Below are 141,603 nucleotides of genomic sequence, written 5' to 3'. Positions count from 1 at the left end.
CATTCGTTTGCTGTCTGTGTTCTCTTTCTAAAAATTGACCAAAAACTTGAAGTTTATCTCAAAATTCAAACAGTAAATGATGCATTGCCTTTGAATTCCAATCAAAATTACTCTTAAGCCCCCCCCCCTGCTTTTCAATTTTGGAATTTTTCCAACGCCCGGTGTTATTAGGACCCCGCATCGTTTATTGATATTTTGAAAATATTTTCAGCTGCCAAAATATCCTGTTTTAGTCTATAATTAACTTAGTTTAGGGGTATTAGAAGTTCAATTTCCGACCTTGACAACTAGCCCCCCCTGTACATTAGGCATCTGAAAGTAAACGCCTATAGAAGGGAAATTTTTATAGCATACTAAAAATTACCTCGTTGAAATGTGATGTTTTTGAATACCCTTTATACGGATTTTCGCCAGAAAAGAAAAGAAGAAAGAAAATGGAAAAATAAGCTAATACAAACCCTTCGGATTTCTTTAGCACGATCGTAAGGTTCACTGGCGTAATTTTGTGGCTTGCCGATGAAAACATTCACATAGCCATAACCCGTGCCTTTACGGCTTGGATTTGTAATGAAATTTCTGCCAGGTGATGCATAAGCTTTCTTTGGTTTTGCGACAGGACTAAATGTTTTGACTGGGCCAGTAAATGTGCCGTAATGACTGCCAGCTCCTGAACTAAAAATTGATTTACAAAATTACTAATCAATGTACAAAATGTCGTTAACCTATATATTATATAAAGCATACACAACTGTGTTTTTTATGTTCACCTGTTATATAAACAAGATGGAGTTGTGTAGCTAAAATTCGAAGTTAAAATAATGACCAATAAATAATCTCCAAGATAAGAATAATTTTTCCAGCTTTGAGTGGTCAATGGTAAAACCATGTATTTCTATGTTTAGACGAAATAAGGAAAAAAACACTTTTTTAAAGGAACGCTAAAAATTAAGCTATTTTGATACTTGTTACAAGGGCCCCCAGCTTGAGGGCTGAAGTGAAGGAGCAAATATTGGAGTGTATTGACGTTGCCCAAAATTTTTGCATTTTAAGGAGTTTGTGCTATTTTTAAGACCCACTTCGAGTCAATTTGAAAATAATTCATGGTGAAAAATAACTGAAAGTTTTAAAAATAGCCTTTTTTGGCAGAAAGGTAAGGGTTCCATGGACATAATGAATATTTTCAAAATGGCACAACTATGAAAAGATGAAATACAAAACTTACGGCATTTTGCCTGCATGACTTGGTGTAAACGCTTTGCCTAAATTTTGTTTAGTTTTTTCAAGCCTGTCTTGTCGACGTCTTTTAACTGGATCTGAATAACCTTCACCGGTCATTATCCTTTGAAAATTCTTATCAAAATAGCCTGCTTGTAGAGCACTCTTTGATTTGCTCCCACCAGGGAGCATTTGTTTTCCTTTAGAAGCGGCGACATTGAAAGGGCCTGAGAAAATGAATGAAAGAACAGATCAAAACTCTAAATTTATGATCTAATATATAATTCATAGTACTTTTATATTAATCTTTTTACAAGAATCGCAAGGAACGATATCGCGCCAATTTTGTGTCTTCAATCACGATCGCGAAAATCAGCAAAAAAAATGGATTATGCATCCCTTTGAAAAAGTCCAAATCAAAATCTTTCAAATGACAATCCCGCTTTGACCAGCTTTGACCTCTCGCACAATCACGAAGAAAATCTCCAAATCACGTAATCACTCATGAAAAAGGTCCCTATCACGCCATCACGAAAACTGCTTGGGAGCCTCTGATCTTAGCTTAGAAACAGGTTCTCAAGCCAATTTCAAGGTTCTAATGTCCCTTAAAAATGATATATACGATTATCGAAAAAGAAAATCCTATAAATCTATTGAAACACCTGAAATAATAATAACTTACGGCTATTTGAATTTGTGTATGGATCACCAATTGAGATATATCCTAATTCACTGAACAACCCGATTCTGGTCAAATCATTCTTCCCATTTGCTGCATCCACCATCTTAGATTGTTTTTTAACTTCTCGTTTAATTACCTAACCCCCTTCCCTGTAAATAAAAATTATATCATTTTGTTCTTTTTTGCAGATGGTCATACAGAGATTCGTTAATTAACCCTTATTGGAAAATCAAAACATTTGATTGCTTTTAAAGGACTCAAAAACCCCAATTTCTTATGGAATTGAGAAAAAATACTCAGATAAAGCATAAGAAAATCTTAAGAACATCTTTAGGCTTAAAACTAAAAAGAATTAACATCCATTCAAAAATTTTGGACGTTCTTTTAAAAACGTGTTTGATTGAAAAACGTGGTTGATTGGTTGACTCCAGGACCCGGTTGTTCAAAAGTCGATTCGATTAAATCCCGACTAGCGCTAATCGCCATTAGATTTCGATTAATTAATCCCGGCGATTAACTTACGTTGTTCGAACGTCAGATTAACTAATTATGGACATTTTGCCTGTGTATTCAAAAAAACTTAATCTTGACGTCACTTTTCGAATGTTCTCAAAACATTCGAAAATCTTTTTTTGTTCCAATTTCTCACTTCAGCGACTTCACTTATTTTGTAGGAAAAAGCTTCTTAATCCTCGTTAATCCTGGGTCAGAGCAGGATTAAAATTTGCCTGATTTAATCGGAATTTAATTAGATTTTTAAGCCTAATTTTTTTCAAACAACCAACGGTTCTGTGCTAATCGGCGCTAATCGAGATTTAATCGAAAATTACGCTAATTGGCCGCTAATCCACTTTCAAACAACCGGGCCTAGGAGTGAACTGTTGCAACCTTGCAGCTTACAAGGATCACAAATCCCAAAATGGCTGAGTTAAAGGATGACAACGTCCAGCAAAAAATAATTTCATCATTACACTTTTCTTTAAAAATCCTGAAGACTTCTTCTAATCCTTTTTTGACTCGTTTTTTCTATAAATTATATACCTGACTTTACCAAGATGACGTCAAAATAGCCCAAGCAAACTGAAAAACTTTTGTACTGTAAGCAAAACATAATTATATTACAGATATAAAGAAGAGTTTTTAAATGTAAATTAAGAAAAAAGTCAGTAATTACTGTTTATAAATCTGAAAACTTTTCTATAAAAGGTTAAAAATCTAAAAAATTCAAACTCGCCAAAATGGGATATCTAAAGCTCTCAAAAATGCATTAGGATTATAATTTCGTGTTAAATGTCTGGGAATTTTAACATTTATTTTGAAACTTAGTGCCCCGGGCGAACCTCTTCGTGGTTGTTCACGACGCAACAACGTACGCAAAGATAGAGGAATATGCCCTTACTGGCACTGTGATGTGCTGTACTGGCTGTGGGTGCTGCACCATAGACATTTTCGCCTTTCCATCCGCCATCTTGAATTGTATGCAAAAATTGAGGAACGAAAAAGCCGTGGTTGGATTTAGTTGGAAAATATGCAAAACATATGCAAGTTTACACAAAGATTAAAAAGACAAAAAAGCATGTTTGACGGAAAATTCTACAAACAAACCGATGGATGCACCATGGGAGGTCCGTTATCCGTAGTATTTTCTAACATTTTTATGACTAAATTAGAACAACAGGTTGTTGTACCCCTGAAGCCTTTGTTCTATCGCCGATATGTCGACGACTCTATAAATCGACGAAAGAAAAACAAACCAGATGTACTTTTCACAGCATTAAACAATTTTAAACCGGAAAAAATCAAATTCACAATATTGAAGTTTCGCCAACAAAGTTCTTGGACACAAAAATCAAATATAATGAAACGATAGAAACATCCGCTTATCGTAGTGAATATAAATTACCTAATCACTGGATATCGAGAGTTCCAAAACGATACAAACGAAATGCGATCAACACAGATATCCACCGGGCAGCCAAAATATCATCGAATTTTGAAAACAAAAAGAAATTGATAAAGGATAAATTTCAACGAGCTGGTTTCCCACCAAGATTTACTGATAGTGTATTTCGTCAGTATACAGATATAGGATAAATTTACAGAAAAATATGAAGACGAGGTTATCATTCCACAAAATTTCTTTGATGAGCAGAAAGAAAAGAATATATCATCCAAATTCCTAGAAAAATTCCAAGCCTTTACAAATAAGCGGTATAATGTTTCAATAAAATGGAACACTAAGAAAGATAGAAACTTGTTCAAATTGAAAAGCAAAAATCCACATCCATCTTGAAAAATCTACCAAGGAGATTGTATATGCGGGGAAACATATATTGGTGAAAGGGAAAAAATGTTGAAGTCAGGTGGGGTGAACATACGTCATCAAGTGGGACATCTGAACCTTCAAAACACCTCCTTAATAACCCTGATCATGCTTTCACGTGGAAAATCCTATCGCCTGCTCCAATCAACAAAAAAGAAAGAAAGAGCCTGGGAGCGTTTTTAATTGCCTTGAATGCCCCTTCATTGAACAATCAAACTGAAACAAAAACTTTACTTTTTCGAAATGGAATAAATTGATTTTATAGCAAAACATTTTAATATTTTATGTTTTTATTACCCTTGAGAAATCATTGTTAATTCTATAACTATCGTAGATTCTATTATCTACTCATAGCCCATGGGAATTAGCAGTGATTTCTCAAAAACATTTCTTGTATAAACTGTACACCATTTTTAACGTTTTATTTAAATCATTTGCACTGAAGATGACTTTGTCGAAAAGCTTATGCTTAATTTTCAAATAAAAATTTTCGTGTCTAATTCTTTATTTATTGACTTGAATTATCAACAAAAAAGCATCTTATAAAGAAATATTATAATCATTAGAACAATAAAAGATGAAATTTCTCAATCCAAAAAGAAATATTTACAGAACAACAAAAGCCTTTTAGAAATTTGTTCTTAAAGATATTGCATATTCTGTTTTCATGCCATTAAAGAATTCCACCGAGACGGAGTACACACATCAAACTTTCAAAACACGCAAACTGAAAGCAGTAATTATGGCATCATACATCCAGCGAGTTTAGATCAATGTTTTGATTTGATCGTCTGACGGTTCTATTCCCATGAGAATAATTTACCGTCAGCCGAATCTATATTATAATACGCCTAAATCGGAACTCTCCCATTCTCGCATGAGGCTTTTTCGCTAGCGATTTTTAAATACACGGCAATTTTTTTCGCGCCTTTTTGATTGTATATTCAATTCTATTCGCCAAGTGCACTTCCATTCAAGAGAGCACATTTCTCCTTGGTGGAGAAACACAACTGACTGTGCAATAGCACTATCAGCATAATTTATAGTTTTTTAAAAAAAAGTTTATGTCGGTTATGAAATAATTTTGATTCACATGGGAATACGTCGAAGATAAAATTTGAGTTTTCAAAAAGACATCATATTTATGATTACCCTTGAGATTAATAAAGCTCCGATGACATTTACCTTCTATTTGATACTCTGATAAAAACATTTCAATTTAATGGACTTGACAATATGAGAAAAGTTGATGACTTATTCCCAATTCAATTATGAAATTTTTTAATCAATGTTTGCTATTTTTTGTTCTATTGAGATAGCAAAATGAAAACGCTTTTACTTACGCATTGAGTTTAATTGTTAAATAATTGTTGACTCTGTTAAGAGGTATTGAAAAAAGGCACTCTTTATATTCCACCGTAAAGCACTGTGGTCTTTGGAGTGATCGGTGTTGCCAAGTACCTCTAATACTGAATTAGAATTTCTATTTGTTTTTTATCTTCATCCTTGCGTGAGGAAAATAATAGTCTTTCCTCTCCAAAAAACCCAAAAAAAAGCACGTTTAAAGTACGACCGATTTCTCGCGAGAAATTTTTAACTCAATTTTCACCAATATTTGCATGAGCATTATTTTTAGCGAGTCAAGAACATTATTGTTTGAAGGTTTTCAACAAAAGAAATTATGACAAATTTATACAATTTAATAAGGAGAAGAAAAATCAAAATTCAACTAAAAATACTTTCACCATATTTTTTAATGTGCATTAATTTTAGTGTCCCCTTAAAAATTTTAAACATCAATTTTTACGAAAAAGGCCTAAATTTAAGAACATTTCTTCTCGCAAAATAAGTACATTTGTATACAAATCCCTACAAGTTTCTGAAAAATAGAAAAGCGAGCGAAGCGAGCGTATTAAAAGGAGTAAGAAGTCGTCTCGGACGACGCCGGGACGGCTAGTAAGGAATATTTCTGTCTTTCGTGGGTGATTTTTCAGCTTGAGTTTATGTCTAATGTTATGGTTTTTTGAAGTGCTTGTTCTAAGAGATGAGAGTGAATTTGATTATTTCTAGTTTTCAAAAGAAGAAAATTTAATCTTTCTTCTACAAGATTACCGTGAGTGGTCCTAAATCCGACAGCCCTGCCTAAATCCGATGGGTTCTTTCAAAGATACAAACTAAAATAAAAACAAACCTTTCGCTGTGACGCAATGAAGATACCAAAGTGTCAACTAAACTGAGAGATTTGATACACTGAACCAATTGAACCAAAACATTAATTGCTTCTTATACAAAACATAATTTTTTATTACAAAATTGTTAACGTTTTTTAAAACATGAGCAATGGATTCAGAATAATATAGGTAATTATTTTTACAACTCACACTTTTTATCACATTAATTAATTGACATCTTGACATTTTAGTCATCTTGTTAGATGTTTTGCTTCGAGAGTTCTTGCAATATAGTTTATTGTTCAACTCGGAGAGGGAATGTTTCTAAACATAGAATTTTTTTTCATAGCAGTTATTTGGGGGGTCGGATTTAGGCAGGGCTGTCGGATTTAGGACCACTCACGGTATACTTTAATGTAATGCCAGTACTATGCATGTAAGTTTTACATTAATACTTTCTTTTTGCATATGTTTTGCATACTTTCTAGAAAATTTCCCCACGGCAATTCGGCCACCATAATTTTGTTGTATTTGTTTACTCTTTAAAAACTTTGCTTCTCTGGTGTTATTGTACTTACATCAATATGCCTTCTTACCTGTTTTTAAAAATATAAATAAAAGTAATCACGGAAAAGGACGCGAAAAAAAAAGACATAAGTGTGAGAACAGAGTAATCAAACTCGTTAGAAAAAGTACCATTAGAAGTCATAAAAAATCAACCTGAATAAATGCAATTGAAATCCCAGAGAACTTCATAATTCCCCAAACAACATTACATTACTATGTCAAACTCCCATTACATAAATTTTACAATTACGTCAGAGTAGACTACGCTCGCCACCGAAGAGGTTTATTTGGAAAGGGTAATTACATTTTATTGTTCGCTTCTTTTTTAAAGATTGGCCGGGTTGGAAAAGTATGAATTTCTTTGTACATATTTTACCTACAGTACCCTAAATATTTAGGAGGCTGAGTTTTAAACAAATGGTCAAGTTGAAACGAACGATAAATGTATCAAGGTCTGTTTTATTTACCCCCTGGTGACTTAACAAAAGAGACTTAACTCGATGTTACAATCCAATTATTGAAAGTTTGTCTCGGCCTTTTTATAATGAGCGAGACATACGTTCTCTGATTACGCAATTTTCATATTGACATTTTCGAGGCATTTTGATGCATAGTTTGCAGAGGGGTATGAACCCCCCTAGGTTTATTTCATCCCCTCCCCCCTATATACCCATCCCCCCCTTTTGTAATGAAATCTTATCCCCCCCTTTTTTTTTACAGAAAATCCGTTTCGAAGGAAACTCGCTTTCCCACCTACCAGCAAAATTATCAACAAGGAAGAGTATGAAGTATTATAGCCACGAGCCAACAATGACAGAATATAACTAGCGTTTTTCATTAATTTTAAATGTTGAAAGTTCTTCAGGTCCCCCCCTTTTTTATTTGATCCCCCCCCCCTACATTCCCATCCCCCCTAGTTTTTTCGGCAGATCTCGGTACCCCCCCTACAAAGGCCCTCCAGAAAGTTGGCATCCCCCCCTGCCCTATTAAAAAGGGGGGGGTGCAAACTATGTGATGTAACTGTCTGCTAGTTTCTTTCTATGCCAAATAGTATTACTGAAAAATAACCCAAGGCTAAAGTTCCTCCTTTCTAAAAATCAAAGGATCTACATACTATGGATGGCACAACTTGCCCAATCTGAACATGCACATGATGATGGATGGGCGGCAGGCTTTTAAAGATCCTGAAATAATGCTGCTAGTTATATTATTTTTTTCTTAAAATAAAAGGAAAGATCTATATCCTGATTAAATTTTGACTGATTTAAAACTTCTAGTCATTTTGAATCTTCAACTTATTGAGTGAAAAGGTAGACATCACAAGGTCATGCACAACCAACCAAGCACAAACAAAATTTGTTTTGTTGACACTTGCGAGAATACCATTTTGAATTGATCATTTACTGCCGTTGCTACTAGTGACTTCTATTTTTCAATTTTACGGCTGCCGAAAATTATTCTAAAGTGACCTATATTCAGTAGCAATGACCTACATCCAATGGTAAACTTCGAAAAAGTTTCAAATTTTGAAGTTGTGATTTTGAAGGTCAGTGCCATTCTTTCTGTTTCTATTCTTTCTGTTCTTTTGAGTATTTTTGATTGTAACATTGTAACTACCTATATGAGAATTGGTTGTTTCATTTTTTAGTGGTAAAAACCCACAATTTGCGTTGATACATTTCTTAAAATATTTTTTCCGTAGATCAGATTATATTCTTTTCATAAACATAAAGAAAAGCTTTCTTATCATCCCTCAATCGCGGTATACTGCAATTGCAGTAGTCCAGACCCAATCAATCGAACTTGTTGAACAAATCGAACAATCGAACTAATCGAACTCCATCGAACGATTAAAGTTCGATTAAAAAAAATCATCGAACCTATAAATCGAACACTCACAATTTTTGAAGCAATAGCAGTTCGATTAGTTCGGTCAGTAAAAAGTTTGATTAGTTTGATGATATTAAAATCATCTTATCTTCCCTCGCTTGCAAAAACTTTGTCCTGGCACGCGATTGCCAATTTCGACAGTTCCCGGACTTAACATAAATAACAAATTACCCTTTGACCTTCTGGAGTTTTTTAACTTTATTCAGCTCGATGCTGAAGACGAAAACACTCAAAGTACCAGAGGAGCATGTTTGAAACTACTTTTTGTTCCCTCCTACAACACCATTACATTTGGGAACAAATCTTTCTCTAAGTTTTGCATAACACATTGGAACAGCATGCAGCGATCTTACCCAAATATTACCCTGAGCTCATCTGATTTCAGTTTTGTTAAATCTCTTGCCCTTACTCACTGTCTTGGGAGATACTGAGCACACCCCTCCCCTACCAAGAAAGGTTAGCAAACTTTCTTTTAATTTATTTTTCATTACATAACAAAATTCTTAAAAATATATAAACATTTTTAACTAATTTACAATGTGTTATAAACGCAATCTGTACTTAGGTGGCCGCATCTTTTTGATTAGCTAGACTATAAGGCGGTCTCCTTCCATATATTTTTTTGTGCATATCATCACTTGTATCTTTTCTGTAGTGTTAAATGCTAAATAAATACTTACTTACTTACTTACTTAACAGCTTGACGTTTATTGTACCCGGATATTTGTCTATCCGGAATAAAGTCCGCAGCCCCTCTCTGTTGCGATTTTGCGCGCGGCCGAGTGGCGGAATACTACGCCCACCCCAACAAGTACCCCAACAAACCACCTCTGGAGGTAAAAGGATACAGGAAAAGTGTGTAATCCGTTATCGGAAGTAATTTCCCGATTTACATTCCGAATCTCGCTAATTGCGCCCGTCAAGGGCGCCTTAATGAGTAGTACAGTACCTAGGGAAAATCTCAGAAAAATTCGTTCTCGGAAATCTTGCCTCAATTGTTCAATTTCATCAAATACCTTTTTTGCGTGAATATCTCAAAGAGGTGAGTCAAGCTTTCGTCTCGATTGTTTTACGAAGCAATTCGTCTCGATTGTTTTACGAGGCATTGCTACAAGGAAATGCCTCGATTGACAAACAAGTATCCTCTGACTAAGTTTTGATACCTGTCAATCAACGTCAATCATATATCGACCAATCATATTAATTTTCTTAGATTCTTTTCTCTTTTTCTGTAGTAATTGTAAACTTTAAAAACGTTATAACCATTATTTTTTTTTGGGTGATAAAAGAGAAGAGAGAAAAAAAATCATCGCCCTGAGTGGGATTTGAACCACCACTAAAGGTAGATCTTCGGCTTTGGACGCCAGCGCTTTATACATTGAGCCACCATCTCACGTCCGAAAGCTGAAATCCGTAACAACTCATTGCAATTGCAAACTGACAAATCTCTATAATAGGGTAAAACCTGTGATAACATGGCCCATTGTGTTTTTGATAAAATGACGTCACCTTTTTCATCTCTCTAAAACAGCTCTCTTGGAGTATTTATTGTTTTCAAAACCTGTCAATCTACCGGCTGCACAAAAAAAAGTTTACAGGTTTGTCGAGATACTGTAGTTTAGGATTCAAATTTTTTGTTCATTCTTTCTCAATCGCATAGAGGATGCTCTAACTTGAATTTTGAGCTATCATACATTAGGTTTGAAAAAGTAGTTCGAAGATTATTTCAAGAAAACTGTCTTTTTTTCCATGATCAAAAACAGCAAGCAAACTTTTCTATTGACACTTACCTTCTCTACACATAAAAATACCAAAAAATGCAACCGTGTTCATCAAAACTTGTTATGGAATTTGAAAATATGGTAAAACAATCTATTCCCATTTGGGATACTATTTTTGGAAAAGCTTAAAAAAGGTTTTGAAAATCTCCAAGAGAGAGGTTTTGATGTTATGTGTCTGCTATGTGAGAAAACTTTTGAAAAAAAGATCACTATTCATTCCTCGACTAGTTCCTCAAAGAACTTGGGTCTGCATGAGTTTGCTTGTGTTCAAAATGTTCATGACGTGCAAATAAGATAGAGAAACTGTTTGCAAAATATAAAATAAGAAAAAAAAATAAGAAAACAATAAAATTGTGTTTTTGTCATTTTCTCTTATTCATAGCGTGATTGCTGTTTTTAAGGATTTTTTGAAATTTTGACACGGAAAAGAACTACATTTTCAAATTATATGTATGATAGCTCAAAATTTAAGTTAGAGTATCCTCTATACAATTAAAAAAGAATGAACAAAAAATTTAAATCCTGAAGCTCACAATATCTCGACAAACTTGTATACTTTTTGGTGCACCCGGTATATCCACTAGCAGCGTCAGCATCCTATTATGCATGAAGAATATTTTATTGTTAATTAGCTTACAAAACCTCATACTTTGAGATAACATCATTATTTGTACATAATTTATATAAGTGTCATTTGTTGTCAATATTTGGGGTTGATGATTTGTTGTTTAAGTCTTTCTAAATAACATTATTGACATATTTTGATATTACATTTCCATTAACATATAATATTTTCAGGAACTTATGTTATGAGTTGTATGTTATGAGTTTTATGTTATGAGTGCGTTACAGTTTTCGGGTCCGTGTTTTGTTAACCTGTAACCTGAAGTTTACACTTACTAAGTAATTTCTCTGGCAAGTTCCTTGAAAATTAACATCTTCAATAATCTGCCGTGCAAAGACTAAAATTTTATTATTTTTTTCACAGAACGGCCTGCTACGCCTACGGCCAAAATTTCAAAATGGGCCTGGGTATTTTTGCGCTGGAAAAAGCGTTTTGCATTGTGTGGTATGCTAACTAGCACATTTTGAGTGGTTTTGGGCTTTAGTTTTACATTCTGTCAGCCAAACTCAATTAAATTCAGCACAGAATCTCACTTGCTTACTATTTACATTTTGAAAGTGATAAGATTGCGTGGATGTCTCTGGTAGTTGAAAAACACAGTTTTTTGGTTTTTAGTATCCTAATTAGGATGTTGATTGCTATTCTGGATACTTTTTTGTATCCAATTTAAGATATTCTCCTAAGTAGGAGAGACTGCCTCAGGTATCCTAATTTGCATTAATCTTTGACTGACCGTGTGTTTTGTTTTTGATAAAAGTTGCTTTTAGGTAAAAAGATGAGTCAGTCAGTCGGAAAAATTATCAGTCAGTTGGACGACGTGTAGTTATTTATGATCCCACCCAAAATAAGCTTTCATATTCTTTTAACACCCCCTGACAACCTGTGACAACTCATGATTAGGCTAAGGTAGACTTATCTCTTTTAAACTGTTGACATATTTTTTAATAGAGCTTTCATAAGCAAGTTGACCAAACCTTCCCTTTTTTACCAATATGTTGGTTTTTATAAAAAAATTAAAAACAACAACATTTAAAATTAGCAAAAGCTTTTTGGTCTCTCCATCATCAGTGCTATAGAATAGTAAAAAAATTGTTACAAATTTATTCGTCTAAAATCATTAAAAAGTAATAAAACAAAGGTATTAAAAATGAAAAGAGGCATTCTCACGGGATATGTGAATGTATCTTTTCTATTAAAATCTATGTTACACCATTTCTAAAAAGAATTAAACGAGCAGAGTCGAGTTGGTCATTAAGAAGTGGTCTCTTAAGGGCAATTAATGCGGCTTCGAGATTTTTTCTTAATTATTAATATCCCCTAACACAAATTGAAATCTAAAATTTTAAGTCAGAGCTTCTTGCCAAGTTTTGTTTATTTTTTATTTCAAAGGATGATTTTCTTCTCTTTCAGCCACATAGCTAATTGAAAAGTGGGGGCTAGTGGAAAATTTCTATTTAAATCAAAGTGGAGATAGAAATTCTATTGTTCCCAGGTAAAAAATCAAGCAGGGATGCTTTTGGAGTGTAATTTAATTTTCCCCATTGAATTTCAAATGGGGAAGAAAACAAAGTCAAGCTTCCATTGGAACTGAAATTGTAGGGTATCTTTTATAAAGGGGGGTGAAATTTTAGCCAAATTTTCCAGTGGGTAGGGGGTCCCACCGGCTCTGCCACACAGGGGTGTTTAGGTGTAATGGGGTGTATTAATTGTTTCTTATAGTTGCGAAATTTTATTTGAAATTTAATCTGTTATTTGAAATTTAGTCTTTTTTTAGTCTCTAAGATTTTAAGAACAACAAAAATGGCAGAATTAAACAAAGATAGTAAAGATATTGGTAGCATGGAAACGGTTTTCAAGGAATCCAGTCCACGCACAAACAAGAAGGATAAAACCAAATATCAAGCTTTCCGATCTGATGACTCCTTGTCATCAGAAAATGAAGAAATTGAACCCTCAAACAGGTTTGTAATATATTGCTTTCTGGTAAGATGAGAACAAAAATCAACGATATTGTGATTGGCTAATTTTTCCTTAATGGTTTTAATTAGCATAAAATTCAAATCATGCCATCACATAGCGAAAAAGTCCCAATCACGCCATCATGCAACTATGGAAAAGAAGCTACTAAGCTCAGACACTTTAAACAAACAAACCATGTCTAAATTTTGTTAGTGGTGATTTTTTTTAATGATGTTCATAACTGTTTAAAGTTTTGAAATTCCAATCAATTATTATTATGCTTGCTCAGATTATAGCTACTTACTGTCAGCTTGGGAAATATTGTGTCCAAGATCAACAAATAACCTTTATTTATCCAAATTTTTCCATTTTAGATTACGACGAAAGATCAAGAAAGAACGTACAAACACCTCCTTTAAAGTGAAGATCAAAAAAAATATGAAGAAAGAAAAGAAAGAAAAGGAAAAAGACAAGGAAAAAGACAAGAAGGATAAGAAAGATAAGAATAAACGCAAAATGAAAAAAGGAAATTCTGAAGAAGGTGGTCTGGATACGACGGAATATCCATTGCATGGTAAAAATCTGGCTGTTGAATTTACTTCGTTGCTACACAGTGGAATCTTCATAATAGACCTTATCGAAGTTTTTTATTTTTCTAAAACAGCGATGCATTGTGGAATTGCTTCGGGGGTATTACAATAGAATTCCCTTGAGGAATTCCTAAGAGATTTCTATTGTAATACCGCTGAAACTATCCCATAATGCCATCGCTTTTTTAGAAAAATCAAAAACTCCGATAAGATCTATTCGAATACGCACAGAGAATGCACTTTTGATTAAGTTACGGAAATTTTGAGTTATGGAGTAAGCTTTGAGGCATCATTAACTGACCATAAAACTTGTTCGAGTTAAGGAGACATTCGAGTTAGAGAGGTTCCACTTAAAGAAACTCAACTAGATTTTAGTCCTAAATGGTTTTTTTGGAGCTCTTAGTTGTTTGATTCATTGGAAATTGCAAAAAAATTTGAACCCCTAATGTTAAGAATATTGGATACCCAAGGAGTATAGATTTATTTTTTCAACACTTGATAACCTAGGGATGAAATTTTTACAAAATAGTAGGATATCCAAGAGGGGTTGAGCATTTTCAAAGAACAGTTTTTCAGACTTGTGTATTTATAGGGGTAGGGGGTAAAAGTCGGCATCTTCAGATCTTCTTCGCCTGGTGTTTTTTCTGTTCCATATAATGATAGAAGACATTTTTAAAAAATAAATTAAATTTTATGCAATTTTGACGAATTCCAGCCCAAAAAACTGCCCGGGGGGGCTTTTTTACCCAAAAATCAGCTTTTTTGAGGTTTATTCTTCATATCTCTTCCAAAACTTGCTCAAATTCAAGATGTAGTGTTTTTTATGAAAATTTAACCTATTGTGAGGCATTCTGCGCAATTTTTAAGGTCAGAAGTCCAAAATTGGCCGAACCCCCTTGGGGGTACTGATTTGCACTACAGGCAAAAATTGGAAAAAATGGCATTTTCTGGCCTTTTCAGGCCTTTTCAGGCCTGTAAATCTGTCAAAACTATTGCAAATCTTATTTTTTTCACTTGCAGTACTAAATTTTATGAAGAAACAACAAAATAATCATATTGGATTGAAAATTGTGCCCGTTGGAGCCCTAAACAAGCTGTTTTAAGCCAATTTTGGGTAGCAAAATGCTTTTTAAGGCCAATTTTGCAAGTTCATAAACTTTAAACTAATTGATTCACACGTCTGAAATTTTCAGAGATGGAAGTCTTCAATAAAGTCTTTAAGCAAAATGAATTTCAAGATTTACACTTTTTTCAAAAAATCATAATGACGTCTTCAAAAATCGCTTTTTAGCAAAAAAAAAATCATCATTATAAAAAAAAGCATGCCATTTTTTAAGGCAAGCTTCTACAAACTGAGTTTAAATGCTGATTGAAATTGTTTTTGTAGTGACAGTACTCTGGAGATACTCCAGGGAAATCAAAATCATTTGGGTTTAAGATTTGGGTATATCTGCCTTTATGGAATTGAAATCTGTGCTAAAACTAACTAAATTGCAACATTTCAAGCAAAAATATTGCATTTTAGCAAGAATTTCAATTCCAAAATGGTGGATATACCCAAATCCCAAGCCCAGATGACTTTGATTTTCCTGCAGTATTTCCAGAATACTATCACTGCAAGAAAATTCAGGTCCATGTCTATTGTCATTTTAGAGATTTTTTCAGTCCAAATTTGGATTTTTGCCTGAAAAATGGCTCTTTAGCAGGGATTTTATTTCCATAATGGGGGACATAGACGCATCCCAGACCCAAATGATTTTTATTTCCCTGGAGTATCTCCAGAGTACTATCACTGCAAAAACAATTTCAATCAGCATTTAAACTCAGTTTGTAGAAGCTTGCCTTAAAAGATGCTATTTTTTGATAAATATGATTTTTTTTTGCTAAAAAGTGATTTTTGAAGACGCCATTACGACTTTTTGCAAAAAGTGAAAATCTTGAAATTCATTTTGCTTAAAGACTTAATTGAAGACATCCATCTCTGAAAATTTCAGACGTGTGAATCAATTAGTTTAAACTTTATGAACTTGCAAAATTGGCCTTAAAGAGCATTTTGCTACCCAAAGTTGGCTTAAAACAGCTCGTTTAGGGCTCCAACGGGCACAATTTTCAACCAATATGATTATTTTGTTGTTTCTTCATAAAATTTAGTACAGCAAGTGAAAAAAATAAGATTTGCAATAGTTTTGACATATTTACAGGCCTGAAAAGGCCAGAAAATGCCATTTTTTCCAATTTTTGCCTGTAGTGCGAATCAGTACCCCCAGGGGGGTTCGGCCAATTTTGAACTTCTGACCTTAAAAGTTGCGCAGAATGCCTCACAATAGGTTGAATTTTCATAAAAAAACACTACATCTTGAATTTGAGCAAGTTTTGGAAGAGATATGAAGAATAAACCTCAAAAAGCTGATTTTTCGGTAAAAACGCCCCCCTGGGCAGTTTTTTGGGCTGGAATTTGTCAAAAATGCATAAAATTGAAAAATTTTTTTTAAATGTCTTCTATCATTATATGGAACAGAAAAAACACCAGGCAAAGAAGATCTGAAGATACCCCCAAAAAAAGTTACTCTACCCCCTACCCCTAGTATTTTAGTATTTCATTGGTTGTGTTGATAATCTTTCTGGGGAAGGTCATAGTTCGGAGCCTTATTTCTTAAGGAAGAAGGGGAATCAGAAATTTTCATGAAAAGGGGGCAAGGGTAGCAAATAAGGGGGGATGGCAAAGAAGGGGGGTATCAATGAAGAGGGTAGCAAGGAAGGGGGTAGCAAGGAAGGGGGGTAGTTTAAGAAGGGGGGCTTAGCTATATATTGTAGATTATCTTCAAGCACTGTTATTAAATTTGGTGAAAGGAAGTTTTTTGTTAGAGTAGTTAGAAGAAAGAAGGACTTTTTATTTTTCTTCCAACCCCCTTTTATTTCCTATCCGAAAGACAACTAGAACATGAAAAGGAGAGGGTTTCTTTAGTCTTTCACAATAATAAAAAACAGCTGGAACATTGTGCACTAGCGATGAAAAGATGTAGAATATCAAATTGTCACTTTTAGGTCCTGTTTTTGGTGTGCCGTTGGAAGTGGCCGTCGAACGCAGTGGGCTTCCCGACAAAATCGAACTGCCAAGAGTTGTCCGTGATTGCATCTTGTTTATCGAAGAGAAAGGTTGGTTGTTAATTGTACTACCTTTGACTCAATGGGCTATTCCAAAAATAGTCTGTACCACCCCCTATGTTGAGGAGGTGAGACACCATTTGACAGGGTGGTCTGGAAAATTAAAAATCCAGGGATCACCTTTCCTGGAAAATACCTCCTCAACATAATAGGGGAAAATTCTTTTTGAGAAATAGCCCAATTTCTGAAAGAAATTGACGAAGATCTTTAATTTAGATTTTTGATTTCACGTTTTGCACTCAATATAATGATAAAGTGATAATTGAGAGATAGAGAACTAACTTATGATCTACAATACACCTGCATTGCCTGAAAATTGCGCAAGCCTGAAACACCGTGTAGCAATTTGTAATTTTATAATTTCTGGGACTTGAGAACCTAAAAGAAAACTTTTGAATTGAAAGAAATCTACAATACACTGCATTGCCTGAAAATTGCGCAAGCCTGAAACACCGTGTAGCAATTTGTAATTTTGTAATTTCTGGGACTTGAGAACCTAAAAGAAAACTTTTGAATTGAAAGAAATCTACAATACACTGCATTGCCTGAAAATTGCGCAAGCCTGAAACACCGTGTAGCAATTTGTAATTTTGTAATTTCTGGGACTTGAGAACCTAAAAGAAAACTTTTGAATTGAAAGAAATCTACAATACACTGCATTGCCTGAAAATTGCGCAAGCCTGAAACACCGTGTAGCAATTTGTAATTTTGTAATTTCTGGGACTTGAGAACCTAAAAGAAAACTTTTGAATTGAAAGAAATCTACAATACACCTGCATTGTCTGAAGATTGCGCAAGCCTGAAACACCGTGTAGCAATTTGTAATTTTGTAATTTCTGGGACTTGAGAACCTAAAAGAAAACTTTTGAATTGAAAGAAATCTACAATACACTGCATTGCCTGAAAATTGCGCAAGCCTGAAACACCGTGTAGCAATTTGTAATTTTGTAATTTCTGGGACTTGAGAACCTAAAAGAAAACTTTTGAATTGAAAGAAATCTACAATACACCTGCATTGTCTGAAGATTGCGCAAGCCTGAAACACCGTGTAGCAATTTGTAATTTTGTAATTTCTGGGACTTGAGAACCTAAAAGAAAACTTTTGAATTGAAAGAAATCTACAATACACTGCATTGCCTGAAAATTGCGCAAGCCTGAAACACCGTATAGCAATTTGTAATTTTGTAATTTCTGGGACTTGAGAACCTAAAAGAAAACTTTTGAATTGAAAGAAATCTACAATACACTGCATTGCCTGAAAATTGCGCAAGCCTGAAACACCGTGTAGCAATTTGTAATTTTGTAATTTCTGGGACTTGAGAACCTAAAAGAAAACTTTTGAATTGAAAGAAATCTACAATACACTGCATTGCCTGAAAATTGCGCAAGCCTGAAACACCGTGTAGCAATTTGTAATTTTGTAATTTCTGGGACTTGAGAACCTAAAAGAAAACTTTTGAATTGAAAGAAATCTACAATACACTGCATTGCCTGAAGATTGCGCAAGCCTGAAACACCGTGTAGCAATTTGTAATTTTGTAATTTCTGGGACTTGAGAACCTAAAAGAAAACTTTTGAATTGAAAGAAATCTACAATACACCTGCATTGTCTGAAGATTGCGCAAGCCTGAAACACCGTGTAGCAATTTGTAATTTTGTAATTTCTGGGACTTGAGAACCTAAAAGAAAACTTTTGAATTGAAAGAAATCTACAATACACTGCATTGCCTGAAAATTGCGCAAGCCTGAAACACCGTGTAGCAATTTGTAATTTTGTAATTTCTGGGACTTGAGAACCTAAAAGAAAACTTTTGAATTGAAAGAAATCTACAATACACCTGCATTGTCTGAAGATTGCGCAAGCCTGAAACACCGTGTAGCAATTTGTAATTTTGTAATTTCTGGGACTTGAGAACCTAAAAGAAAACTTTTGAATTGAAAGAAATCTACAATACACTGCATTGCCTGAAAATTGCGCAAGCCTGAAACACCGTGTAGCAATTTGTAATTTTGTAATTTCTGGGACTTGAGAACCTAAAAGAAAACTTTTGAATTGATAGAAATCTACAATACACCTGCATTGTCTGAAGATTGCGCAAGCCTGAAACACCGTGTAGCAATTTGTAATTTTGTAATTTCTGGGACTTGAGAACCTAAAAGAAAACTTTTGAATTGAAAGAAATCTACAATACACTGCATTGCCTGAAAATTGCGCAAGCCTGAAACACCGTGTAGCAATTTGTAATTTTGTAATTTCTGGGACTTGAGAACCTAAAAGAAAACTTTTGAATTGAAAGAAATCTACAATACACCTGCATTGTCTGAAGATTGCGCAAGCCTGAAACACCGTGTAGCAATTTGTAATTTTGTAATTTCTGGGACTTGAGAACCTAAAAGAAAACTTTTGAATTGAAAGAAATCTACAATACACCTGCATTGTCTGAAGATTGCGCAAGCCTGAAACACCGTGTAGCAATTTGTAATTTTGTAATTTCTGGGACTTGAGAACCTAAAAGAAAACTTTTGAATTGAAAGAAATCTACAATACACCTGCATTGTCTGAAGATTGCGCAAGCCTGAAACACCGTGTAGCAATTTGTAATTTTGTAATTTCTGGGACTTGAGAACCTAAAAGAAAACTTTTGAATTGAAAGAAATCTACAATACACCTGCATTGTCTGAAGATTGCGCAAGCCTGAAACACCGTGTAGCAATTTGTAATTTTGTAATTTCTGGGACTTGAGAACCTAAAAGAAAACTTTTGAATTGAAAGAAATCTACAATACACTGCATTGCCTGAAAATTGCGCAAGCCTGAAACACCGTGTAGCAATTTGTAATTTTGTAATTTCTGGGACTTGAGAACCTAAAAGAAAACTTTTGAATTGAAAGAAATCTACAATACACCTGCATTGTCTGAAGATTGCGCAAGCCTGAAACACCGTGTAGCAATTTGTAATTTTGTAATTTCTGGGACTTGAGAACCTAAAAGAAAACTTTTGAATTGAAAGAAATCTACAATACACTGCATTGCCTGAAAATTGCGCAAGCCTGAAACACCGTGTAGCAATTTGTAATTTTGTAATTTCTGGGACTTGAGAACCTAAAAGAAAACTTTTGAATTGAAAGAAATCTACAATACACCTGCATTGTCTGAAGATTGCGCAAGCCTGAAACACCGTGTAGCAATTTGTAATTTTGTAATTTCTGGGACTTGAGAACCTAAAAGAAAACTTTTGAATTGAAAGAAATCTACAATACACCTGCATTGTCTGAAGATTGCGCAAGCCTGAAACACCGTGTAGCAATTGTAAATTAGCCTTAGAGTTAGTCCTTTATTTCTCGATATTTCACTCGAACTATTTCGATTTTTCTTGAGCACTTTGTGTTTTACTATACTGATAATCTGAAACTTAATTCTATAATGCCTATATGAATAATTTGATCTTTTTAATATATTAATTCATTCAAACATTCAATAACTTCACAGGCCTAACAACAGAAGGTATCTACAGGTTGTCTGGTGTGAAATCAAAAGTAGACCATCTCAAGTCGCTCTATAATGAAGGTTTGTTTCTTAGGCTGGACTTAAAAAATTGTTGGTTTGCCGTCACCCGACCAACCCTATCTCAAAACCTGCCGACCCAAAAAATTTTATTGCCATTTTAAAGAAGATTTTTTTCCTTCAAAAACTTCAAACAATAAAAAATGAAAACTCGTATCTTGTTTGTCTCAAGCATAAGAATCGTAAATTCCCTGCTAGCACTTCTGTTTTTTATTTAAAATTACCTAAATGTAAACAAACTGTTAACCCTTCCATGGACGAAAATTTTAAAAATCGCCAAAATAAAAAAAAAAATCCTACCGACCGACCCACCTCCAAAGTCTAGGGTCGGGTGACGGCAAACCAACAATTTTTTAAGCCCAGCCTTATGGAATATATTAAAAGTACATTTTGTGTCTAAAAAATTAAATTTGATTTACAAAGTTAACTTACACTAGGTTTTTTTGGTATAAGTAACAGCTGGAAAACTTGTAGGTGTAATATCCTTTCAGTGAAAATTTCAAGCACTCTTTTGGCTGTCATACTGTATTGTGACCGTCATACTTACGGCCAAAATACTCAATTTTGAATTCAGTTTTAAAACTCAATATTGCGTAAGGAGTTGAGCAAAATCAAAATCTTCCCATAGTTTCTAGAGGGATCAAGAGCCCCCTTAGGTAAGAGGACCCCCCCCCCTTAAGTGCTAACCCCCCCCTTAGGAAATTTATTTAAAATTTCACACCCCCCTTAGAAAATCAGTATAAATGAAACGATTGTACAAGAGTCATAATTCAAGGAAGACCCCCCTTATTTAAGAGACCCCCCTTAGGTAAGAAGACCCCCCCCTTAACTGGCAACCCCCCCCCTTAGGAAAGTCATACTTTTAACACCCCCTTGCTTTTGGTTCATCAAAACCCAAGACCCCCCCCTAAATGTAGGGGGGGGGTAGAAACTATGCTTCCTCGCTTTATGATAAGCAATCCTTTAAAATAAACTTTTCATAGGGCATCCAAGGGGTCTTGTGACAAATTTCTAGGCCTCTCATATGTATTGATTGCTGTAAGTGGTTACCAAGCTGGTGGAAACTTAATTTCTTATCAGAAAAACGGCCAGTGGCAGAAGTGCTTGGAATTTTGCCTGCCTTTATCTGTATTATAATTCTTTCATAAACGTCCACATTAGAAGATGACGTGGATGGTTAGCTCAGTCGGGAGAGTATTTGCCTTACAATCTAAGGGTTCTGGGTTCGATCCCTGGTCACCGCCAACTCAATGAATGAGTAGCTTTAGATTGAGTAATCTGATCTAAGCGGTAAGTTACTGGGAGCTGAGGGCAGATGTGGCGCTCCACCTCAGAATTCGAACTCCCAGGTCAAGTGCAAATAGAAAAGGGGATAAACACCGAGTAAAAATAGAAAAAAAGAACACAATACTTTTCTTGTTTTCTAGGTCGACCAGTTGTTTTAGATGACTGCGATCCAAACACTGTGGCAAGCTTATTGAAATTGTATCTTCGTGAATTACCATCCAGTATATTGACCACTAGACTCAATCCCATCTTTGATTCGTTTATTAGTAAGTTACAAGACTATCAATTGTAAAAGGTTTTATTCCAATTATTTATAACCTCAGCTTTCCCAAATAATTTAAGCTCTTTCCAGCAAAAATCTTCATGTGCTTTGAAAAGTATCATTAATGAGAACAGCTATCTTATTTTCCTGAACTCAACCATCAAAGTAGCCTTTGACCACTTTTTGCCTTTTTTTCTAAAAAGCTCGAAACCAAGGATAAAATTTTACAGTTGCTAACTGTATGATTTCAAATATTCACGAGGAGAAAGTTCAGTTGAGAAGTTGCTGCCTTAGCTTCCTGAACTCAACCATTAAAGAAGCCTTTGATCCACCTACGACTTTTGGGAAAAATATCAAAATTAAGGCTAAGAATTTACAACTGTACTGTACCACTAAATGATTTCTAATATTTCTACTATTTACAGACCACGAGGACGGTGACGAGCAGGTGTTTCAGTTCTTGAAGCTGTTGAACGATCTACCGTGTCCGAACAGAACGCTTTTACAATGGATGTTCACTCACTTTATTCATATCATAGAACAGGTTATTAAACTTGTATTGAATTTATGAATGGCCGATAAAAATGCCATCCATGTAGTACGTACACTACAAAGGGGGAAAGAGGTCGCAAAAGCGTACATCTATTGTTTGAATGACGTAATTTATATTGTTCTCTGTATACAACGGGGAGTGGGGTATATCAAATATTTCGAAATTTTTGCGTATGTGCTATTTGGACGACCCTTTTTTACATAGAATCCAATATCGATAAAGCTCAGACAGCTACCAACTGACAACCAGCAGAGTTTTTATTAATTGATATCAATCTGTCTTGAACAGAATTGTTCATGTTTTCCAATCATTCAAATTCTTTGTCTTTTGTGTTGTGATGCCTCATTTTTGAGGGTTTGTCCCGCCCTTCTTAAGACAACAGCCTTCCCCTTCCCCTTCTCTCAATCAGAGAGGTTCGCTGAAAACTTGATACAGCCTCCAAAAAGTCAATAACATGCCGTTTGGGTTGTTCTGGTGCTCTTTTTACCTCTGTGTAGCTTTCCTTGTGGGCTCTTCATGTTTTTTTATCATCTACTCGCTTATTTTACAGAGTGCAGAGACAAAGATGAACATTCAAAACTTGAGTATCGTGTTCAGCCCAACGATGAAGATTACACATGGTGTTTTAAACATCTTCTTCGAACATTCCCAAGTATTCTTCCCTGGTGTCGAACTCATCAAGTAAGAATTATATTAATCAAAATCCACTCGCTTTAAAGGGACATTATAGTAGTAAAATGTAAACATTGTGCGAACCACGTGTCATTAAAGAGAACAATTAAAATCACATGTCCAAAACAAAATTAGCCATATTTGGTTTGATTTTTTATTTTGACATTGTAAAATGTAAACATTGTGCGAACCACGTGTCATTAAAGAGAACAATTAAAATCACATGTCCAAAACAAAATTAGCCATATTTGGTTTGATTTTTTATTTTGACATTGTAAAATGTAAACATTGTGCGAACCACGTGTCATTAAAGAGAACAATTAAAATCACATGTCCAAAACAAAATTAGCCATATTTGTTTTGATTTTGTATCCGCTGCATACAGTTTGTTTACAAATTTCGCAAGTACTGTTATGCCCCTTTAAGTTTGCAATCTTTTTTTGCTACCTTGTGGAAGCTATCCTTAAGGGAATTAATCTAATAATTCTAACATGGTTTCTACATAAAGAGTGTACACTTGCAGTGAATGGACTATAGTAAATCTAGTCTTTTTGCTATAGTTTAAACGGTCGACTTTCTTCCTCGGCTTCACTCTTTTTTTTTGAAAGGTTTCGACTGTCTAAGCTCGACGTGATGCTTCCTTTTCGATGCTAGTGCAATAACTCAATTTAAGCTTTTCCAAGCAAAGAATTGAAGCTTTGAAATTTCCCATCGAGCTTCTGTCGCTTTTTGATTGAACGGAGAAGATGCAGAAAGTAGGCTGTCTATAAAGTGTTTAATACTTAATACTAAGTAAGAAGTCGAAATATTGAAAAGACCCCATCCCCACTGGAAAATTTCACCATCTCTTTCTTTTTTTATAATTTGAATGTCGGAATCAAAAATATTATTATTTGATTTTATTTGGGAAAATCAAATTAAGGAAGTATCTATATACATTTTTTTTGAACAATTTTATCGACAATTTGATCAACAATTTGATCCTGGAATGACAAAGCAATTTAGAAGCAAATATAGATATGTATCTAAAGCTTATTATAAAAATAAAACATAACAGAATTCTCTTATAACATTATAAAGCTTATATAAAATATGTATACCTCAATTTAGCCTTAAGGATAAGAACATTTTGAGAACAATAGAATAGATGCTATAGTACAAATTCAACACGTCAAAAAAGTACGGGTTCTTATAATTAAATATGAGAGTATTCCTGGCCAATCACACCGTTTCACAAGTGACAAAACGTTCACGCATTTGTCTTACAAATTATGAATTTGACTTTTTCAAAGTTACGCGAACTCGTGAAGTGAAGATCGTTTATTAACTATTTTAAATTGAAATCTTTTTTTTCACTAATACAAATAAAATAATCAAAATAAATTGCTTGTAAAATAATAAAATATTATCCAAATACAAAGATTGAGAGCAAGGCGCCATAGGGTGTCCGGGAAAAAGTACAGCTGACTCTCGTTAATTCGAACTCGAACGGGGAATCGAATTACAGAGAGATTTGAATTATAGAATGTGTTTCTGGGACTGGGAATAAGTTAGAATAATAGAAAGATTCTAATAATAGAAGTTCGAATAAGTGAGTCAACTGTATACCATTACTTCGAATAAAAGTCCCCCTTCTTTTAAACGCCCCCTCGAATAAACGCCCCTCCTAAAAGAAAATTATTTAATAAATGTCCCCTTCGAATAATCGCCCCTTCAGGGGAGGGGTGTTTCTTAGAAACTTGTGACTTTAATACTTCAATACCAGTGTTAACTGGGTTTGAAAAGGAAGATTTTAGTCATTTCTTGTAACCAGAGCAGTTTTCGATGCAATTTTAGTCGTTGAACTAAAGAAATTTTGCACTAAAATCCTGATAAAGAACTAAAACAAAGGGTATATTTGCTCTAAATATTCGACTATAGACTGAAATAATTTAATAAACGCCCCTCCTAAAATCAAAAAAATTAAATAAACAATACGGTAATTATAATATTAAAACATGTCTTTGAGTAGAGATTTTTGATAGTTGAGTGTCCTTTGTATTATTGCGTGTAAAATAAAGAAAAAGAGTGAAAAACACAAAATTTTGTATCTATTTTGATATTACAGTAGAACCTCCAATTAGCGGAACTCAAAAAGGCGGACTGATTAGCGAACACTAATCCGATTCCCCGATGGTGTCCGCTAATTAGAGGTTCCACTGTATACTTTTTACCGGTCATCCTGTATAGCTTTCAAAAGGCTCCCACCCCTCAAAAACGTGAATAAAACTTAACATAACTCACGCTTGTCTTTTTTTTTGCTAGGTTTGTGCCAGTACCAGAAACGAAAGACGAAGATGAAAACGGCTTCCCGACCACTATCGAGTAAGTATTTGACCACTATTGAATCATTGATGTTCTTAATAAAATAAAATAAAATTAACTCAAATTCCATTTACATTTAAACTGAATTATGTAGTGTATGCTCAAGTTTTATCGTCAATGACTACTTTCGACTTTGCTTCACTTCATTTCTTCACTTGTTGTAACTGAGCAATTTCAATTTTAGCGAAAGTGCATGCTTGTGTGATCAAAGTTTTTGCACGTGTCTGCTCGTTGATGATTCTTATTTGAGCTTTCGTGCGCGGAAGAAATAATTCCAAATCATCATTTTCATCATCAGAGTCTTCTATGATTTTCTCATTTTGTAATTTCAAGATGTCATTTGTTTCCTCAGATGAATTTCTTAGTATCTTTTCCAATTGAGTCTGAGATTTATCCATTATTTTACCGAGGTCAAGTTCGATATCTTCTCCAGTAGAATCGTCAGTTTCCGAGTTACTTGATGATTCAGAGTCGTCAGAATTTTCCTGCAGAGAAATACATCCAAATTTTCTTAAATGAACAAGAATGGAGCGAAATTCCTTCATCCACTGATTCAAGTTTGTTGAAAACTTTATCAATTGTCGATTTAAAGGTCGCCAATCATCAAATGCGATTTTCCGTTCTCCATTTTTTTGATCAATATGGAGTATTGTTCGTATTTCTTTTAGGTATTCTCTCAAGTAAACAATCACTTTTGTCATCAACTTTTCGGTGACTTCCTCAGTTTGATGGATGATATCAGTTTCTGTCGTAGAAGCTGAATTATTGACACTTTTAGATGTAGCTTTAATTTTAGGTTGCTCATTCGAATCAGTATTTTGTGTTGATTCTACTTCGTTTTTTTCCTTATGCTGATTTGCTAAAGCGTGATCGTTGACTTGAATTATATCCTGAGCAGAGTCTGACTGTTCGTTTTCTGCTGGATTTTTCTCAACATGGGGCGTGGAAAGCTTGACTTTTTTAGTTGGAGTTTTATCATAAGTCTTCTCTGTTAATGGGCGCTTAACCGATCCGATATTCTTTTTTAGTGACTTTTTACCATGCTGCGTTTTTTCATCGGCTGTACAGATTCTCAAAATATTTTCACTTTCTTTTTCCATCCGATCTTTAGCAAGTTTGAGGATTTTGTCAACAACCACTCGCCAATCAGTACTGGTAAAACGTGTTACTTTCAGACGACTATCCTCGTCAAAATTGCTACGGAGAAATGATTGCTTGCTACTCCCTTGTCCTTTTTCCTTGCTCTTGTAAAATGAGGCGTACTTTACATGGATAAAAAGATTCTCATTTTTTTCTACTAATTTTTCCAACTCCTCGAAGCAATCTTTACAAGGAGATGCATTCAAATAGATTTCAACTTCAACTTTTCCATTTCTGTAATTGGGGAATAATTTTTCATTCCAAGGGTAACCATTTGATTTTATTTCCCAGTAAAGCAAAGGACCATCACCAAAACCTTCACAGGTGACAATATCCGGTTCATACTCTTTCTTACCGACGGTTACACTTTGAGGATTATAACATGTGAAAGTTTTGTTTTTGTCATATAAAATATTAGCAGGATTTGAACATTTAACTGTGGTGAAATTATCTTCAACTTGATCAAATTGATAAGTCCTTACTTTACGACGAAGGCGATGAAGATGAACAACGTGTGGGTTACAAGTGTAATAATACTTATTAACGGGAAAAATATCCTTGGAGCTACCTTTCCCGGCAACCGTTTTTGAACTACCACTTTTGTTATCGTCAGAATCGTTAGAACTCTCTATAAGTTCAATTTCTTTCTGTATCCTTCTGATGACGTATGTTTCAGCGTGACCAGTTCCCTTTAATTCATCATCATCTTCCCAATCAGAGTCATCTCTTTCCTGGTCCAGTTCGTCACCATTCCTTTTTCTTTCCCAAAATGTTTTCCATTTAGCATCGCTATCAAATCGATATCGTACGAAACAACGGACTGGGAATTCTCTGTATTCATACCCTTGACCAAAATTTATGAAATGATTCAAAATTTGAAAAGCATCTGCCAGATCGCTGGATGTCATTTTCCATTAAAATTCATATCTGTAGAAATGTTATCGACCTTTCACTTCTACCGAAACCATCAAAAAGCTTATGATTTTCTCATAACATCTATAAAGACGAAATTTGTTTTAAACATTAGCCGACACAGCAACACTTTTTTCGTTTCCATGTGAACTTGTTATCTATATATTAATAGTATAACGCGTATGTCATTTTGTTTTCTGTCTGTGTGTCACTTTCGATTTCGCAAGCAATGTTTTGTTCTCGGTAAGTTTGTTTTGATTGACAGATCGGATAGAGCCTGGTATAGACTTTATTCAGCCTTTGTTTTGAAATTTAAGGCCCGTCTACATTTAGTAATTTTAATTTCTGCCTAGGCATGCCCGTTTTTTGTTTTTCTCTTTTCTTTTGTTTAAATTCTTTTCGAATGTAATTAACGATCGTATTTATTAATGACATTCGAATTCTTTTCAAAACAAATTCCTTTTATAGAAAAGAATAATTCAAATGTAAATCAAAACATAACAGTCAAAAAGTCAAACAACAACAGCATTCAAAAGGCGATAAAAAGCAAAAAGAGAAAATTAGTCAACCTCTTTCTTCATATAAAAACATTCAAGTCGTCGTTACTGTCAAAAAGTGTGTACGTCATTTTACATGTTTAAATTTGAAAAGTGGCTGCGTTTAGACGAACTGGCATTTGTAGTTTGGCATTTGCTCATGAGGGATTCGATTTTAATAGCTTTTCCATTGTATTTTCTGTCATGGCATTTAAGAAATTTTTAGAGTCATTACTGAAAAGGTGATTCCCTCAAGTTCAACTTTGACAGATCAAACAATGAAAAGCATGGAATCTTTCAAAAACTGCAGTCATTAAGACTGAAACTTTTTGCCGTAGGGCTAGGCTATGGCAAATGTTGCAAATTTTACAATCTATAGAAAGAACTGAATAAAAAACGTGCAAATACTTTAAATACTTTGTTTGATTTGAAATGCCAGAAAAGGGGATTCCTTTGCTCAAAATGGCATTTCAAATGCCAACGAAATGCCAACACGCTGGCATCATTAGGCATTTGACAAACCGAACAATTTACAAAATGCCAGGCTGGTCTAAACGCAGCCAGTTATGACAAGGGTTTAAAAAAGCAACTTAGAATTGTCTTATTTTTTCAATCTGATAAAAACAAAGAGTTGCACTATTCTTTGTGACTTTCCCACTTTTTCCTGAAGAATTGTCATTTCAACTGGGCGGCATATTCAGAGTTGTTTCAGACGACACTGGTACAGTAAACGATTCTCTTCCTGATAACTTTTGACTTAAAGGGATAATCAGATGGTTTGAGATATTTTGCCTATAGATAGCTGCTAGGATTTTAGGAAAAATTTCTAAATTTTTCGGTGTACTTATTTTCCTAACTCAAGTTATACCACTTTGAAATTTTGAACCTTTGCTTGAAAACAATAGAAAAAAGTGTGAAAAGTCCCTGAAAAGTCCCATTTTTCGAGATTTCAAATTGGCATAACTTGAGTTAAGAAAATAAATACACCGAAAAATTTAGAGGTTTTTCCTAAAATCCTAGAAGCTATCTGCAGGCAAAATATCTCAGACCATCTGATTATCCCTTTAAACAAAAAATTCGTCTACATCCAAAGGACTTTTATTGCGTTCAGCTACAGCTTAACCGGCGTGCGACGCCGGGTACCGGCTAGTATATCTTTAATCAGCTTTAATTGATTTTTATATTTTATTGATTTTTTAAACATTAGAATTTTATATTATTTAAACATCAGAATTAATATTAGTTTTCGATCATATCAGGGTGGCTGAAAACCATGGACGTAAATTCTTACTTGGAATTTTAGATTTCCTAGTCTGGTATTGTTGAAAAATACAGGCTGTTTCTACGAATATGGGTTCCTTATACCTTGGAAATGTTTTTCTTCTGTAGGCGAAAAAAAAACCTTTTAAGGTTGGATGTTTTGAATAAGCTCTCAAAACTATACCGAAGAACGGCTATTCCTATAGTGAAAGAGAGATATTTCAGTCCCACGTTTAAATTAACCTAAACGACCCCCGCCAATTTTCCCGGTGAGTTCATACTAAAGTCTTGGTTGAGCTCAATCAAAATTAAAGTCTGTCCAGATATAATTGGCAGTGGAAACAAGAATGCCTGTAACTTTTGATAGTCAAATATAATTATGGAAATTCTTTTTGTTTGTTTTAGAGAATCAAAAGCGCTATATTTGAATGTATTTTTGGTTGAAAAATTCGCGATTTTTAGCGGTTAAATTTGCGATTGTAAAAAGTGAGCATTTTTTCTACATATGCTATAACGTTCATTTTTATACCAGTGGTAGTTCAACCTTAGGTTAAGAAGTTTATTAAATTTCAAGGCGAACAGAAAAGTCCTTCGGAAGATATGGGACCCGAAATACCCCTTGGTAGCACTTTTCTGTGAAATATCAAATCTCCAACTTATTACTAAAAACGGGGGTTATGTTATCTTTTTTGAACAGTGCAATTAAAAGTTGGAAAGTGTTTTAAGTGTTGGTGCATTGGTATTATTGGTATCATTGATTATTTCGAAACGAAGTGAAATCACAGTATAATTGTTTTTATTGAAAAGATAAGCATGAACTTATATTGCCTTTGTTATTTTTAAGTCATTAAAAGAACTTTGCTAATTCACAAAACACTAAACACAGTTTGGCTATGAGGTCATTAAAGAGATCGTAAAATGTGTTATGATCGAAAAACTGTTTTATCATATCACTACCCCCGTTTTTAGTAATAAGTTGGAGATTTGATATTTCACAGAAAAGTGCTACCAAGGGGTATTTCGGGTCTCATATCTTCCGAAGGAATTTTCTGTTCGCCTTGAAATTTAACAAACTTCTTAACCTAAGGTTGAACTACCACTGGTATAAAAATGAACGTTATAGCATATGTAGAAAAAATGCTCACTTTTTACAATCGCAAATTTAACCGCTAAAAATCGCGAATTTTTCAACCAAAAATACATTCAAATATAGCGCTTTTGATTCTCTAAAACAAACAAAAAAAATTTCCATAATTATATTTGACTATCAAAAGTTACAGGCATTCTTGTTTCCACTGCCAATTATATCTGGACAGACTTTAGTTATTTAAGAAATGTGTCTGAATAGGCCTTATCATAAATTATTTTGAGTGCAACGAATCCCTCGTTTTAAAACCTAATTACCAAGGTGATTAAATTATCTTGAAATTTTACTACTTTCATAAATAGACTAAACTTCTTATGAACTCCTCTGGGAATCGGCAATCACCATAGCAATATTTTGAAAATCTTTTACAAAAATACAAGATTTACCAAGGTTTAGATACTGAGATGTTTTGGTCATCAAATTGTAATATTTTCATATCTTTATCTATTTTTCTTTCAAGGGGACTACAAGAACGACTCAAAGAAAATGAAACCGTTTTGGCCGAATTGCATGAACGCGTCAACCAAGGTGATAATAGCCAGGTAAGTTCATTTATGTTCCAGTCTTTGAACTGAACAACGAAGTTCTGCAATGAAGGGCTTAATTAACATGTTTTTTTTTCCAATTGACATGATTCGGCTTAGGTTTTCCTTTGGATGAAAACAGCTCAGTAGCTTTATCGATAATCATACGTACGTTGCATCGCGTCAATGGTATAATGATTACACTTAATAAAATCAGATTTAAGATTGCTATAAAACTTAAGTCGCAATAGTCATTTTCCCAAAGGTACTGAAATCTACTATTTTTTATCATGGTCAGGCGCCATGTAGGACGAGTGTTTCCCTGTGAAAACAGATTATGCAAAAAACGTTGGGTTATATATTTCAATACAGGACGAAGAATTGTGGGAACGTCAACGTCAGGCCACTCAAATCAAACGTAAAATCAAACTCCTCAAGAAGGCTGAAAAGGAGAAAGAAAAACAGGCGGAAGCCGCCCGCCAAGCACAGGCGGCCGCCGAAGAAAAAGACACCCAACAACAACAACAACAACAACAACAACAGCAAACTACCACAGTAGAAGTTCAACAAGCTCTTGAAGTTGACAAGCCAACAAAACAAGTTTCAGATTCACCCAAAACGCGACCGAAAGTGCTGACGTTAGCAGAACAAGCCAAACAACAGAACAACGCAGGCTCGCAACAAGATATCCCCCAAAAGCTTGACCCTCAAGCACAAGCACCCACGTCAACGGCCAAGCAGCAACAGAAAATTGAAACTCAACAACCAGTTGCGGGACCTATTCAAACTCTAATTGCAGCACCACCTCCAATCCAAAGGCGCAAAAATATTCCGCCCAAAGTCTCAGCAGCGCCTGCCGCCCAGATACCACCTCCAACCACCCAACTGCCTAGACAAAATCAACAACAGTACTCGACAAACTCGCTTCCTAGGAGAAATCGGTCTTCTCAGTCTTCAAATGAAAATCTTACGGAACCGAAACAACAACAAGCTCAACAGACTCAACAGAAAGCAGAAGATGTCGTTCTAATGGACGGTAAGTATAGATAACCATAATTTTTGTAATTTGAAAAACGACAAGTTTAATATTCATTTTAAAGCGGTTAATAACACCCCATCCTTCTTACAGACCCTGTGGTACCCCTACTCCCACTGGAAAAAAATTGGCAAAAACATAGAAAAACATCATCACCAGTAGAAAACTGTGCTCCAATTTTTGTCCATAATCAAATAAGCAAGTGCTTTTTGAAAAAATTCAATCTATTTTTTTTCCATCCAAACTGTAACTGAATTTTCTGACTCGATAACAATGGAATTCAAATCCCCAGCGATAAAAAATATGGGAATATCAATCCCCATCGAGTTTCAATCCGTTGGTTTTACCAAATTGGCTGAAAGAATCCTACCGGGTTTGTGAGAAAGGGTGTGAAATAGACACATTATATTGGTGATAGAAAATTCCTCTTCGTAATAGAGTACCTTTCGCTTGACGACCAGGAATCTATATCGTCAAGCATTTTTCGCAAATTTGTTTATTGTGTAGTCAAGGAATTTTGGCGGGAACTTAATTTGGCAGATTTGGTCAAAATCCGCCAAATAAAGTTCCCGCCAAATTTATTTTTTCAAGTTAACCGCCAAATTTAATTTCCTCTGACAAAAAACTTTTTTGGCCATCCGCTAAATTAAATTCAAACCAAAATTTCTTCCTTTAAGGTAGTCCTTTTAAGTCATGATAATTTGCCTCTTATCTTTAAATCTTTAAATCTCTTCGCTATCTTCGTAATCCCCCGTATAAAGGTAGTTTGGTTTACGAATACTGCAAATATTAACAACTTAATAATGATCTCCCTTCCCGGATTTATTTTCATGTTTAGACGAATTGAGAGTCATGCTTCTCGAAGAACAGAAATTGTTGATTGAAAATGAGGTAAAAACGCGCTTATATATTTCTGCATAATTTATTGGCCTGGCACTGGCATGTCGCCGTCTGTGGTGATTTATGGCCGTTTTTGAAGAAGGAGCGCTTTGTCAATTCAAATTTATTTAATAAATAATCAGTAGCGTAGACAGGAGGGACGCAAAATTTGTGTAGGAGAGCAGATTTGTATGACATTGTGATTATCTTTTTACATTATGAATAGATAATTACATTGTCATAAAAATCTGCTCTCCTACACAAATTTTTCGCCTCTCCTGTGTACGCTACTGATAAGGAGAGAGGAAATAACGGCGCCTCATGTAACAATGGGCCTTCATGCCGCTTCGGCTTCTTGTTTTATGATTGAATTCTAGCGTAACAGTACAATTGCAAGGTTGCAAAATTAAAGTCTGAAGACAAATCACACTTTTACTCGAAATTTTTTGATGTGCTTGTTAAATGGCATTTATTTCTGATTGGTTCGAATTTATTTGCACTAATAAAGTTATCAGCTGTAAGTTGTAAAGCAAGTAACATGAGAATAAAACAACGTGAACTTTTTCGAGTAATCACATGTTTTGACTGCATTGATATAATTTTGCAACCCGTGTATTGCAAATAATTTCAAACCTTATTAGATATTTGTTAATGTATTGGTTAAAGTTTAAATTATCTAACTTCAACATACTTGTGTATCTTTCAACAGGAAATGTTCAACGTGTCAGAGTTGCTTCGGAAGAAGATTCAAGTGGAAAGACGGGAGATTGAATCTTTAAAGGTAAGAGTAAGATTCTGCTTAAAGACTTTGTTTTGAATAAGAGTGAATTGTTTACTTACTTATCAATTTTTAATTCACAAGCTTTTTCACATTGAATTGACACGGATGTGGAGCAAAATTGGTCAGAAAGAGGAAATGAAAAACATTTTTTTGTAATCAGCATAATATAATATTTCATCGAATAAGGGAGTAAATCGAATAATAGAGCGTCGTTTACGAGAGCGTGTCGATTAGTAGAACGACGAATTAGAGAGCATCAACTGTATTCATGATATGCACCACTGCAATGACGAAATTATGCAACTTTTCTGTTTTTGTTCCACCCAATACGTCACTTTTTCTATTGTTTAAGTGACGTATTGGGTGGAAATTTTAAAAAGTTTTCAGAAAGCTCTCCAATGGTGCATATCATGAATATGTTTTGGATCTACTTAATCAATTTTTTGGTTAATTCTCAGGACAAACTTCAAGAGTGCATCGAACACAAAGAGAAAGACGCAGATTCTGATTCCAACTCTTCCTTTTCCTCTTCGTCAAGCGATTCGTCCGCTTCTGATCAAGAAGAAGATAATGCTCACGATCAGGTAAGGATCTACCCTATTTCATGAATTACGGGGTTTGCTACAAATTCCTCAAATTGCAGGATCAAGGGACCTCGCCTGGGCATGCATTGGTTCCGCAATGATATAATAGGACCTGTGGTCCACAAACTTACAGTAAAGAGTTGAATGAAAACTACATTAAGCTATCTTTCAAAAATTTTACAGTTCATTGAAGTGCACTTTTATCATTTTGATATTCCTCTTGTGTTTTGCATAATCTTAAAAACCACTGATCGGGCTTCCTATGAGCTGACTAGTCCGCCATGTTGTTTACATTTTTGGTTTTCAACCACGATATTCCAGACCCCATTACTCGGGTAGTTCGAGAATCGAACTACTCGAACTTACTCGAACTCCTTTACTCGAACTTTTGGAAATTTTCAAAAATTTGTGAGAAGTTTGAGAAGTTCGATTAGTTCGAGAAATTTGATTGAAGAAAAGTTCGATTAGTTCGAGAAGTACGATTGAAGTAATGTTCGAGAAGCTCGATTGAAGAAAAGTTTTGATGTACTCGAACTTTTCTTCGATCGAACTTATCGAGCTTATCTTCGAGTGAACTTTCCCGGAACTATACTTCGGTCAAACTCCTTCGGGACCTTAACCAACTAAATGGACTAAATTCGAGAAATAATAGAACGATTCTTCGATTCTGACCAAATTTTCTTCCATTTAGGAGCAAAAAGAAATTAATTTTCTTATTCTATGAGATGGTACACGCCATGGTTTAACTAGAATTCTGGCAGATTTTCAATTTTCAAACTTACTCGAACTTTACTCGAACTTTTAACATACCTTAGAATCCAAAGTTCGAGTAAGTTTGGCTAATTATTCAAACTTACTCGAAGTTATGTTATTGAAAATTGTGAGCAGTTCGAGTAATTCTTTTTACTCGAACTTTACTTGTTCGAGTAAGTTCGAGTAAAAAAGTGGATCAGAAAGTTCGAGTAACTGCAATCCTTCAAGAAATATTTGAGACAAATGGGAAATTCCCCAGGAAGTTTGGAAACCACAATCGATTTATAAGTGCTCTAAAGTAGGTTCGAAGGGTAGAGTTTTAACTCTGAGTTTTAACGCTAGACTTAAGACTGCAAAAATGGTCCAGTAAGGCTCCGAATATAGCCGGGAAGTCTGCCTACCCGTCTCAAATTGAAATATTCGATTAAATTAAAGAGATAGCCCAAAATCGGCTTTTGCGCCCGAACTTTAAATCTTGAAAAACGTCAAAATAACCAGAATTCTCAATATATTTCTTGAAAGATTGTGGGTCTGGGATATTCGAATTTTTTGAATCTGAAACGCTCAAAAATCTGATGTAAATAGAAAACAACTTGGCGGACAAGTCGACTTAGATACTGGACATACAGAATCATGTACAAGACCCCATGAGACGAAATTACTATAAAAAGTCTCACATTATCATTAACATTTACATACATCATCTTTTTATAATTTCTATAGGAATCTGATGAGGAAGATATCCTGCAATTAGAAATGATTTTGAACGATCTTGAAAAAGAAAACCAAAAGTTAGAGGTATATACCCTTTTAAATATTTTGCCTTCAAAAGATTTCCACTTGTTATTGATTGTTTACTTGTTATTAAGTTAACACTCTCTAACTCGACATCCTAGTGTTCGATACGGTCTTTTATTCGATAATATCGAAAGCTATCGTCAATAGGAAACGCTCTTAAAGGACGCCTTACCATTCGATGCACTCCACTATCTGATATGCTCCCTTATTCGATGAAAGTTCAATTCTTCTTGAAAATCTTCAACTGTACTGGCAGTAATTATTGACTGATATTCTTTTGTCATCGTTTAAATAAAGCAAACAAAATATTCTATCTTATTTTGTTTCATAGAGGTCAATAGACCTCTAAGAAGGATATATAGAAAGAAATATATTGCTATAAAATAGAAATGAAAATTATTCTTAACCCTTTTTCCAGATCGAAGGTAACGAACTGATCCAAAAAATCATCACTGAGCGGACACTTTGCTCACAAATTCGGACAGACGTTCGCTTACAAGAAATGAAGCTCTCCGTCAGGTAACCTGGTCCATCATGAAACGTTAAATTGATGAGAAACTATGCCTGACTCTCCATACTAGATAGATGTTTATTCTTCTGAAAGAGTACTCAGTATCTATCTATAAGAGTTGCACAGGCAAAATGTGGGTCCGATTTTGGTTAATGTACCTTTTTTGTTTGAGCTTGATGGTAATTTGGGAACCATGACTTTCGAGGTATGATAAACTTCAAAGAGGGAATCGAATCCAACCCCATTCGATTATATCACGTCTAGCGCCCATTGGTTTTGCGCTTCATCCATGTTGTTGCCACTTATTTGAAAGCTCAACAATTTGGTTATTGGAATTTCGTTAATCAAGCAAATTATAAAAAAAACACAATTGGAAAGTAACACAGCCATAGTCAGAATGAGACTTTCCCTATCCATTGGAAATGCTCAAAGTCGTTTCCGTTGGGGAAGATTTTCTTTGATCTATCGAAAGATCCTGATTGTGAAAGGTCATTTCTTTAACCTTTCTGAGCTGAGATCAATGAATGAGATTTGATTTATGCTAAGCGGCAAAAAGTAACGAAATCAGTTAGGTTCATGGATGATTTTTTTATGAATTTTGCGGAGACTTTCTAAAAAAATGTCAAAATTTAATGTGAGGGTGGACGGACTAATCTTTTGACTCTTTGGAAATTTCAGACAAATTTCGTGGGTTTTCGAAAACATATAACAGCAATATTTTTTGCGATATTCGCTTGTTCTTTGCTTGGAAGAGCTTAAAGCACGCCATCTGGCCCTTGCTGATGTATAAATCTATGGTCATACACACACCTCTATGACAACAAAACAGCTCTATACGAGACTCCCTAGAAAAATACAGAAATTTTCCTTCTAAAGTCTAAAAGATCCCCTGAGATGTCCTCTTTTGAAACCCCCCTGGAAATGTTCGGTTCGTGTATTCTAGCCTTGCTGCTAGGCTAAGGAAATAAGAAACCCCTTGTTTTGATTATCAGTCTCCTCGCTATTCACAATGTATTGTATATAGACTTTATTTGTATTTGTATAATTAAAAAGGAATATTTTTTTGTTATTAGGTTTAATTTAGTAAAAATGAATCAATTTTTATATAGAAATAGATCTTGAATTATCATGGAAATTCTAAAAACTTTTGATTGATGTCTCAGGCAAGAACCACGGAAATTTTCTGTGGTATGCTATAATCATTCCCGAATTTTTACCTATTTAAGACCCACTACATTTTTCACTACATTTCATTAATGTCCTTTTGATTTTCAACATCTTTTTAGGACAAACCCCCTTCATTGAAAAGCCTATTAGTGAGGTTTGTTAGCATAAAAATACTCCAGATGGTGATAAAAGCATGAAACTTGGCACATGTCACACTTGAGGATCCAAAACTAAATTTAAAAGTAACACTTGATTACGTCACCTGGCCACCTGTAAAATGACTGGGCAAAAATTGTAATGTTGGACTAATGGCTTTGAATTTCGATACATTAACATCCTCTATCAACCAATACGCCATATAGGGCTTTAAAACACAATAAAAGGTTATTTTCTTGCCACACATGTTGTATTTCATTGAAAATGCAATAATTAATTTGTTTGTCATCCAAAATATTGACCACTCTAACAAAGATTAAAAAACAACATAAAATTTGATAATGTGACCTAAATCAACATGAAAATAAATTAAAAGATTCACGAGACTGTGTGTTTTGAAACAATTTCGATAAACATTTGAAGGCATCTCATATTAGCGTATATTTTTGATAACATTACATAGAGGGACAGAGAGATGATTAACGCCCGGGGCGTTTATTCGAAGTTATACGGTATATACTTAATATGAATTTGAAAAAAATTTGGTTCGAAATTATGGAAGGGCTTAAGGTTAGTTTCATTTTATAATATTCTCTATTTTCAACTGTTTTTCCTTCTCTGGTAAAATACTGTATTTCCATGTTTTACAAATTTGAAGGTAAAATCCACTGAAGATGGCATTATTTGCCAAAGCTCATGATATTCTTAACCCCTTCATGACATATTTTTTCGCTAATTTGATCGCGAATATTCTTACTCTTACTATCTCATTGGGTCATGGGTCATGGCGTTCTAAAATAAGGTATTTCAGGCTTGGTTTATTTTTCCATTTTCTTGTGTCTAAGAAATTTGATAAATGATATATATTGTTTGACCAAGATATTAAAGAATTTTTATTCATTAGGTGAAGAAAGAACCATGTTTATTACATTACATATTCGCAATCCAGTGTTAGTTTTCCAGTTTGCAATAAAATTTAATTCAAAGGACTTTTGGGGAATTTATCAGTTTCAAGCATCTGTATTTACATTTAAATTTCAAACTTTTTTTTGTATAGACTTTCCCCATTTTCAAATGAAATTTGTGTTCAGTCAAAATTTGGTTTGACCTCTAAAGCGAGAAAGTGTAGAGTAATCCACGTGGACTACGAAAATTTAATGACAGCTTGTACATGTAGCCTGTATCCATGCATATGTTTGAAATTTGCCTTAGCTTTTCGGCAAAGAAGAAGTCAGTACAGGCATTACAAAGGTATTTCGAACTATGCTTATGTTATTACCGAGTTGTTTGTCTTTCTGCGACGGAGACGGTAAGGTTCTAATGTTTAAAATCAGCACTTTTACCGTCCTTGATTTTGTGGGTCAGAACTGCAGGTTTTTCCAAATCGCTTCAGTCACTTTACCGTCCTCAAAAGTGCAAATATATAAACTCGCTATTGTTCCCTTGTATCCCAGCTGGCACATAACGTTGTTTCAACGTTCATTTAACGTTATATGGACGTTGTGAACGTTAGATAAACGCTGAAACAACGTTATGTGTCAGCTGAGATGTATCATTATACTGTATCTATGTTTCAAACTAATGGTTTTAAGACACTTTGAGACAACACCCCCTCCTCGCAGACTCCACAGACAGATTTTTCTAGCCAGTGGGAATAAAAATAACGAACTAAATCTCAATGGGGATTGATATTCCCATATTTTTCATGGCTTGGGATTATTCAATTCTTTTGTTTTCAAGTCCGAAAATTCAGTGAGGATGGAGAAAATAATTAATATTTTGCAGTGAGGATTGGTTTCTTTAATTAAATTTTCAATGGGCACAAAAATTGGAGGAATATTTTCTAACGGGACGATATTTTGCCCAATTCTTCCAGTGGGAAGGGGTCCTAGTGGGTCTGTGAGAATGGGATGTGAGACAGGGTTCTTAACACTTCAGAAAATGTATGCTAATCTTTCGAATATGGCTGAGGTGATACACATGACTCGTTTCTTTCCGTGTCCGCTCATTTTCTGTCGTAATCAATTTTTAATTTTTTTTCCATTTCAGTATTTCTTTGGGGCATACCTCTTTTAATTTTTTTCGTTTTTTTACAAATTAATCAATCCTACTTTTTGACTTACTCGGCATATAAAACGCAAATCAACTTGCGTGTGGGGATTCCCAAGGGTACACGCCGCGTTTAGTCAAAGACGCCACGTTTTAAGGCAAGAATCTCGGTAATTTGTTCCTTAATTACCGGTGCACCAGCCAAAAATTTCTAAAATACCGGACAAAAATGTTCCAGCGAATACCGGAGTACCGGAAATTCGCCCTTTGAATACCGAAAACCGGGGCATTTTTCCTTTTCCTTTAAATACGGAAAACCGGTCAATACCGGTTAGAAGGATATCGTATCTTAGAAGCTCTCTTGCGTTAAAGAAAATCTCTTGATAATATATTTGTTAACCTTTGTAACTCTTAGTAACCTGTCCATTCTGTGATATCATATGTCAAATTTGATAGCAAAAACAAACCTAAGTGATTTCTTGAGTGTTTTCACCATATTGCAAAAGATCTTAAAATTTTGAATAAATGATTCTAGTTTTTTTGATGTCGTTGTCTTGAAGAAGTTGTTATATTACGACTTAAAGGTCACTTTGTTAAAACTTTCTAAAGTACAAGTTTTTTTATATAAGAACATTCAAATTTTTTGAAGCCTCCGGATGCTCTTAACTTTTTGAGTTTTAAGCCAAAATTTATCTTATTTTCACAATTTTGTTGAACAATTTCTTAAGTAATTTGGTGTTCAAGAGTCTGCAAAGCCTTAAAATATTTTTAACTTGTTCTTAATATTTTGACCATCGAAGCCTAATTTTCTTAGATTGTTTTTTCTTATGAAATTAACTCATAAGATTTAGGTGATAAGAAAGTTAAACTGAGGTTACTTTATTTAGCATGTAATATATACCCAAGCAAGAATAAGGCATTTTTGTGAAACTTCTTAGCATTGCTGTGAAATAATTTGCAATTAATTTGTAAAAGGCTCTAAAAATGGCATTCTTAGCTTCAGTTACCAAATTCCATGATGGTGATTTTCTTAGCATATTCTTAATTTGTTGGCAGAATTTATTATGAATATTCTTACAAAGTATTTTCTTATAAAAGAAAAAGCGTGTACGGACTATTACAAATAAAGATTGTCAGACAGTTAATATACAGTATAATTTCTTTTATCTCTTTACTTCAAGAGATTACAAGCTCTTTCATATCTCACTGCTATTAAAACACTCTTGTAATCAAGTGTTTCGCTTTTCTGATATTTGAAGCATGGATGACTTCAACTACTAGCTCTTATTTTTTGTTTCGTGTTGTTCAAGAAATTGTTTGACTGTACTACATGTCATTTGAGAGGATTTGTTTTATTCTCGATAATATGGAAGGGAATCTCAAGGAAATGGTTCTCTTGTGTACTGTTGTTAGAAGGAAACACCAAATTTTCACTTCCAAGAAAAGATTTCCTATCACTGCTCTACTGTGGAAAATGACTAGATCAATCGGGATTGAGCTCGACAAACAAATCATTCTGATTGGTTGAATCTCAAAATTATGATCTAATTGAGCCAAATAAACCAATCAGTGCTCAGAAAAGCGCTTGATTGTTGAGTGGACTTTTGGATTGTTATTAGTACGTACGGAACATACCATGCTTAGCAAAATGAGAGTGACCCGAAAATGCTACTAGAATGTTTTCTGGAGAATTGGTAGACTGGAGTCGTTTATAATAATAATACCAATACTAATAATAATAATTATAATAATACGGGATTTAGTTTGTATAAACGACTGGAAGAATCAATATTCCAGCCTTATAGATACAGGGGCTAGCTACGCAGAAACTTGCGTAGCGAGAAAACAATTTATCAAGCAACAACAAACTCTCAAAACGAAATCAACTCAAATGAAAAAACTTTCAATACACAAATCCACACATATTTTTTTTCTCAAGAATTATTTTGAGCAGGAAAAAATTATAATCGCAAATATTGACACTTTTCTTTTGTTTGGAGTTAGTGCACAAAGGTTTCTAGACGACTAAAATTGTTCCATTCATTACTTTTTGCTTTATTTCTACTATGTATAAATTAGTCGTCTAGCTTGCTAGACTAGAGAATTGGAGATATAAGTTTAATCTCTCCAAACACCCCCTTCTCACAGACCCGTTAGAATTTTTTTCAGCCAGATGGGGTAAAAATAACGGACTGAAACACGATGGGGATTGATATTCCCATATTTCTTTTTGGCTGGGGATTTCAATTGGGGACAAATGTTGAAGGATAGTTCTCCACCGGGGACGATATTTTGGCCAATATTTCCAGTGGGAAGGGGTCCCAGTGGGTCTGTGAGAAGGGGGTATCTCCAATTCGATCTTCATTCATTGGATCGAGAGTTTTCTCTGAGTTGCAAAAAGTATTTTAGATGATTTCAGGCTGAAGGGATCAATACTTTTAGCGTGAGTCATAATAAAGATTCGAATAGTAGAGGTTCGAATTACCCCAGCTGGCACACGACGTTCTTTCAACGTCAATTTGATGTTCACAACGTCCATTTAACGTTAGATGAATGTTGAAACAACGTTGTGTGTCAGCTGGGAGTGAGAGTTGGCTGTAGTTCTACGGTAATATCTGTGCTGTAATTTTACGGTCTACAGTATTTGACTTTCTTGTTTCTTACAAATAACTACTTGACACCATTTCACAAGCTAAAAGTTTCAAGTGACTTTTTTATTATTATTGTCTTTTTTTATAGTTGTCATTTTTTTCTTTTACTCAAAAGTTGTCATATGTTTATATATGTTATAAAGACGTTAAGCCCCCTTTGCTCTTTATGTTTTTTTCTCATTTTCTCTGTACAAGAACCATATACGTGTAGCCTATGTGTTCGTTTGTTCGTTCAGACCGACATGTAGGGATATAGAACCTAATTTTTATTTTATCGCTAGATCGTGATTTTCAATGTTTTTTCAAACAGTAGATTTATTCGAGAGTTTAGTTTGAGAGACCCTCGTACCGTTGTTTGGGGTAAGATTTTACTCACTTTTCCAGGATGTCTCCGCTGTTTGCTTTTTTTGGGATACCTGAGTGAAAATTATAAACTACAATCTGCGACTAAATATTGTGGCATTCCCTCCCCCCCTAGTATCAATGTTGATGGGTAGAAAGGCCGCCACCATGCTCAGAAAAAGCTCACATCAACACTGATATTGTCACTGATTGTAGAGGTACAGAAGATAGGAATTGACTGAGGAAACTAACTGGTGGCTAACTTTCTGTTGCTGATTTTTTCAACTACCCAGAGTGTTGGTCTTTTTCCGCTAGAAGAAGAAGAAGAATCTCAGTCCGGCAAGTGAAGTCTTATGCAAAACCATGGTAAGTTGAAGTTAAAAGGACTTGAATTCGGCTTTTGTTGTTTATCAAAGTCTGCGAGTAGAAGAGGCGAAGGTACATTCTGCTTATGTAAAGGTTCAAGTTCTGGAGAGGTTGAGTTTCGAGAAGAAGATATAAGTCTAAGAAGAGGCCGTGGGCTGGAAGTGTGTTTGCTTTCAGTGAGTTATAGATTGTAATAAAGCGATGAATTCTAATGACGTATCAATGAACTGTGATTGCTTTTTGACTATGGAATAGACGATATCGGATTTAGATAAATGCAATGCATTCTGGTTTCTAGGGACTCTCAAAGGAATTATAATAGATCAATTATAATAGGTTATAATTCCTTTGAGAGTCCCTAGGAACCAGAATGCATTGCATTTATCTAAATCCGATATCGTCTATTGAATTCTATTCAAATGAACTTTTTGATGAGATAGGCTGCGTTTAGACCAACTGGCATTTGTAATTTGGCATTTGCTCATGAGGGATTCGATTTTAATAGCTTTTCCATTGTGTTTTCTGTCATGGCATTTAAGGAATCGTCTTTTTAGAGTCATTACTGAAAAGGTGATTCCCTCAAGTTCAACTTTGACAGATCAAACAATGAAAAGCATGGAATTTCTCAAAAACTGCAGTCATTAAGACTGAAACTTTTTGCCGTAGGGCTAGGCTATGGCAAATCTTGCAAATTTTACAATCTAAAGAAAGAACTGAATAAAAAACGTGCAAATACTTTAAAAAATCAAAAATGTAATTTTTTCTCTTTCTTTTGGTTCCTTTGTTTGATTTGAAATGCCAGAAAAGGGGATTCCTTTGCTCAAAATGGCATTTCAAATGCCAACGAAATGCCAACACGCTGGCATCATTAGGCATTTGACAAACCGAACAATTGCGTGGAACAATAGAATTCAAAAGAATACTGCAAGCAATTACAAATGCCAGGCTGGTCTAAACGCAGCCATAGTTTACAAAACATGTATGGTGTACTGAACATTTAATCGACTTTTATTATCTTGATCCTTGAGGTAGTTAAAGAGCGATGAAAATGATTCAGTTTTGTTTTTAATTTTTTTGGTGTATCGTGAAATGAGTTGACATAAGACTTGGAAGCTATTATACTGTACATCGAATAAGATTGTTAAGGCTTGGGGACACAAAAAGTATTTTTCACGTTGATACAATGCAACATGCTTCTATCCCACCAACACAAGAAAAAAAGTGCGTGTCCCATGGTTTCTTTTTTTGTTTCATGGGACAAAAAGTGAGCGAAATATCCAAATTCACTTTTATTGGTAGAAAGGAAAATGAGGTGGAGACACGAGAAAGCGTTTCTGGTTGGTGGGATGGAGCATGTTGCATTGCACCAACGCGAATAAAACCTGGGGGACACGAGAAGTGTGAAGCTCTTTTTATTAACATCTCAGTCTTATCTCCGTTTTACAGTTGGAAATATAGTTCAGAGTAGCTGGTCGTTTCTGAAAAATGTTATCAATAAATATGGAAAGCGAGAAATTAGACTTTTGATATCAGGTGCGTCGGTGAAAACAATTTCATCTACAGTTGAGTCTCCTGTCAAGGTCTCCACAACTCGAATACGCACAGGGAACTAACAAAATTTTTAGAGTTAAAGAGAGGGTCGAGTTATAGAGGTTCGAGTTATAGTTAGTTCGATACTCTTCTGTGTGTAAAGGGCTTTTTTCCTGGAATAGGCCCTCTTACTATTTTTCCCACTATTTTCATCTTCATAATATAACCTTAACCTTTTTTTTTATATAGAAAATTATACTAACTTATCAAGTCAATATATCAGTGATAATAGATCATAAAGAAAGTGGTTTACTACATTACTGGACACTAATGATAGAAATATGGATGATCTGATTTCATTGATGTACAGGAAGATTGTGAGTTAAGTTTGACGAAGCTTTAAAGGGACAACATGTTTAACGTACGATTGCGAAAACTCCGTTCGGCCCTGTGCACACTTGGTTTGGTGTTCGCCATTGTTTTGCTCTTTCTCACCACGCAGATGAAATCGAATGGAAATTTAAGCTATTTTTACACATCAACAGTTTATCAGTAAGTAATAATTTGTTGGATTTTCTCTTACTTTGCTCTAGATGGATATAGATGTTCATTGCCGAAGCACTTGTGTATTTTGGTATAAGTTTTCATTAAAGTCTTGAAAACTCATAAACCTTAGCATGAGAAAAACCTTAACTTTTGTCAGTGTTTTTGTAAAAAGAGCTTCATCGCACAGAGGTTTATTTTTTCAACAATTCAACAATTTTTTACTTTCTTTTAACGTGTTTGTTTTATCATGTCGCGTGTATTGACAAAAAGGTCATTTGGAAAAAGGAAGTCAAATAAATCGTTAGAAAAAACCACAGGACACTCAGAACACACATATTAAAAATAGCAAAATAAAGCTAACTCAGGCTTGACAAGTCTATCTTTACTTAATACATGTCTACATGTTGAATCCCCTCCGGCAGCACGCACGCACAGAACGTCCAGATCACGTTTCTTTAATGTTCATAACGTCCTTGTAAGCGTTAGGTGTACGTTAAAACAGCGCTACACTTTTTTTATAAGAACCAGTAAATTGCAGTCTGGATTTTTTTTGAGGCTCGGCTGTTCTAATTTTTTTGGCACTTTCAAAGTCACAGATTGTTCTTATCCTGTTCTTAGTTATAGGGTGTAATTGAGGTATTTTAGGCGTTATAACCAATTTTTACTATTCTGGCTCAGTAATTTCAGGCTCATGTTCTGAAAATATTCTTATTTTTTGGCGATTTTGAGCCTCATTGTTCTTATAAAAGGAAAAAGTGTATCTCAATTCAACAGATATTTTCAAAAAGTTCCCCTTAATAAATTTACTGTATTATTGGGATGGATTCAGCAAAAACCCAAAAGCAACGAGTTCCCAAACTGTGAGGTGTTCGCTACAAATTATGCTTAGCTAAACTCATTAATATTTTCATTTTTCTTCAGTAATTCACGACACATTCATCGGGATTCATTCAACGTCATAAACGAAAATGGTAAAAAAAGAAACCGACTATTTCCCGAAGATTCAAAAACCGAAAACCACGATCGGGATGTCGTCGTCCTAGGACTCAAGAAGTTGAAAAATAATCCTACGACTACAGAATCCTATACAGAGGATAAAAATGAATTTGAATTTGGATTTGAACGACCTTCCATCAGAGATCACGAGTTCAATTTCGGCGTAAAACCGTTACATAGCGAAAAGCAACCGACAAAAGTCGTCGGTGAACGACAGTCAGGTCTAGAGGACGGATGGCCTACTATCGAGCCTCAGATTACAAAACACTTACCATCGACCAATAAACAATCATCAGAAGTTGCTGATATAAAAGGATTACAAAAACCTACGAATAAAAACGCTTTAGAGCCCGACAATGAGACAACAGATCCGGCTGATGTTCGAAACGAAAACCAAGGAGTCAGCACCACCGACAATTTAGAGATTCACGATGCGACCGAAAAACGACGAAAACCGAGACACGAGGTTGAAACGACAACGAATATACACGTTGAAACGACAGAAGATCGTTCTCGTAACATGAATAACGAAACTGAAGATAATGAATTTGAAGAATCAGAAAATGCTAAAAGTGAAACAAAAACTGAAGAAGGGACAGACTCTCGAAATACTGTCAAGAATACTTTAGATATGGACAAAGAGCTCGAAAAGCATCTCGGTTCGAATGAAGTTGTAGGAAACTTAGACAAAGGATCTTTAAAAGATGTTGATGAGAACACAGATTCGATTCGACATTTTATACCTGATAACAATGATGGTGAGATTCAAAAGAAAGCACAATTCAATTCAGATCCACCCAAATCTACACAGCATCGTTCAATAAAAACGAGAAAAACACCAACTGACAGTACACCAGAAAGATCACCAGGTGACAATATAGAAGAGGAAAGTTTGGGAGCAAAAATGACCAAAGATGGCAACAATGAAGATGAATCAAATAAATCTTTTCTAGTTACTAAGTTGCACGAAACTAAAAGAAAATTGTCTAAAGCTCCACAGAACAGTTACCTATCTCCTACCTTTTATCCATCCACCACACAAGAATCTGACAGCCCTAAAGATGAGACATCTGAAAATCTAAATACAGATACATTGGAGACTCCGGACCAAAACTGCAAGCCAGCTGAAAGTGTTGTTTTTTTAAAAACCCATAAAACAGGATCGAGTACCATATTGAATATATTTCAACGTTATGTAGATCGAAAACAACTTTCTATGGTTTTGCCAAGGTTACCTGAAACCAATCATCGACTTGGCTGGCCGTACAGTTTCTCAAGCGGTTGGGTTTTTGAACATAAGAAAAATCAGCGGTATAACATGTTAGCTAACCATGCACGTTATAACCGTAAAAAGATGTTAAGTGTAATGAAAGAACCACAGAAAACTAAATTCGTGACTATTTTACGTGACCCGTTACGTCAGCTTGAGTCAAGCGCCGTTTATTTTCATTTTGAGCGCATGTTTAAGATACCGAAAGAAAATTTAGTCGATCATTTTTTGGAAAAAGTTGAAGAAGATAGAAATATGATTTGGAACATGACCCGCAAACCAAGAGGGAATATGTATTTGGTTAAAAATCCGAACGCTTTTGATTTAGGTTTTCCAACGTGGCTGGAAGATGAAGAGAAAGTTGACGCGATTCTCGATACTGTAGAAAAAGATTACAATTTAGTAATGATCTCTGATTACATGATCGAATCATTAGTATTACTTAAAGACGAATTGTGTTGGAATTTAGAAGATATTGTCTATTTCACCCTTAATAAAAGACCTAAGAAATACCGACAAAAAATTCAAGACGATTCTATTCGACGTAATAAAGTACGGCGTTGGAATAATATCGACTATAAATTATTCGAACATTTTAATCAGACATTTTGGGAACGCGTTCGAAAAGGTGGTGAACGTTTTCAGAAAGATGTTGAGAGATTAAAACTATTGAATAAAGAATTAGAAGAGAAATGTATTGATCGTGGAACTTATTTTGATAAATCTCAACCGTGGTTTCCTATCCTTGGTTATAAGATACGCGATGAAGCAAAGGGTACTGATTATTACAATTTGTGTCAACAAATGATCAAACCAGAGATTGAATTTAATAATTTCTTACGACAAAAACAAAGCGAGCACGGGTGGACACCACCGCCAAAGAAAGCTCGCAAGCCGAAACCACCGCCGAAAAAGGTGGTCATTAAAAGCTAAGCATGTTGTTGTTTCTATTATTGTTGTTTTGTTATGATGCATGAAATTCATGACTTAAAGGGACATAACAGTACTTGCGAAATTTGTAAACATACTGTATGCAGCGGATACAAAATCAAAACAAATGTCACATGTCAAAATAAAAGATCAAATCAAATATGGCTAATTTTGATTGTTCAATTCTTTTGGACACGTGATTTTAATTGTTCTCTTTAATGACACGTGGTTCGCGCAATGTTTACATTTTACTACTTTAATGTCCCTTTAAAGTTTTATACGAAAGTAGCCAAAGTGCACCGTGCGTTGGGAGTTTCTAAACATCGATCAGAAATGGTGACCACGACCGGTAAGAACTCAATAGCCAAAATTTATCTGGTCGCCAGTCGTGGTCGCTGGTCTTGGTCGTCATTTCTGGTTGATGTTTAAAAACTTCCCGGGCGTTTGGCACTAATTTTATTGTTTATTTCTAAATTAGTGGCAAAGCGCCCGGTCTTTTTTAAAGTGCTCCTATATAGGACACTACGTCATAAATATGATGAATACCGTTCGAGTTTGAGGCTTGTGTTTTTATATTTATGTATGCATGAAGCAGTTACGGTTAGACAAACACCCCCTTCTCACAGACCCGGTAGGTTTGTTTCAGCCAATGGGGATAGAAAATAACGGACTGAAACTGGATGGGGATTGATATTATCAAAATTTTTATGAATCGGATTTCAATTCTTTTTTTAAGTATAGTCAATAGATGGGGATGAGAAAAATAGTTAATATATTTTGCAGTGAGAATTGCTTTATTTGATTATTTTCAGCAGGGGCAAAAATTGAAGGAAAATTTTCCACCGGGACAATATTTTGGCTAATTTTTCCAGTGGGAAGGGTTCCCGGTGGTTATGTGAGAAGGGGGTGTAACACAGATTTATAAAGCTCGAAGGGCTAGATGTCGTGTTTTGGCTGAAAAGTTTGCCGTAGTTAGGTAGGAAATCCTACCTAGGTCATGTGACATTTCAAAAGAGTTTCAGCGCGCTTGACCAAGCAGAAGCTTTGCGGGTTTTCAATAAAGATAGCAGCAATATTTTTGGTGATATTCGCTTTTTTTGCACGACACCAAGCCCTTCGGGCTTTATAAATCTGTGGGTTGTATTCAAAGTGTCAGAAAAAGGGGAACTGAATCATGCCTGGAAGATTGTTTTGGAAGGACCAAGAGGTTTTATAATTTCAATTTCAATTCAAGAATATTTGAAATAAGAATGCGGGTTGTATAAGCTGCTTTTTTTCTGAAGCACTGTAGACATTTACTTTGTTGTGTACCTGTTCTCCCTTTCTTGATTATCGAGTTTTTTTCTTACTGGACAAACTGTTTGGAAAATTTGATTTGTGAATCATGCAAATTTTGATTTTGCATATAATTTTTTTAAATATATTATATCTATTTACTATCATAAAATTTATATTTATTTGGTCAGGAGACATTAAATTTAGAATATTTTTCTAATTAGATGATATATATTTTTACAAGAAAGAAAGATTTTTACGCACGAAATATGAGTGACTGACGCAGCAATGTCATCGTGGCACTCTCCCCTACCTACCTTGGGTAGATAGCTATTGCAAGAGGAGCCACCGACTGTGGTTGCACATATGTTTCTTCTTTCTGCTTACTCTCGGGTATCTAATAGCCGGGGGGTTGGAATAAGCAGGGGGGTTGGAAAAAAATCACAAAACTTAATAAGGGGGGGGGGTTGGAATAAAAATGTCCTGGTTGGAAAACTTTTAAAAAAGAGGATAATACGGTATGACAAAAGAGGGAACTTTCAAAAACATTTTCCCAAAAATTAATAAGCGGGGGGGGAGGTGGGTTGGAATAAGAATGTCCTGGGTGGAAAATTGTCAAAAAATTAATTAGCGGTATTAGGTACCCAAATCTCTGAAGGAGGAGATTTTAGGAAAAGGAAGAACAACACAATTTTCGTCTAAATTTTTTTATCTTCAGTTTTGATGTGCTTACCTACCTTAAATCTTCTTACAGACCCAGGATTCTTTCAGTTAGTGGGGGTAAAAATAACGGACGAAAAAACTTAATGGGAATTGATATTCCTATGTGTTTATGGCTGGGCATTTGAATTTGATGGTTTGTGAGCCAGAAAATAAAAGTTAGAAAAAATAGCACAATACTTTGCGGTGAGGATTTGCTTATATGATTATTTTCAGCGGGGACAAAAATTTTCCACTGGTGGGACGATATTTTGGCCATTTTTTCCAGTTAAAAAACCCCACTCACTAAAAATAGTAAATTTTCCATTCCCATTGGCATTAAGCTATTAGATTTTATCCCTTTTGGCTAAAATTCTAACTAGGTCAATGAAACAGGGTTGTAAAATTGATCTTGCTTTCGCTGCTCATTTCCACAAGATTTACGATCCTAGTTTTTGGACCTACCTGGAGGTCCTATAAATTAACCTGTGTTCGTCCGTCCGTTCGTCTGATACCAACTTTTCTCAGGATTGAATCATAGGAATCTTTTGATTTTTGGTATAAAGGTGCAAAATGGTGGTGGAGAATATGTGACGGAGCCCGATTTTCGAAAAATTTTTGGGGAAAATTTAGGCCAAAAAACGGCTGAAAAACGGTTTTTTTGGACTTTGTGAAAAATTGGATCATTAATTTTTTCAGTTTTTTTGCATGAAAGTAAGGTACCATCATAGGTAAAAGATGGCTCGAGCAGACTTTTGAAAAAAAATAAATTTTTTTGCTCAAAAAACGCATGCTTATCTATAAGAATCACTATTAATAAGCATACATTAATGTTCTTAGTCAAATTACTCAATTTCTTTATGAGATAGAAGTTTTTTTTGCTCATGAGGGCTTACTTTTGAAGCATGTGTGTTTAGACATGAAATTTTGGTTGCTTGGCGTGTTTTCATTAAAAAAACTGGCCAAATTCGATATTCTTTTATTATAAGCAATTACTTAGGTATTAGCTTTTCTCGTGATTGGCATTTTCATTCTTTATGATCTTTTGAGCAAAGATGCATAACTATAAACCCTCGAATGTGACGGAGCCCGATTTTCGAGCAAACAAATTTGGGGGCAAATTTCAGCTAAACGGCTAAAAAAGGGTTTTTTGGACTTTGTGAAATATTGGATCATTGTTTTTTCTGACTTTTTGCATGAAAGTAGGTAAAAGATGGCTCAAGCAGATTTTTGTAAAAAAATAACTTTTCAGCTCAAAAAATGCATTTTTATCTATAAGAATCACTATTAATAAGCATACATCAATGTTCTTAGCCAAATACACCGTTTAGGAGTGTCGACTGCGCACGCGTCAATCCAATTTTCCATTGTTTTGATTTTAGCGATCACGGAAAATTCACTCTCCTCCGTAAAAAAACGGTAGGTAAACATCTGGTTCTCATAAGGAAACATAACAGAAAAACGGTAGGTAAAGAACTCCTTTTAATCATAACTTCTTTTCCTCTTGATGAATTTTTGTGAAATTTTCAGGAGAGACTTATAAAATTATCATTGAAATCATGTTCAAATATCTAAATCATTCTCTTTAAAGGAGAGACAAAAATTCACAATGTTTACAATCCTCTAACCTTTCACAGTACTAAAGTGCGCATTTTTACCTACCATTTTTACCGGGCCTCTGCAATGGAGTACCGTGAAATGCTGAGACTCCTAAACGGTGTATTACTCAACTTTTTGATGAGATAGATGTTTGTTTTTGCTCACGAAGTCTTGAATATGAAAGAATATTTCAAGAGCATAAAATTTTGGTTTCTAAAGGTTTTTTTATAAGAAACAAACGACTAATTTTAATAGATCGTCACTATTTGTGTTCTGAATGATTGTTTAATGGTCACGTCACCTAGATATCAATTATAAATGTGTTAAATGCATAACCACCAGGTAGGTTCATAAAAGTATCACTTGTTTTAGCTTAAAAGGGTTCTTAAAATCTTTTAAATTTCGCAATTTTGGGAGTATTCTTATGCAATTTCCTAAGAAACTGAGCGTTTTAATGTCCATAAAGCCTTAAAATGTTCTTAACTTGTTCTTAATATCTTGGCCACCGGAAGCCTTATGTTCTTATATAGTTTGTTCTTACAAAATAAATAAACGTGTAGTTCAAGTGTCATATAAAGCTTTGAAAGAATGCCGACAACAATCAACATCAAAACAACGTGACATTATAATTGATTAATTGACAAGAAGTAAACAAAACTTTGTATGGCAATTAATGATAATAACCTTGCCAATATTACATATCTTTTGAGTCGAAAAATCTCTGGCCAAAACCGTACGAACTCTCACAACCCCGGTGGAACATTTTTCCACAGTAGGATAAAAATTTCTCTCGAAATAAAACGCAATTGCATAAGAAATATTCTTTTCCCAGGTTAAAAAAAACAAGTGGGATGGTTTTAGAGTGCAATCTTTTCCATTGAATTCCAATTGGGGATGAAAAATTTTCTCATTGGGACTGAAATTGTCGAGTATTTCTGCCACCTGGTACGAAATGTTGAAATGTTTGACAAATTTACCAGTGTGGGTCCAACCGAATCTGTGAGACAGAGGTGTCATTTCAAAAATTAACATTTACATAGGACATTACCAAAAGATTTGCAAGGGGTTTTCAAATTTGAATACCAACCGACAATGCGCGTTGAGTGTTCAACAAAAATGCAGGAACGACGTTGAATGTCAAAGAATCCCATCACTACATCGGTTCTACTGTCACCGTGGGTTCAATCCCTGGCCGGGTCGTACTTAGTACACAGCGCAATAATTAAAGGTAGGATAAAGAGTAAGTGGAGTAATAAGGGAAAATGAGACCCTCCCCTACCTTTGGGTGGACAGCTATCGAAAGAGAAGCCTTCGATGCTCGCAGACTTACTTATCTTAAAAGTGCCATTATAGTTTGGGAGGTGGTCTTAAAAGCTTTTGTCGGACAACATGTAACGTCTTTATGACTAGATTTATTTATAGATAACATGCCCAGTTGATTTGATGATTTGATACCAACAATTAATTGCTGACCAAAAATAATTATCATTAGATGTCTGTCGCGTCAATTTTCCGGAAAACCGGGGTTTTAACAACCCTTTGCAAATTACGCACCCATAATGCATCACTGAACGCAGTGACGTAGAAACGGAAATATAAAGAAGAACAAACGTGAGCGAAATAAAGAAACGTAAGAAGTTGAAAAACATCATTCCCTTGGAGGAAAGACGGTAAAGCCGGGCGCATTGTTTTTTAATGTTGATCCAAACTATTGCATCCTCGTGCCACTTCTTTGTTGTTTTGTAATTACTGATGCTGATATTTTTCTTCTGATAAGTCAGTGTCAGTTTAGAGATACTTTCTTTCAGGATCAGTCACTGGAGTTGGACTTGGAGTTGGTGGTGTATGTGCTGAAACCTCATTTCATAATTCTCGGTGCACAGGATACGTAGAGAACCAAGATTTTAGTTTTGGGTCAACGACTCGTGAAGGTATAAAATTGTTTACAAAAGAAAAGTCTCCGGCATCACTTTGGCTAGTGAAAAAAAGGTGTCCCGTTAAACAAAGATTTGAACCTTTTTGTTATTTTAAGATCACGCTCAAGTTTGAATAGGTTTTTTTCTATTCCAAAAGTTTTGAACTCATAGTGGACCTCCATTGCGCCGCTCATTGTATTATTCGACTAGCATTTATGTTGACCACATCAAGTCTCTAGAACATTGAACGAATTTTTCATTAAATGTTCTATAGACTTGATTGTGTCAGCATGTTATCTGTCCGTTATTTTGGTGGCCATTTTCATAATAAAATTCCGGTCAATCACTGATAATTGGCATTTTAAGGTTGATACACATTTTATACGCCATGTACATTCCCTTTTCGAGTTTGCTTGTCCGGAAATTATTCTTAAATTATTCTCCATCTTTAATTTCTCCGGATCTTATTACTAGCTATATTATCGCAAAAATTAATCTCCTTGCTTTGAAAAAGGGAAACAGGTATTCATAAAAATTACCATTTCAAAGGATAGGAAATTTCCGATTAGGCTCAGAAAATAATAACACGGCTTAACATTTTTAACTTGCATGTTTCGAATTTGGTGTAGTTTTGAATCATTTCATTTCTATGAATAGACGAGTCGAGTTTGTTGTTTAATGGTATGGATTCAAAGGGAGGGATCAGTTTTGCTAGCTCTCGGGTGTACCATATGTGAACCCGTCATCAAGTTTATCTGAGAGAGTTAAAGCATGCATATTATACTGCATAAAGAAGCAGAATATCTAGAGCATAACCCTTGCTGGCGAAAATAAACTATCGTACAAACAAGAGACAACTTATTTGATATTTTCGCTTTCAGATTTGCTCCTGGAAAGATATATTTCAATCATCTAGTAAAAGAACCAGAGGAGTGTAAAAGAAGAACGTTTAAAAACAAAAACAAACGAGGACACACGTCAGCCAATCAGATGCTCTTATCTCCACCAAATAACCAATCACAATCAGTCAGAGGGTTGACGAAAAACCCAAAGCGATCATAAAAGATGAAAGTCAAGATATTATACATCGTGTTGGCGACTTTTGTTGTCATTTATGTATTAACGTTGACGGCTATGTTGAAGAGAAATGATATCGAGATTTTGTTGAGCAGTCGGAGATTGGTTTTATCGTAAGTTTTTCACCATTTTGACCGAGTCGATATCTAAGATAGATACCCCAGTAAAAACTAGGACTTTTAAACAGTCTTTTGAATGTTTTCACGGGGTTACTTACTACTAGCCGAAGCGGTTATCCTTGAACTGAACAGAACATTGAAGCAAGCAGGGGTTCGAACTTGACTTTTGATTTCAGACGATGATGACACCATTGATCCTTATTCGACTTGATATGTAGAGGGAGGGGTTTCAGAGGCTTTATAACAATAAATCTATCTTTTTCAAAAGCTTAAATTTCATTTCTGGCTCTGATGATGCTTATAAGCGTCATACAAGTTTTATGGTTAGAGCGGTCAAGCAGTAGGAACCTTTGTGGTGAGTGCTAAAGAGCTGTAAAGGATCTATACTGAACAATCATCATTGCTTTCTTTATCACAGGGATCCAAAGTTGCATGAGGAGGATTTACGACATTTAGAGATTTTGCAGGAACTCAATGAAGTTGAAAAGAAGATTGCCAAAGAAGATGGTAATATAATTGATGACCAACAACCACAAGAAGTGGTTGTAGCGCCGCTTCTAAAAGGAGAATTACGCCTCAATAACCAAGGTGGTATTGAAATACGCGGCGAAAAACCAGAACCTAAGACTTGTAAAGCTGAACGGAATGTCGTGTTCTTGAAGACTCACAAGACAGGCTCAAGCACTGTGATTAATGTCTTTCAACGATATAGCGATCACCATAACCTTGAGATGGTTTTACCAAAATTACCGACTCATTTATTTAAATGGCCTAATAAGTTTAATCATAGTTTTGTGTTTGAATATAAAGATGGTGATAGATTCAATCTCTTAGCCAATCATGCTCGTTTTCATAAAGAAAACATGGCAGCAATGATGACTCGACCCAGTCTTACTAAATTCGTTACCATTCTCCGTGAGCCGTTGTTTCAATTAGAGTCTATGTTCTCTTATTTTAAATTTCATAAACCGTTGAAAACAAGCGAGGAAAATGGATTATGGGAGTTTTTTAGTACAACTGAATCTGACCGGACACAACTTGTCCGAAATTTAAAAACAATGAAAGCTGGGGTCGTTAAACATTTATTGAAAAATCCAAGTACTTTTGATCTTGGCTTTGATCAATGGTCTGAGTATCCTGCCAATGTGAGTCACGTGATTAAAACAATGGATCAAGATTTTAGTCTTGTTATGATATCTGAATACATGTTAGAATCGATGGTTTTGTTGAAAGACGAACTATGTTGGGACTTACAGGATGTTGTCTATTTTACGTTGAATAAACGACCGAATAAATTTCGCAAAGATGTCGGACCTAAACGTGAGACCGTGCGACATTGGAGTCGAATCGATTATGCGATGTACGATCACTTTAATCGAACATTTTGGCGTAAGATTGAACAAAAAGGTGAAAGTTTCCAGCGAGATTTAGAAAAATTGAAAGATATGATTCAAGATTTGGAAGAAAAATGTTTGGATAAAGGAGACCATGTTGATGAAACACAATCTTGGTTTGAAATTGAAGGATACAAGATTCGAGAAGAAGCACGCGGTACTGATTATTATGAACTTTGTAAGAGGTTGACGAGATCAGAGATCGATTATACCATGATTCTTGGTGAGAAACAGAGTAGGGATGGTTTCAAAATGCACGGGAAAACAAGAGAACGTTATGAATCATAAGGAAATTCAGCCGATAGACATCAATTATTGAGTGTCGTGTTTTTTTAGATTTATGGGAATCATAGGATAACGGATGCGAAAAAATGAAACAAATATTTCATGCGAAGAAGTTTTATTGGAGAAACAGAGAAGGGATGGTTTCAAAATGCACGGGAAAACAAGAAAACGCTATGAATCACAAGGAAATTCAATCAATATACATCAAATGTCGAACGCTTTATCAATGATTAAAATTGTCGAATAAGGGATTTCATTCGAAGAGCTTTTCTTGATTTTATTTAGAATTATTGGGCTTTTCCATAAAATTTTCAATACGGGGGTTGGAGGATAACGTTTTTTTGGAAATTTACTACCGGACATAGTGAATTTTGACCCCCCCCCCGGACAACGGATTTTACCATCCGGACAAGCATCAGTTGACCCACCGGACATTCGCAAAATTACCTATCAATAGAGCAAATTTGCGCCCAAAACAAGGCAAAATTTCGCTACCCCCACCCACCGGATAAAATATCCAATCCTCCACCCCCCATGTACAAAAATTTTCTGAAAGAGCTCATTGTATGTAAGTTTTTCTAGTTTTTCTTTTGTTAGATCTTAAATTTTACAAGATTTAAGTCCGATTTATCAATTCTCTGGGATACAGAACCCTCTGGGGATGTTTAAATATCTCAGACACTGGAATTATTTAACTCATAAAAATTGGAAAAATCGGAACCTTCTTTCTGAAAAATAATTAATTACCGAGAAAAAAAACAACCGCAAAATAATTGAGAACTAAAATAAATAAAACTGTTAACAAAATATTATTATCAAAACTAATTATTTTAATCAAAATTCGTAGAAATGTATATAAATTTAAGTGAACGGAAAAAATAATCATTAAAAATTGTGTTTTTTACTTGTATTATTTACAAACAATCCCACCCAAGACCCACTTCACAAAACTTCACAAGGGAAAAATTCCAAGTAGACTTTTCGGACCTACCTTTAGGTTCCTAGTAAATACCTCCCCGTTGGTTAACTTTATGATTTTTTTTCCAATCCCACGGAACTTATTAGGACACTCCTGTTTAATGATTTTTGAAAATATTTTCAGAATTCTAAAGAAAAGCCCCTTATTTTGCCCTAAATGGGTTTAGTCTATAAGGAAATTTATTTTGGGGTACTTAGAGATACACATTCTACACCCCCCCCCCGTTTTTCGAACTGTTTCATCGTTTACTTTTTGTAGATATCCCGTGACCTATATTACCCTACATACATTAAGTCCAGAAAAAAGCGACGCTCACAAGTGACCAAAAAATTTAGCTAGTATAAGAATTCATGGAACAGCTCAAATGAAAAAGGAACCGATAAGATTTCTGTCGAAGTAGAGAAATTCCTGTGGTAGATAAATTTATTAGTAAGACGCCATTCTTCGAGTTGCATTTTAGTCGATAAAATTGTTTAAGAATAGTCCCTGGGATCGCTGGAAATAGAATCCTCATAAAAGAAACATATCAAAAAGTGCACTTCAACACTACAACTACAGTTGACGCTCTCTCAATTTTCAAGGAAAATTAGATTTCATCCAATAAGGGAACGTCGAATTAAAGAGCGTCAACTGCAGAAGTTTACTACAGTCAAACATGGTTTATTTACAACAATAAAAGCATGTATATAAAATTTTATTTTCGTTTTAAAAAAATTGTTTAGGAAAATTGCGTTGACCCAATAAAAGAGGTGCTGAACAAATTTATCAATCTAAACTATCCTACGTCATCACAAATATTCTGACTGGCAGTTTTCGCAATAACCATCCTCGTACTCAACTTGCCTCCATCCACACTGTATACATTTATACTTCTTGGTGTTACCACGTCGCAATTTTTCAAGTGTATCCGACGGCGGAGCGCCAGTCTCAGGGCCAGTGACTCGTTTTTTTAAAGTAGATAAATACTCTGTTCTACATTCTTTACAAAAATCACCTTCGTTTTCAACTTTACGCCATTTGCATTGTCTACAACGAGCACTTATTCGACCTTCTTTGGTTAGACGTTGGAGTGTATTAGCGTCCGCTTTGTGATCTGTGGCGGATGAGTTCGGTTGAAGGTGTAGGGAATGGTTAAAACGGTTGACAATATCTTTAGTCGTTATTTCTACTAGATTAGTTGAAGGAGTGTTTGATTTAATTTCCATTTGTACTGTTTCAGTATTCAAAATCATTTTAGGTGCAACTTGGTTCGTTTTCACCGTAAGAGATCCAGCAGTTGCGATCTTTGCGCAATTATTGTTTTCAGTTTTGTTTTGATTATTCAGACGTTTAATAAGTTCGCTTGCACTCGGTGTGCGTGTTTCTTTATTCGTTACTTCGTCGGTGTTACTCGTATCATCGTAAATTGTTTGCGGTGTATTTACAATAGTCGGGATTTTATCGGTAATACCGACAGTTTCCTTATTTGTTGAGTTGACAGTCGTTTTATTTATGTCGTTTTTATGTGAATCAAATTTCCCACCGAGACGTTCTTTGAATAAGTCTTTATCGTTATACTCGATGTTGTCGTAAATACTTCTCGCCTCTTGTCGTCGATCTTTCGGTTCCTCGAGCATTCTGGGTATTTCTTTAGGTGTGGAATCAGACAAATTACTCGATACACTATTGACAGAACCGGAGCGGGTAGTCTTGGTATCGTTCAAGGTCGGATCAAAAGGTTTCCGTGGATGTTCTATATATAAAGGTTTTGAGGAGCTCGAACCGTGACTTGATACACTGTTAAAAGATTCTGAACGCGTGTTTCTAACATCATCTTTAGTCCTGTCAAAAGGTTTTCGAGGCTCGGGTAAAGTATCATTAAACGAGGTTGTGCCGACAGAAGATCTAGATTCCTCGATTGTCTTTCGGTTTGCAGGTAGTCTAGATTCTGACGCATCACTGGACGTCCTGCTAAATGTTTTACGGTCCGTGTTAGAAACGTGATAAGAGCTTGTAGGGGGAGACGATCCCTGTCCTAGCCTCCTAATTGAGTCTGGTCGAAGGGAATTTTGTTCTCGAGCTTCGGGATTTGAAGACGTAATGTAGTTTTGAGGTTTTGTTTCATAGTCTGAAGAGTAATCCCTGTTTCGTGTAGAGTCCAACTCCAGATGGTCAGGGCGTGTCGGGATATCAGAGCCAGCCCGATTTCTAGGATGTTCCGAATCGGGGTATCTACCAACGGTCACAGATTTGTGCGTTTGAGAAGGTGGGTCATCGTAAGTCTTATCTCCAAAGTTACCCCGATTTCTAGTTGAATCGGAATAGTCCGAACTGTTGTATCTACCGACTGTCAGGGATTTTTGCGAATGCGCGAGGTCGTTGTCGTAAATGGTTGTCGGTGAATAGTCGTGGGTGGGGGATCGCCCTCCAGTCGGTATTTCTGGCTTTTGAAGATTTTGTGGGACTTCTTTCAATAGCCTGTCGGTATCATCATCCAATCTGTTCTCAGACGTTTTTGAATGATAGTCGTCAAAATAAGAGTCTTCCGGCTGATGCTCGTTGTTCGGTTTATCGACGACCCATTTAATTGATGGACCACCGCCACGATGTGGATTCGGTAAGGTTTGAGAGCCGTAGGGTGGAGGTTGTCTGTAACCACCCGTGTTTGAGCCACCCGCTCCTTGGGGTGGAGGGAAAGCGCCCCGTTGGCGTGCTTGCTGTTGAGGAAGAATCCCGAAGCTTGCGCGACGGATGCTGTCAACACTGGATGTCGTCCATTGACGTTGTGGTGATGAAGGTGATGGGAGATGCGATGGTGGCTGGTGGTTTTGACGAACACGTTGGAGTGCCTTGAATGACGAAAATAATAGTGTAATAGGGAATAAGTTTCAAAACAATTCAAAACAATTCTTCTTTTTAAGGTGTTTGAGACTTAGGCAAGAGTTCGAGGTGTTAAAACGGAAACACCACTGGTCATTTCCCTCGGGTTTATCTGGGTTAAAAAAGAAGTTTAAAATGTAATATTTTCAACATTGAAAAAGCCGTTTATAATTTCTTTTCTGACCAATTTGTCACTTTTTGAAAAATAAATTTCAAAATATGAGGATAGTCAAAAGAACATTTTCTGCTACTGATTTGAATAGAGCATGAACATAAACATTCTTTACTTGGTGTCGTGCACTAATGTTTTGCTGGTTAATCATGTCATGAATGTCATGTATGTTCTGTTGTTGCTGTTGGCGTGCAGGGATGGGCGGTGGTGGCGGGTTGTGGCGTTCTTCTTCTCGATCGTAATAGTTTGGCGGTCTAAAAGAATAATTAGTGTTTATTAGAAGAGGGATCGTGTGAAAATTTAGAAATCTAACAACTCTGCCTAAGGTAGGAGGACATCTTGGAGAGCTTTCATTACAAATTGGCATTCTTACTATCGAATACCGTATTACTTCGAATAAAAGCCCCCCCTGCTTTTAAACGCCTCCCTCGAATAAACGCCCCTCCTAAGATAGAAAAAATTTAATAAACGCCCCGGGCGTTTATTCGAAGTAATACGACACTAATTTTACCTTTCACCAAAAAAGGTTGACATTTCTACACGAGAAGAGCGACAAATTTTTTGGCTTCACTTGAGTTAGGAATTTATCAAAATTAACATAAAAATAAAGACGGGTTATAGCGTACGGCATTTGACGCGACGAAGTAGACGGTTTAGACGACGTTGTCGAATATTCGCTGATTATTGTCCCGTCCGACATGCTACTGTATCCTGAGGTGGAGTTCGCACGTGCAAGCTCGGCGTGATTATATGGAGAAGGGACTTCGTCTCTTAGGAAGGCATCGACTTCGTGTTGTAATTGTTGGCTTTTGACAAAGCTTTGGTTTCGTTTGGAATCGACGTATTGTTGGAGATCGGGACTGATTCCTGGTACTCTTGAAGCATCACGGAAAGCAACTAGATAGAAAAACATACATGTTTTAGTGAACTTGCCGTAACTAGTTTCGTTTATCACCACAAAAATACTTCAGGGCAGCAGAATGATAAAAGGTTGAAATTTGGCACATATCAACTTTTAGGGTCTAGTTCTTGATTTTTCAACAGTAACACCCAATTATACTATCTGACTACCTAACCCTGTCATCCAACAAGAACAATAAAAATCTTCATTGTGTAAAGTCTAAAGGTTTGAGATATTTTGCCTGCAGAAACCTTCGGTGATCTCAAGTAAAACCTTCAAATATTTTTGAATAATTATTTTCCAAAGTCGAGATGTCACAATTCGAAATTTCTAAATATGGATGGGTTTTAAACAGTTCTTACGTTGAATTTCTATTATTGTTTTCTTACTAAAGGTCAAAAACTTGAAACTTTGGAAAATAGTTAGGCAAAAGTATTTTGAGGTTTTGGTCAGGGCGAAAGAAGGAATCCAAATGCAAAATAACTCTATCTGATTATCCCTTTAAGAAAGCAAGCTAAGAGACTTACGTGTAGCCTCAGTGCACCATCGTAGAGCGTAAAGAAGGTCTCCTTTTCGTTCACACACTTCAGCATTTTGCATATGCATCTCACCACGACTCAATAAATCTTGGAAAAGTGCTATAACAGCAGAAATGAGAAGAATTGAATCAAGAACTAAACAAATTGAGAATCAGGAATTCTAATGAGGGAAATAAACTTTTCCATTCCAGAGAAAACTTTCCTTTTGGCACTTTAAGGAAGGATAAAAACCAACAGTCATTGTAGGTACAAAAGAAACTTCAAATTATCAAGCGGTCAGGCTCCAAGTTACTCTTATAGTAGCAAATACAATAAAACCTTGAGGATCAACTGAAAAACTTTATGAACGACGAGAGGGCCTTCAAGGGAGAAAAATAAAAAAAGGAAAATTACCCAATGCTTCAGCATTTTGTTTATAGTCATCAACAACAACAGGCCTACTATTGAAATGAATCAAATCATTCCTGGGAGGTGGTTGACTGTGCTGCGGTGAGTGGTCACTCTCACTAAAACGATCTTCAATTACAGGACTACTGCGTGACGATTTCGACGTGTGACCATTTTGATGTCTATGTGTTTTGTGTCCGTGGCTTGATTTTCCTAAATTGTCTTTGTGCGCTTCTAAATTTTTGATTTGCGTTTTTGGCGAATCTTCAGATGGCTTTGAAGATAGATTTTTGACGTTCTTCCGTTGCATTTTGGGTGAATCTTCAGGTTCGCTGTTTGAGAGCATAGTGTGATGCATTTTGGGACTTCGCGGTGGTTGCCGGGATCTGTGCGGTGATTTTGGACTGCGAGGAGGCGGTTGTTGCGGCGTTTCCTTTGTATGGCTTCGCTTATTGTATGGTGAGGTGAATCCTACATCGGCCGCTACCATGGGCGCTTCAATGTCGGGAGAAGGGGTACTGGCGCTTTGTGTTTTCGTCTTCGAGGACTTAGGATTTTTCATCGACTTGAAAACGTTTCCCACTCGTTTCTTCATCGATCCTGATCGTTTGCGATGTGACGAATCCACGAAATCGTAATCGCCGTTCGCCATGTCAACTATTGAATCGGCAGAAGCACTACCTTTCATGTTTAAGAGAGCTTTAGGTGGACGACTATACGATGGATCATCATTTAGTTTAGTCACGTACTTGTGGTCAAAAGTGTCAGTTAAATTAAGACGTGGACTTGGCGCTGGAGAGCCATTGGAACTCCGAGACGAGGTCCGCTCGCTTGTTTTGTCAGGCGACGGTAACGGGGAGGAGCGGTTCGACGTATGTCGGTGTTTCTTGTGTTTACGGTTTTTGTGTTTCGAGCGGTGTGGCGGCTTTACAATTGGATGGACTTTGAGAAGGACTTCTTTGGACACAATTTCTGTTATAGGAAGAGCTTGTTCCGTATTGACCAGAGAGCCGGTACCATTTGTAAAAACGATAAGAAGAGGCTGGAAACGAGTTCGTTCGCATTTGTGTTTGACGTTCGACCATGACGGACCAATCTGGTGAATAAAAAAACATGTTCAACTTTATGATCAGTACGACATGATACCCTATATTCTAGGACCCACTGGTCTTCATTTAATCTAATAGATCGGAAAAAAAACCGATCTAGTAAGGAGAAATATAGATATCTGTGTTTTCCAAGGGACGTCCTTAAATATAAGGTATCGTGCCTCATTGATGGTGGGTGTAATGGAAAATATATTGAAAATTTGAATTTGAATGTCAGTTGAAATATCGGCAACAATTTTACTGTGATGACTTAAACCATAGCCCGATAGGACTTTACGGTCATACCAGAGGATGGGGTACGTTAAAGCTAAGTTAACGGTCCTTTTTGACTGGATACCGCCAGTAAGGACCTAGAGGCGCTACCCCCCATGCTACATTTGATAACATCCATTGAGGAGGTTTAACCAGGCATACCCTCCCCAGTCGTGGCTGACAATATCCCGCGATGGCCCTATAAGAACTATGAAACTATTATATTTTTGTATTGAAATGAGACGTGAAGATATAAGAAAGTAAATAAATAAAAAAGTTGCATTCTAACATATATGATTCTAATTTCACGTGCTATACACGTTTTTTTATAAGAACATTAAATTTTTTTGAAGCCTTGGGTTGTTCTTAGCTTTTTGAGTTTTAAGCCTAAAAATGTTCTTAACATGTTCTTATTTTCGCCATTTTCAGAGTATTTTTGTCAATTTTCTTATGAAATCTATGAAATGTTCTTAGCTTGTTCTTAACATTTTGGCTATCGAAGCCTTATGTTCTTATATAGTTTGTTCTTATAAAAAACGTGTACTAAAAATACATTCACGTGCATGTACAGAAAGTTTAATCGACAATTTACAAGTAACGACCATTAATAAACGCAAGTGTAAGCACAATCGGGAAGCATAATTTTCTTCCATTCCTTCGAATGTATGACTCAGCCCCCAATGGGAGGCTTTGAGCTCATATAATTACAAGTTACAAATCACAAAATCAAGAAATGTAGTTCTTTAAAGAGATTCTTGAATTTTTGACATTTTTTGAGCCAACCGTATTTCTTCAGTCGCGGCGCTCTTAAATTGTTACGACTATAAAGCAGTACATTTTTGGTAAACAAATTCGTCGGCAAAAGTCAAAACGGCGATCTTGATCAGCTCCCTTAGAAATGACCTTATTTTCAAGGAAAGATCTTGTGCTCGAAAGGAAAGACCTTGCTCATTTTTATCTCACTGACGAGTGACGTTAAAATGAGTCATTATCACCAAGGAAATTAACAATCGAAATTCCGTAGAGATAAAAAAGAGCGTTATTATGTAAAGATAGAGGACAATCATTTGAAAATTATCAAAACGAAGCTCGCGAGGAATAATTAGAATTAAAGCCAAACGAAATTAAAGAGATGTCAGAGTTTTTTATATATCTTGTCAATGGATTTTTTTTGAATACCTAACACCAGGGTACGTATTGGTCGGGCGTTCTTTGTTTATGTAAAAAAGCGCATTTCTCAGCTTGATGCCTGTTTTGTTGAGGAAGGGATGTTTGTTTAAAATTTCATAATGCCCGATGCATTAATGATTAATTAAGAAAATTCAGCAAAAACATTTCTCCTTTGTGAGGCAGTTTTTGTGTTTTTTTTTCTGAGACAGTTGTCGAGTTTATTTTTATGAAACTTCAAGCTGAAAAGGCTGGCTTTTATTAAAAGTGTGATTACTCACAAATTAATTAAAATGAGAAGTAGGAAGCTGTGAGAGCAATACGGAGAAGTGCAAATCGAGAGTAACTCGGTGTCCTGTGTTGATTAATATTTCTCCCCCGTTGAGGTTTCTTAGTCTGTGATTACTCATCCTTTCATAACATTTTTTCGTCATCGAAATAAGAGCTTTTCTTAAAGAAAAATACATAAGGAGCGAATATAGTTAAAAAGAAGGGGGAGCAGATAAGTCAATTAAAGAAAAATTAATAATATCAACGCTCTGCTCCTCTTGCCATATTATGCTGCGTTTTGCATTTCATATGGGTGTCTATGACTGATATGAGAGATTAACTGACAGATTTAATATACATTATTGGTTATTCGATGGTGTGCGTGTGTCGCGTGGAAAGTGCAGAAGAAGACGAGGTCAACGTGTAGTATTCAATTTGTCAAAAAGCTTTGAATGAAAATGTGTTTGGTTTGGCTTTGAGATCTTTTTGCTTCTGGGGAAGGGTCAAGAGTTTGAAAGCATAGACGATTATGTAGTAAAGATTTTGGGAACTCTGTTAGAATACTGGTTAGAATATATATCATTGTATAGGATGCAAATTTCCAACTAATAACTTTCAAAATTTTCAAAGCCTTCGGATGTTCTCAATTTGATGAATTTTAAGCCTAAAAATGTTCTTAACATGTTCTTAAATTCGCCATTTTTTGGATATTTTTGACCAATTTCCTAAGAAATAGTGTTTTTGAGTCCACAAAGCCTTAAAATGTTCTTAACTTGTTCTTAACATTTCAGCCAGCGATGCCTTTTGTTCTTATATAGTTTGTTCTTATAAAAAAAGACGTGTAATGAACATTTATGGAATTAGCGAAATGTTCGGATAGTCAAAGATTCAAGATATTCACTCAGTCATTGAAACTTGAATAACTGTAATTATAAAAAAGAATCGAGGTAAGAAATAGAGGGGGGGTGCACACTGAATAGAATATTACGTATCTGTGGTAATTAAAGATGGCAAATTTATGTGAAATTGATTTTCGTAGATGATTACACGCTTTTTTTTTATAAGAATGGTGTAAATCCATTTCATCATGGATATTCTTAACTTTTTTGGAAAAATTTTTGGGAAAATCATCCTAAAATATTCTTACAGTACATTCTTAGGTTAGGATCCTAATTCATACTAGATTTAACATTTAGTACATACGTCTCAAGCATAAAATGGCACTTTTGTAAAAGGAGTGAGCCGTACTTGAGGATAATTTTATAATTTATATTTGAAAATGCTCTTAAAATGGCATTCTTAGCTTCAGTTACCAAATTCCATGATGGTGATATTCTTAGCATATTCTTAGTTTTTTGACCATTTTCATCATGGACATTCTTATAAAGTGTACTCTTATAAAAAAAAAGCGTGTAATCATAATTAAATGAAAAAGATAGGACAGCGTTTGAAAATATTATAAATTAATGAAAAATGGAGTAAAAAGGAAACAGAAAGGCAGACAAATATACACAATTCGAGATGTGGGTTTGTTCAGTTAATTGTTGAAAATCTTAATCTAGACAAAGTACTTTGGGTAGAGAGCGTTCAAAGACTTGTACGAAATTTCGTCTCTATCAGATCCACCATGAGTCATGGATACACGTTTTTTTATAAGAATATCCACAATTTTTAAAGCCTTGACATCCATAATGGGATGGGATTGGGATGTTCTTAATTTGTTCTTAATATTCAAGCCATCGAAACCTTATGTTCTTATATAGTTTGTTCTTATAAAAAAACGTGTAATCTTTTAAAATTCTATTTTATTATAAATTTTATTATAATGTGTTTAACCTCTCTCAGACGTAAAAAAAATCATAAATAGAAAGTAAAACAAGAAGAAGGATACTGGATCAACCAACACTGTTAAAATGAAGAAAAACAATTATGGTGTGCAAGGAACATCCAAAGATCTGGAAGTGATCACTGAAGAATCTGTCATCCAATACTTAAATGAGATTCTCGATATGTATCTAGATGAACCACCCTTTAGAGAACCGCCTTTAAAATCACCACCCTCAACACCCTTCGATGATGAAATGTTTTTCTTCGAGAAAGAGGGCGAACCTTCGCCACAAGGACAATCACCCGATTCAACGACACAGTTGAATCGAAAAGATTCGAAGGTCTTCGATATACATTACTCCAATAATGGTAGAGAGCGTCAAAATCGAAGGGATTCGAAAGAATCGAGAAAAAGTCGGAGGGGAAGTGTTGAAATCAAACAACACTGTGCAAGTGACAAAACTCGAGAAGCTCGAAAACAATCGAATAGAGTATCGTACCCTGGATGTATCGATAAATTATGTTCGAATACAGCAGATCGATATCATTACAACCTTCACGAATCAACACACGAAAAGTCATTTAGGAGAGTCGATAGTATCGATTTACATAATATCGAGTCCCCTCAACAATCTTCAAGTAGTAAAAACGATGAAATACAACCTAAACCAAGACTGTCATTACAAAAAAATCGAGTAAAATCGAAAGATGAAAATCGAAAACTATCGAATGCCAACCCCGATGACATACAGTCAAGAACGCGATATTCGATTCAAGAGACGCGAGTCGTAACGAGAAAAACGACTGTATCGAACAATGCTAATCGAGAGAAACAAGAACCTGAAACCGACGAAATAAGGGCACGAACATCTTCGTTAAATTTGAACAAAAATCGTAAAAAATCGATCGACGAGATTACGCAACGACAATTAAGAAGTCGTTCTACAGTCTGTCGACCTTCTCCGAATAGGGAATACACCATTTCGTTATATAAAACGACAGACACGGTCGGCAAAAAGTCGGGACTTGAACAAAGTACAGAGTTAGTTTGTACGATGCAAATGTCATGATATTTTTTTCAGTTTTATTGTGGAAATTGAGTTTGTATCTCAAAGAAATCAATGATCCATTTTTCGGATCAATTAATATAATATTTCACTATTCCCTATCCCTAGGTTGAATAGGATGCAAGTCCGTGTTGGTATCAAAATAGACTAGCATCAAATTCTCGTCAATTTAAAAATCTGGATAACCCAGTCTCATCAAAAAAAGAAATATTTATCATTTCCTTTTCAATGCATCGTTGCAAAAGCTATCAATATTCAATTTTTTCATCGGCCATTACTTGTTCCAATAGAGACCTAACTGGTCGGCATCTTCAAATAGTTTTTCTAAAATAGGTTTCTCCCAGGTTAGATTCATCTCCCCATCCTCTCTCAAAGAGTTATCCGGCATCTATCGCTCTGACGGTAATTCAATACCTGTTTTTCTTATAACAACACCCGAAATCTTTCAAGCCTTCAATTGTTCTTGACTAAAAAAATTCTAAATCATTCTTATTTTCACAATTTTGAGAGTATTTTTTGTCAATCCATTTAAAAAATTGCGTGTTTTAAAGCCGATTAAAGCCTTAACTTGTTCTAAACATTTTGGCCATTGAAGCACCATGTTCTTTTATGGTTTGTTCTTATAAAAAAATGTGTAATCCCTTGAGTGTGTGGTTACCATATGGTAGAAAAAGAGATTTTGCACTTATAGTTTAGTCTGTTAGACCAAAATATCATAACAATACTTCAGTTTGTGAAAAAAGCATGAAACTTGGCACAGACATGCACAATTGTATTCTGAACAAAAAAATTGACAGAGACATGTCTGAAAACCACGTGACTGCTGACGTCAGCACTTTTTTGCTGACGTCATGAAAATTATTTGAAGGTATCCAAACCATCAAGTATTATATACCATTGGAAAGAAAACTCGATTCTGAACAACTTTTTTGTTTACAGTTTTTGCTGAAAACGAAGCCAATAAAAGTTAGAAGCCTCTGAAGTTGACTTGTGACGTCATCAAAATTTTTCAAAAAATTTATAGTTACAAACCACCAAGTATTATATACCATTACAAAGGAAATTTTGTCCTGAACAACTTTTTTGCTTACAGTTTGTCACGAAAATAATGTCAATAAAAGCTATTGAGTGTGTTTTGTAACATGGCTAAAATCGCAAATATTTAGGGTACAAAACTGATAGACGTCTAAAGATGAAAGAGGATGCTTTTATATCTATAGTAGAGTAACACGAACAAATCTAAAGGTTCCTATCCTCCCGCACAAGGACCACCAGATCATACCGCCAGGAGGAAGGAACCCCAAATGAGCTTACAAAAAAAGCAATAATGACTAAGAAATGAAAATATATATAAAAAGAAAAAAACAACAAAAACTAACTACAGAAAATAATAATTGATAACAAAAAGAAAAACAAACAAAAAGAGCTAGGAGAGAACTTGGATCATAAGACTAGAATAACGGTCCCCCAAAACGTCCAGTATCGCAGATGAATTTTATCGTTATGCTCAATATATCATGATTTTGGACAACGCTAAATTCGGGGTCACCATAAAGAAGTATTCTACACAAGGTTCTGGGATTAAATTGAAACAAAGTTATGTCAAGTTGAAGAAGGCTGTCAAACATAACAAGTCTGTCGTTAGAGTAATCAGAGCAATGCACCAAAAAAATGCTGTGTTGTTTCGACTGAATTTGGTCGACAGTTGCAAAAAGGGTCGACTGTGTCAGCAAAATTGTGCCTGAACTTATGCTCACGAAGATGACTGAAACCAACCCTTAATCGGTTAACCACGCCCTTGTTGTCACTAGCTTTGAAAACTGAGTTAGCACTGGGTCTGAGGAATTGGAGAATTGCTTTCTTAAATGACTTAATAGTTGGAAGATTCCATATATGATCTCCGAGGTTATTCCATTCATTTATGCAAAAAGGAAAAGAAAGAGGCACGATAGCGCCCGGTTCTACAGAAAGGTGCCTCGAGTGGTGCTTTTATCCTTCGCCCTGCATTGCATTCTTCCTCTCCTCTCTGGGGAGGAAGAATATTCGTAAGATAAACAGGAGCAAAGCTTTTTATTATTTTATAAAAAAATACGAGTCTTCTAGTTAACCGCCTGTTTGCCAGGCTTTCAAATCCTAGCTCAAGGTAGATTTTTTCTCTGGATGTTCCTCTGAAGCATCCGGTTAGTGTTTGCTGTTGTTTGGAAGGAACCAATTTGCACACGTGAAGTATTATAGTATTAGAATGTAATCTTGCTAGCAGCTGCGTATAAATTCTTTAGCGTTAACTTTTATTTCTGCTATTCATTTAGCTTTTTGAAATGGTAGAAAATAATGCAGAAGGTATAAGATATCAAATGAGCCAATTTGAGCTAGTGGAACCAAAAGTCGATTCGGATGATCCTGAAATAGCGCACCGCGCTGAATCTAAAAAATTGATTTTATTTTTGATATAATCATTACTATCGATGTGTTTGTACGATTTCTAATCCCATCAACCTTTGCGTTAATCTCTTTTGTACGTGAATTGCATCATTTGACAAAAGATACCGCTCGAATACACGAATAGACAAATCAATCAACTCGACAGCCATGGTTCGTCATTGCATCGAACTTGTCCAAAGTATCACTTACTCTCTGGCCCTGGTCAAAAGGTTATCATCACGGCGGATCAACCAGTTAACGCATTGGGGAAGCAGGTGCAGTGAATGTACAACGACAGATACAATGATGTCATCTAGATGATAGGTCCTCTGCACATCGAAATGATCTACATGGGTGCAATAGGCAACTAGATTGATGGCTCAGGGTGGTTAGAAGCACTAAAAAAGGCAAACGTGTCCGCACCAGGTCATATCGAAAGTTTCCTATCCGGATCAAAAGTGAAAAGAACGCGGTACGCACATCAAATATCACCTGCTGCCTGATTGGGTGAGACTTGCAAGAAAGGCATTTGATCAACAAACTACAGCTTCTGATTTTGAAAGTTGGAAAGCATCTTGCTTGTCAGAAAATGCTAACGCTCGTTTATGGTTTGGCCTGATCGATATGCAAGTTCTGTCATTCGATTAGCTTACGCAATGCGGACTTCACTTCATTCCTAAACAGTTGGAATCGTATATGTCAATAAATGTTTTCAATGGATCATACGCATTATGCCCCTTGGCTTTCAGTCTTCATCAATGATTTGGAAAAACTTGACACCTAACCGCGAAGCAAATTCGAAAAGGGATACTTCACCATCAAACGTAGTAACCGACCGTTTTTAAACATCGGAAAAGATCAGACCCATGAACAAAACAACAAGCTTGTCAAAATTTGTAAAGGCACAGTTGGTTTGCTTGACAACCCCAAAGCCCTACTTAGATGGTCAGTCAGCAACCCCATCATCGCTGAGATGTGCGGAAGGGATTGTATCGCGTCTGGTGAAGATGAAACTAACTTGAAACATCATGAAGATACTCCATCATTCGAGAAGCAGCTTCGTAAGGATGTCAATTCACTTGCAGTCGCCGTTGAATAAATAGGTAATCCGTTCATAGAAAAGGAAACAAACCTCGTTCAAATCTCATCCAAAACTGTTCTACCGTCAGAGGCTACAAACCATGTAAAGAAGGCCAAGAAGACTGGTAAAAATCAATTTTAAACCTTCATCAAAGATCGACATCAAAGCGAGAAGAAGTCCCTGTATGACGTGATTTCAAAGAACAAGCTCCTAATTTTCAAGCAGTCCAATCTGTCCATGTGAGCCAAATCCAAAGAAGGAACTTAAAGCTTAACTGCAGACAGGTGATTTATCTTTATCGCTATGAAAAAGGAGATCTTCAAAGCTTCTTTTCGCACGAGAATCATGGGTAACCCTATCGCCATCTCAGAATATGGCAGACTGAGGAAAGTGCACTGCCAATTCCGATTTTGTAACTTGTCTCAAGAAAGATGTTGGCGAACCAGACACGGAGGAACCTCAATTCTACATAAAAGTTATCGATGGACCAGCATTTGTGAATATAAACGCTCCAGTTAAGACATCGACCACCTTCAGTTGCTACTCCAACCAAGATATTTTATGATCGTGAAATAATTATTAACGTAAGCCATTTTGTTACCTAGCCTGAAATTATTTTCTATCTCTTTACTTTACATTGCGTCAGAGGATCTTTAATACCTTGGTTAGAGTATATAGTGTTAGTGATTAGCCTATTAGTATTAGGTTTTCGTCCGTTGTTTCAGTTTTTAAGGAAAAATAATGGCGAAAAGGTAAGGTTTCTTAACGTAAATATTTTAATTGGTAGAAAGATACTGACTATTTTTGAAATTATGTCACAATCGTCCACTTTGACGTCTAGTTTTTATTGAATAGTTTTCATAATAAAATGTAAGCAAAAATGCATTCAGCATGAATTATCCTTTCCAACTTTATATACTGTAATACATGAGAAGATTTTTGATGACGTCATAAGTCTTCTTTAACTGTTATTGACATTATTTTCATGAAAAACTGTAAGCAAAAAAGTTGTTCAGGATGAAATTTCCTTTCCAACGGTATATAATACATGGTGGTATGTAACTATAAATTTTTTGAAAATCTTTGATGACGTCACAGGTCAACTTCAGAGGCTTCTAACTTTTATTGGCTTCGTTTTCAGAAAAAATTGTAAGCAAAAAAGTTGTTCAGAATTGAATTTTCTTTTCAATGGTATATAATACTTGATGGTTTGAATACCTTCAAAAAATTTTCATGACGTCAGCAAAAAAGTGCTGACGTCAGCAGTCGCGTGGTTTTCAGACGTGTCTCTGTCAATTTTTTTGTTCAGAATACAATTGTGCATATCTGTGCCAAGTTTCATGCTTTTTTCACAAACTGAAGTATTATTGTGATAAGCCACTGGACTATTTATATAAAGCGAATGGACATTAATATTACCTATCCAATGTTCTTAATTTCACTATTTTGTGAGTGTTTTGTGCAACTTCCTAAGAAATTGGGTGTTTTAAAATCCACAGATAAAGCATTATGTTCTTTTATAGTTTGTTCTTATAAAAAAAATCGTATAATCCCTATTACTTTGTTCAGCTAGCTTATAACATAAGCGTAAAGGAAACTTCGAAGAAGGGAAACTGCTTCACCCTAATTAAAATAGAAGCAGAACTCACCTTAGACACTTGTGCATCGTCAAAGAAAAGCCATTGTTTTTCACGAATGTTGTAAAAGAAAGAGGTGTAATGGCGCCCATAGTACGTGACCACGCCCGTCAGTTTCATCTCCACCCGTTTGTAATCCTCGTCCAAAACGTGGTCAAACAACTGGAGATAAAAAAACAATGTAAAAATGCGCACGTTTTACAAGATATCGGAAAAGTTGAAAGTGTGGAAAAAATCTCTTTAGGAGTTGCTTAACTTATAATCGTTTTTTTTTTATTTGTGAGAATTTTCTTTTCACAATTGCAATGTGAAGATTCAAAACTAATTAAAGTAACACTAAGTGAGATTCTAGCTAGTGTAAAGCGTATGGCGAGAACTATTTTGAGGGAGTTCGCCTGCTTTGATTAATATTCGCCGCCTTAAAATTATGCCTTGTAACAACCCTTCCGTTTAAAAGATATTTTTCTCGAACACCCTTCCCCTTTCTTGATTTTTTAGAAGGCTTTCAGAAAGATGTAATACACTACACTTTCTTTTTATAAGAGCATCCGAAATTTTTGAAGCCTTTGGGTTAACTTAACATGTTCTTATTTCCACCATTTTGAGACTATTTTTGTCCATTTTCCTAAGAAAATAAGTGCCTTAAAATGTTGTTCTTAATACCTTAAGTGTATTAATTTTGGCGGGGATTAAATTTGGCGGATTTGGCGGATTTGGCGGTTTTAGGCGAAATCCGCCAAATTAAATACCCGCCAAAATTTTCAAAATCGGTCAACCGCCAAATTAAATACCCGCCAAAATTAACAAAAATAGAATTATGTGAAGAATCACAACTTTTTAGTATATTTTTGAGTAATTTTCACCCATTTCAGTGTGACAAAATTTCCAATTCGCCAAATTAAATCCTCGCCAAAATTTCCAAAATTGATCAACCGCCAAATTAAATACCCGCCAAAATTAGCCTGTCGCTCAACCGCCAAATTAAGTACACGCCAAAATTAATACACTTAAGGTATTTTGATCATTGCTCAGTTTTATGTTCTTATAAAAATATGTCATAGCGTCAGCTAGAAAGATTTTCAGCTTCATGAGCTTTAATTTGAGTAATTGAAGCCTACCATTAAGATGAAGTATTCAGCCCCCACATTAAATGATGAGGTTTAAGCTCCCCCAAGCCAAGTACATTAGGTCCCCCGAATCTTTGAAGCATCTTTAGCCCCCACCCTTTTTTTGGCTTTTTGGAGGGTGTAGCGCCCCCCCCCCAACTAGCAGGGGGCTGACACTATGCACTGTATGAAGATGTCATTAGACTCAAAGTTTAACCCCTATTGATAAGCAAGATGCTGGTCAAGAAATTTTGAACTTACATCGACCATAAAAAGTCTTTCAGAGATACAATCCATCACGTCTACAATGTAGGATGAACTCGGTGAATCTGTGTCCCAAATTATACCGACTGTCACTAAGAGAGGGAACAAAACAAACGTCTTTAAGAATTTTAAGAATGAGCTTAAAGTCAGATTGGCAGTGCAGAAAGCGAGGTCTTGATCGTTATGGAAGAAATCAAGACACAGTTAAATCTTCTGTAGTATATAAATTGATCTTAAGCCTCCGCGCATCTTGATGGGAGAGAGGGCCTATACCCTAACTAAAAAACTAGAAGGATTCACGAAGGGTAAAAAGAATTATTTGCTCAAGACTCAAGATTGATGTCAATGACAAAGCTAATACTGAGATGGTTTAAAAAGTGAAATAATGCATGAAAGAAATCTCCATAGATTTATAAATCCCGAAGGGCTAGATGTCGAGCTTTCAGCCATCGCAGGCAAAACAAAGTGAATATCGGAAAAAATATTGTTGCTACTGTTTTCGAAAACCCGCGAAGCTTCTGAGTGGTCAATCGCTGAAATTCTATTGTAATGTCACGTGATTCGGGCAAGATTTCCTACCTAACAACAGCACACTTTTCAGCAAAAGCTTTACTTCTAGCCTTTAGTTCGGGCTTTATAAATCTATGGAAATTTCATGATAAAATTAAAAATGGTACCCAAGGCCAAAGGTGAGAAAGCTCAAACTTGCTATATGTCGCAATGCACAAATAATGAAGAAGTTAATATTAAATTTCTGCCTTACCCACATCTGGTCGATTTAAAAGTGTATTTTCAATTCGGGTCAAATTCTCTGGATGGCCTTTATACTTGCAACGTTTTTCATCCTTAAAAAAGAAAATCGAAGCATTAAAATAATTATGCAATCTACGAATAAAGGAAAAATATGATCTTAAAAAATATCCTAGACATGTCATTACCGAGAGTTGTCGACATCCCTCTTCTAATTTCTTCTTTGCAGGAGATATGACTAATAGGAAGGTCGGAATCGCTGATTGAAACTAATTTTCTTTGCTTAGCAATCAGTTGAGGAGTCCATCAGTGTTTCTGACCTTCCTGGTATTATTCCTATCTCTAAAGAAGGACGAAATTAGAAGAGGGATGTTGACATTAGACCAACTTACGGTAATATTTAAGTTCGGATGGGAGCTCCGATTTCCTTAGAATTTCTCTGAATTACAAAGCAATCACTAAATTCCATTTGTTTGCAACAATCTGAAAAAGCTTGTCAACAACAACCAAAACCAGATTAATTTTGATACAACCTCTTTTAAAGTGATTGTTCCAAAAAATTTCTTCAACTCACCGGACACGGTCTTATGTCACCATATTGCGATGTTCTCTTAAGCAAGTCACCCAAAACCAAAGGTCTTTTCTCGTGTTGACATATCTTCGCTTGCTGTCTGTGAAGAAGAAGGAACAAAAAAAGTTGGTGAAAACGTTAAAATTAGCCTCAAAATACTTAACTGATACTACACATCACGACAGGAACGTCTATTCAACTGTGACTTTTTTTCGAGTGTTTGGAGCTCGATTCTCAAGTATCGAACAAATTAAATTTTTTGGAGCGTGTACCTCACCAAAAACCAGGATTATTTCATCCCATTTTTCGGGGACACTTTGATGGTTTTCTTAAAAAAGAAGCCTTTTCAAGTGTTTTGATGCAAATTCGACAAGCATAAGCTTCAAAACTATAAAGTGACGTAAAAAAATCTGGGCTCCAAACATTCGAAAAAGTCGGAAAGTGGAATAAACGTTACTACGTAGAAAAAAGCCGTGACGTACGGTATAAGCTATAAAATTATTTCAGGGAACTGCAGGAAACGAGTAAAACGTCCGAGTTATGGTGGTGGTGGGAGAACCGCCTGCAGTGAAAGCCATATGTGATATAGGGGGATGTAAAAAATCGATTCTACACTTACACAAGAGCGGAGGCAGCAACGTAATAAACAAATTGATAATATGGCTTCGGTTCACTGGTCGCCTTGCACTTGCAAAATGTCTGAAATTAAGATTTGCGATACTCAAAATGAAACCGAGCTATTAGAATTTTGTTTAATGGCCCACTGTCGAATAAGCTAACTGCACTGGTACAACTTTAGTTTCTTTTGCATCCCTCCTAAGCCCATTTGTAAAAAGTCAACACGTAAGCTTGGACTTTATTAACGCGATAGGCGTGGCTTTTAAAAATTACCATGGCTCAAATTTTGTCAGACGATTATATTTAACACGACACAGGTCAATTCACGTTTAAACAAAACATGTTAATTTTGTGTAATGAAGTTATATTGAGATATACCTGTTCGAGAATATGATTGGCAAACTTCTGATGAGGAATACAATGGGGGACTGAGCACGACTCTTCTGCTTCGTTACGTGCCGTGTGGAAATGAAGTCTCGTTAAAATGTTCTCCTGCAAAAGAGGAATGAAATAGTTGATCAGAAAAGGCTTTGATGAGATTGAACCTGATTACAACGTACGTTCGATAAATTTCCTCCCGACTTTTAATTTCGCGCGTTTAATTTTCGCGCACCACATAAAATAGGATATTCGCGCTACCCTTAATTTTCACGCATCTTGTAATTTCTGAGATAAGTTTAGAATGTTTTGGCAAAAGATATAAGTAAAGAAGACAAACTATAAATAAGTGTTGTTTTAAACACATTAGAATACAAAGAGCAAAATCTAGACTAGATGAAATCTTACAAAGCATTCGGCTGCATCATCCATTCGTCCTAATTGAAATCTGCGTTCATCCTAAACACGAAAAAGAAAAGAAAACTATAGAGCAGACCAAAGCAAAGTTTTTGGCCTCAGACGTTAATAGACTTTAAACAAAAAATCAGGCGAGTTTCTTTTAAGTTTGCAGTTCTTTGTTGGATTTGGAGACGAAAAAAGTCTCTTTTCAGCTCTTTTAATACCTCGCTTAGACGGACATCCGCCTGAGACGGACAGAAGAGCTTTGTACTATATACTTATTTTTTGTACACTGATAGACGTTTGAAACATTGGAAATGAAGGTGTCCTCCTTCTATCATCATGGCAGTTTATCGTTGTTAATTTTTTGTCTTACAGAAACAGTTGATACAGTTGATATAAATCAGAGACCATGTTAAAGATAAAAAACATTCCTAAATAACGAAAGAGTGCCCTTTTTACGGATGATTATGGAAATTCCACCTCATTTTGAGCTAGAAGAATCTTTGTTCAGTAGAAACAGTCTGATAACAAACAATGCCAGAATAAATCAAAACACACGTACCACAAAAGCATTAGCCATGGCAAGTCGCATGTCATCTGCTGCGATAACGGATTCGTCTGAACCTTCCAATTGCTTGAACACTTTCTGTGAAAATTGAAAATGAAAAAAAGTGCATAACCAATCGATTGATATCATTGATACAGTTGAGGTTCTGTAATTCACTTCAAGAGGAATTAGATTTCATCGAATAAGGGAGCATATCGAATAGCCTTGTTTTTGTTGCTTATGGGAGTTATTTGTTGACGGTGACTCTCAATATTATGGAAAAAAGGAGCGTATCGAATAGTTGAACGTCGGATTAAAGAGCGTCAACTGTATGAGTATTAGCTTGACGTTAGAAAATAGAAGTAAATATCCATCATAATTCCGGAAAAACTGGCCACTAAAGTATTGTAATAAAATCTAAAAGAAAAATAAAGCAATCAGCAGACCCGAGAGTGAGGGATTCGATCCCCTTTTCTATTTGCGCTAGACGTAGGAGATTGAATATTTAGATGTTGCGCATACTATCAGCTCGTCCCAAGTTCTCACCGCTTTGATATCAGAATCGGATCAGATCTAAGAAACTCATACACTGAGTTTTGGTGACCCAACTAAACCGTACCAGTACACTCTTAGATTGTAAATCGAATGCTCTACCGATTAGCCACATGGACGCATCGGATTTTTCCAACAAAACTTAAGGTGAGCCAGTTTGCGACCGCAGTCGAGTGCGCCACTCCTTTCACTTGATTTCTCCACTGACTTACTTGGAGGTTACTTGAAATCGATTTTTCTCAATACTGAGACAGAGTGTGACACGACTGCCATTGTGTTTAAATTCAGCTCTCCCTAGGTCAGTGTAACCTGAAACTTACTCTTAATTTTTCCCTGAATCACTGAGTATCAAGCATAGAGGCATCAAGTACTATTTTGTACTAAGCACGAAGTCTTTTTAGCATGACCCGGCCGGTGATTGAACTCATCAAGACCTTGTACACCGTATCTGAATGCTTTATCTTCACGCTAAGACCGCTTAAAACAGAAAACTTACCTTGAGTGAACAGAAGATGCAAGCGTTTTCCACACAAACATGACCATCAAGTAGTCGAAAACTTCTCCGAAATACATTCACATGCCACAAAAGCTATAAAAACAAAAAAATTGAATTTATGTCGCTTAATTATACAGTTGATACGCTCTAATTCGACGTTCTACTATTTAATCTACTCCGTTATTCGATAATATTGAAAGTCACCGTCAACAAGAAACTCTTGTAAATGACGCCCTTCCATGCGATACGCTCTCCTTATTCGATGTAAATCAAATTTCCTTGAAAATCGAATTTGAGAGCGTCAAACTGCACTGTGGTTTTATGACTGACTCCAAATCAAATTTGAACATGAGGGAAGGGGAGATAAGCAGCCGGACAAATAACCAGGATTGTATGTACCAAAAAGAAATAGAAAGTTTGTTGACATCATTAAAAAGGATCCAGTAAGGTAAATATATATCAGTAGTTAAACAGAAGCAAGATATATAGCTAAAGTATGAATCAAGAACTTGAAAGAAAATAAAAAAGGTCCACCATAAAATCCTAGAACAGAAGGAGTAACTACGAAACTATTACATTTTTGACTATTCTTTACTAAACCAATCAATTTTTTATCCATTTTAAAAAGATCATGTACCCTTGTGCAGCATTTCACAGGTATGGCGGAACGACGATCGTAAGAAAGGGGAGACTAAAGGCTCAAAATGAGATAAAATTCGCTAGGAACTTGAGAAAAAAATCTCAAGTCTCCCCAGTCTCCCTGATTCCACTGGGCCTGTTTCATTGTTAAATATTGTCAAAATTCATGTAAGTGTACTAAATTAATAAAGACGTTCATACCTGAATAGCTGCATTTAGGAAACAGTTATTTTCTCCTGGTCCGTTGACAAATCCTTTACTGGGTAAACATATTGACATTCGACTTTCCAACCGTGGTCTTGATACGTGAGATTTCAAGTCATTCTCAAATGAAAAGGATTTCGGGAAACTTCCCAGTTGATCTTCCAGTTCATCTTGATAAGCTGCTGTCTCCATTGGATAGAGAGGGTGGAATTCTTTTAGGGTGATGTGTCAAATTTTATTGCTATAAGCATTTTTTATTTAATATTTTTCTCGTTTCATTTTTGTATAATTGTCTTTATAACATCTAAATTAGGGAAAAATAGAGAAAACTAAAGTCCATTTGCTGTGAGTGTGCACTCTATTCTGTTTTACCATATGGAAACCACTCTCAAGGGAATCACTCTTAACAACGCTGACATGGTTTCTATATGGTAGCAAGAAGAGTGCACGCTTAAAGCAAATGGACTTGAGAAGAATATTGTTCAATCCCACATTTGCTGTAAATGGGCTATTCCAGAAATAGTCTGTACCCCCTATGTCGAGGAAGTGTGACGTCCACGGTGGTCTGGAAAATAGGAAATCCAGGTTTTTTGAGTGTAAAAATCGAGGGTAGTCAGTAAAATAAGATGGGCAATCCAGGGTAGTCAGTAAAATAAGATGGGCAATCCAAGGTCAGTAAAAACGAAGTTAAAAATTCAGGGAAGTCAGTAAAATGAGGTCAGAAATCCAGAGTGTTCCTGGAAAATTGAAAAAAAATCAAGGGGGTTACCTAGTTCCTATAAAAGACCTCCTCAACATAGGGGGTACAAATCTTTTCTGGAATAGCCCAATACTAAACTAATAACGAATATACAAAGCACATGATTTAGTACTAATATCTAAGGCCTGACTTTAGCCTCATGTTTCAATTCTTTTACTGTTGGCCTCAAACATGTAAATTTTCAAAATATTCCTTAAACCATAACTACAGTAGACAGACAAATATATCAAAATATATTCCCCAAACATCAATAATTATAATATATTGAAAAATTCAACAAAGAATGAACTGAAAAGTATAAACACATAAGAACTGCTATAAAAGGTTACTCTTGAACGACTGCAACTTTGATCAACTGTTACATATACAAATCGTTCCTTATTCAAACAGACATATCCTGTTATTACAAGGGACCACAAGAGTACAACACACAAATTTTCTCCTACTACTCAACAACAGTTTTAAAACCATATATAAACAAATGTGATGCAAAGAGTACTTGATGTGTTGACAGAATATTTTAAAAGATGTTGTACTTTTTCTACTCTAATTGTACTTTTATTCTAATTCAGACTTCAGATATGAAGTAATTAAAAACAACGGTTGTATAACGAGAGAAATTTTATAATTTATCCATTACGCCCCTCCCAAACATATATTGGTGACACAATTTATTTTTGAGTGATTATGATCAATCCCATAGACACCTTGAACATTGGTAGACAAAGTTAATTCTCGAAATCTCTCCAGAATAAAAAAATACAGTTTTGCCAATTTAACATTTTACCCGAGTTGTTCTGCAAAAATTCAGTTGCAAAACACACATGAAACAGATTTTTCGATAAACTGTCAGTCAGGTTTCGGACTAAAACCATATCAATTAAAACAGACATTGTCTAAATGCTATAAGTCTACTAAGCAGTGAAAAAAATGACTATTTGAGATGTTTTAATTACATCCTCATTAAACTCATTAATCATTAACGATGCAGGTCAGTACCAAGAGGAAATTAAAAATGTCAACTTCAACGTATCTCATAACGAAAGTTTCTTGATGGAAAACCATAGATCAAACATTATATGTAATTCCATCAAAGGAAATATGAATGTGACTTTCTCATGCTGAATTCTAAAAATAGACCTGAATTTTAATAACAGATTATTTTTATATGAAAAAAAAATCATAGTGGCACATAGTATTAATGTAGCATAATTCAACAATATTCCCCATTCATAATACAAGCAATCATGTTATGAAATCAACATCTTAAAAAAAGATTACAATTTAATATGACTGTTATCAAACAGTTTGATCTTCTTTAAATGCTGGAGGTTATAGGAAGTTATTATGAAAATTTTTCTATAAGTACTCTTAAATTATCGAAAATCTTTCTTGTTTAAAAAAAGCATTGCCACAATTTAGTATAAAATCCTTATCAAATTTGTACACTCCTTAAGGAAAGAAGTAAAAAAGCAAAACTATTCTTGCCTGTCTTACAACTAAATGTACATATTCAGTAAAAGCTTTATAAGAACAAGGCTTCAATGGCCTAATATTAAGTACAAATTAAGAAATTTTAAGGCATTAGATACTATAAAAGACCCGATTTCTTAAGAAATTTCACCAAAATACACACAAAATGATGAAAATAAAACCGTTTTAAGAGAAAGTTTAGGCAACATTGGAAGTTTTCAAAAATTTTGGACAATCTTATATAAAAAACATGTATTGTAGGAAGCATTCATACGTCAGGTATTGAGATATCTAAAAGGAGTTCATCAAACAGCCAATATTGATATCCTATGGTTGCATTTTTTGATTTCCTTCTATTGAAAACAAAATAAAACATGACGGTATAACTTGATGTGATTGATCACAGTTTGAAACAGAAGAAAATAAAAATATCAAGTAATAGATGCACAGACTGAGGTAAGGTCACAAAGCAAACTGCTCTCCTCACATAGACCCTTGTAAAAAAACTAACAAAATATTAGAAATAAAGCAACATCATTGCCATTGATTGACAAAATTATAGCAATGTTAAGCAGTTTCTATTTGTTACCACTACACTCATTAAAAAATACTTTAAGAAGACAATACTTGTCAATAAATCATACACGTTTTTGAACAGGAAGTGATAACTTTATGCTGAGTGAGCTTAAGTCAAGGTGAGAAGAATGTAATTAAAAGCCTTGCTAAACGTTTTCAATTAGCAAAAACATGTAAAAAACTTGCAAGGATGTAAAGAAAGGGAGAAATTGCTGATTTGTAGCGTCTTTACTAAAAAATAGCAAATATTTTAGCAAGTACCACGAGATCAGGGATGTTAAAATCATTCAAAATTAAACACAACTAGCAATTCTGGTGTTTCCCTGCAAACATTGTCCTATAAGCATATTTTTCTTGCACTCAGACTTGACTTTTTTTCACCCACCCCAAAGGGGAGGGGGTACTGGGTGAACAAAGAGATTCAATACAGATTCAATATTGCCAGATATCTCTATTGGTCAAAGTATTTTTAACCAATCAGTAAGCATATCCTTGCTATTGCACACAGGGTAATTCAAAGCAGTTGGTAGAAATGGAAGTGGTGTAAGAACCCTGTGGCTGCCTATGGAATTGTATTTTGTAACCAATTTGTCACATTTAAAATGAACATATATAGAAAACCAATTGCAAATGCACACCCCAACCTAGAATTCAAAAATTGAATTGGAAGCTTGAATATAAAAGTCACCTGTCTTGAAATTATTACTCAACAACCCAAAATTATTAACAAATAAGACATGTTCATAAAACATCGGACAAATTTGGTCAAAAATAAATATGTCATGTGTAAGAAGTCTAGCTAAATTTCTGGAATAGTCTATCAACCATTGAGCATAATAGATGGGTGTCTACTTTGGAAACTTCCAAGGTGTAAACATTTTGTTCATTTTAAGAAACTTTTAAGGCAGGTAAACTTTTTAAAGTATGCAGTACACTCTTCCTTTAATCAGTTATAAACATGAATTATTCACCTGTTTTTCAAAACGCAAAATTTGATATACTTAGTCTCCTGAGTCTCCAAGGACAGATCATTCACTCCAGAAGTTACCCTTCAACATACTAATATCAGCAAAAATAAATTCATAACATCATCTTCTTGGAAAAACTCTCAGGATTCAATGGTAGGGGGGCGTGGGTCTACTACATAAAGGTAGTAAACAACCTACTTTCACTTTCAAAATGTTCAAGTAGGTTCAAGCAGTAATATTGTCAACAAATTTACCAAGAAATAACATGATTATCATTAACATCATCACCAATATTTCAGGTTGATAAGATCTCTTTTCTCTCACTAGCTGTCCTTAAACATCCCTGCCCACAACTTTCTAGTGATTTTAAAACTAAACTTATTCAAAACACAGATCTGCTTGTGTATAATAGCTATATCTATATATTTCGTACTAAGAGGTCCTAGGACCCATTATCCCTACATTGGGAAGGTGCATTCACTTACCAAGCAAATCACAGCACTGAGTGGGAATCGAACCTCAACCTCCTGCACCAAAGTCAAGGCTAATAGCCACACATTACTGCCAATTGAATCTAATGAGGCTGGAATTCTTGGTTTGCTGTCACCTGATCCTAGATTTCAGAGGTGGGCATGTCAGTCAGAAAGTCTTTTTATTTCGGTCATTCATGGAATTTTTGTCTACATTTTGTAATTTTTGAAGGAAAAAATTCTCTTCATTGAAATAGCAATAAGAGTTTTTAGGTCGGCAAATTTAGAGAAGAGTCAATGGGCTGTGTGGCTTGAATCCTTCATATCCTTGGTTAGAAAAAGAAATACCTGTTTGAAAAAATACTTGTTTACTTTTTTCTTGTCAGATTCAACAAGCAATCAACCAACAAAATAACACTGACATCGAAAAATTCATACAACTTTCCACATTGAACACTTTACTGCCAATGAAGATTTTCCAAAACTAACCAATCGAAAAAACCAAAGGAAAAAAGCGACTTCTGTGGGCATGGTATCAAGCGGAGACTCGGCGCCCCCATTGTAATAAGATTAATGCAATGGGTTATCCAATTGTTTGTTTTTTGTCAAAGTTGGTAATAGGTCCGGGTGCATCTCACTTTCTAGTCCAACACTTTCTATTCCTGCACAACAAAACAGCTTGAGTCTAGACAAAATAGAATCAGCGCAGGAGTTTGTCTACTACGACTGCTTTTTTGTCCGAAAACAGTCCCACGATCTTTGATGAGTCATATTTTGTCTGACAGCTAACCCCAAACTAAGGAATCTAAGAAATCAACAATTCTCCACTAGGAGTCCCTACAATTTTTTTTTACAATCACCTAAACTTTTACCAATTGATTTCACCCTGACAAAGTGTTTTGTTCTCAGAGTAACAAACAACATAGCTGTCAACTCTTCCGCATTGGGCGGGACACTCCCGCATGCCAACATTTTCTCTCGTGGGGAAAAAAATTCAGCCAAATCTCCCGCATTTTCAGGATTTTCTCCAAACTCAAACTCAACGTACGTATTTTCCTACCTTCAATCAAAGAAACCTCCTCATGACAGAAATCAAGATGTCCAAAATAAAGCAAACATTCTTTTAATAATGTCTCCCTATAGAAATAAAATATAGGATATAAAACTTACTTTTATTTTTTTCCACAACCTCCTCATTGTCTTCACTCCTCCTCTTGTCTTCACACCTCCTCTTGTCTTCACCCCTCCTCTTGTCTTCACTCCTGTTACTTGAAGGCCTCCTCTGGTCCTGACAGTTGTATTTCTTTTTCTTTTGTTCCAGAATTGGAAGACCTTGTACCAGAATTGGAAGAACTTGTAGCTGCTGTATTTTTCTTTGGATGTGGAGAGATATTCTCCTTAGTGCGACCAACTTTCTGCTTCCGACCTTTCAATTTAAGCATGTTTTAGCTCTTGTACGTTATGTTCAGGGCAGTAGAAGTTTAGTCCTTCAGTCTTGTCTTCATCGGCATCTGCAAATCCCTTACACACAGAATGTACCCAATAATCACACTCATCCTTAGTGCACCCTATCCAAGGACTGTCAGACTCAATATCAGCTTTAGATTGGTGTTTAATCTTACAGATTCTGCATGAGTTATCCAGGACTAAATGTTTGTTTTCAATCTTCAATCGCTTAGAGGGGCTTGACTGTGCTAAAACAGCAAATGACGAGACAGGTGGTGGGCTTTGCAGAAGAGAATTAGGACTTTGAATGGGAGCTGGTATCTGTTGATTTGAATCATATGCTAAAGTCTCCAGATTGGTTGTATAAAAGTATCTTCCTCACGATCTTTGTCATGAAGCACAAAAATGCGTCATCACTAGTTCTAGTTTTGTATTGAACAGTCAGGACCTCTTTGGTCTTTTTTAACATTAGTTCGGATAGAATAAAAGCATACCTAATCAACACAACCAAACCTTCTGTCTTGCGTTTACTCTTTTCTTCCCAACAACTTTCGTTTTTGCTTATGTAGGTTTTGAAATCCACAAGTAATGAACCTCTTATAGCTTTATCTGAATAAATCTGGTTGAAAACCTTTTGTCAGGTTTCATTCCGTACGTTTTTTATCCACGTGGTGAACCGGTTTCCCCGATTTCCCGATAATTAAAAATTGGAACTTTCCCGTGGGCGTGATTGCGGGCAAAGATTACCGCGCGGGCTGATAGTGGACGAAGGTTTTTTGAAGATATTATCAGTTATAATCCAAGGTAGAACAAACTAAACATAGAAGTTTAGTGATCTATACGATGATCGGTATTCTTTTTGAATTCTATGTTTAGATTTTTCTACCCAGCCCTGTTGCTATGTCCGCGCGCCCTGTTGCTAAGACCTTTGCTTGAAATCGAAAGCGCAAACCAAGATTATTTAGCACACACTGCCGTTTGCGTAATATCGATAAAGTGAAATGAGGTCCTGACTGGTATTGAATGAGTTTTGAGATAAACGAATTGGTATAGTTACGTCTGGCACCAGTTCTTTCTTTTAAAACTTCAGCAAATTTTTCACCCCTTTGTTTTGCGCCTTCTTTCTTTTGATTTTTTATTGAGACTTCATTTCCATCTCTATCATAGACCAAAACAGTATCTGGAGCTTCAACTTTGGTACTTTGGACACTGGTATTTAACCATGAACGCCTTGGTTTGACAGGGATATTGCGGCGGTAACAAGGAGTGAGTAGTGGTTCTGTTGATATATCTGAAGAAATACTAATTGAAGAATTTTGAGGTGTTTGTTGTGGTTGATCATATGCATTGTTATTGTTTAGAAGAGTTGAATTATCATTTGAGCTTGACAGGGCTTCGGGTGTTTCGTGACAGTAAAAAAGCTCTAAAACAGCATCTAATACAGTACATGAAAACCAGAATATGATTCTTCAATGGGAATCAAAACTATAAAGTGCACTTACAAACATCAATATACAGTATCAGATCTAACAAAATTAATAGCGGCACTGTCATCATTGACAATAAAACAAAAGATTTTCTGTCAAGAGTATTGTAAACATTCCAACAACTTCCATCGAAATGATCTGTCACAGCTGAGTCTACCATTTTTAACACGGTCTGAGAATTGAGCCGAGAACGCTCGCAGAACGCCCAGGAACTCCCATACAATGGCCCCTAAGGCTCACCACGCACTTCCAGTTCGTATAAAATTTGTGAACTAGAACTGTCTAGGGTCAATGGCGCAGAAGGCTCAAGTGACAACTGCGCACTTCCGAGTATTTGGGTGACATTACCAGATTCATGCTCTTAAGTGCTGGCGTGCAGCATAGGGTACAAAGTTCAAATATGTGTTTCCCGTTATTTTTGTATGAAGAGTTAGGTCTACACTGCTTGATGAGGTTGCAAAGGTTGTTGAGATGTTTGGCTCATCTTTTCCTTAAAAAATCTTGAATGTTATGGAAATCCTGAAGTTTTTCAAAAGTAAACTATTACAGGAAATGCATGCATGTCTTCCACAGAAGGGTAAAAGACTATAACTTGAACCACCCAATGTGATTCATTGTCACACGTGGGGGAGTCTGTCTGGCGGCCCTACTGCCCTTATAGTCCGGCGGCGAAAAGGGTTTTTTTGCATCAACCCTTACAAGTAGTAAATATGGGTTTTTATTTTATTTTCTCATTATATGGTCCCTTGGGACCCCAAAACCGGTTTTTGCCAAGCTGGCAAAGGTGGGGAAAATTTTTTATGGGGGCTTGAAGGGGGTAGGGTCATTTTAGCCTGGGGGTCCTTAGAAAGTCGATTTTTGAAGTTCTCATTTAGCTAAAACTGATTGTGCCATCAGATTCTCTCAAAAATGCTGACGTCAGCATAAAATATTGCATTTTTGAAGACGTATCAGCCAATTCCGGGGGACTAAGTCTGCCAAATGAGACAAATGACCCCATTCTGGAGATCTACTCTTCAAGCTCTATCTGATGGCACAATCAGTTTTAGCTAAATAAGAACTTCAAAAATCGACTTTCTAAGGACCCCCAGGCTAAAATGACCCTACCCCCTTCAAGCCCCCATAAAAAATTTTCCCCGGCTTTGCCAGCTTGGCAAAAACTGGTTTTGGGGGCCCAAGGGACCATATGATGGGAAAATAAAATAAAAACCCATATTTACTAATTGTAAGGGTGATCCTGGATCGCCGCCGGACTATTAGTAAAAAAAAGTCAAAAACCGTTCTAATCACAAGAAGGAGCATCTGCAAACAGGGAGGGGGGTCATGCAGTTATTATATAAACACTATGGCGGTCATCGAAAAATTGTTCTATTTGCGTCACCCGCCCGCATCAGATTTTCCGCTGATTTTCCGGTGTGGAGATGTGGAAAAAAATCTGGGAAAAGCAATTTGTTCTTTTAAAATATGGCTTTTTCTGACAACCATCGAAAAATTGTCTTGCTCGCGTTACCACCCGCCCCGGGAATGTTTTTGACCGCCCGTCTGCCCGCATGCATTTATAACACCCGTTGCGTTGCGACGCAAACAGAACATTTTTTCGATGACCGCCTATGACATTTGGGAAAGCAGTTACTCCACCAAAGCCCAAGATTGTCGATTTTGGTAGGATATGGTGTATAAGTGAGCACATTTTTCAATTTTTCACTCTTAAAATTTTATAGGTTTTTAAAAATTCCGGAAGCAAAAAAATTCAAAACATTTTTTTCAAAAGTCAAAAAAAATCACAAAATTTTTCTTCAATCAAGGCATGAAAGATATTTTAACAAACTTGGAAAATGATTGAGATATTTAACTCTTGAACGGTCGTTAATAAGACGTACCCAGTCAGTAAAATGGTGTCAAAAATGAGGAATTCAGTGAAAAAATTGCCAAATTTGGCATTTTTGGGGGTGGTATACACCAATTTTGAGGGTAAAATCAGTTAGTACACTATGGAATAACTGCAAGGGTGGTGGTGTCTGTAGAAAATGTCCAAAATTGCGGTTACTCCACATAATAGTGTCAAGGTAGGAGTAACTGCAAGACCCCCCCCCCCCTGCTGCAAACATAATTCATGGCAAAATTTGTGTTGCTATACGTACCAAACCTGTCATACAATCAATGACAATGCTGCTCAGCATGGTATATATAAAAATAATAGTGTTCTTTTCTTTCTACCATCATGTTTTTCTGATAAATCTCTCGGATTTCACTCACTTTCACTCACACTAGACTTTAAAAAACACGATTTAAAATGTAGAGGGACTTGCAAGCTAAATATTAATCACATCTGCTAAACGCGTATTTAGCATTAAGCGGACATTGAGCTATTATTGGCGAATTCCATAGGCAATTTTATCTTATCTACAATTTCAAGATATAACAATCTTAAGTCTTTCGAGATTGTTCCATTTTAGCCTAATCTCATGTTTTGTTTGGCAGATTCGCTACAGTTAGGTATTCGGAATTCGGGATTCGGGATTCAAATTCGGGATTCGAAAACAACGATGTACAGTGCAATAAACAGTAATGGTGACAACTCAAGACCAAATTTAGATGCAAGAATATACCAAAATGAACTTAGCATCGGATTCAACCTTGGATTCAACATTGGATTCGCCATTCTAGCATTGGATTCACTTTACCGGACAGTATCTTTTTCGGACAGCATTTTTATAGGTCATCAAAACTATAATGGACGGTACTTGTATCTATTAGCTATCATTTAGTGAAAAAATTAAGTTCATACCTCATTTTCCCTAGGAGGAGTTAAGCGGAAACCACTGCTGATTGACAACAAGAAATTCAAATTTCGACCTTATGCTCGCTAATTATCGGACAACCTTATTCTCGGACAGCATTCTTAGGTGTTCAAAACTATAATGGACGGTACCTTTACCTATTAGCTATCACCTAGTGAAAAAAATAAGTTAATACCTCCTTTTTCCTAGGAGGAGTTAATCGGAAACCACTGCTGATTGACAACAAGAAATATAAATTTTGACGTTATGCTCGCTAATTATCGGACAACCTTATACGCGGACAGCATTTTTAGGTATTCAAAACTATAATGGACGGTACCTGTACCTATTAGCTATCATTCAGTGAAAAAATTAAGTTCATACCTCCTTTTCCCTAGGAGGAGTTAAGCGGAAACCACTGCTGATTGACAGCATTGGATTCAAATTTCCAGCATTGGATTCACTTTGCCGGACAGTATCTTTTTCGGACAGCATTTTTAGGTCATCAAAACTATAATGGACGGTACTTGTATATATCAACTATCATTTAGTAAAAAAATTAAGTTCATACCTCATTTTCCCTAGGAGGAGTTAAGCGGAAACCACTGGTGATTGACAACAAGAAATTCAAATTTCGACCTTATGCTCGCTAATTATCGGACAACCTTAATCTCGGACAGCATTCTTAGGTGTTCAAAACTACAATGGGCGGTACCTTTACCTATTAGCTATCACCTAGTGAAAAAATTAAGTTCATACCTCATTTTCCTTAGGAGGAGTTAAGCGGAAACCACAGGTAGTTGACAACAAGAAATCCAAATTTCGACCATAGGCTCGCTATTTATCGGACAACGGACGATACTTATGTCTATTTGCTATTACAGTATTTAGAAAAAAATAATGAAAAATATGGCAGAAATCCGTTGCTTTTTAATGTAACAATACCCTGAACTTTAATGCCGCGAGATTTAAAATTGAAAGCAATAAAAAATGCTCTAGATATGAATGTTGCTTATTTCGTCGGATTTTTTAATCCAAATACTTTCACAACCACATTCAATTCACCGATGTTTTTATCTGGATGTTATTTTATGATATATAGCCCTGGTACTCACTGGCTTAACTGTCAGTTTACTACAAATGTCCCGTGAAGGCATTGATCATACAGAAGGAACGTTTGAAGGCCGCATTCCATCAAATGGCTTTTTGGAACTCCATTTTATTACATAGATTGGACTCTTAAAGAAAGGATTTACAATTGACTGCGTCCATCAATTTGAACTTGTCAAGTTGATCTTCTTTGTGCGTCTTAGTCTCAAACGATGATTTCTTTGTCGGTCTTTCTTTTGTAGGAGGAGTTGGGATCGAGCATTTCTCTACTGACGGAGGTTGGACGGGTCGCAATTTTTCACGTTCCCCTTTCTTTTCGAAGAAACCAACGGGCCAGTGTTTTTCGTAGAACATGAACTACCATCGCTTCGATTTCATCTTCCTCCCAAAACGGAATTGATTTGATACACTTGCATGCTTCGCTTTTTTCGGAAAGCTGTAGGTTTTCATAATGTTCCTCTGATGGTTCCAAATTTCTTCTCTTCATTACTAAGACTGTTTATGGTTCGACAGCCTTTTGATAACGCACTTTTTTTGAAAATTATGAAAATTCCATGGCCTTCGTAAAATCGCCGCGGATACATGTTTACTAGGCCTGTATTTTAGAACGCCATGCGCCCAATTCAATATCGATTATATTTAAAAAAGAAACACAAAAATTGAATGTTTTTCTTTTCTCTGATTGACTATTTCAGATAAAAAAGAATATACTATCGTGACCAGAATACTTTAGGCGTACAAATTTTCGTGAGGTCAAAAAATCTCGAAATTTACGACATTTACTTTCTCGAATTTGACGAAGAAATGTTTTTCGCAAGCATAAATTTTCCCAAATCAAGGCTTAAACAGGCTAAAAAGCGCCATAAATCTTCTACATTGTGTGGGGTATTTCGGAATTGCGGAAATCGAGCTATTTTCTTCAGAATTTCGGAAATCGGGCATAATTTCTTCGGTATTTTGGAATTCCGAAGTTGTTTCGGTATCGGAAATCCATGAATTTTTGTTTCGAAATTTCGATATCATAAAGTTTTTATCCCCCTTTTTCGGAATTCATACGTGAAAAAAATATTTGATGAAAAAATAGAGTTGAGTTTCGAGGAACATATCTCTAAGCAAGTCAACAAGGCCAATTTGATGCTTGGAGTTATTAACCGTGACTTCCAAAACCTTAGCCCACAGATTTTTCTTACTCTGTACTGTACTTTCGTTCGAACGCATCTTGAATATGCACAATCAGTCTGGTCACCGAAACTAAGGAAACATGTCAACCTATTGGAAGGAGTGCAGAGACGTGCGACAAGACTTGTCAAACTTTACAAAAATCTCTCTTATGAGGATAGACTACGAAGCTTACAATTACCAACACTAGAGTTTCGTAGAACTTTTTGTGATATGGTGCAGGTCTATAAGCATCTTCACTTCTACGATAAAGCTACTACCCATCGACCACGTCCGAATCGACAACACAAAGATGAACTCCAGCCGAACCTTGCAAGTAATGGATTCCGCGGCCCGCAAACAAAGTCGTTCTACTACAGAACCATCCCTACGTGGAATAAATTGCCGTCTGAGGTGGTAGCTGCTGTTTCCATAAAAGGCTTCAGTGAAAAGTTGAAAGAAGCATGGAAAAGCCATCCAAAGAAATTCGTTACACAAAATTTGTAAATTGAGATCGGTTTAGAGGCCCACTGAGTGCCTACAACCTGTAATATTCATTTTAATAATAAAATAATTAGTCAAAACGAGGAAAAATACTCAAAAACATCGGTATCGGAATTGCAAGTATTTTTTTACGGAATTTCGGAAATTTTGACAATATTAATCGGTATTTTGGAAATTGCAAACCCCTTACGCCCCTACTATATTCTATTTCAAATTAGAATTAAGATTCTCTAACTTGTCAATAAAAGTTCGCGAAATCTAGATAACATGCTACAATCATAACATATTACGAGTTCAACTCTTCATTTCAATTACAAACTCTAGTAACCTCCTAAAAGTACTTTCTTTGAATTTTTTAAAAAGCTTTTGAGTGACTTTGTCTGCCTTTGTTCGATTAAAAAAAACACATCTCTTTTCTAGTTGCAATTTATATAGTCGCAAAATTAAATAAAGAAGGCTATTTTCACGAAATCTAATCCACGCGAAAATTTTAAAGACCCTTGATTCAAGAAAATTAGTACACGCGAAAGTTCATCCACTTAAGGTATGTGGAATAAGTCCGGTTTGGGTCATATCATCTAGTGAATATCTAACTCAAACCCTAACCCTAACTCTAACCCTAACCTGTTAATATTCAAGTGGGATTTCAAATTTTGAAGATTTTCAGTTTCACGGAATTTATTCATATCCTATAATACCGACCTCTTTTGAGCTGGCCCTTAATTACCCCCCCCCCTTTCAGCTAGTTGAGGTAAAAATAACAGACTGAAACTCGATGGGGGATATTAATTAGTATTCTCATATCTTCCCATATCTTTTATGATACCACAAGCATGCTGTCTGAAAATGATTGTCCGATAATTAGCGACCCTAAGGTCAAAATCAAGTAATAATTTGAAACCGGTGCTGTCAATCACCAGTGGTTTCCGGTAAACTCCTCCTTGAGAAAATGAGGAATGATCTTAATGTTTGTTTACTAAATGATAGCCAATAGACATAGATACCTCCCATTGTAGTTTTGACTATCATAGAATGCTGTCCGAGATTAAGGTTGTCCGATAATAAGCGAGCCTAAGATGGAAATTTGAATCCAATGCTGTCAATCACGCACCAGTGGTTTCCGCTAAAACTCCTCTTAGGGGAAATGAGGTATGAACTTAATTTTTTCACTAAATGATAGCTAATAGATACAGGTACCGTCCATTATAGTTTTGAATACTTAAAAAGGCTGTCCGCGAATAAGGTTGTCCGATAATTAGCGAGCATAAGGTCGAAATTTGAATTTCTTGTTGTCAATCACCAGTGGTTTCCGCTAAACTCCTCCTAGGGAAAATGAGGTATGGACTTAATTTTTTCCCTAAATGATAGCTAATAGATACAGGTACCGTCCATTATAGTTTTGAACACCTAAAAATGCTGTCCGCGAATAAGGTTGTCCGATAATTAGCGAGCAAAAGGTTGAAATTGGAATTTTTTGTTGTCAACTAGCAGTGGTTTCCGCTTAACTCCTCCTAGGGAAAATGAGGTATGAACTTAATTTTTTCAATAAATGATAGCTAATAGATACAGGTACCGTCCATTATAGTTTTAAACACCTAAAAATGCTGTCCGCCAATAAGGTTGTCCGATAATTAGCGAGCAAAAGGTTGAAATTGGAATTTCTTGTTTTCAATCAGCAGTGGTTTCCGCTTAACTCCTCCTAGGGAAAATGAGGTATGAACTTAATTTTTTTACTAAATGATAGCTAATAGATACAGGTACCGTCCATTATAGTTTTAAACACCTAAAAATGCTGTCCGCCAATAAGGTTGTCCGATAATTAGCGAGCAAAAGGTTGAAATTGGAATTTCTTGTTTTCAATCAGCAGTGGTTTCCGCTAAAACTCCTCTTAGGGGAAATGAGGTATGAACTTAATTTTTTCACTAAATGATAGCTAATATATACAGGTACCGTCCATTATAGTTTTGAATACCTAAAAATGCTGTCCGAGAATAAGGTTGTCCGATAAAGTGAATCCAATGCTGGAAATTTGAATCCAATGCTGACAATCAGCAGTGGTTTCCGCTTAACTCCTCCTAGGGGAAAGGAGGTATGAACTTAACTTTTTCACTAGGTGATAGCTAATAGACACAGGTACCGTCCATTATAGTTTTGATGACCTAAAAATGCTGTCCGAAAAAGATACTGTCCGGTAAAGTGAATCCAATGCTAGAATGGCGAATCCAATGTTGAATCCAATGTTGATCCGATGCTAAGTTCATTTTGGTCAAGAATATTCATTCAACTTGAACAATTTACAGGTATCATTTCCTAAACAAAGTTGTTTATGACATGAGAGAGGGAAATAGTCATTCAATTGACGAATTTTTAACGTTTAAAGTATTCAGTCTATGTATTTCTAAGCTTGGCCTCCGGCAGTGGGTATGATCCATAAGGTTCAAAAATTAATTTAGATGCTACCTGGCATCCAATACAACAATTGTGGATAAAAATAATTTTCAAAATGGGTGTGGTTATTTCAGGCTAGAGGGAAATTCCCTCGAGAAATAATTCACGTATAATGATGACTTTGTTGTTAGAGCTTTCTGGACAACTTGATTGATAGCAGATATTCTTTAAAAGTAATTTAGATGCTACCTGGCATCCAATATAACAATTGTGGATAAAAATAATTTTCAAAATGGGTGTGGTTATCTCAGGCTAGAGGGAAATTCCCTCGGGAAATAATTCACGTAAAATGATGACTTTGTTGTTAGAGTATTCTGGACAACTTGATTGATAGCAGATATTCTTTAAAAGTAATTTAGATGCTACCTGGCATCCAATATAACAATTGTGGATAAAAATAATTTTCAAAATGGGTGTGGTTATTTCAGGCTAGAGGGAAATTCCCTCGAGAAATAATTCACGTATAATGATGACTTTGTTGTTAGAGCTTTCTGGACAACTTGATTGATAGCAGATATTCTTTAAAAGTAATTTAGATGCTACCTGGCATCCAATATAACAATTGTGGATAAAAATAATTTTCAAAATGGGTGTGGTTATCTCAGGCTAGAGGGAAATTCCCTCGAGAAATAATTCACGTAAAATGATGACTTTGTTGTTAGAGTATTCTGGACAACTTGATTGATAGCAGATATTCTTTAAAAGTAATTTAGATGCTACCTGGCATCCAATATAACAATTGTGGATAAAAATAATTTTCAAAATGGGTGTGGTTATTTCAGGCTAGAGGGAAATTCCCTCGAGAAATAATTCACGTATAATGATGACTTTGTTGTTAGAGCTTTCTGGACAACTTGATTGATAGCAGATATTCTTTAAAAGTAATTTAGATGCTACCTGGCATCCAATATAACAATTGTGGATAAAAATAATTTTCAAAATGGGTGTGGTTATTTCAGGCTAGAGGGAAATTCCCTTGAGAAATAATTCACGTAAATTGATGACTTTGTTGTTAGAGTATTCTGGACAACTTGATTGATAGCAGATATTCTTTAAAAGTAATTTAGATGCTACCTGGCATCCAATATAACAATTGTGGATAAAAATAATTTTCAAAATGGGTGTGGTTATCTCAGGCTAGAGGGAAATTCCCTCGAGAAATAATTCACGTAAAATGATGACTTTGTTGTTAGAGTGTTCTGGACAACTTGATTGATAGCAGATATTCTTTAAAAGTAATTTAGATGCTACCTGGCATCCAATATAACAATTGTGGATAAAAATAATTTTCAAAATGGGTGTGGTTATCTCAGGCTAGAGGGAAATTCCCTCGAGAAATAATTCACGTAAAATGATGACTTTGTTGTTAGAGTATTCTGGACAATTTGATTGATAGCAGATATTCTTTAAAAGTAATTTAGATGCTACCTGGCATCCAATATAACAATTGTGGATAAAAATAATTTTCAAAATTGGTGTGGTTATCTCAGGCTAGAGGGAAATTCCCTTGAGAAATAATTCACGTAAATTGATGACTTTGTTGTTAGAGTATTCTGGACAACTTGATTGATAGCAGATATTCTTTAAAAGTAATTTAGATGCTACCTGGCATCCAATATAACAATTGTGGATAAAAATAATTTTCAAAATGGGTGTGGTTAGCTCAGGCTAGAGGGAAATTCCCTCGAGAAATAATTCACGTAAAATGATAACTTTGTTGTTAGAGCTTTCTGGACAACTTGATTGATGGCAGATATTCTTTAAAAGTACTTTAGATGCTACCTGGTATCTAATGAAACAGTTCTGCATAAAAATAATTTTCAAAATGGGTGTGGTTATCTCAGGCTAGAGGGAAATTCCCTTGAGAAATAATTCACGTAAAATGATGACTTTGTTGTTAGAGCTTTCTGGACAACCTGATTGATGACAGATATTCTTTAAAAGTAATTTAGATGCTACCTGGCATCCAATTTAACAATTTTGGATAAAAATAATTTTCAAAATGGGTGTGGTTATCTCAGGCTAGAGGGAAATTCCCTCGAGAAATAATTCACGTAAAATGATGACTTTGTTGTTAGAGTATTCTGGACAATTTGATTGATAGCAGATATTCTTTAAAAGTAATTTAGATGCTACCTGGCATCCAATATAACAATTGTGGATAAAAATAATTTTCAAAATGGGTGTGTTAGCTCAGGCTAGAGGGAAATTCCCTCGAGAAATAATTCACGTAAAATGTTAACTTTGTTGTTAGAGCTTTCTGGACAACTTGATTGATGGCAGATATTCTTTAAAAGTACTTTAGATGCTACCTGGTATCTAATGAAACAGTTCTGCATAAAAATAATTTTCAAAATGGGTGTGGTTATCTCAGGCTAGAGGGAAATTCCCTTGAGAAATAATTCACGTAAAATGATGACTTTGTTGTTAGAGCTTTCTAGACAACCTGATTGATGACAGATATTCTTTAAAAGTAATTTAGATGCTACCTGGCATCCAATTTAACAATTGTGGATAAAAATAATTTTCAAAATGGGTGTGGTTATCTCAGGCTAGAGGGAAATTCCCTCGAGAAATAATTCACGTAAAATGATGACTTGGTTGTTAGAGTATTCTGGACAATTTGATTGATAGCAGATATTCTTTAAAAGTAATTTAGATGCTACCTGGCATCCAATATAACAATTGTGGATAAAAATAATTTTCAAAATGGGTGTGGTTATTTCAGGCTAGAGGGAAATTCCCTCGAGAAATAATTCACTCAAAATGATGACTTTGTTGTTAGAGCTTTCTGGACAACTTGATTGATAGCAGATATTGATTTAGATTGATATAGATATTGATTTGCTGCTTCGTATACAATGAAACCAAAAAGTTTGTTTTTTATTTATGAATAATTTATATAGGAGCTGTTTAATTAAACTCTATCTCAACTCAACTCTTTTTAACCTTTCATAAGTTTCTCATATAAAGCCAAAGCCTGTACAAACTTTTTTAGGCACATTGAATGATGTGTATAATTAGCCATTGCAATGATGTTGTATACGATAGTAAAATACATTAAATATACTGAAGTGATCAAGTAAGTAAGTAACTTTTTTAAGAGCAACAGGATATTCCTCCAAGATTTTGGAAATTCTGATTACGTTTCGAAAGCACACAGGGCAAATAGTTATCCATAGTTTCCACCCCCTATATTTAAGGGGTCTTTGATTTTGATGAAACCCAGGTTGGGTTGGTTGGAAATAATATTGTTTCCCCGAATGAAAGCTTGTAGCTGTAGAGGGAGGGAGGCAGTGTAGTCTTCCATTGGGTCAAGACACCTGAGAAATTTGATTACTACATTCCCCCGTATTATTTTATCAAACAATAAACCTAATGTTCTAAACCCAAAACGAAAACTCACTTTTCTTTTGAAGTTATTCATTTATTTTTCCAATTGTCCATATGTCCAAATGTCTTAAACTTAAACTTTCAATCTTATCCCAAATTATCCTAAATTCATTTTTTACTAGGCAAATGGATACTTTGATGATTCTGCTTTTCACTTAATTGATAGCTAAGTTGAAGCTACATTTTAATAGCTAAGTGTAGGTAGTATAAAATTTCTGGGGGGGGGGGGGCTGACCTAGGAGTAAACTATGTAAATCTAAACTATTATACTGTTGAAAAATCAATATCAATTAATACATGGTGTTTATCCTTTAAAGGTGTAGCGCTGTACCTAAAGTGAATTAATTTTCGATTGGAATTTTTTTTAATCATCGCGTAGAGCTACTTTGCCGATCGCGCAATCTTTTTTATTGCAATTTTCGATTGAATTTATTGCGCAAAAAGGATCATTGCGAGGTTTTGCACAGCAAAGGTATTTTACGCTTGACGAATATTAAAAGATCTGAACATCTTGACGGAATAAAAAGCAAATCTTTAATGAATTTTTATTTTCATAAAATCTTCACCTTCATCATCCAAAATCTACAAAAGCTGCGCTTGGCTGATTATCACGATCAGTGGCTTTCAGATTTATCGCTTGCCTGGGCTATTAATTTGAATGACGAAAATTAATTCATGCTTAAATTAATCGAACTAATCTCTTTCTTATTAAAAATTCTGCTGATTCTGGTAATATTTTATTTCTTAAATGACACTTACTCACTTCGATCCATTTATATCAACCAAGTTTTCAAAATAATACGCAATATAATGAAGAAGAAGAAAAGATTTGAATTGGATGGGAGACGTTTACAAAAATTACTTCCTAAAAACTACGCTGGGAGTAGCTTCGATAGAAAATTATGGACCGAAATAAGCAAAAGGTACTTCAACATTTCCAAAATCAATCCAACGAAAGTCAAATGTCTGTATTACAAGTACAAAAAGTGGTCAGCTACCGAAGCTAAAATATTTGAAACTAATGACGACGGTGGCAAGTTGGACGAAAACAAACAGAGAAAGAATGGCGAAAGATTTGAGGATGAAGAACAAACGAGTGACGATGAGCAGAGAAAGAAGGGAGATTGTAGTGATGACGAAAGATTTGAGGATGGAGAACAAACAAGTGACGACGGTGGCAGATTGGACGAAAACAAACAGAGAAAGAATGACGAAAGATTTGAGGATGAAGAACAAACGAGTGATGATGAACAGAGAAAGAAGGGAGATTGTAGTGATGACGAAAGATTTGAGGATGAAGAACAAACAAGTGATGATGAGCAGAGAAAGAAGGGAGATTGTAGTGATGACGAAAGATTTGAGGATGGAGAACAAACAAGTGACGACGGTGGCAGAGTGGACAAAAACAAACAGAGAAAGAATGGCGAAAGATTTGAGGATGGAGAACAAACAAGTGACGACGGTGGCAGAGTGGACAAAAACAAACAGAGAAAGAATGGCGAAAGATTTGAGGATGGAGAACAAACAAGTGACGACGTTGGCAGATTGGACGAAAACAAACAGAGAAAGAATGGCGAAAGATTTGAGGATGGAGAACAAACGAGTGACGATGAGCAGAGAAAGAAGGGAGATTGTAGTGACGACGAAAGATTTGAGGATGGAGAACAAACAAGTGACGACGGTGGCAGATTGGACGAAAACAAACAGAGAAAGAATGGCGAAAGATTTGAGGATGGAGAACAAACAAGTGACGACGGTGGCAGATTGGACGAAAACAAACAGAGAAAGAATGGCGAAAGATTTGAGGATGGAGAACAAACGAGTGATGATGAACAGAGAAAGAAGGGAGATTGTAGTGACGACGAAAGATTTGAGGATGGAGAACAAACAAGTGACGACGGTGGCAGATTGGACGAAAACAAACAGAGAAAGAATGGCGAAAGATTTGAGGATGGAGAACAAACAAGTGACGACGGTGGCAGATTGGACGAAAACAAACAGAGAAAGAATGGCGAAAGATTTGAGGATGAAGAACAAACGAGTGATGATGAATGTGGAAAAAAGGAAGATCGTAGTGATGACGAAAGATTTGAGGATGGAGAACGAATGAGTGTCGACGGTGGCAGATTGGACGAAAGCGAACAGAGAAAGAATGGTGAAAGATTTGAGGATGAAGAACAAACAAGTGATGATGAATGTGGAAAAAAGGAAGATCGTAGTGGTGAAAGGAGTTTAACATCGGTTAATTTAAACGAAGAAAATGCATATGCTGATTTTCTTGGCAAAGTTATGTTCTCATATGCAAAATGTGCTGTTGGTCAACATGGTCAAACTCCTCAAAATTTATCAATTCCAAAACTCTTAAACAAGAATTCAAACAACAACGACGATAGGCTGTTGAAAGAGCTTGCTGAAAGCGAGGACATCACACCAAAAGATTTTTACCGAAAAATTTCCCCCAAGAATCTCAAGATAGACATTCCTGATGGACTGAATACACTGAAAATCAACAGAGGAAGCAAAGAAAATAAATTTGCCGCAGGATATACCAATTATTTTGCCGATGTTTTGTTGAAACTGAATAATTGTTGCTCATTCAAATTTGTGTACAACTTCGTCAAGAAAAAGGACAGTAGGAAAAAGATTTCGCCTTTGTTCACTGTCAAAGCGAAATGTGCTATGGAGGGCTGCCCGGTCAAAGTAACAATTCAGCGATACGAGAACAGCAAAGGGCCGGATGAATTTTTGAAGGTGAGGTTCAGTGGTGACATTAAACATCGACGAGGTGATTTAAAAGCAAGAAAGCTGAGTCATAAGAAGAAAAGCGAACTCGAAGACTACTTTAAACAATCAAAATCTAAACCATCGATCGCCTATCGAGACAAACTTGCGTCAATGGACCCTCTTCAGTTTGCGAGTGGCAACAGAGATGGCTTAGGAGTCGGCTTGAAGTCTTTCAAAACATTGCTTCGAAAGTGCACAAAGAACGGGATGAGTTAAACAACATGAACAACAATATTTGCGCCTTACAGAAGAGGTTTGTTGACGAAGACAAAGAGAGAGATGTCCTCAAAAAGAAGAAAGTTTATGGCTACATCCATTACCCTTCTTTGTCTGACTCTGGGATATCTTTGACTATGACAGACGAAGGCTTGGTTCGATACTATCATAAAGTTGCCCCGTTGGATGTTCTTTTCTTTGATGCAAGTGGCTCATTTGTATCTGGAGTCCCTTGGCTAAAAAACAAAAAAAACAAGAAAAAAAGAATTTTGCTTTATGCTTTAATGGCTCGTTTGCCTTCAGGAAAATGTCCACCGTTACCCTTGTTGGAATACATTTCTTCAGAGCACAATGTATTTTCTATCCGACAAGCCTTTTCAAGACTAAGGGAAGTCGAAAACAGAATATATGGCAGTGGAAATGCTGTATCTCCAAAACTAATCATCATCGATTACAGTGCTGCTATGGTGCAGGCTGTTCTGCAGGAATTTACTGGAAGCACACTCGAGGAATATCTAGAAAGAACCTACCGTATTATCCATGGTAATGTGGAAAAAAGGAAGATCGTAGTGGTGAAAGGAGTTTAACATCGGTTAATTTAAACGAAGAAAATGCATATGCTGATTTTCTTGGCAAAGTTATGTTCTCATATGCAAAATGTGCTGTTGGTCAACATGGTCAAACTCCTCAAAATTTATCAATTCCAAAACTCTTAAACAAGAATTCAAACAACAACGACGATAGGCTGTTGAAAGAGCTTGCTGAAAGCGAGGACATCACACCAAAAGATTTTTACCGAAAAATTTCCCCCAAGAATCTCAAGATAGACATTCCTGATGGACTGAATACACTGAAAATCAACAGAGGAAGCAAAGAAAATAAATTTGCCGCAGGATATACCAATTATTTTGCCGATGTTTTGTTGAAACTGAATAATTGTTGCTCATTCAAATTTGTGTACAACTTCGTCAAGAAAAAGGACAGTAGGAAAAAGATTTCGCCTTTGTTCACTGTCAAAGCGAAATGTGCTATGGAGGGCTGCCCGGTCAAAGTAACAATTCAGCGATACGAGAACAGCAAAGGGCCGGATGAATTTTTGAAGGTGAGGTTCAGTGGTGACATTAAACATCGACGAGGTGATTTAAAAGCAAGAAAGCTGAGTCATAAGAAGAAAAGCGAACTCGAAGACTACTTTAAACAATCAAAATCTAAACCATCGATCGCCTATCGAGACAAACTTGCGTCAATGGACCCTCTTCAGTTTGCGAGTGGCAACAGAGATGGCTTAGGAGTCGGCTTGAAGTCTTTTCAAAACATTGCTTCGAAAGTGCACAAAGAACGGGATGAGTTAAACAACATGAACAACAATATTTGCGCCTTACAGAAGAGGTTTGTTGACGAAGACAAAGAGAGAGATGTCCTCAAAAAGAAGAAAGTTTATGGCTACATCCATTACCCTTCTTTGTCTGACTCTGGGATATCTTTGACTATGACAGACGAAGGCTTGGTTCGATACTATCATAAAGTTGCCCCGTTGGATGTTCTTTTCTTTGATGCAAGTGGCTCATTTGTATCTGGAGTCCCTTGGCTAAAAAACAAAAAAAACAAGAAAAAAAGAATTTTGCTTTATGCTTTAATGGCTCGTTTGCCTTCAGGAAAATGTCCACCGTTACCCTTGTTGGAATACATTTCTTCAGAGAACAATGTATTTTCTATCCGACAAGCCTTTTCAAGACTAAGGGAAGTCGAAAACAGAATATATGGCAGTGGAAATGCTGTATCTCCAAAACTAATCATCATCGATTACAGTGCTGCTATGGTGCAGGCTGTTCTGCAGGAATTTACTGGAAGCACACTCGAGGAATATCTAGAAAGAACCTACCGTATTATCCATGGTAAGGCGGATAAGAGTGACCTCGAAAAAACTTTCATTAGAATTTGTGCTTACCATTTCCTGCAAATGTGTAGACGAAACCTTAAGCCATACAGTGAAAGTCAACAACATTTTGCGCTAAGAGCAATTGGAAGGCTGATCTGCTTCGAAGACTTAGAGGAAATGACTGAATTCGTAAACGACCTTGCTAAGGTCATTTGCTCAAGATTGGTTTCGGATGACGTTGATGCTGCGCTGACCAGAATGGAAATCAAGATCAACAACTTTCAATACAGTCAACAAGATAGAATCGCATTGGAAAACACCAAGCGAAACAGCGACAATCTTGTTTTTGACTGTATTGAAACAGGCCATTCTGGGAGCTGGCATGAGCATTGGAATCGCACCATCAAAGCCAATGTAACTTCCAAAAAGTCAACTTCAACGTCAACGGCTCAAAACAACAAGTACTACACACCTAAATTCTTTTTTTATCTTCGGGGACTATTAGATCAAGTCCCCCTTTGGTCAAATTTGCTTTGTGGTGATTTGGATCGCTTTTCCAATCAATACAAGAAAAGTTTGACCGCCGGAAGAACATTATCAAATGACGAAATCACGAACGCTTACGCCGAATTGTTCTTTCATTTAAAGAAGGCGGATTCGTCAAAGAAAAACCTGCCTCTGGTGGAATTTGTTGAAGCCAACAAGAAATTCTCCTTGGCTTTGAAACGTCAATTCATTGATAAAATGGCAAAGGATATGTACCCGAAGGCAACCGCAGTTAGTTTGAAGAAAAGTCTGTTGGGAAACTGCGACGAACAAGATGAATTTCAACAAATGTTAGAGGAGCGCTGGATGCCGAAAAGAACCAGAACGGAGAAGCGAAGAGACAGAAAATCATTTCTTGCGTCACCAGCTACCCCTATCCGATTCTCAAAACGTGGTGTCATCAAGAAGACGGAAAAGTGTAGGTGCCAGATTTGCCATAAAGCGTATGAAAGAGAGCTACCAGAGTTTGAAATACGTCCAGAAGATCGCCCGACATCACCGCTATATTATTGTAATGATTGCATAACTGACGTTTTCCAGGATATTCTTAATTATGCAATGGTTCAATCCTTTACAAAACCTGTCACCGATGATGACCTTTTCACCCAAGTGTTACTATCTTTCAACGAACTTTCAGAAAACGAGAAAACAAACTACCATTCATCCGTGATACTCACTCTGCAGTATTGTAAAGCATCAAACCATCCAGAGTTTAGGCAAGCACCTCCGATAACTAACAAAGGAATTACCAATCTTTATGCTAACTGTTTTGCCAGCTCTTCGTTACAGTTGCTTCTAGGAACATGTGTGAACAAGGCACTTCCTATTGATGATGAAATTTGCAACAACAAGCTTACTAGGTATTTACGCTATATTAGGGATGAATTATCGAATGAATCTAATTCGCCGTTCCCTTTTGGTAATGGATTGGACGGAGAATCTGCTATCGGTGAAATAATCAATGTGGTATGCAAACACGATTACAGAACTGCTAGATATGTAGACGCAGAAGAATTTATGATGGTGCTTCTAAACAAATTATTCCATGACGAGCAAAGTCCTTTCCACAACATCTTTGTCGAGTTTACACGATGTCTGTCTTGTAATCACATTCTCCATTCGCTCACAACCCTGCAAGCTTTGCGTGTAAAAGTTGATCACAATAAACACCAAGAAACGTTAACTTGTCTTTTGCAAAAGACTTTCTTTCATCAACCTCTGGAAGGTCGCAGCCGTGACCTTTATCCAAATGAATGTTGTGACAATGCTAACCCGTTGATTGGTAGATACCTTGGAAATACCCCTCCTTTCTTGTTGATAATGACAAATCGCTCAGACAATGCTCAGATGGTTGTTCGGAAACAAGTCAAGGTAGAAGAACATATTGACATCTCGAAGATTGCTGGCTTCAAGGAGAGAATCCAGTATAACCTAGTTGGTTCAATAAATTTCATTGGCAAAGATTTGAAGCATGGTCATTACATCACCTATCTTGTTGAAAAAAGAAATATGCTGAAGATAGACGACAATAGTTTCCAGGTTTTGGAAAAGTCAATTGTTCTGAAGGATCCCACTTTCCAGTCAACTACTCACGTTTTGTGTTACGTCAAAAATACCAAAGCAACAGAAGAAGAATTTCTCTTAGATGAGTCTGATTGGAGTTCAATGAATCAAATACTCCTTTCAACGTTAAATCCCTTATCGTCTTCTATCTCCAATGCTGATATAAAGAGGTGTTTGGTGGACAAAGCTAATGATGAAATTATCAATGGCTTTTTATCGTTTATGAAGAATCGCCTACCTGATGAAATAACAGTTATCTCCAGTCTTTGGTATCAAGATGTCTATGGAAACCGGTTATCAGACTTGCGAAGACGTTTTGGTCACAAATTGGCACTATACAAAGATGTTGTATTGATCCCTGTACATGAGCACGACCACTGGCTCTTAATTTTCATAAAAGACGACATTGCTGTAGTTTATGACCCTCTGATTCAACCACGTGTTAACTGGGAAGGCATCAAAGTAGTCAATAACGAAACTCTTCGCTACAAATCCCAACCATTGGAATGGCTTCAATTGAAAGGTAGAAAACAACAGAACCTCGTCGATTGTGGATATCTAGTTCTTGCTATGGCGTGGGATTTATGCAAAAGAAAAGAATCTGCAACCAAAATACCATCGCCGCTTTTAAGACGTTGGATAGCTTCTCAATGTGCAAAAGTTGAGGATGCGCGTGAAGATATACCGAAATACAAAGAACCAAGGAACTGGCATGATCACCAACACGGCAATATACCTGTAGCTGAAATTTCGTTTGGTTCCTTGATGAAACTGCTCGACAAAAAAGATTCTACGAAAAAAAGTAAGTCGTATTATTTACAAGGTTAGCATTGATATCTCTTAGCTAACTTTCCTATATATTCCGGAAGATTCAGAGAGCAATGATATATATTAATTGAAAAAGAGTGAATGATTTTGAAGAATAACAGCTAGGTTAAACGTTACGACTTTAGTGTTTTATTTAAATTTTCTTCAATCCCATCACGAAGAAACGACGTTATCAACATTTCATTCTTAAAAATCTATCGGTTCACGTTTACAGACTCACCGCAGACTCGCCAAAGCAAACAATTTCCAAGTCAACCCACATCCGATGATGCACAAATGAAGAATTCGACAGGTAGATAAATTGGTTAAACGTTACGACTTTAGTGTTTTATTTAAATTTTGTTCAATCCTATCACGAAGAAACGACGTTATCAACATTTCATTCTTAAAAATCTATTGGTTCACGTTTACAGACTCACCGCAGACTCGCCAAAGCAAACAATTTCCAAGTCAACCCACATCCAATGATGCACAAATGAAGAATTCGACAGGTAGATAAATTGGTTAAACGTTACGACTTTAGTATTTTATTTAAATTTTCTTCAATCCCATCACGAAGAAACGAGGTTATCAAAATTTCATTCTTAAAAATCTATCGGTTCACGTTTACAGACTCACCGCAGACTCGCCAAAGCAAACAATTTCCAAGTCAACCCACATCCGATGATGCACAAATGAAGAATTCTACAGGTAGATAAATTGGTTAAACGTTACGACTATAGTGTTTTATTTAAATTTTCTTCAATCCCATCACGAAGAAACGAGGTTATCAAAATTTCATTCTTAAAAATCTATCGGTTCACGTTTACAGACTCACCGCAGACTCGCCAAAGCAAACAATTTCCAAGTCAACCCACATCCGATGATGCACAAATGAAGAATTCTACAGGTAGATAAATTGGTTAAACGTTACGACTTTAGTGTTTTATTTAAATTTTCTTCAATCCCATCACGAAGAAACGAGGTTATCAAAATTTCATTCTTAAAAATCTATCGGTTCACGTTTACAGACTCACCGCAGACTCGCCAAAGCAAACAATTTCCAAGTCAACCCACATCCGATGATGCACAAATGAAGAATTCGACAGGTAGATAAATTGGTTAAACGTTACGACTTTAGTGTTTTATTTAAATTTTCTTCAATCCTATCACGAAGAAACGACGTTATCAACATTTCATTCTTGAAAATCTATCGGTTCACGTTTACAGACTCACCGCAGACTCGCCAAAGCAAACAATTTCCAAGTCAACCCACATCCAATGATGCACAAATGAAGAATTCGACAGGTAGATAAATTTTGATTAAACGTTACGACTTTAGTGTTTTATTTAAATTTTGATCGATGTCATCTCGAAAAAAAGAGGTTTTCTATATTTAATTCTCATTAATTTATCATTTCATGTTTACAGACTCACAGTTTGCACATACGCAAAAGAGAAAGCTTTCGTCCCAGATGAAAAATTTTGAAGGTAACAAACATCTATGATAATTTTCTGTTCTTAATGTCAATAGATTTAAAATTTCATAGTGAATAATACTAGCCCATATCACAATGACATTACCAAATTAAACAAGTGTAAGTTATCTAATGGAGTAAGCTCGACGAAGTATTATATTACTGTTTGATACCCAACAATTTCCTTTGACTTTGAGGATTTCATTTATTTTGCTTTTAAAGAACTCATTCAGAATATCAAACGGAGAAAATCTAATGCATCAGATATAGAAGAAATTGGTAAGCAGTATATTTACTACACTTGATAAAATTTGGTTACGTATTTGCATTTTCATTTTCATTTAAACCAAACTAAGAAAAAAATGTTTTTCATATTTCTCTAAATATTATTACAGTAGCTACATTTCCATTTTCAGAAACAACACTTCGACGCAAAAATCAAGCTGATGACAGCATTTCAAGAAAAACAAAATTTGAGACTGACATCATTTCAATCGATGGTACGTTTCGCTTTTTATTTTTTATTTACCTGGATTCTTTTGGTCACTGTGCTTTCTCTTTAACTTTTATTATTTTAACTTTTAACGGAGTTTATAGTCGAACAAAATTTCTCTATCGTTTTTATTTTTAGAAAATAACATTCAGGTTGATAGCGAAGAAGTAAAAGAAAAGAAATGTACAATATTTGAGAAAATCAGCAGTGAAGACGGTATTTCAAGTGACAGTAAGTTTCTTAAGCGGGTTTTCTTAAAATTTTAAGCCATTTTGCTAAGGAAACTTTATTGAATTGTTTGCATTTTTCTCATTTCAGAAAGCACTGACACTGATGATAGTGGTAAGAATTCATGGCAATGTGCTCATTTTCATACAATGATGTTAAGTCATTTTCAATCAAGTATCCTAAATTGATCTTGTTTTTGAATTTAGAATTTTTCCCTTTTAATACGTTCTCTTTTAAAACATGAAATCAGTTTTAATTTTTTGAACTTTGTTCATTCCAACGCTTTTTAACAATTTTTCAGAAAAGTTGTTATAGCTATCCCAAAGCTTTTTCATGTTCAGAGGCTGTTTTTCTTGAGAAATTTGCACTCGTTACAGTTTCAGACACGGATATCAAAGGTAGCAGACGTAAAAGAACATTCCAAAATGATGGTAGGGGTTTGATGATTTTATATACTACTAACGATTATGTGTACATCTCTACATCTCTACATCTGTGCTAGAAAAGTGTAATTCATTTACCAAATCCAATGGCCAAAATATTTTCTAATCAAATAGGTATAAAAGTAGGAATAAATTTTCATCCTCTTTATAGACATTTTTAATGGCAATTCAATCAATTATTTCTTGGACTCAGACAGTGAAATTACTTTTTCTGGTAAGTATTCTGCTAAACACGTTCCTTTCTTTATTTTTGAAATTTATATATCTTACGAGACTGGTAATCTTGCTTTGATCATTCTTCTTTTATTAGGGGAAACAAAAATCGGGGGAAGCAATGCGATAGAATCGTTTCTGAGTTTTATTTTAAATTATAATTTATTATACGTTATCATTAAGATATTTTTCCTTTTCAGATTCCGAAAACTTTAACTATCACCGCGATTTCAATGAAGACATCGATGTTCTCAGTACGTTTACCACTTTACCTATATTAAATGTAAATCCTCTACCACAATGCTTCGATTTAAATGTGTTAATAATTTCATCAGTGTATGAAACAATTTCAGAAAATTTTCGTGCTCTTTTACAAGTATCTCTATTACTATTTGAGATTATTATAGTGACCTGCAAAAAAACCCTTTTCTTTTAAGTAAAGTGTAGATCATAGAGGAAAGTTTCTTTCGAATGATGTATTTTCTTTTTGTCGATATAAAGCACGATATGCCCTTAACTTTTAGAACCTTTTAAAGACATGAAAGATGAGTCCAAACTGTCATTGCTGATATTTTGGGCAGTCAACTGCAGAATTTTGACTGCAACCATAATGTATGGACAAAGTAGATTAGATGAAAATGAAATAGTGCAAGAACTTCCAGACACGTTTAGGTGCCGAGATTTAAAGCGATACTTACCTCGGCTTGAACAGTACTTTAGTGACGAGGCTTGGGCTTCGTTCATTGGAAATATTGAAAATTTAAAGGCACGGAGATACAAATGTGCAAAATGCAATGGAATCATGCCACGTAATGAAGCAACCTTGCAATGCGATCGTTGCTTCCGTTGGGTGCACTGGACAGTGGCCTGTTCTGGTGTTGCAAGGAATCCAGATGTCAAAAACTTGACTTTCTTCTGCCACGGTTGTAAGTCCGAAGTTAAATCAGGTAAATTGAACGTCTTTCCAAATTTTCTTTTCCCACTAAAATGATTACCCCAAATAACAAGAATCTAAAGAATGTTGTCTCGGAAAACGTTTACAACAAATTGCTTTTACCAATATCAGACGAACTTTGGACCGAAATCCCGATTAGGATAAAAAAAAGTAACGTGATGTAATTTAGCATTTTTAGCACCGGGAAAGAATAACATTTCAACTGTATTTAGATGTAAAATATTCGCCAGGTACATATGTCTTCAAGCTGTTTCTAAATTATATTCTTCTCTTACCTCCGCAGCTAAAGATGAAAGAAGACATAAAATTGCATTTGAAATAGGTGAGAAAAAGTAATTTTGACTATACTATACCAATATCTCGTGAATATTTATTATCAAGAATCCTTGTTTTCATTTAAAGTCTTATTTAGTCTAGGTCTAACTAGGTCAAACTTTGGTAGGGCCTGCCATTTTGAAGAATGGTAAACTTGGGTTGAAGTATCTGAATGAAAGATAACCAAACCAAACTCCATTAAAGGCAAACAGATAAGAGGAGGTTAGAAGGCTCTGTACATTATTATTTCTGTTAGAAATTCTTTCAAGTACTTTTTCTCCGATTTTTTTGTTAACTATCAGGAAAACACTCGAACGCAACCCATACGGATATTGCGCGGGACATTCTGAAAAGAAGAAAATCAGAAATTGAAGTCTTTATCAACGATTCCTCATGTCCAATCAATAACCTTTTTTTGAAAGCAATAGTAAAAGGTAATCAATCAAAGACTTTGAAGAACCTTAAAGCAAGTGAATCAAACGAATTAGTTCAGGAATACTTCAATTTGAAGAACAAAGGCCTGAAAGAAACAGTTCGGCAAATATTGTTCAAACTATACCCGACGCAACTTACCATTGATGGAGACGGGCCGAGTCGGATGGACTTCGTTATTTCGAAGTTGTTCTTGAATGTTGATGAGTATTAATGGGATTAAGCTTATATATTACATTGAGTAATTGGATTAGGGTACGTTGAAGGAAGACATTTCAGTAAAAGTAACATTCGGCGCATCCGGTTCCCGTCAAATTCATTTTTTTCCAGCTATCCATCAAATCAAGTCAAGCATTCTGAAAATTCGGATCGTATTTTTTTTGCAACTGATACGTTTGCTCATCTTATCTTATTTTTGTCCATAATACCCTGCTTTCGCTAAACTAAATTTCCCTGCCATTTACCAAAATGCATTCCCTCTCAAAGCCTATCTTTTAGGGCCAGACAAGGCACTTTTTTATTTTTGTATTGCATGTATATAAGATCGTTTTTTAAATTATTTTATACTTCAAGGTGATTCATTATCACTATTATGTGTTGTAATAGCAATGTAAACATTTTGAGCAACATAACATTTTTACAGGGTGTCTTTACCTTTACTTTTTTAATTTTGTATGAACCAAGATTTATGTACGTATTATTTTTCAACTTACAAGTTGATACTCATATAAACCTTTGTTATTGAAATTTACTATATAGTTTTCTAAAGTAAGTAATTATGAAAAAGATTGCTATGTAGCAAAATTATATAATCAAACCAAAAATTCTTTTCTAGATGATAGCAAATTATTTTAAAATATAGAAGGAAATGAGAAAGTCCTCTTTTCGGCTTACAATACACGTTTTCTTAACTCTATTAATAGTATTTTCGTACAATCGTTTAAACAATCGAACCTGTCACGATGTCGTCAGAAAGCCGTAAATTTTCTTTGAACCAAGTTGGCCAGAAAGCTCGAAGTCCAATAGTCTAGTTTTCGAAAATCCTAGCTTATGGGGAATTTCCCTCTAGCCTGAGAAAGCCACGCCCAGTATGAAAGTTATTTTTATGCAGAATTGCTCTAATAGGTACCAGATATCATCTAAATTACTTTTGGAGAATATTTGGTTTTAACTAAGTTGGCCAGAAAGCTCGAAGTCCAATAGTCTAGTTTTCGAAAATCCTAGCTTATGGGGAATTTCCCTCTAGCCTGAGAAAGCCACACCCAATATGAAAATTATTTTTATGTAGAATTGCTCTAATAGGTACCAGGTATCATCTAAATTACTTTTGGAGAATATTTGGTTTGAACCAAGTTGGCCAGAAAGCTCGAAGTCCAATAGTCTAGTTTTCGAAAATCCTAGCTTATGGGGAATTTCCCTCTAGCCTGAGAAAGCCACACCCAATATGAAAATTATTTTTATGCAGAATTGTTCTAATAGTTACCAGGTATCATCTAAATTACTTTTGGAGAATATTTGGTTTGAACCAAGTTGGCCAGAAAGCTCGAAGTCCAATAGTCTAGTTTTCGAAAATCCTAGCTTATGGGGAATTTCCCTCTAGCCTGAGAAAGCCACGCCCAATATGAAAATTATTTTTATGTAGAATTGCTCTAATAGCTACCAGGTATCATCTAAATTACTTTTGGAGAATATTTGGTTTGAACCAAGTTGGCCAGAAAGCTCGAAGTCCAATAGTCTAGTTTTCGAAAATCCTAGCTTATGGGGAATTTCCCTCTAGCCTGAGAAAGCCACACCCAATATGAAAATTATTTTTATGTAGAATTGCTCTAATAGGTACCAGGTATCATCTAAATTACTTTTGGAGAATATTTGGTTTGAACCAAGTTGGCCAGAAAGCTCGAAGTCCAATAGTCTAGTTTTCGAAAATCCTAGCTTATGGGGAATTTCCCTCTAGCCTGAGAAAGCCACGCCCAGTATGAAAATTGTTTTTATGCAGAATTGCTCTAATAGGTACCAGGTATCATCTAAATTACTTTTGGAGAATATTTTCTTTGAACCAAGTTGGCCAGAAAGCTCGAAGTCCAATAGTCTAGTTTTCGAAAATCCTAGCTTATGGGGAATTTCCCTCTAGCCTGAGAAAGCCACGCCCAGTATGAAAGTTATTTTTATGCAGAATTGCTCTAATAGGTACCAGATATCATCTAAATTACTTTTGGAGAATATTTGGTTTGAACCAAGTTGGCCAGAAAGCTCAAAGTCCAATAGTCTAGTTTTCGAAAATCCTAGCTTATGGGGGAATTTCCCTCTAGCCTGAGAAAGCCACGCCCAGTATGAAAATTGTTTTTATGCACAATTGCTCTAATAGGTACCAGGTATCATCTAAATTACTTTTGGAGAATATTTTCTTTGAACCAAGTTGGCCAGAAAGCTCAAAGTCCAATAGTCTAGTTTTCGAAAATCCTAGCTTATGGGGAATTTCCCTCTAGCCTGAGAAAGCCACGCCCAGTATGAAAATTATTTTTATGCAGAATTGTTCTAATAGGTATCAGGTGTCATCTAAATTACCTTCAGGGCTATCTGGGAGCTTTTTCACCAAGCTAGGAGATCTTGAATTCATCTTGCGAATCCCGAATTTGAATCCCGAATCCCGAATTCCGTATACCTAACTGTGGCGAATCTGCCGTTTTGTTTATATTTGGTCCGGTTATAGTTAGCAATAAAACACAATTCGAAAAGCTTCAGTAATCAAGGTGTTTCTTCAAATTTATCTTACCTGGCCAGCACTGTTTAATCTTATCATTGGCTAAGCTAAAAGCCATATATTCAAATCCCAAGCGAGATGGCCACCAAAATTTGGTGTTTCAAAGCCGTTTCCTTTGCCACCTTCAGCAACCAAAACAAGTGAGCAAGCATTTCAACTCTGTATTTATTGTAAGTGTAAGCACAAGTGTTGATTAGTTTTTATTCTACTATCAGTCGCATTTAACCATACAAAGACCTAAGACCTTGCCGTTGTAATCCTAGCGGCACAACAAGCGAAGCCTTTTGCTTGCGTGCTGCCACCATCATCATATCATCAACAGCAACGCAATGGTTCTTTTATGACCCTCTAGGCTGTAGAGTCCCCAGTCCCCGGTGTTTTGATTGTCCAGCAGTTAGTCACACTAGCGTCCCGCCAAAATGCGTATCAAAGATTAATGCTGCGAAAGCGCCACATCGTTTACTTGACTCTCAAGCAAAAAAAATGTGGCGCAAAACTTCTAAAGGGATTCATGAAAAAATAACCCGGTGCTTTTTAATGAAATTAACATTTTCAAAAACTTTGAGAAATTGCCTAAAATTTGAGCCATAGATGAAAAAATTTGAGCCAAGCCAACCTTGAAAACTAATTTGAAGATCAACTTCCCAAGAAAAAGATCTACCGGGGAGGTGGAACCCACCTAGATCCGCGCACCACCGGATAGGCTGTTTCCCGGAAATTTTGCCGGACCTCAAATAATGACCCATTTACATAACGACCCTCGACAGCGACTCCAGAAGTCATGCAACTTTCGTTGACGTCAAACCAAATGTTTCATTTTTCCGTGAACTTTGAACCCTTCGAACTTTGTTTCTATGTATGCTAAAGCGTTCCGGTTTTTACTAAATGAAAGCCCGTGATCTTAGCTTTTCAGCGGTATATAACAGTCGAGTACTGAGCGATCTTTTCAAGTCATCTCTATACAAAAAAGAAAAGCAAAAAGACCTATCGAATGAGAACATCATAATGTTCCACCGCAGAGTAACTTGTGTTTTGAATCTATCAAAGCAATTAAAACACTAGAAATCTTCAAATCCCACGATATCCAAAAACTCGAGAACAGGCAAGCAAATTGATTTTGCAACGGTATAAATTGAAACTTGAAAATGTTATTAACACTTAGTTAATTGGCATAATTAGTGAGATTAGATATAATTTGATCATTTTTCCGATTTCATTTTTAGGGCCTGTCTTCTTTGGAATCAAGATGGAGCAAGAAACGAAGACTTTTTATAAGAACAAAAAAACTCATCAAGCATTTGCTTTGCGTTTTTTTTTTTACCAAAGCTGTGAAGATCACATGTCAGAAGGATAAGCGAGCAATAGAAGAACATAATAATCTGCACAACACTCTTGTATCACAGAACCCGTTGGGGACCTACAGCGGGAAATTTCTATTGCAAAATATCTTAACGGGGAAGAAAATTTGGGGTTTTAAATGGTCGGGGAAAAATTGCGACGGCGTGTACTTTTGTTAACTCTTCGAAATTTTCATCATTTCCCCCCAAATTTTTCAAGTTTATCCCCTTTGGATGTTCTATCGGCTATCTGAGCCCCTCAGAATGACTTAATTACTCAATATGGAGTTTTTCTCTCCCCAATTCATAAACGGATGATATACATTGTCCCGGGACATTTACTAACACGCATAGACGTACATTTTCTATATTTCATATATAATAGAACACCCCTTTCTCAGTGACCCAGTGAAGTTTTGAAACCCACCGGGTCTTAATATAGGATCTCCATCCAAAGCTCACTAAGTGATAACCTTTAACTTCCTCTGGTAGGGAAAAATTGACTTTCAACTAATATTCAAGAATTCTTAAAAAACTGAGATTGACCGGGGTAAGACGGTAAGACCATAAATAAGATCTTTGATTTGGGTTCTATGCAATTTCTTTCACCGGGTAATTCATCATTGAGTGGAGCTGACCGAGTCACTGATATAGGGGTGTAATAAAAGAATTTGTATATATAATCTCCGTGGATACAATCGGGTGCATAGTTCTTCGCGCTTCCATGGTGAACAAAAGATTTTTCTGTCGTGTTTTAGTCAAGTTGACAATTAAGAGTCATGTCTACCTGAGAACGATCTCGATTATCGGTTCACCCAGTGGTCCCTATAAAAGGCAACGAATGAATTAAAAAAAATTGTCATGAAACTAATTTTGCGGTATATTCAGGGCTTCATTAGATTATTGAGCCAGGGTCGGATACAGGAGGTAGGCTATCTTATTCATGGAGAGTAATTAGTTTCCATATAAGGTAATACGATAATAAAGTGCACTCTCCTCCATTGGTTATAGCCTCCCTCTGTATCCGAGCCTGTTGAGCTTATCTTTAGATAGAAGTCAACGACCTTAAATAGGGGTGTATGCCAAAATTATTTTACTAGAAGAAAAGATACATATTAAAATGGTATAAAGGATGACGATAAAACCAGGTGAAACACTCGAGAACGAAATACCTTTTCCTAATTAATGTTGTATGTGCAATACGACGATGCGTTGACTTCTCGATCCGGGATACTTGATAGCTGTACCATTATTCGGCAAGTCCATTTGGAATATCTAGAAAGACAAGCAATATATTCAAATTATTTTAATCTTCAACTGGCAAAACCACATCTTAATACCGATCAAATATGAAACAGTTGACACACAACAGCGTTTCAAAACCTTTCTAAGATTTTTAAATGTCCATCATGTGGCGTTAGAAGATCTTTACAGTCCCCAAACCGGTGAAATTATGTACTCAAATATACCTTACGTATCTGCCGCTTTAGGTGGATTAAACTTCGCGTGGAGTAATTGAAAATGGCATCGACCTCTAACTTCGCGTGGAGTAATTGAAAATGGCATCGACCTCTAACGTTAGAGGTCGATGAAAATGGTAAATTCGTAATTTTCATGAGTTTTGGCCCTTTTCGCAAAACTTAGTTCTTGCTATAAATTGAAAATCCGTTAAAACTAAAGAAATTTGGATATATCTAGTGAAAAAGAGGCTGCTTCGCAGCGAATTTTTTAAAAATTCTCAATTCTCTAAAAAAAAGTACATGCGAAAATTAATCGACTTAGGGTAATAATAGCGGTATTCTAAGTCGCGTCATTAAGACAAAAGTGACGAGAAAGTAAAAAATCCCACTCGCACAAGACAGAGATGTAATGTGTATTCCGACAAGGACATGATGTGTATTTCCTTCGTTGTGAGACAGGGAGATAGGAAAGCAAAACATCACTCGCACACTCGCATGAGACAGGGATGTAATATGGTATATTTCCTTTGTTGTGACACAGGGAGGTGCGAGAGGCGGGAGAGCTAAAATACCACTCGCGTGGTACAGGGATAATACGTATCTGATAAAATAATATTTCTTCCCACTATTTTACCGAGCTTTTTACGTTGCCTTAATATACGTTAATGCTTGTGAGAAAGCATAAAAAAGCAAGCTTTTATCCCCTATTGATCGTGATATAAAGAGGGCCTTAGATAATATCCTTGAACTCATTCGCATGTCAATGACCTTCTTAAAGTAACTCTCACAGGAATCTGCAAAGACGTGATCCTAATAGACGTAATAAAAAACTTACCATTGTTGAAAGAATAACTTTTCGTAATCACTTGGGAATATAATTACTACTTGCATCGTGTTTACGTCATATTTCTCATCTCTTCACTTTTTCTACCGTGTAGGAGTGCCAAACATGAGATTTCTATAAGGAAATTTGAAAAACTTCACCGCAGAAATATTTTCAATATTTTGCTCAATTTTTCGACTGCAAGTTGTGGGGTAGCAGAAATATATATCAATGTGTTCCTTATAAGAGCCGCTAAACGAATATCGTATTTTTGTTTTCACCACGACGTGTTATTGAACGTTTTAAGTACTTTTTGTTTTAAGCCTTTGATCTTTCTTTTTTTTCTTTTGTTTAGCGTGGCGCTAAATGATGTGATTACTCATTTTTTTGTCGTTTAAAATATGACAGTGTGCTCGACTGTATAACATTGTGGACACGGGCTAGACAGCAAATTGGTAAAATGCCGAACGTTTTGCAACATTTTGAAAATTGTTTGCCGACGGGAGAAAAACATTTTGCAACTTTCGATGAATAAACGTGTCTGGAAACGGAGGAAAATGTGTTTGAAGGCTGAAACTTTGTATGTTTATCAGAAAAAGGGTGAGGAATTCAAAAATCACAATCGCTAATTCTAATTCTTTCATTTTCATGTAGTTTTTTTCACTTTTTTGCTTCTTTTGCATGGGAATGTCCCAAAAAAAAGTTTTTATTTCTGCCGAAATGGATTTTCTTTTCATTTGGGGTTTCTCCTTTCAGAAAAACTTATTCTTTATTCATAAGTTTTTGTTCCTCCTTTCCAGAGGCCCCTTGAAAATGGGTCCTACCACCTTTTTGACTCATTTCAACCTTTTCCAGCTAATTTTCTTCAAAAACAAAAATAAAAACAATGCAATGTCTTCTTTTTTTCAAAAAAAGATATATCTTTCATTATTTTGATAAATATACTAAATATTTTACAAATATTTTTATATAATAATATTCTAACACCATCAAAGAATTCTCCCTCCAAATTTCAGGTCTCTAGCTACACTAGAAAAAGAGATATGCAAAATTGAAGAAGCATGACTGGAAAATTTCTTTTTTTTCTTTTTTGACACATTTTTCGAATTTTTCCAAGCTATTTTCCTAACCTTTTTTTTGACATTTTTAGTCAAATTTTTGACACTAAAATTTGAATATCTCTACAACCACTTATCCTCTGGAGGCCTATGACCCCTCATTTTCTTTCTTTTTCAAAGCTCTACAAGATAGGATAGGTTTTGAAAAAAAAATTAAAATTTGAAAAATCTTCTGGAGTTGCTAACATGGCCCGAGAATTCTCGGGCCAAAACTTTTATTGGAATTCGCGCCGCGTAAAGCCCGAGTATGGCCCGAGCTGGCCCGAGAATTCGGGCCGTGTTCGGGCCACACGCGGGCCACGCACAGGCCACACTCGGGCCAATTTTTGAAAACATGATTTAAACAGCCGTGTAATTTCAGGACTGAATTTTTTTAACATTTTCTTTGAGAAAAACTTGGTTTCTCTTAATTATATTAAATATATGAATGTTGTAAACTCATATAAACTGATAAATATTAAATGTCTTATTTGGTATGAAAACATAGTTATAAATATACTTAGGGTGGAAATATTTGCTAGTAAACTGGTCCTGGATTTAAACTGAAGCGTGTCCACGGGAAGCTCGTAAAGTTTTTTTGAGCGATATAAACAAAACAGACAAATCTTATTTTGTACTATTTTGTTTGACTGGACATGCTGAATCAATTTAACATTTAACATGGCCCGAACATGGCCCGAATGACTCGGGTAATGTTCGGGCCAAAAGAATTGATAGGGTTTCTCGGCCCGAACATGGCCCGAAGAGGCCCGAGAATTCTCGGGCCATGTCGAGGGTCGTTTTACATATGCGGAATTATTTTTACTTTAGCGTATAAACCAGGCCTTAAAAATCGAAGTGCTGTCTCGGGAATTGAATGACAAATTTTGGTTGGTTGATTTTGGCTGCTGCACGTTTTATTTTGTTTCAAACTTTCAAGTTTTAATTAATCGTCTTGCGAACTTGATTCAGGTAACTCTCATCCTTGTTGTGCAAATACATCCTGTAGATATGACTGATGTTGTTTTTTCTGAAAGCTAGATTTCCTAGTGTGACTAACTGTCCGGTGGAAAAATTATCCTTCTCCAACACCGGACATCCAACTTCCTAAAGTCCAGTGTAGAGATTGTTCGGTGCGGTGGTAAAAAATTTCTCATTTTACACCGGACTTTTGCGTGTACGGTGTTCGTTAGGTCCGGTGCGTCGACAGGGTCCTGATCGGGTAAGGGGTCACTCACATATCGATTCTTCCCACGACTAATGTCAACTCAAATTGACGCAAAGCGGTGGGGGGGGTTTAGAGTCTGTGACGCTAAGAAATTTTACCAGAAATATCGATTTTTGAGAAGTTTTATCTGTGACAAATGTTACTTTCCATATTTCTTTTCCTCATTTTATAAACCTAAGTATTTGTTCGCTTTGCTTTTTTATTATAGAACAATTTTAACCAAAACAAACAGCCCGATGTTAACGAAGTGTTACGCGTAAAAGCCAAATCGCGTATTACGAACAACCTCTAAATTGCCGAGTACAGGAGAAAACAAATCGAAATTCAAAATGGCGGCCAAGCCCACGCTGATAACTATCAAAAATCTTTGTTTTTCAATCAGCTATTGCAGCTCAAAATAAATCAATGAAATAATTTGAAATAAAAAGTAAACAAACCTTGAATCTTTCAGGAATCCAAATAAATAAAAGTATTCATCTAAAGTGAAGATTACATTTCAAAATAAAACGATTACCAAACCAACCTAAAGTCAGTGTCTGCCAACTAAAAAGTTCTCTGCAGGGTCACAGTGGAGGCTAAACATGATGCATAGCCCTCAAATGAATGACCTGGCTAGTCATTAAAATACAAAGTTAAATCAAAAGAAAAATGGTTAGACTAGAGCTGCGAGCGAAGCTGCGTAGTTAATTTGTTTTGAAATTTTGCTGCTTTGATTGGTCAGTCATTTGATGGCTATGCAAGTTTCCCTCCACTGATGCAAGTTGCCCGACTTCACGGTAGCCTATCCGGCGGTGCGCTGATCTAGGTGGGTTCCGTCTCCCCCGTAGATCTTTTTCTTGAGAAGTTGATCTTCAAATTAGTTTTCAAGGTTGACTTGGCTCAAATCTTTTCATCTATGGCTCAAATTTTAGGCAATTTCTTGTACTGTAGTTTTTGAAAATGTTCATTTCATTAAAATGTTCTGGGTTATTTTTTCATGAATTCCTATAGAAGTTTTTTGGCGCATTTGTTTGCTTGTAAATCAAGTAAACGATAGCGCTTTCGCAGCATTAACATTTGACAGTCAGGAGTTTTTGCCTAATTAGGAAAGTGAAACTATTTTCATAAATTTTGCAAAAAATACAAAAAGTCGCATGTTCCCAACAGCATAATTTGATAGATACTAACCTCCTCTAGAGAATTTGAAAGTTTCAAGTTGTATTTCAAGCGGGTGCTTGAGATATGGCTTTTGAAAAATTTTAAAAATTATAGACCCTTTCTACTTGATACGGAAACAAAATTTCTAAATGTATCCGGGGCTTTAAAGGGGACGTCAGCCCAAATTTTTATCACACATTTTTTGTTACATTTAGAAAATTTAGAACAAGACGATCAAAACAAGCTATATAATATTGAAAGTTTTTTCCTCAATGCGTAATAAAAGACTTTTGAAAAATTCCCTTCTTTTTAAATCTGTGACGTAACAATAGTGCTTCTCTACTTGTTAAACAACATTTGTTAAACAAGATTTTTGGTAAAAAGAGAGAGATTTCATAATTATTAAAACAAGAAAGTGGATCTGCTTTTTTCCTTCTTTAGTTTTATCCAGTTTATCTATACTTGGCTGAAATATGATCTGTTCTGAGTATAGAATTAGTGCCTTGGAAAATGAAGGATCTCTGTTCTAAAAATCGCTGGCAAAAAAGAGCATATATTTGTGAGTTATTTGGGGGAATTTGTTATTAAAAGAAAGAGAAGGGGAAACAGATACGCAATATCTACGTCACAAATTTACTCTTGTTCGTTTATTTTCTCCATCGTAGAGTCAAAAGAATAAAAATTAAAATCTGAATAAATCAGCCAAAAAAAAGATTTTTTAATCGTTCTTTTTGCAATCACTTTTTTTTCATCGTAGGTATCTTCTCTAAAAAAATGGTAAAAATGATATCCCAAAGCTGACGTCCCCTTTAATAATGCTTTGAAATTTCCTAACTAGGAAAGTTAATCTTCAGGGCGGTATATCTCAACGCTCCGCCAATTAGATTTCATATTTTTTTGCACATAGACCAATTTTGACTAACTAAAACTAATAGTCATGGTTAGAACTTTCAATTATAAAGTGATTAGGGAGAAAAGGTAACTTTTTTAAGCACTTTCCTAATTAGAAAAGTTTTCTTTCCTAATTAGGAAAGGGTTTCCTAATTAGGAAAATTCAGAAAAATAGTATATAAAAGACTTTCCTAATTAGGCAAAAACTTCTGACTGTTTGATACTATTTTCAGTCAAGAGTTTTTGCCTAATTAGGAAAGTTTTTTATGATGGAACTCTGAAGTTTTTCAACTGCCCACTGTGCGTAAGCGCAGATATAGAGTAAGATAGTAAGCACCCCCATTCTAATGCCCAAAACACCTCGCTCTCTTTCTCTCCCTCGCTCGCCCACCATATAATGACGTAGAAGTGTATGTAAAAATAATATAATATAAAGCTTGTTTGGGTGAATTGCACCAAATCTGTACCGTGGTTTTGAAAGCAAGACACACTGTGTTAGGTATTAGAACTTCAGTTTTTGTGGATTTGGTACTGTGGCAGAAGTTATCGGTCAGGATAAGTCATTTTTCGATACTTTGTTTCGTCTTTGAAATATTAGCAAAAATCTGTGACGGATGGAACGTCCTATTTGTCACGTATATGCCTGTCTTTTATCCACTCGATTTTAAATTCGGCTTTCTAAAATCTTGTAAATTTTATGTAATTTAAGTATTATTTAAGTTTTATATAATCAAAAATATTTTGCAGAAAAGCCTTTTCAAATTTCCATTGGGAAAAATCCAAATTTATTCCCCACAAAAATTTTCTGTCTTTTATCTAAAAAGTAGTTTCTGGATTATACCCAAATTTTACTTTTAAGATAGGAGTCAACTCTTGACTCTCGACTCTCTACCCTGACCTGACCTGGCTTGACCCAAATTCCACTCACTTCTAGATATTCCTAGTATAATTGAATTTCAGTCAGTAAGTGTATAAATATCCACAGTATTAATTTTTTATGAAAAACAGGCCAAAAAGAATCATGTCCGTACCTGTTTTGCATTTTTTGAACATGGTGAACATATTTTGTATAATTCAAAATCTATTAAATCTATTAAAGATTGATTATAATGCTTTAACTTGATTGTTTATAAAAATGATGATCATTTTAGACAAAAAAAATTAATTGACAATGCGATCAGAGCGACGACTTTCTGAACGAAGTAGATCAAATAGTAAAACAACCAACAATGTGAAATCACAAGAAAGGAGGACTCTATCAAGGTCAATTGATGGATGTACAATCTGTCAGGTAAAATCAGCAAGACATGCTTTTGTCGACTCAAACAAATGGAAAAAGTATTTTAAAGATGTATTCGGTATTAGTGAGAACCGATCTTCTGAAATCTGTCATTTATGCCTTAAAGCATTGAAAAGATGGAGAAGAGCTCCAAAGACAGGCAAACCAGACTTTCATAATATTGTTGATAGTAAGTTTGTACAAGCGTCTATTAGGAGGAATTCCGTGAAGAAGCGGCGTTCCTCTATGGTTGAGATGGAAGTTTGTTCGAAGGAGGATAACAAAGTTGCTTTAATGGAAGAGGATGACTTGTTATCAGCTGATGATAGCACTGACGATGCCATTGATTCTGATGGAGTTCCTGATACTTATTTTGACTCGCCAAGCCCCGACGATGAAGATGAAGAAGATAACCAAAATGGCCTTGTACTTTCTAATGGTAGCACAGAGCTCAAAAAGATTACAAGCGATGTAGCATGTCAGACCTCTTTCCTGTATCCATCCTTGACATCGCCGCAAGCAAATAGTGATTCTTTCAAGCTTCCCTATATCGATTTATCTAAATGGCGGCAAGAAGAAATATGTTGTGGGGTAATTTTTAAAGGTCCTTCTGGAGAAGTGTTAGTTGATCCAAAGTGGCTTAATCCTAGTTGTAATATGTGTAATCGAAGTGCCACCACGCCAAACAAGTCACCCGGGGAGGGTAAAGTCAGTGAGATCAACATGTTTGACGAGAAATTGGTCAATCTTATTCAATCATCATCGTAGGTTATTTAAGTTTTTATTCCTTTCAAACAAAAATTGTATTTTAATAATAAATGAGTAAAACTTGAGACGAGTCAATCATGTCAGCAATAAGTAAGCTGATTGGCTAAACCATGTAGTGATCACTGTGTGATTGGCAGTTCATTATTTTTCTGAACGACGATGAAATGAGACAATGTTATTGAACGAGAAGAAATCATTCTTAGTTTTTGTTTAAGAATGATGATCTTTAATATTTTACAACCAAACTTTCTGTTTAAGAATATCTTGCACACCTCACCTTAAATAACATTATCAATATACCATACACATTTTTTCTGCATAAAAACTAAATTTTTATTTTCTGTTTGATCTTTTAATTATAATAACTTCATCTTTTAATAATGATAACCTCTGACTGGTTTCACATGTCTTTTAGATAAGATTTTTCTGAACAGTCATTTTCAAAGCAATTATACTGAATTTGCACAATTGGCATTTTACACTTTAAATCCATTAAAAGATTTTATGATATAGCAAGTTGAAGAAGCATTGTTCATGCTGACCAAGCAGGATTAACAAATAAAATTCTCGAAATTTGTGCTAAAGTGGTGCAGGAGTGGGAGAAGGTAGTTAATTCTTTCTTGTGTCTAAAAATGCTGTGTAAGCATAATGCTAGGAGATGCGTTAAAAATGATCCCCTTTAACATCACTCAATTTTGGTTCATTGCACTTTGCACTGATAACTGTATACTATTTTTCATTTTTCTTTATTTTATTATATCACTGATTTTTTTCGTAATTTCATTTCTTTTGTATGTACTTACACCTAATTATATATACTTGAATTATTCATGTCGATTTTCTTTTTTTTTGTTTTTTGTTGTTTTTGTAGTATATTTTCTGCGTTTGGACGACCTTTTTTTGTTGTTTTTATAAAGATTTATTTTTGAATTTTAATAATTTTTTTCTTTTTTTGATTTCAATTTTGCCAGATAAATTTATGTTTCTTGTAAATAGATACTTCTTGAGGCCTATCATGCATAATGATGGAAATAGAAATCCAAAATACAACCTTGAAAGCTCTTTGTACTGACCGATGCGTGAAAATGCAAAGGAATTTTTTGTGGCCATAACATTTGATTTTGAATTGTAGTTTTAAAACTCAATATTCAGACAATTTCTTTTTTAAATCACAGAAATATCAAGAAGTATGAAGATTTTTTCTATTTTTCAATTTTTGAAACTCAACTTCTAATTTGAAAACAGTTAGCGAGTCAAGTGCTTGGAATTTTGCCTGTACATGGCAGTGTTGTCTCTATTTTAATTCCCTAATTAATCCTAATTTCCTATTCAGTCTTTTTCTGAGCTGTATTATAATCAACCACTATGTTGTAGTAAAGTTTTAAATTGTTTTTAATCATTTTTTGTATACTTATTTTTGTTTGTGTTTTAAATGTATCAACATTTCAATACTTTTATGATTGATTAACAATCGCAAACAAGTAATTTTTAGCCAAAGCTCCTTATCAATATCAATGTTGTATCATCAAATAAAAGATAGAGGAAGCACCTAAAAACAGAACTTTGATTGAAATTTTCTGCCACTGTCTGTACCTTGACTCAGCCTTTTTTTTCTGAATTTGATCTTCTGCTGGTGTTAACTTTTTGTGAAGGATTTTTAATGTCAATGAGGTTTTACTTATAAAAGGCAAGGCAAAAAATAGTCTATGACTGAAATCAGCTTGACTTTAACCTACCATATTTATTGAACCTTCCTTCTCCATTAAACTTTCATGCTTATTTTTCACAATACTTTTAATATACCGGGTGACCCACGAAAAAGTTCGGACCTTTCTCGGCGTCTTGAGGCCGAACAAATGTCCCAAAGTGCTCGGAATTTTGGTATTTAAAAAGTAGATATCCTAACTTAAAATTTGAGCTATCACTTTTTAAATTTGACCAACTAGTTCTCTACTTATGACCTTTTAAACTCAAAATTCACTTTTCGGAAAGTGTAAAAAACACGTAAAAAAGAGGTATTAAATTAATGCAATCAATTAGAAAATCTCTTATAAATTGACTTATTTAACGAGTTTTATGACATTAATAATTATTAAAAACACCTTTTAAAGTAGTTTTTGTTTAAACCAAGACTAGTTTTTATCAAAATTGGCACTTTCAAGGAATTTTCTCAAAAACTGTATATCAAAAACGTCTAAAAATACCTAATTTGATACCCCTTTTTTACCTGTTTTTTACACTTTCCGAAAAGTGAATTTTGAGTTTAAAAGCTCATAACTAGGGAACTTGTGCGTCAAATTTAAAAAGTAATGGCTCGGATTTTAAGTTAGGATATCTACTTTCTAAATAATAAAACTCCAAGCACTTTGGGACATTTGTTCGGCCTCAAGACGCCGAGAAACGTCCGAACTTTTTCGTGGGTCACCCGGTATATATATTCTTTATTTCTTTTTTCGTTTGCACTTTTTACCTTGTTTTGACCTGTTCTTGTGACTATCATTTTTTTTGAGTTCTTTAGTTTATACTTCAGTCTTTTCCATAATATTGTAACTTTTTTTAGATTTTACAGTATTTTCTTTTGTTCATTGTATCATTTTTTCCTAAAATGATAATTTTTCTCCTCCAAACAAAGCTATTGTTTTTTATCCAATTGATTGATGCCTTTTTGCTTTGAAGTTTTGCACTTTAAACCCCAAAGCTAGGTTTTTATGATAATACACCACGCGATGACTTTTAACGATATCGTAATTATCCTTTTTTTTTTTCTATTCACTATACGGAATATATCCACTCTCAACTAATCAGCTATTGTTTGTGATTTAATAGCAACAATCATTTCAGTGGTGCATGTCGAACAATTGAATTTATTGTGCCCATGTATTATTCATTATGGGACCATCTTTTGGACTACAAGTTAGAGACAAAGAAAAAATCATCCCTGAGCCTCTTTTGACTTTTTCCCCTTGCTATATGATAATTTTTTTGTCATGATGTAAACACATAAACTAACTCATCAAAATTTTTTTTATTTGGAGACATTTAATACATCAAATTCAAAGAACATAAAAAAGTGCAATTTTGACTGAAGACTTTGGATGGAAATATAAATATGGTTGTTTGTCAATATTTTTTGAGAGGCACCTGCAAATTTGGAAACAAATGTCGCAATGAACACTCAAACAACAATTCAGGGGGTATGAATGACATTTGTTTTTTGTAATAATGGTTTTGAGTATGCTAGTTTTGCTATTAAGCCTTTTTTGTTTTCTAATAATATTGAAACGTTCTCCTTTTTACATATAATAATAGTTAACCTAGTTAAGAGTTACACTTCATTCCTCTTTGTCTTATTAACATCGAATTATGTACATGACATGAATTTTTCACTAATCAAACCAACCAACTCATTTATTAACCATTTTTCAGGTGGAGGTTTTGGTAACAGCCTTTTCAGCGGTGGTGGCGGTGGTGGTGGTGGTGGTGGTGGGCGTAGCCGGTTTGGCGCCACAAGCAGTAATGATCAATATCACTATAACGCAAACAATTCTAACAAGGTATTCGTTGGGAGTTTGAAAAATTGAGTTGATTGTTAAAGAAATTAGGTTTGGATATTTTGCCATGAAGAAACTGCTTTTTATTCAATTTCTACCACTTTTTCTGCTGAGGGGGTTTGTAAGCTAACTTATTTTCAAAAGGTGCATAGGAAAGAAAAAGAAATCTAAGGGGGATTCAAATATTTTTCTTAATAGAACTTAGCCTTGCCATAAGCATAAGCTTTTCGGTTAAAATTATCTTTATACTCATCTACACGCTTTTTTTATAAGAATAGTATACTTGGGATGAGGCTCAAGTAAGAAATCGAGGGTGAAATTCTTAACGTATTCTTACCTTTTCAGACTTCACTTTTATACAAACACAAGAAATGATCAATTCTATAGGTTGAGACTTTTGAGTGCACATTGGGAGGTTAAATTTTGTTTCTGACTCAAAGTTTCAAATTAAGTACAGTTTTTTCTTTTAATCAAATACAAAATGACTGTATTCTTATCAAAATCTGTGAAACTCACCCTAGAGGGTATTCTTAGGGTATTATATATTACGATTTGGCCGATTTTCACCTTGATTGCTGATATTCTTATAGAAGATATTCCTATAAAAAAAGCGTGTATAGCTTTACACCTTCACGTGTAAATTGTTCAAGATTTTGAAACTTTACTACCTTACATTCATCAACCTTACTACCCTACATTCATTAACCTGATAGGGTACTTCACTTTTTGGTGGCAGCAACAAGAATACGCAATCAGGTGGAGGGTTGTTCAGTAGCAATAAAAGCACCTCTGGAGGAGGTCTATTCGGCAGCAATAGCAACAGTGGGGGAGGGTTGTTCAGCAGTGGAGCTACAAAGAACAATCAACAAGCAACTGGAGTAAATGCTGTTCTGTAAGTAGAGGGTTGTCAGCTTCGCTTATGTAAAGTAAGATGGAATCGTTGATAATTCGTGTAATACAGTAATATGGGTGTTATATGATAATAGGATAATTATCACGGGATAATATCAGTTTGTACAAACCATAATTTTGTCTTTTCCACTATTTTCTTTTAGATCTGAATCGAGTCGTCAGCATACTAGATATTGTATAGTCTAGTGTTTTGAGTGTTCACTTAACTTACTCTTGGGTACCTAATAAACCCCCCGCTATTCGATTTTTCGAAAAATTTCCATAACCCCCCCCCCCGCTTATTAAGTTAAATTTTCCACCCACCCCGCTTAATCCAAACCCCCGTTTATTAGGTACCCGAGAGTATGTTTTGCTTCTTGTTTTCAATTTTGATGTGAATGGACTTGGATTTCGAATGGGTTCATTCAATTTATACCTGACTATTCATCATCCATCGAATAAAAAACTATCAGTAAAACATAGCATAGCATACCATGACAGGTTGTTGTGTGAAGCCTCCTTCTCTGTCCAATTGAGTACAATCAATGAATAAATCTTGTACACGACAAATTTTTACGTCTCATATAAAGACCTTTCAACGTAGTCTTATTAGTATAGACTCTTTTTCATGTTGTTTCGTTGGCAACTTGTCAAGAAGAAAAGTTTTTACGACTCTAATAAGACCTTTCAAAACATAGACTAGGCTTTTAATATAACCTCATTATTTTCATGTTGTTTCGTAGGCAACTTGTCAAGAAGAAAAGTTTTTACGACTCTAATAAGACCTTTCAAAACATAGACTAGGCTTTTAATATAACCTCATTATTTTCATGTTGTTTCGTAGGCAACTTGTCAAGAAGAAAAGTTTTTACGACTCTAATAAGACCTTTCAAAACATAGACTAACTAGGCTTTTAATATAACCTCATTATTTCATGTTGTTTTGTAGGCAACTTGTCAAGAAGAAAAGTTTTTACGACTCTAATAAGACCTTTCAAAACATAGACTAGACTTTTCATATAACCTCATTATTTTCATGTTGTTTTGTAGGCAACTTGTCAAGAAGAAAAGTTTTTACGACTCTAATAAGACCTTTCAAAACATAGACTAGACTTTTCATATAACCTCATTATTATTTTCATGTTGTTTTCGTAGGCAACTTGTCAGAAGAAAAGTTTTTTTTACGACTCTAATAAGACCTTTCAAAACATAGACTAGACTTTTCATATAACCTCATTATTTTCATGTTGTTTCGTAGGCAACTTGTCAAGAAGAAAAGTTTTTACGACTCTAATAAGACCTTTCAAAACATAGACTAGGCTTTTAATATAACCTCATTATTTTCATGTTGTTTTGTAGGCAACTTGTCAAGAAGAAAAGTTTTTACGACTCTAATAAGACCTTTCAAAACATAGACTAGACTTTTCATATAACCTCATTATTTTCATGTTGTTTTGTAGGCAACTTGTCAAGAAGAAAAGTTTTTACGACTCTAATAAGATCTTTCAGAACATAGACTAGACTTTTCATATAACCTCATTATTTTCATGTTGTTTCGTAGGCAACTTGTCAAGAAGAAAAGTTTTTACGACTCTAATAAGACCTTTCAAAACATAGACTAGACTTTTCATATAACCTCATTATTTTCATGTTGTTGTAGGCAACTTGTCAGGAAAGAGTTAAAAGAATGGGATACAAATAAAGTATGGCCATTATCTTGTTTTGCTGCTCAAAAAGAACAAAAGTGTCTACCAGGTAAAAATCTTTCTTGAAAGTTTTTATCTTCTCCTCGTAGAGTGCTCGATAGTGAAGATCTCTTGTCATTATGGCAAATTAGATTTCTATTTCATTAAAAGCGGATTAAATTTCACCTAGATTAAGATTTGCGATTCTCGCGAATTATGGCCCTTTTCGCGAAAATTAGTCCTCTTGTAATTTTTTCAGATTTTTTAGGATATTGAAAGAAGTTTTAAGTAAAAAAGAGACCGATTCGCGAAATTTCTGTTCACGCTGAAATTTTAGATTTCGAATTTGCGAATTGAAGTCCACGTGAAAATTAATCTACTCATAACGTATAACTTTGGCGAGTTTATGTATTCGAGATGAATCGAGGAGGGGGGCGGTATAAAGCAAAGTTGACATGTCTCCAAAATCACCGTCCACTTTGCTCGACGACGGTAAAAACACCAAAATACCGTCGTCGTTTAGGTGAGCAAAGGCGATATATAGAGCCGTACATCAACTATCGACTTTGTTTTGTATCGATTTCACTTACCGTCACTTACCATAAACTCGGTTTTCTTTTAGGTTTGACGGACACTTCACCAGAAGAATTGCGAATGGTAGCTTACAAATGCAAAGATACTGGAAACATGCAACCCTATGTAAGTATACTAAAGTTGCTTTTTAGCAATTTCATTTTTAAAAAGTTGCCAGATTTTTTATAAAATAAATTTTCACAATTTTTTGACTTTTATACTTAATATTTCTTAATATACTTAAAATCTATTTAATCATCTCGGAGATTGAATATCTGTTGATTTGACAGAAAATTATAACATTTTTTCAATCATTTTCTAAGCGTTTAGATAATGAGTTTTGAGGATTTTACTTTATATAAAGATTTGTCAACTTTTTTTGGGACACACTGTGTAAAATGCACATATATTTAGCGACCGTAGCATAAAGGTCCAGATACGGTGCGCAAGGTTGTGGGTTCGATCCCCAGCCGGGTCATACCAAAGATTCCCAAAATGTAACTTGATGCCTCTCTGCTTGATGCTCGGCAAGTTAAGAGACGGATCAAGGGTAAGTGGAAAAATCCAGTGAAAGGAGTGGCGGCTTCCCCTACCCTCGGGTAAACAGCTATACGAAAAGGAGCCTTCGGGTCGCCCTCGACTGCGGTCGCAAACTTACTTTTTACTTATAATGCACGATTTTATTCACACTCGACCGACCAAAGTTAAAATTACTTGCGCCATGATACTGCTACGTAAGAGTAGAAAATGCATTTTGACTAGATGTTAAAAAACCTATTCTCATACTGTCGGGTTCCTAATAGCCGGGGGGGTTTGGAATAAGCGGGGGGTTTGGAAAAAATCTCAAAACTTAATAAGTGGGTGGGGGTGGAAAATGTCCTGGGTGGAAAATTTTCGAAAAAGAGGCTAAAAATAATTTCCCAAAAATCAATAAGCGGGGGGGAGGGTTGGAATAAGAATGTCCTGGGTGGAGAATTTTTGAAAAATTAATTAGCGGGACCCCCCGGCTATTAGGTACCCGAGAGTAGATCTTGATCTCATATTTTCTCTTCTTTTCCACTAGTTGTCGGGTGTTCAGAGCTTGAGTCAAGCAACGATCAATCGAAGAAATGTATTAATAAATATGAACGATCAACAACTGGTAAGACAAAACTTTTAGAACAAAACCACATACATTTGACGCTCTCTAATTCGATTTTCAAGGGGAATCGAATTTTCATCGAATAAGGGAGTGTATCGAATAGCAGAGCGTCATTTATGTGAGTTTCCCATTGACGGTGACTTTCAATATTATCGAATAATAGAACGTCGAATAAGAGAGCGTCTACTGTAGTACCAACTAGCTAGGAAAATTTGTCTTAGATACCACCACCCCCTTTTTAATACCTGGTACTAACCTTTTTGGAGGAAAAAAGGTTAGACATCTATGGGGCCAAGTACCCTGTAGCTGTACCACCTGCTTAGAATTGATTAGAAGGCTATTTTAGGGTATTGGATTGCTTATTCTAAGTCCAAATTTTTTCAGATCAATTAATCGTCTGAACGCATAACAAATGTAACGGATCTTTGTTTTCTTAAAAAAATGATAAAAATATAACACAAAAACACTGACAAAGAAAACTAATTCAAGAAACAAAATAAAACACTAAAACATTATTCTCGTTTTAAGACAGCCCACACATCAACACAATGTTCACCGCTATTGTTCCCTTCCTCGCCTTGATTAACCAGATCCTCTCCATGCCAGATGCGAATCTTCTCCCCCTTGGTGATTTGAATCTCACCGTCAAAATTATACAAGGTTAAAGTGCGTGACCGGAAATCTGTTCTAGCTAACCCGTAGTAGCCGTCTGTGCCGAGTGCGAAAAACGGGAATAGAAGGGTGTTGTTTTGGCGTGTGACCACTGTCGCCATTTGTACACTTCGGAATCCGAGGCCACACCCCCAAAAGCTTTCGGCCGCTGAGTTTGATGCGTCGCAGGATACGAATCCACTTTTGTGTTGTAGTGTCAGTTGGCGTAAGGTGCCACTTCGCGGGATAGTGAAATGTCCAAATCCGCTGTCTTTGGCTTTGTAGCAGACGTTTTCAGCAATACGGTGTAGACATTCAACATCTTTTTGAAACACGCAATTGTCACTGGCAGGATTGTAGAAAAGATCTGCTGAACAGCTTTGAAAGGTTGCAATGTCACCAGTGCAGCTAGCAAATTTTGAGCAGTCATTTGGGAAGGGGTAGTTTCCGTCACGTGATATCTGCTTGCAGAACGTGTCAGCGTTGAATGGTGCTAAAGAACAATGTTTGTATTTGATTGCGATAAGACAAGAAAGTTTGAATAATCAGTGAGAATGAACTGCATTTCTGACCAACTGGCAGTTTACTAGACTACGTCATATCTTTCCTGCGTTTCGAGCTTCAAACTCTTACTAAGGCCTAAAAAGTATGGAGCTGTATATAGTTTAGTAGACTAGTAGTTTACGGTCTGCTTCTCTTCTTTAAGCTATAATATTCTACAAACATGTCATTGGGATGATCATCTGTGATTGAAATTTGTAAACAAAGTCGAAAAAAAAAACTTTGTACTCGACTTTGTGTCACAGTGAAAAGTTCTTACCATCAATGGGGATCAGGCCAGCTTGTGCGGAGCAGTAACCTGTAAAAAAATTGATATAAAAAGTTTTAAAAATTGAACAATGTTGTTTGTTTCTCACTAATAAGACGAAGGCGTATTTGCCTTGCTATTTTGACCGATTTTAAGAGAGTTCCAAGTTATGGATAAAGTCACCGAAGAAAGCGGAAAACTTCTTAAGTTAATTCGACATTCAGAGGTTTGAGCTATGAAGATTTGACTGTCATTCAAAAAAACAATATATCAAAAACAAATTCTTACCAATACAAAGAGCAAGTAGTATAAAGCTGTATTTGAAAGCCATTTCGTTCTCTTGATCGCTGTAGTTGTGTTGCGTTGTAAATTAATAACTTTTTTATGAATACACCAGCTGGTTAAACCGAATGCACTTATATACCCTTCAAACCACTTAAGTTTAAATTGGTTACTTTCTAAGTTGATTTAATTTCGAATCCGTTGTCAGACTAATAACTTTCGTTGTTTAATTTCCATAATTACAAATTTTCTGAACTTTGATTAGTTACTTCGCTCTTTTGAGTCAATATCTTCCCTTTTGTTGTCGTTAGATATATTGCGGGGTAGTAATTACCGCCTAATTTCGGCCGATAAATCGTCCTTCGCTTTCTTTTGCACTCATTTTTGACCTTATAAGGTTTGGAATCATTTCTTCCCACAAATCACAAATTTTTGATGACATTCTTTGACGACAAAGAGGAACATCTTTTGGGTTTCTGCATACAGTAGACTTTTTCTTGATACTACTGATTTCTTTTCCTTTCTTTCGAAAAGATTGATTGTAAAGTCCCCGAGAGGGGGGCACTAAATGACCTACCATACGTGTAGTAAGGGTATATTTTCCAAGCTTCCCAAAAAGCACTCTAAGGGTCGAAATCATCAAAGATGAGAAACATTGCACTTTTCGAAAATCTGACCATAATTTGCCTGAAAATGGTCAAAAGATTTCAAGAAAAGCACTGTAAGGGTCGATTTTTCGCTCAAATTTTCTTTGCACTGTAAGGGTCCGATTTCAAAGGTTATCCTCTTTTTTTGACCAATCTTGCTCTACATCTGTGTCATTCCAATGTGAAAAAGCTTGTTAATACACTCTTCTCGAGATGCATAAATTTATTGTTGTCCTCGTTTTCAAACAGATTTCATTGCTATAAAATTACATATTCACAATGATAATTGTGTTGTTTACACCTCGTGAGACATTTTGAATCTCAAGTACTTTTGTTTTAGAGTTAATGTTTGCCTTTTGGGAATTTAAATTGGTTTAAATGTGTAATTAAAAAGGAGGACAACAATAAATTTATGCATCTCGAGAAGAGTGTATTAAAAATGATGAGTAAGCAAACGATATCATTCTATTTGAAAACAACACCTTTAACTACTATTCTTCACAGTTCTGAAGAGCTAAAGTTTAAATTGTATAATAGAGAGGCAAAATAGTGTTATATACAGGGTGTCCCTAATAAAAGTATCGAGTTTGAACATGCGATTGAGTAGAAAGTTTTAAGTGTGTATTCACAAAATTGTATTTTAAGCTCTCCCTCTTTTTTCTTTGTCAGTTATACCTTTTGTAATGAGCCTATGTGATGGAGAACGTTATTATATTTTAGCGATAACACACACAAACTTTTCTATTCAATCGCATGTTCAAACTCGATACTTTTATTAGGGACACCCTGTATAGAGTGATCAGATGAGTTATGGATGCATTTGAATCATGGATGTTTCAATTATGCAACTCGAATTGAAAAAGTAGCCCCTGAGACTTGGTTTATTGGAGACCATGATAAATTAAAATGTGTGTCGAGACTTGAAATAATGCACTCTCGAGGAACAATCTTCCGCTTTTTGCACAATTTGATTTGATTGAGATGATTGTGCAAAATTTTTAACGACTTTTAAAAAAAGCACGAGGCTCGTTAACAGCGCGTATATCGAAACCACATAATCTTCATAAATTCATCATAAGGACTTTGATAAGTTTTACATAGCAAAAAAAAATGAAGTGCTTCATACCGGATATGTGCGATCAAGGGCTTCCTTTTCCAGTGTTAGAAATTCTTCCGTCTCAGACGGATTTTCGTCTATATATAGTATATAAAGCCTCAAAATTCGCCATAATTTACCAAACTTTCAAGAATATGTGACAATTAGCTGTGTAAAATCTATTTCCTGTCTCAGACGAAGAAAGCCTTGCTATGACCACTGCTTTTCGCACCTTGAAAGCAAATATCTCTAATCTCTAATCAAATTGACCATAATTATATTGGGGTCTACTGCTCTTAGGGACTACCATAATCAAAACATAAGAATCTTCCTCGATAAGGGTTACTTTCTATTTTTGGTTCATACAAATTGCCACATAAACCTTGTATCACTACCCCGGGTTGAATCCTATCTCCATTCAGTAAAATTGTGTACCACCTACAGTGTAATATCTCAGAAAACTGTATACCTTGTCCTACTAGAATTGAAACGAAGAATAGATTTTATCCCCTCGATAACTTTTTTTTTGATCAGATAGATTTTTGCATACAAATACAAAGCATAACGATCGGATAGTCAGAACTTGTCAGAACTTGTTTTATGATCGAGTTAAGAGAGCAGTCGGTGTTATGAGCCCAATCGCACTTTAGTGGAACCAATGTTAGATTATTATACATCAATTTCTTTGGACTAAAACTAGAACATAAGCCAGAATAAGCGTGTTTCTAAATTAATTTGATTTTCGAATCCGTTGTCAGACTAATTACTTTCTCTGTTTAATTTCCATAATTACAAATTTCTAAACTTTATTCAATGGTTAGAACTAGGACGGTATCTGATCGTCTTCGATCCTCTAACTTTCGTTCTTGATTAATGAAAACACTCTTGGCGAAATTCAATATATTTATTTCCTTCTGTTCTTGTTAGATATATTGCGGGGTAGTAATTACCGCCTAATTTCGGCCGATAAATCGTTCTTCGCTTTCTTTTATATTCATTTTTTACCTTATGGGGTTTCGATTTTGTAGAAATCATTTCTTCCCACAAATCACAAATTTTTGACGACAAAGAGGAACATTTTTTGGGTTTCTGCATACAGTAGACTTTCTCTTAATACTACTGATTTCTTTCGAAAAGATTGATTGTTTAGTCCCCGGGAGGGGGACACTAAATGACCTACCATACGTGTAGTAAGGGTATATTTTCCAAGTTTACCAAAGTGCACTCTAAGGGTCGAAATCATCAAAGATGAGAAACATTGCACTTTTCGAAAATCTGACCATATTTTGCCTGAAAATGGTCAAAAGGTTTCAAGAAAATGCACCGTAAGGGTCAAGTTTTCGCTCAAATTTTGAAAAATTTTGTAAGGCCTAATTATGGGCCGCACGTATGGTCGTTTTTAATCGAGTGCCTCCCCCCCCCCCCCCGGTTTAGTCGCAAGGTTCTTTATCCAAAACGATGGTTAACCAATTTAACATCGACCATAAAATGTTTGTCGAGCTATAGAATAATTACATTGTCAGATCCTTAAAAAACGAAAAGGTTGAAGGTTTTATTTTTACATACGTGTTACCGTTTCATATCAGACACATATTTCATTTCAGGACAGCCCCTAAGACTTGGTTTATTGGAGACCATGATAAATTAAAATGTATATCGTGACCTGAAATGTACTCTCGAGGAATAATCTTCCGCTTTTTGCACAATTTGATTTGATTGAAATGATTGCGCAAAATTTTTAACGACTTTTTTATTAAACACGAGGCTCGTTAACGATAGCGCGTTTATAGAAATTTCACATCTCCGTAAATAGACCTTTTCATAAATTACGTTACAAGCATCACTTACCTCGTTTTTAAATTATTGCCATGGTGATTAACTCCGAGCAGATTTTATTAAAACTATACTTCTTATTTATAAAAAAATCATTTAGAGATAATCACCATGGTAATTGTTTGAATACGAGGCAAGTGATGTTCGTGACGTAATTTATGAAATGTCTATATTCTTAAGGATTACGATAAATTTTCATGGGTAAAAAATGAAGTGCTTCATTTCGGGTATCTCTACGATTGAAGGGTACCTTTGCACAACCACCCTGAAAAAAGAGAGTTTTTCTTTGGCGCGGACTGGAAATTAGTTCGAATTTTAGAAAGATTCGAATAATAGACGTTTGAATAAGCGAGAGTCTATTGTAGTATCTGATCAAATTGACCAAATTTTTAGGAAAAATTCTCTCTAAGGGTCTTCCATAATCGAAGATTTTTTGCTCGAATATACTTATCACCTCGCAAATCTAGTACCCTGGGTTCCTTTCATTGCAATTATGCACTCCTCCCCGGAGTGAAGCTGAAGGAGGGAATTTTTGGGTTGATGGAAATATATAATAGTAATTATGTAATCTTTTGTCCTGTTAGAATTAAATCCAATACCCGCCTTCTTTTTTCAGCTTCAAGAAATCAACAATGCGAGTAATTTGGCATCGACAAACAAAACAAACACATCGAATAACCCTTTCGCCTCAAGTTCACAAGCCGCCTCGGGCGGGGGCGGCTTATTCGGAAACACCGCAAATAACAAACCCAGTGGTGGTGGTTTGTTCAGTTCAAATACAAACAAACCCTCGTTATTCGGAAGCTCATCTAACAATCAAAATTCAGGGACTTCATTATTCGGCGGTAGTGGCAACCAATCAAATAGTGCGTTCGTTAGCAAACCCTCAGGTGGTGGTTTATTCGGAAGCAGCAACACTCAAAGCGGTGGTTTACCGAACCCATTCGCTTCAAACGCACAACAACAAAAGAATACCGGTGGCGGACTTTTTAGTAGCAGCACCGGAAGTGGTGGAGGATTATTTTCAAATAATACCGGTACTAACGCCGGAAAAGGACTTTTTAGTAATAATACCGCTTCTAATACGGGTGGTGGATTATTCGGAACTTCGACGAATCAACAACAATTGTCCGGAGGAGGGCTATTTTCGTCTAATACGAACAATGGCGGAGGGCTTTTTGGTAGTTCATCTACAAATAATCAGCCCAGCGGTGGAGGAATTTTCGGGAACTCAGCACCGAATAATCAGACCAGTGGTGGAGGGCTGTTCTCAAATAGCACGTCTGGTGGAGGTTTGTTCTCACAGAATAAGCAGCCTAGCCAAGGAGGAGGACTTTTTGGTGGAAATACTCAGGTGAGACTTTGTTTTTTCCAATTTTAATTGGGTCTTTCTGTGTAATTTACTTAATCTCCGCCATAATGGAAGTAAACATTGGAATTTTTAGAGGCGTTCCCCTATGCTAATCGAACGTTTGCTTCCATAATGGCGGAAGTTACGTAACTTAACAAAACATGAAAAACTTCTCTAACGACCCTTATTATAGAACTAGGGATTTCGCACTGCAAAATTAGAATAGGCAGGGCGAAAAAGTGGGCTGTCTAAACTAGTGCTAAGTCCCCTATTTGACGTCATCAAAACTGAAGCCGTTCCATTGTACTTGTTACCTGTCATTTTTCGTTTCATTTTTCAAATTTCAAAAACGTTCAAATTGTGTGACGTTCAAGATGAATACAAATATCAAAAGAAGGCGTGAAAGGTTTGACTCTGTAAGCATACGCTTTTTGTTTCTAATCTGATGATATTCCTAAGTTAAGATAAGCCAAGGTGATCGAATAGATGATCTTTACTTTCTTGTTCATCTACGTTTTTTGTTTTTATTTTCAGCAACCGGCTCAGGCGGCACAGAACACTAGGACTAGTGCCACACCCTCGAACCCATTCCTTAGTTTATCGCAGAAAAGTAAAATTCAAGAACAGAAACAAATGACAGAACAAATTAAAAAACAATCTACGGAACCTGCCAAAACGTCCGGAATTATCATCTTTCCGCAGTGCACACCGGCAGATTTGGTGAAATTTAAAAGCGATAAATTTGTTTTAGGGGAAATTCCCACTTGCCCACCTCCAATAGAGCTTTGTAGATGAAAAGTTTTGTTGGTTGTAGAAAGTGGTGGAGAATCATTCTTACTGGACAATATTCTTGGCAATTTGTTGATAACACGAATAACTTTCAAAAATTCATATTGATAACGGCTTGAGGACGAATTGAATACATAACGACTGATGCGTCATTTAACAACCTTCTTATAACCCTTTTGTATGAGGATTTAGTGGATTGCATTTAGAAAGTAATACCTAAAATTTTAAGTTTCTACTTTTTAGATATAAAAACTCCAATTGTATAAAGATTTGCACTAAAGGCATCGAAAACAGTCTAGTGCACAGACAGTAGAGTGTTTATTCTAGTGAGGCGAAAATAAAAAAAATGTAGTGTTTCCGGAATGCGGGTGAAGGAAAAAGGCTCTCATGCGGCCGGTCGGAAAAATTTTGTTTTGCTATTTTTGATAACTTAAGATCATTGAAATAGAACTTTAAAGATAACTTTTATGTACAAACAGTATAAATACCTAACCAAACGGCGTTTGATAGATTGAACAGTCAACTTGATTTTCTTTATGATAAACCATATAGATGAACCCATAGTCTGCGGCCGGGTCAGAAAATTTTGTTTTTTCACCCGGCTGGTTTCCGGAAACACTACATTTTTTATTTTCGCCAGATGTACTGTTTTTGACCCACATCTCGTTATTTCTCAATGAGTATTACCTGTTACTGATGTGAAAGTATTAAGATTCACCGGTTTTCCCTGACCAAATATTTTGACCAACTATTCCTCATTTTTGTATCCCTATCAAAACTTTCCCGATGAAATAACTCGGCTTTTTCTCACGACGTGAGGTTTAAACCATTCGGAATGATCCAATCGAGCTAACAGAATAGTGATTCGTGGGTTCTTTCTGCCTGACTTTTTTAATGCTTGTATGCCTATTTTAGCTTTGTACCTATTTAATAATTAATACGATTATTTCAACTGAATAGAGATTGAAAGATGCCGTCTATTCTTTAATCAAACCAAAAGACCAAATTTCTCTACACCGAAGCTAAATTTTCTTTGAATTAGATTAGGAGTTGGAAATGTAATAATTCTTTTGATCTCTCGACTTGCTAATAAATGACCCTCGCTTTTGTTAATTTTTGGTTCACCTTTTCGACCGTGGTGCGCGGTTAGGTGCGCGCCACTTTATTACTTAATTTATCACCCTAAACTCGATCCAACCCTTTTTTTTTTTAAATACTTTTTTCGCATCTTAATGTGCGAAAAAAAGACTGGGACGGTTTTAGGGTGGTAAAATGGACAAATAAATGCCCGCGCGTGGCAATTGGCGGCTACGGTTAGGGGTTTTAAACACAATTCTTTTGATCTCTCACGTAGCTACTAAGTGACCATCGCTTTTGTTGGAAAATAGGATTAAGTTGCGAGAAAGCGGGGACTCTCAGGCTCCACTTCGAGCTTATTATATTGTAAGACATCAAGCAGCACCCTAAAGCAATTTTTTAAAGGTTTAAATTCGGAAATATCTCTGTCTAACCCAAGAGAATTAGTCGAAAATCTAAAAACAAGTTGAACACCAGAATATGACTGAAGCCTTTTATAGTTGGAGAATTTTTGAATTTTATTCCATCATCTAGGATTTTGTGAATGGATTTTAAACAATCCATCAAGCTATGTTGTGTCTTCACTATTTTTTACTTTACGCAAGTCTTTTATTGGTAACATTCCGGGGGTGGGGTTACCGGTGCCCCTACAAGGATCCCTACGGGATCCTAAGTTAGGTCACAGGGTACGGATGCCCCTAAGAAGGCCTTCGGCCTTATATTGTGACTCTCGAGCTCCAACCCTAACCCTAACTGATAATAACCGAACCCCCGTCTAGGTCCGTAGATTGAAAAATTTCACTTGCATCCTGGTGGATGATATCGTCTGCCAACCACTAGGTTTGCGGAATAACCGGTATTATGTGCCGCCCCTGGCCGCCCAACTTTTTGCGGTTGGGCCCTTATAGGAAGGGACTTTAAGATGGAGAAAAAACCAGAGTTTTTGTGGATTTTGTTATGGGGGACTGGAAATGATATTTTTACGACCCTTAGTGGGATTTTGAAGATCCAAAAAAAGGGGCTCTAAAAAGGGCGGCACATATCCATACGCCGCTTTTGCCTAGGTACCCCCCCCCCCCCGGTTACATTCTATGTAGACATTCGTAAAATATTTCAGATTTTATTTCACTTTTTAAAAACAATTGTAGTACCAAAAACAATTAATTTCACAATTTTTAACAACAATGCTTTAGTACAAAAAATATTCAATTCTAATTAATGATAATATATAAACTAAAGGAATAAAACAAATGATACATCCAAGTGTGGAATTGTCACAATAACAACGGATAAAATAGCATTATTAAATACCTGTAGGCAAAAATAGCCATTGAATAATTCCTGATATACCACGTCTAGTATATCGTGGTAGTTTTTTTCATCATCTGCTTAATAAAGGACTAATACACTCTTCTCGAGATGCATAAATT

The 141,603-nt window shown here is 35.6% G+C and overlaps 10 protein-coding genes and 1 long non-coding RNA gene across 11 annotated transcripts in view; 7 read left to right on the top strand and 4 right to left on the bottom strand.

The window, feature by feature from the left end:
• Window positions 1-2,049, bottom strand: part of LOC136809452 (cilia-and flagella-associated protein 96-like) — a 4,942-nt gene extending 2,893 nt beyond the window's left edge. The window contains exons 1-4 of the mRNA XM_067065983.1: window positions 1,898-2,049; window positions 1,223-1,442; window positions 459-672; window positions 1-27 (exon numbers count right to left, since the gene is read on the bottom strand). The exon at window positions 1-27 is cut by the window's left edge and continues 76 nt beyond it. Coding sequence (XP_066922084.1) covers window positions 1-27; window positions 459-672; window positions 1,223-1,442; window positions 1,898-2,000 — 564 coding nt within the window. The 5' untranslated portion in view covers window positions 2,001-2,049. The remainder of the gene's footprint in view (window positions 28-458; window positions 673-1,222; window positions 1,443-1,897) is intronic.
• A 10,961-nt stretch (window positions 2,050-13,010) lies between these two features.
• On the top strand, window positions 13,011-37,666 carry LOC136809458 (ralA-binding protein 1-like). The gene is made up of 15 exons (XM_067065991.1): window positions 13,011-13,215; window positions 13,588-13,787; window positions 16,849-16,959; window positions 20,458-20,535; window positions 21,960-22,085; window positions 22,507-22,625; window positions 23,185-23,315; window positions 25,611-25,670; window positions 31,126-31,207; window positions 31,562-32,225; window positions 33,064-33,116; window positions 33,814-33,885; window positions 34,344-34,469; window positions 35,946-36,020; window positions 36,439-37,666. Exons 1-15 carry the CDS (start codon window positions 13,055-13,057, stop codon window positions 36,541-36,543), a joined length of 2,163 nt encoding a protein of 720 aa, XP_066922092.1. The 5' UTR covers window positions 13,011-13,054; the 3' UTR covers window positions 36,544-37,666.
• A 7,379-nt stretch (window positions 37,667-45,045) lies between these two features.
• Window positions 45,046-50,069, top strand: LOC136809450 (uncharacterized). The gene is made up of 2 exons (XM_067065980.1): window positions 45,046-45,344; window positions 46,260-50,069. The coding sequence occupies exons 1-2, from the start codon at window positions 45,205-45,207 to the stop codon at window positions 48,535-48,537; spliced, it is 2,418 nt and encodes an 805-aa protein (XP_066922081.1). The 5' UTR covers window positions 45,046-45,204; the 3' UTR covers window positions 48,538-50,069.
• Window positions 50,070-53,906: 3,837 nt separating this feature from the next.
• LOC136809449 (galactosylceramide sulfotransferase-like) lies at window positions 53,907-57,771 on the top strand. The gene is made up of 3 exons (XM_067065979.1): window positions 53,907-54,038; window positions 54,905-55,213; window positions 55,638-57,771. Exons 2-3 carry the CDS (start codon window positions 55,089-55,091, stop codon window positions 56,899-56,901), a joined length of 1,389 nt encoding a protein of 462 aa, XP_066922080.1. The 5' UTR covers window positions 53,907-54,038; window positions 54,905-55,088; the 3' UTR covers window positions 56,902-57,771.
• LOC136809448 (uncharacterized) lies at window positions 57,604-80,399 on the bottom strand. The gene is made up of 15 exons (XM_067065978.1): window positions 80,091-80,399; window positions 79,251-79,343; window positions 78,218-78,301; window positions 77,662-77,712; window positions 77,254-77,367; window positions 76,877-76,956; window positions 76,261-76,357; window positions 75,700-75,781; window positions 74,934-75,028; window positions 73,579-73,728; window positions 62,742-63,831; window positions 62,337-62,447; window positions 61,535-61,805; window positions 61,024-61,162; window positions 57,604-60,705 (listed from the first exon to the last, which is right to left on the bottom strand). Exons 1-15 carry the CDS (start codon window positions 80,283-80,285, stop codon window positions 58,666-58,668), a joined length of 4,692 nt encoding a protein of 1,563 aa, XP_066922079.1. The 5' UTR covers window positions 80,286-80,399; the 3' UTR covers window positions 57,604-58,665.
• Window positions 80,400-92,297: 11,898 nt separating this feature from the next.
• LOC136809530 (uncharacterized) lies at window positions 92,298-92,828 on the top strand. The gene has a single exon (XM_067066069.1). It carries the CDS (start codon window positions 92,298-92,300, stop codon window positions 92,826-92,828), a length of 531 nt encoding a protein of 176 aa, XP_066922170.1.
• Window positions 92,829-101,631: 8,803 nt separating this feature from the next.
• On the top strand, window positions 101,632-111,707 carry LOC136809446 (uncharacterized). Its single transcript, XM_067065977.1, has 18 exons — window positions 101,632-106,456; window positions 106,697-106,774; window positions 106,896-106,973; window positions 107,095-107,172; window positions 107,294-107,371; window positions 107,493-107,570; window positions 107,692-107,769; window positions 107,893-107,952; window positions 108,162-108,218; window positions 108,356-108,439; window positions 108,571-108,663; window positions 108,751-108,774; window positions 109,038-109,091; window positions 109,255-109,317; window positions 109,517-109,570; window positions 109,841-110,263; window positions 110,555-110,593; window positions 110,889-111,707. The coding sequence occupies exons 1-18, from the start codon at window positions 102,307-102,309 to the stop codon at window positions 111,230-111,232; spliced, it is 5,913 nt and encodes a 1,970-aa protein (XP_066922078.1). The 5' UTR covers window positions 101,632-102,306; the 3' UTR covers window positions 111,233-111,707.
• A 3,746-nt stretch (window positions 111,708-115,453) lies between these two features.
• LOC136809444 (uncharacterized) lies at window positions 115,454-116,696 on the bottom strand. Its single transcript, XR_010846982.1, has 3 exons — window positions 116,586-116,696; window positions 116,289-116,391; window positions 115,454-115,941 (listed from the first exon to the last, which is right to left on the bottom strand). It is a non-coding gene; the product is annotated as an uncharacterized lncRNA (long non-coding RNA).
• A 6,173-nt stretch (window positions 116,697-122,869) lies between these two features.
• On the top strand, window positions 122,870-125,939 carry LOC136809445 (SIN3-HDAC complex-associated factor-like). The gene has a single exon (XM_067065976.1). It carries the CDS (start codon window positions 122,924-122,926, stop codon window positions 123,797-123,799), a length of 876 nt encoding a protein of 291 aa, XP_066922077.1. The 5' UTR covers window positions 122,870-122,923; the 3' UTR covers window positions 123,800-125,939.
• An 893-nt stretch (window positions 125,940-126,832) lies between these two features.
• On the top strand, window positions 126,833-139,401 carry LOC136809443 (nucleoporin NUP42-like). The gene is made up of 8 exons (XM_067065975.1): window positions 126,833-126,993; window positions 127,226-127,353; window positions 128,064-128,242; window positions 129,901-129,995; window positions 130,548-130,624; window positions 131,562-131,639; window positions 137,573-138,310; window positions 138,842-139,401. The coding sequence occupies exons 1-8, from the start codon at window positions 126,909-126,911 to the stop codon at window positions 139,100-139,102; spliced, it is 1,641 nt and encodes a 546-aa protein (XP_066922076.1). The 5' UTR covers window positions 126,833-126,908; the 3' UTR covers window positions 139,103-139,401.
• On the bottom strand, window positions 132,046-133,485 carry LOC136809558 (uncharacterized). Its single transcript, XM_067066096.1, has 3 exons — window positions 133,387-133,485; window positions 133,111-133,149; window positions 132,046-132,783 (listed from the first exon to the last, which is right to left on the bottom strand). Exons 1-3 carry the CDS (start codon window positions 133,427-133,429, stop codon window positions 132,152-132,154), a joined length of 714 nt encoding a protein of 237 aa, XP_066922197.1. The 5' UTR covers window positions 133,430-133,485; the 3' UTR covers window positions 132,046-132,151.
• Window positions 139,402-141,603: the final 2,202 nt, after the last annotated feature.

This window comes from Clytia hemisphaerica, unplaced genomic scaffold, assembly GCF_902728285.1.
Source record: "Clytia hemisphaerica strain Z4C2 unplaced genomic scaffold, Clytia hemisphaerica genome assembly, whole genome shotgun sequence".
Classification (NCBI taxonomy): Eukaryota; Metazoa; Cnidaria; class Hydrozoa; order Leptothecata; family Clytiidae; genus Clytia; species Clytia hemisphaerica.
The sequence above is the reverse complement of the archived record's forward strand: the minus strand, read 5'-3'. Positions and strand labels throughout refer to the sequence as shown.

What these genes read in the sequence shown, in the direction of transcription:
- LOC136809450 (XM_067065980.1), top strand. Translation starts at nt 45,205, where the DNA reads ATGTTTAACGTACGATTGCGAAAACTCCGTTCGGCCCTGTGCACACTT. An exon ending in TACACATCAACAGTTTATCA is followed by an intron (nt 45,345 to 46,259) that starts GTAAGTAATAAT and finishes ATTTTTCTTCAG; the next exon opens with TAATTCACGACACATTCATC.
- LOC136809458 (XM_067065991.1), top strand. Translation starts at nt 13,055, where the DNA reads ATGGCAGAATTAAACAAAGATAGTAAAGATATTGGTAGCATGGAAACG. An exon ending in AGATGTCGTTCTAATGGACG is followed by an intron (nt 32,226 to 33,063) that starts GTAAGTATAGAT and finishes TTTCATGTTTAG; the next exon opens with ACGAATTGAGAGTCATGCTT. An exon ending in AAGATAATGCTCACGATCAG is followed by an intron (nt 34,470 to 35,945) that starts GTAAGGATCTAC and finishes TAATTTCTATAG; the next exon opens with GAATCTGATGAGGAAGATAT.
- LOC136809445 (XM_067065976.1), top strand. Translation starts at nt 122,924, where the DNA reads ATGCGATCAGAGCGACGACTTTCTGAACGAAGTAGATCAAATAGTAAA.
- LOC136809530 (XM_067066069.1), top strand. Translation starts at nt 92,298, where the DNA reads ATGCTTGGAGTTATTAACCGTGACTTCCAAAACCTTAGCCCACAGATT.
- LOC136809446 (XM_067065977.1), top strand. Translation starts at nt 102,307, where the DNA reads ATGTTCTCATATGCAAAATGTGCTGTTGGTCAACATGGTCAAACTCCT. An exon ending in AAAAGATTCTACGAAAAAAA is followed by an intron (nt 106,457 to 106,696) that starts GTAAGTCGTATT and finishes TCACGTTTACAG; the next exon opens with ACTCACCGCAGACTCGCCAA. An exon ending in ACAAATGAAGAATTCTACAG is followed by an intron (nt 107,173 to 107,293) that starts GTAGATAAATTG and finishes TCACGTTTACAG; the next exon opens with ACTCACCGCAGACTCGCCAA.
- LOC136809443 (XM_067065975.1), top strand. Translation starts at nt 126,909, where the DNA reads ATGGTTGTTTGTCAATATTTTTTGAGAGGCACCTGCAAATTTGGAAAC. An exon ending in ACGCAAACAATTCTAACAAG is followed by an intron (nt 127,354 to 128,063) that starts GTATTCGTTGGG and finishes TTAACCTGATAG; the next exon opens with GGTACTTCACTTTTTGGTGG. An exon ending in CTGGAAACATGCAACCCTAT is followed by an intron (nt 130,625 to 131,561) that starts GTAAGTATACTA and finishes CTTTTCCACTAG; the next exon opens with TTGTCGGGTGTTCAGAGCTT.
- LOC136809558 (XM_067066096.1), bottom strand. Translation starts at nt 133,429, where the DNA reads ATGGCTTTCAAATACAGCTTTATACTACTTGCTCTTTGTATTG. An exon ending in ACTACTTGCTCTTTGTATTG is followed by an intron (nt 133,150 to 133,386) that starts GTAAGAATTTGT and finishes ATTTTTTTACAG; the next exon opens with GTTACTGCTCCGCACAAGCT. An exon ending in TGGCCTGATCCCCATTGATG is followed by an intron (nt 132,784 to 133,110) that starts GTAAGAACTTTT and finishes ATTGTTCTTTAG; the next exon opens with CACCATTCAACGCTGACACG.
- LOC136809449 (XM_067065979.1), top strand. Translation starts at nt 55,089, where the DNA reads ATGAAAGTCAAGATATTATACATCGTGTTGGCGACTTTTGTTGTCATT. An exon ending in AGTCGGAGATTGGTTTTATC is followed by an intron (nt 55,214 to 55,637) that starts GTAAGTTTTTCA and finishes TCTTTATCACAG; the next exon opens with GGATCCAAAGTTGCATGAGG.
- LOC136809448 (XM_067065978.1), bottom strand. Translation starts at nt 80,285, where the DNA reads ATGGAGACAGCAGCTTATCAAGATGAACTGGAAGATCAACTGGGAAGT. An exon ending in CCAATCATATTCTCGAACAG is followed by an intron (nt 76,957 to 77,253) that starts GTATATCTCAAT and finishes TCTTAATTTCAG; the next exon opens with ACATTTTGCAAGTGCAAGGC. An exon ending in ACTTCGTCGCGTCAAATGCC is followed by an intron (nt 61,163 to 61,534) that starts GTACGCTATAAC and finishes TTATTCTTTTAG; the next exon opens with ACCGCCAAACTATTACGATC.